The 124,290-nt window shown below is 33.1% G+C and overlaps 3 protein-coding genes across 8 annotated transcripts; 1 reads left to right on the top strand and 2 right to left on the bottom strand.

Annotated features, from left to right (window-relative positions):
- Positions 1-10,165: 10,165 nt before the first annotated feature.
- LOC129938897 (pre-rRNA 2'-O-ribose RNA methyltransferase FTSJ3) lies at positions 10,166-12,941 on the bottom strand. The gene is made up of 3 exons (XM_056046720.1): positions 12,758-12,941; positions 10,890-12,689; positions 10,166-10,823 (listed from the first exon to the last, which is right to left on the bottom strand). Exons 1-3 carry the CDS (start codon positions 12,822-12,824, stop codon positions 10,255-10,257), a joined length of 2,436 nt encoding a protein of 811 aa, XP_055902695.1. The 5' UTR covers positions 12,825-12,941; the 3' UTR covers positions 10,166-10,254.
- Positions 12,942-19,102: 6,161 nt separating this feature from the next.
- Positions 19,103-22,145, top strand: LOC129938918 (BAG family molecular chaperone regulator 2). Of its 4 annotated transcripts, none has more exons than XM_056046748.1 (5): positions 19,103-19,233; positions 19,885-20,306; positions 20,620-20,640; positions 20,715-20,857; positions 21,469-22,145. In XM_056046748.1, exons 2-5 carry the CDS (start codon positions 20,065-20,067, stop codon positions 21,846-21,848), a joined length of 786 nt encoding a protein of 261 aa, XP_055902723.1. In that variant the 5' UTR covers positions 19,103-19,233; positions 19,885-20,064; the 3' UTR covers positions 21,849-22,145. The 4 variants fall into 4 exon arrangements, with proteins under 4 accessions (XP_055902723.1, XP_055902725.1, XP_055902722.1 ...); XM_056046749.1 differs by lacking the exon at positions 19,103-19,233 and adding an exon at positions 19,241-19,530; XM_056046750.1 differs by lacking the exon at positions 20,620-20,640.
- An 8,794-nt stretch (positions 22,146-30,939) lies between these two features.
- Positions 30,940-106,164, bottom strand: LOC129938899 (DNA-binding protein D-ETS-4). Of its 3 annotated transcripts, none has more exons than XM_056046721.1 (5): positions 105,302-106,164; positions 47,844-48,894; positions 41,899-42,059; positions 35,608-35,839; positions 30,940-33,293 (listed from the first exon to the last, which is right to left on the bottom strand). In XM_056046721.1, the coding sequence occupies exons 1-5, from the start codon at positions 105,335-105,337 to the stop codon at positions 32,863-32,865; spliced, it is 1,911 nt and encodes a 636-aa protein (XP_055902696.1). In that variant the 5' UTR covers positions 105,338-106,164; the 3' UTR covers positions 30,940-32,862. The 3 variants fall into 3 exon arrangements, with proteins under 3 accessions (XP_055902696.1, XP_055902697.1, XP_055902698.1); XM_056046722.1 differs by lacking the exon at positions 105,302-106,164 and adding an exon at positions 50,572-50,871; XM_056046723.1 differs by lacking the exon at positions 105,302-106,164 and adding an exon at positions 50,313-50,535.
- Positions 106,165-124,290: the final 18,126 nt, after the last annotated feature.

The raw sequence follows: 124,290 nt of genomic DNA, 5'->3' as shown, positions 1-124,290 counted from the left end.
GAATGATCCATATTCACTTCGTTGGTTTTGGTTTTGAAAAGAATCGCCGAAATGGAGGCGGGCAAGCTTAGTGAGCGGTGCTTTTCTAAGTCAAGAGGCACTCTTGTAGGATTGTCAATTATAGACAGCAACCCTGAAGAATGAGCAGGTTCAGACGACATAAGAAACTTGAAAGTAAGGCAGTAAGTCAATTGTTCTTATGTCAAAAAGACGGATAATCATAATTTGTCATTCAACTGAAAGCTGAACTTTATTACTTACTGATTTATTTATTTTTTGAAAAATTCGATTTGATGTTTTATGTAAAAGGGTTCCTTGCCAAACTGGAAAAAGATTATGTAACATTTCTTTAAAATATGTACATAATACAAGTCAAGATTGCACTGTAGCGTGCCTAAGGAGTGTTTTGTAGACAATTATGTTTTTGGTAGTTTTTGCACGATCAATTGAAGGTAGACGTGTCAGTCGAACGTTCGATTCGAAAGCGAACGTTTTTGAAACTACTCATTCCGTGAATACTATTTCAATATAGTACAATGCGAGAATTCATCGGATTTTTAGAAAGCGGCGAAAAGACTGAATGGAAATGAGTATAGGATACATAGAGACTTAACACCTGACTCTTTTGTCGCATTTTAAAGAACTCTTTAATCCCTTAACCGTCAATGATGATGGAAAAGTGGCTAGTTCCGACGGAATTCCAGTTGGATTTTACAAGTACGGCTCAAATGAGCTGATAAATAAGATTACTTCGGAGTTTATATATTCAGTTTCCCGAGATCAATACAGGGCCGAATGTCACCATCGGGTTTGGCAACAATGACCATAGGGGCACACCATTCCGTCGGCTCATCTACCCTTCTTATCACTTGTAATTGCAGCATTTCATCAACGTTTATGCGTTCTATAATTTTTAAATTTTGACATGATTTTAAACTCAAAAGTGGTGATTTTAAATAATTTATTATGTAAACATTTAATTTACAGCATTGTTGGCCATAATTTAATTCACAGTTGAATACACCTGCGAAATTAAGTCTTCCGCCAGAAGGGCCGCATAACTTTTTATCATGATGAATTTAACTTCACGTGAGGAAATGTTGATTTAAAGTGCTGACGTGGTAAAACGTCAACCGGTGCTCAAGATAAAAGTTATTGGTCTCCCATTCACTTTTACTCCCGCAGTCCATCTGACAACTGTCTGTCTCCCACACCAACGACCAATCCCGATCCCGTAACATTGCGTCGCGCAGAGCAGCATAATTGCAATTCTATGAAAGCAAATAAAGTGCTATAATGAAATCTTCGATGCTTTCTCCATCTAACTGGCTACGAGAATTGAACTTTGCCCTTTCGTAAATCACGTTATGGTTCATTGCAAGGAAATTTTCAAATGCGTTTAATAAGGGCATAAACTTCTTTTCATCAGCGGAACTTAGCTTGAATGAGAGAAAAATGTCACATGTCTGATCACCCATAAGGACCATCGTTTCTTTTATCTAGCCCCGAAGCTATTCTAAAACTATCAAATCGACATTTCCATCATGGCCAATCTGTTGGGCTGAACGAAAAGTGTTCCGGTGCTTGAACCGTAAACTTATTACCGGATAAAGGCTGCATTATAGCTTGAGCGGCTGGAATATCATTTACTATTTTTTTCTTTCTAAGCGAACGACCGAATATTAAAATAAATACTTATATATCGACACCGCTGCCACCTCTCTGAGAGAACTTCGTTCGAGTGACATAGCAACACCAAACAACAGAAACCTGACAAATACAGAAATTGACCAACAATTACAACAGATGGACGATACAATAAAACGAACGATGTAACGGACAATACCAAAGTACAAAGAACGGGATCAAATGGACGCTTACAGAAACGCGACTATTGACGAAATGCGAAGGCACAAGAGTGGCTTACTGACAAGACTCAAAAACTTGTACAGACGACTGACAGACCCACAAGACTTGGAGGTTAGGACTCTGAAGTCGTCAATAATAAATTGTCAATCTGTTGATTAAGGAGAACTACAGGCTATCAATTAACAAGTACTGGGACCGCAAGATCCGGTCAGTTAATTCCAATGACCCTAGCATGTTTCCTAAAATCAACAAGATATTCAGGAAAAGCAACGACAATGACCTTCCGAGTCTGAAACTCCAAAGAACCGAAGAGAACAAAGACGTACTCAGGACAGTGCAAATAGATCCAGAAGAAGCCATCTTTGACGATGACTTTTACATAATTGAAGATCCGCAGGAAAAAGTGGAGGCGGTGGGAGCTGCTTTCCAGCAAGTGTACAAGGTGAATGTTAGCATTCGCCCCAACCACGACCTGGAAAACAGAGCCCTACTTAATTACTTTTACCTTCGAAATGATATGACACAATGGTGATCTGAGAACCGCGGTTCAATGACGATTCCTTGGCAAATGCCAAACGGGACCTTGTTAGTGACGAAGGTTGAGCTTCAGCTCATCTTTAACTCAATAAAAAACAAAAAGTCAGCAGGTGTCGATGGTATATCCAAAGTTGTACTAAGACATTTACCGATGGAAGCAATTGACATTTACACCACAATCTTCAACAATGCACTAAATAATGCATATTATCCAATGCATTGGAAGACCGCTGTGGTTCATCCTCTCCCGAAAAAGGGAAAGGACAACAACAACAACCCGTCAAATCTTCGGGCGATAAGTCTTCTTCCCCGCATCATCAAAGTTTTCGAAAAAATCATTAAAAAGTCTCTGACTAAGTGGGCTGCGGACAACAAAATAATTCCGGATAAACAGTTCGGGTTCAAGGCGGGTCATGACACAATTCATACTGCGTCAAAATTCGTTTCTGATATCCAATGGAATAAATCAAAACAACAATGCACAGGTGCTGTCCTGGTTGATTTGGAAAAGGCCTTTGACACCGTATGGTTAGAAGGTCTTTACCTAAAATTGAGTAGGCTTGGCATTAGCAAGCCATTGTTGTATATACTTTATGATATGCTGAACGGTAGAAAGTTTGTTGTCAAAAGTGGCAATGTAACTTCTACCACAACATTCTCAATTAAAAATGGTCTACAACAGGGAGCGGTGAATTCGCCGATTCTCTTCAGCGTTTACACCAGCGATCTGATAGGTATTCTTACAAAGGCAATTGCGTACGCCGACGATCTAATTGCGTACAGAACGGCCCGAAAGGTTGAGGTTATTAGAATTCTCTTGCAACGTTATTCCGACAAGATTCAGCGTATTGCGACAACTGGAAACTGCAAATAAATGCGCAGAAGGCGGAGACAATTCTGTTAAGGACTCGGTTGGCTAGAGCCACGGGGAATACGTGCAAGAATTGGCGCAAGATGGTCATCGTTGATCTTCATGGCCAGCCATTAGCGAGCAAAAGTGTAGTGAAGTATCTCGGTATCTGGTTAGATCAGTATTTATATTTCGACAGACATATAAATGCTGCTCTGACCAGGGCCAGAGGAGCTTTCGTTTTGACGAAACGGCTGTTTTTAAGCAGTCGGCTTGACCCCAGAGTGAAGGTAATTTGGTACATGGCCCTCATACGGCCAATGATCGTTTATGGTTGTCCTGTGTGGTTCAACGTTGCCCCTTCCCAGATGGAGAAGTTTCGGGTGTTCGAGAGGCAGTGTTTACGATGCTGTACCGGCTTATATCGAACAGCCGAATCTTCTTATGTGCATTACTATTCCAACGAGGTCCTATACAACGGGGCTCAAATCAACAGAATTGACAATTTCGTGATAAAACTTGTCCGAGGTCACATTGCAAGTGCTATGCCTTCGACCAACAATTTAATTTTCGTTCCATCCGAACGACGAGTATTTTGAAAGTGCACGCTTGAGCGGCTTCATTCCACCAGAGGCATTCCTCTTTTAATATAGATGCGGTCTGATACAGGATAGATTGGCAGTTCCATTAATCTACCACGTCAAACGAAGAACCTTGGATAGGCGACTCATCTACAATCGGGACGTCATGGCACAAGGCGGAGCAGAGCTCCTTCGGTTCAGTCGGGCTGTGTTCTAACGGGACCGAACTGATAGGGTGAGTGTGTTTTACGAAAAGCTTAGTATGGAAAGATATCTTAGTAAAAAACTTATGAAAGTAAAAAGTGCAATCGGAACTTCCTGAGCAAAGTATTTCTTTTTCTTAAGCAAGAACATGCACTTAGTAGCAAATTTCGTGTGTTTGAAGCAGTGTCAGCTCTATTATGCTTTACAGAGCACAGGTTTGGGGGTACAAACAGTACAAAAGTGTGGAAGAACTGCTAAGATTCTTTATTAAAAGAATATGCTATCTCCCCTACAACACATTAAATTACATGGCTTTGCTGGAAACTGCACTACCGCCGATTTTTATTTAACCCTAAAACTTAATATAGACTACATTATCGAAGAAAGCAGCCCTCTATGCAATCAATCAAAAAAGTAGTTGGTACGCAGAATGGCACGAGCTGGCATTGTGGTGTGAAATATCGTTGGATCTGGATCTCAAGAAGATGCTTTAAATTCAACTCATAGATTAATTTACAAACATCGCTGTCATAACCTTGGTCCAATTAACTATTTTAGAGATGAGAACACAGTGGAGGTTATTTCTATGATGCTGAGACTTCGAGACGTTGTGAAATTTAAAGGAAACGGAAAGTGTTTTACACTTTGTTGGAAGATGTCCAGTTCTTAAAGAAATAAGCGAAATACTGACGCAAAATCAAGCTATACTCTGGATTAACAATATGGAAGTTAATAAATTATATCAATTCTGCAGGCTAGCTCTTTTCTATAGAAGTATGATTATAATTAAAAGTTTTAAAATATATTATTTAGCTATCTTATTTTTTTGTATGATTTGTCAATAAGACAGCCAAGAGGTGTTGTAAGAGATACCCAACTTCTCTGCATGAGCTCCTATAGGCCAATGTCCGGTACAAATCGTAACAATCCTGCCTTGGCCTGCATAGAAGATCGTTTGTACGGGTTTTATTATAGGTGGGCCATATCTTCCTAGATATAATGCAGTTGGGTAAATTGCACTACCTTCGGTTTGATTCAGTTTGGTAGAAAGAAAAGATTTTACCCTTCATATCACCAAGAGGAATGTTAACCATTTCCGCAAGTGAGCTATGAAGGGCCGATCCTTGCCTGGCTAGCTCGTCAGCCCGTTCATTTCTTACGATATCACTATGGCCCGGAACCCAGATCAGGGTGACACCGAGGTTAATATTCAGGCTCGCAAGATCATCGCGACATTTCTGGACCAATTTAGATGAGGAAGTGGCCGAGTTAATGGCTTTGACAGCTGGCTGGTGGTCTGTAAAGATAGCCGCATTTCGGTTTTGGTTTGGGCTTTGTTTAAGTATCTTACAAGTCTCCCTTATTGCCAGCAGTTCAGCCTGAAAAACGCTATCAAAGTCAAGAAGCCTAAAGGACTTGGCTACATTTAGGGACTCAGAAAAGATCCCAGAACCAACTCCGCACTCCACCTTTGAGCCGTCAGTAAAGATGGTTGTGTCGAAACCTATCAACACGATGTCATCCTCCCAATCTTCTCTGGATGGGAAAATAACCTTAAAACCCTTACTAAGGCTCAAAGTAGGAGTGCAGTAGTCAGTGTCTACCGAGATAATATCTGAGGTTATCAATTTCGTTACACGTTATCACGTGTTCAGCCTAATGGCGCTGCAGGAAACTATGTATTCAATAAAAAGGTCGATTGGTAGAAGATCCAAAATAACGTTTAAGTGGTCCGTTGGGCAAGTACGCAATATTATAGGCCTTGCTAAGAGAAGGCCACCACACAATCGAACCATATGTTAAGATTTTACGTACTACGGCTGTGTACGTCCATACAATCATCTTCGACTGAAGTCCCCACTTTTTGCCGAAAGTTTTGCTGCAGGCATAGAAGGCAACCCAGGCCTTTTTAACCCGTACTTCAATATTTAGGATTTAGGATTTGACCGTTGAGTCGAGGTAGCGTGAAGGGCGGTACTTTAGTTTTGGTGGTAAAGAGCAACAGTTCATTTTTACTTTGGTTAACTCCTAGTCCACAACTCGTGGCCCAGCTGCTAACTTTCTTCAAAGCTGACTCCGTGATTTCACTAATCACAGAGGTGTACTTTCCTGACACCAATAGCACCAAATCATCAGCACAGGCTACCACCTTCACTCCACATCTCTCTAATTTAACGAGAATTGTATCCATGACCAAAAGCCATAGAAGAGGCGAAAGGACACCACCCTGGGGTGTTCCCCTACTCACGTTTTGTTGCGATTGTGGGCCGGAACATTGGTATCCATGCGCTCTACGTGACCCAGCCATCTTAGTCGTTGGACTTTTACCCTTCCGGCTAAGTCTCCGTCGCTGTACAACGCGTACAGCTCGTCGTTCCATCTTCTCCTCCACTTCCCTTCGAAGCATACGGGACCGTAGATCACACGAAGAACTTTTCTCTCGAAGCGACCCAAAGTGCTTTCATCCGCTTTTGTCATAGTCCATGCCTCTGAACTCAATTGCTTTCTTAGCCCAAAGAAACAGCGGTTAGCAAGATTTATTCTGCGTTTGAACTCAGCGCTGGTGTTGTTTTCTGCGTTTACAGCGGAGCCTAGGTCGACGAAGTCCTTGACTACCTCAATGTTACGTCCGTCGATGGTCACGTTTTGACCAGGACGTCGGTGTTGTAGGTCCTTTCTTGACAACAACATGTACTTTGTTTTGCCCTCATTAACCGTTAAACCCATTGACATCACGCTGAGTTCTTCCGATTATGTCAATGTCATCAGCATATGCTAGTAATTGGACAGACTTTTGAAATATAGTGCCTCTAGTGTTGACGTGAGAGCTCTGCACTATTCTTTCAGGTGTCGATTTGGTGTTCTTGAGTTTTTTCCAGGATCTGCCGTAATGTGAATATTTGATCGACTGTGGACTTTTCTGGTCTAAAACCACACTGATAAGGACCTTTTAGGTTGTTGACGATGGTCTTTAGACGTATACATACTACGGCAGAGAAAAGGCGATGTTAAGTAGATTGATTCCTCTATAGTTGGTGCAGTTAAGAGGGTCTCTTTTTTTCAGAATCGGGCAAGCAATACTGGGGTTCAATTAATCGGGCATGCTTTTTTCCGACCATATCTTACAGATACGTTGTTGCATGCTCCTAACCAACTTATCTCCAACTGCTTTAAAGAGCTCGGCATTAAGCCATCCACTCCAGCGGCTTTATTAGACTTCAGCTTAGATATGGCAATCTTTACTTCGTCTGTGTCGGGAGGACGGGATTGTTGGCTTTCGTCGTCTATGTAGAATGGATCAATCTGCCTGACAGCGGAATTCAGTTCGTCGTCGCCGTTATGCAGTCTGCAGAAGTAGTCCTCCTATATCTTCAGCATTGACTGCGGTTCCACTATGATGTTTCCACTTTCGTCTTTGCCTAGGTTTATGTGCCTGTGAATTTCGTTTCACCTGTTCATAAAACTTTCCAACTTCATTCCTACTTTTAAACCTCTCAACATCTTCGACCACACGCTTCTCATGCCCTTTTTTTCCTTCTGAGAAGTCGGTGTTCCTTTCGCATCTTCTGCTCATAGAGCTCATTAGCAGCTCTCGTCCTTTTATGCAGCGCCGCTTTGCGTGCCTGTTGTTTGGCTGCATTTGCCTGCCGACATTCCTTATCAAACCAGGGGTTCCTTGTTGGTGGCTGCTTGAAACCCAGCACATCTGAGGTGGCTTCTCTGATTTCATCATGGAAATTTTGCCACTGGTTTGCGATACATTGTTTTGGCGGCATAGAACTTCGAGAAAGGTTACTTGTAACTCGATCGGAGAAGGATTTGGCGATCTCTGGCGATTGTAGCCGTTCGACGTTGTACCTTTTCCCAGCATGTCCCTGTTTTGCCTTGTGTCTGGGAACCCGAAGTGTTACCTTATGTGTACCTATAGTGTATAGTAAAATAGTTTATACCATGTCTTGTTGGACAATAGTGACCTGCTGAACAACAGTTATCTAAGAAGCTTTTTGAACTAGACAATATTTGTAAGGTTAAGAAAAACGGATTATTGAATTCAAATAAAAGTCCAATTTGCTTGAGCTGCCTTCGGAAGGATTTCAATACAATTTATGGGCGCTTTTGTGCATATTGAAAGTATCCTCTCCAATATATGTTTCCTTTAGAATAAAAACAAGGACTTCTTTCTAGTAACGATGATTATGATTTAATAATATTAATTTAATTTTCATAAAAACATTAAACGAAAATTTACTTGAAACAATATATAAAAACGAAGTATACATTAATTCAAAGTATTGAATAGTCTGAGAGCGAAGTTTCAACACCCCCTCTTGCCCCAGATGGTTTCGATTATTCATCCTTTCGAATTCCTAAGAGATTTATAAAATTAAGGAAAACATCTTTCGAAAGTGGTTTTGTCAAAATATCAGCTCTCATTTCATTTGATGGACAGTATCTTAGTTCGATGATCTTCTTCTCTCTTGGGTCTCCTATATGATGGTGGCAAATATCAATATGTTTTGTTCGAGTTCCACACTTGTCGGATTCAATTAGGCGAATGCATTCTTGATTATATTCATAGATAATTGTGGGCTGATTAATATCTACCTCCATTTCTGTCAAAAGTCTTCGTAGCCAAATTAGTTCTCGACTTGCATGTGATGCCGCTACATACTCCGCTTCGGTTGAAGACATAGCTACTGAGGTCTGTTTACGACTTGACCAAGCTATACTACTTCCTGCGAATTGGAATACTACCCAATGGTTGATTTTCTATCCTTTGAATCACCAGCCCAGTCAGCATCTACATAGCACACCAAAGTTTTGTCTATATTTGTTTGAAGCCTTAAAGATTTGTCAACAGTCATCGCCAGGTATCGCATAACCCTTTTAACAGCTTTCCAGTCACTTTCAGTTGGAGATTCTATTCTTCTGCTCAAAAGATTAAGGATACATCTGGTCTTGAAACGGTTGCAATATAAAGTAATGATCCAATAGCTTTACGGTATAAGCTATTATTTGGTAACTTCGGACTCGTTACTTCACTTGGATTTAAGAAATCTGTTTCAATTGGTGTTAAAGTTCCTTTTGAATCTTCAAGTTTGTAGGTTTTCATCAGTTGTTTAATTTTTGACTTTTGTTTGACTTAGTTTGAACGATCCATCTTTTTCCCGATAGGTCTCTACACCGAGATAATGTTTCGCTTCACCCAAGTCTGTCATCTTTACATGCTTTTGGAGTTCTTTATATATGGTGTTTATAAGTTCTTCAGAAAATCCAGCCACCAGAATGTCATTCACATAAATCAACATAAATGTTGTTTGGCCGTTGCTTTCTTTCCTTGAAAACAGACACGGATCAGCTGTTGTTTTAGACCATATATGCTTTTATTAAGTCTAAGCACCTTTTTTTCATGACCCAACATTTTGAACCCTGGGCGTTGGTCCATGAAAATTTCATCGCTCAGTATTGCATTCAAGTAAGCATTTTTCACATCAAAATGCCTCACATGCAATCGTCTCAATTGTGTAACCACTAGAAGAGTTCTTATAGTTTCGTGTTTAGCCACTGGCGCAAAGGTCTTATCGTAATCTTCACCGAATTTTTGAGAAAATCCTCTTCCAACAAGTCGGGCTTTATGGTACTAATGCTTTCGTCTACATTTAGTTTGGTTTTAAATACCCATTTACAACTTACTGTTCCTCTTCCAGGCGGCAAATCTGTAAGTGTCCAAACTTTAAGCTCGTTCATTGACTTGATTTCCTCTTGTGCAGCTTCAGTCCATTTGCGCTTCTCGGCAAGTGGTAAACGCAATACTTCATCCCAGGATTCCTGTTCTTTCGAAATACCAACCAGGGCTTTGTACGACAGACGTATTAAGGGAATGCCTTTATTTGAACTCTTTGAAATTCGAATTTCCTGATTTTCTGTCTGAGAGCGCAGTTTCAACAGTCTCCCTTCCCTGTGTTCTTGATTTGAAAAGATCATGATTTTGTTGCCACCAGCTCTCAAAAAAACTTATGTCGAAAATCAATGAAGTGAAATTTGTTAACCTAGAAAAACCCTCAAATTCTTAAAACAAACACAAACAAAAATCTTCCTTTTCTTAAAACATTAAAAAATAATGTCCATCTCTTTTATTATTTATTTCTATATATATATAAAATATAATCAAATCAAATCTATAACATCCTGACACGCCTAAACTCCTTTCGCTCACTTCCTCTTCTTGTCGCGCTTCGACTTCGTTTTCGCTGCTCGCTTGTCCTTCTTCTGCCTTGGATCGACAACTCGGAAACGTCCCTTCACGCCAGCCGGTCGTCGCACTCGCTTTCCAGACAAATGCTTCTTCGCTACCACATAAGTTAGATCCTTCTTCTTCTCCTCGGCCTTCTTGTAGATTTTCTTCAGCTGTCTTGACTTTTCTTGGGCGCTGGCATCGGCATTGTTCATAATTTTCTCGGCATTCTTCTTTGCCTTCTCTAGACGTTTTGTTGCACGACGTCGCTTTCGTGCCTTGGCTTCCATGACCTTCTTAATTGGACGAACATTCAACTCCTCGACCTTACGCCTGTATTCTTCTTCGATTTCTCTAGGAACTGGAACTGGTTTCTTCATGTGGACTTCTTCGTCTTGAGTGAACCAATGGGGTAGGTTTTCGTCGTTGAAGGCATAACGATTCCAAGCACTGTCGACCAAGTCGCGGCGAGTTTTCTTTCCCTTTATCATCATGGCTCCTAGAGCGAGTTCCTCCTCTGATAGACGGATTTTCTTGACTTTAGGTTCTAAAAATAAAAACAATGTTAGCTTATGAAAGATCTTTCAATAAGGAACCATTTTTAAAAACCTACCTTTGCTCATATCACCATTGACTTTCTCCTCATCGATTTCCTCCTCGGAATCGCTGCTCTCCGAACTGGAAGACTCCTTCTCTGCGGCATACTTTGCCTTACGCTTGGCCTTCTTGCCCAAAGGCTTGTTTCCATTCTCTGCCGCTGCCGGTTCGCTGTCTGCTCCCAAGACTGCGACACCTTTAGCCTTGTATTCCTTTGCCAGACGATCCAAATCAAAGTCCTCATCATCGTCGGAGTCGATTTTTTGCAAATTATCCTTCTCAAACCACAGCTGGACCCTTTGTTGACGTTTTGTGTCTTTGTCTCGGAAGTCTCCGGATTTGATCAGAGGATGTTCATCACGCTTTTTCTTGTTTTTGTTTTTGGATTTTCCACTGGCATTCTCTTTGTCGTCTTCGTCTCCACTTAGACCGAGGCCATCCTTGCCGAGGTCACTCTCGTCATCCGACTGTGAGACTTCGGATTCACTGTCGTTCTCATACTGAGCATCATCGTTGAGCCTCTGGTCATCTTTGTCATACTTTCTGTACTTGGGAAGCTTCTGACGTTCCACTTCAGGACCCTCGACATCGAAATCTGGAGAAACATCCAACAAAGCGTCCAACTCATCGGCGGTTTTGATGTCTCTCAGCTCAAAAACTTCACTTTCGAAGCCTTCTGTCGGCCCCTCGTCTCCCTTGATGACCATATTCAGGTTCATCTTTTCATTTAGCTTTGTTTTGGCCTTTTGTGTCTTCTTCTTCTTCCTCTTCAAATCCTTCTTTTCCTCTTCGGCTAAAGTGTGGACAAGATTGTCCAACTGCTGCATGTCCAGTTCATTGATTTCTTCTTCAGTGAGTGGCTTCTTTGGTGCCTCTTCTTCGATGACAGCTGTTTCCTGCTCCTCAGGCTTCTTGAATAGATCTTCCTTGACCGCTTTCCACCAGGCCAGAATACCTTTGATGTCCTTCCTGCCCAGAACCTTTATATCCTTACAACATTCGAGGATTTCTTCGGTGGTCTTGGGATGTTTCAGGACTGCGGGATCATCAACTGTTATACTACCGATGCCCTGTAAGGCTCCCAAACCACTCGCGCTCTCCATGAAGTCCTTGACAGAGATGTCATTGCGCAGGGCAACCTCCTGCTCTGTGTATCCCTCGGCCTTGATGCGCTTCTGTTTGTCGGGATGCAGAAGACTGCTCTTCTTCTTTCCCTCCAAGTCGAGTTCCTCGAAGACGTACTTGGGGTCCAAGAGACGAGCATCGATTTTATCTGGAGCCAGATATCCTTGGCACACAATGAAGATTTCAGCTGACTCCTTACGGGAAGCACTTGGCTTCGTGGCATGGACCTTCTTGAAGAGTTGCTTCAGCACCCACAGCAAGGCATTGTAGTCCTTGGAACGGAAGACTTTCGTCACAAACCATCCATTACCTCGAAGAAAATGTGTTGCCAGTTTAAGGGCATTCAAAGTCAAGCAGATCTGTTGGTAGGCATCGAAAAGCCAGTTCTTTCCGACATTTGGAGCACCATCGTGCAACACTACGTCGGCTTTCCACGATTGCAGTTCTTTTGTCAAAGAGGTCTTACACTTGCTTGTGGTGATGTCTTCGACGAGACCAATGCATCCGGGAATCGGGCGGATCGGGAAGAGATCCACACCAACTACGATCGAGGAGACCGGCATGTTTTGTTTGGCCACTTGCATCCAACCTCCGGGTGCGGCACACAAATCGATACATACTTGAGATTGCTGGAGGAAGCCAAATTTACGATTCAATTGAATTAACTTGAAGGCGGCACGTGAACGGAAACCTGGCAGCGTCAAAGGAAAAGCGATTTAAAGACAAGACGTTTTTTGGGATTGATTTTGAGGGACTTACCTGTTTCTTTGGCCAACTGATAAAACTTATCCTTACGGGCCTTTCCAACTTTGGTCTTTTTACCCATTTTTTTGGAATTGTTGTTGGATATTTATGGGTAAAAATTAGTTTTTTCCGTTCAAGTCTTTGGAATAAAATTTATCAACAATTCAAGACGCACGTGTAGAAAAATATGAGTGCCAATGACAGTTGTGATGACAGATATGTGGAAAAAAGGAAGCGTTCGAGAATAGATCACTTGATTTCGAGACTCATTTCACATGTCGATAGTGTAGACTAGTTTTTGAAGAATTGCCGTCTATAGTGAATAAAAGTACAGTCTTATTTTCAAGCAAAAATGTAAGTTGTAAAACTAATGCAACTTTACATAGAGCAATACTTATCTAAGCGCTTGAAAAGGTTAAAGCCTAGTACATACTTGTGAACCATCTCGTGAACCCATACAAATTTCAGTTTTTGGTTCACCCGTGAACTTGCTCGTGAAGCTGAGTGGAGAACAAAGTGGAGAGTTTTCGTTCACGGGCTATTCACGTGCAAAATGTACGGGAACTGTTGGTGAAGCTTTGACATTTGGTTTGTTCATGTTCACAACGTGTACTCACAAGTGTGTACCAGTGAGCAATGTCAAAAGTTCACTTTCTCCACTGGCGAACGTTCACTTCACGAGGAAGTATGTACTAGGCTTAAATAGGGTTAATGAGGAAAGAATTGTGACAAATTGAAAAAACTGACAAATGTTTAGATTGAATTTTTGTCCTTGAATGAAATTTAACAAAGAAAAAAGTGTCCTCCATTTAAAATTAATTAAATCTGCTTGTTTTAACTCTGAGGAGTATGAAAGATTGTATGTACAAAAACAGATTGCATCTTGTAAACCTAAGAATATGGAGGATAAAAAAACTAAAATAAAGATTTTTGAAAGAATCTACGAAGGCGACACCTAGGGACATGTAGTTTCTTGACTTAACATTTGTATATAAAACCTGCAATGCAACAAAGTGGCTATGTTAAATATAAACAGTCTTATTTAATAGAATTCGCTAAACAGATGAATAGTTGTATAGTGCATAAGGATTTATGCAGGCTCTATGTAACGTTGCGAAAATTCCTATTTATAACAAATTCGGCTATACATTTTAGTTATATAATCATTATGTCAAATAAGTATCAAAATGGAGCAATCTATTCCTTTTATCTGTCTATCAAATCAGCTGTTTGTCATAACAAATAAAATTAGAAATTTGGGTTGTACTTTCATCGGACAAAAATGGAAACTAAAACGAAAAGGTCTCGTACCGTCAATTATGATTATATTCTTTTTTTAAAATCCATATATTTTTTTAAATTCTTCGTTTCTTATGCTCATCGGGTTGAACCATTTTTATAAACTTTCCGCCGTCTCGGAGTTGGTAAATCGTGATTTAGATTAATAAAATCATTAATAATGAGCTTAACTGGATGGGCATTATTTTTTTTTTTAATTTAAAAAATGTAGAGAAATCAAAATGACATTCACGAAATAATAATAACAATAATTTCCTTATGTAACCTTTAAACGCGTTTAGCTTATTATGGGACTATGCAGCCTTGCATAAGTTTTATAAATAGCATTTTTGCGTTTAGAGACATTATGGAGATTACATAACTTTATGTAGGTTCTATACAGCGTTTTTAAATAAGACTGAAAATATATTGCTCCATGATAAAATTAAATAAGGAAGAAATTTATAATATTTAAATTTCGATATTTGAAGCTTGATTCTTTATATTGCTCACATTTATTTTGGTTAGATTTAGAAATGTCTGACTTGTTAATCACTTTTTTCGAGTTTGATTACCATGAGTTTTTACCTGCAAACTAAATGAAATCCTTGGACGAAGTCAAGAATTTGCTTTTTTAAATTATTGTATAAAATATACCGAGATAGTAAGATAGTTTTTAAACTTTTTGATAAGATTATGTTAACAGACATAACTACTTGGCTCGTTATTCCTCCACACAAGGCAGAGCTGAGCCTTGGCTCGTTGGCTTGGGCTCATTTATTTATGACTTTCTGAAAATCTAATGGATCAACATTGCCAAACCAACTTCACATAACCTCACAAAGAAAGTCACGCTGTTCTCCAAAATATCTTTCAAACGTTTTCAAGAGTGTTGGGCTTTTCACATCAAAGTCCGGTTTTCGCGAAATAATCGGTTCTGGCCTATAGCCTACATCAAAAGCTCAAGTTTTTCCATACATTATTCGTAAGCCACAAGTTTTATATAAAACATGCCGAAAACTAGAAGCAATTTAAAGATAATGATATTTTTTATGACGTAAAATACGTCTCAGAGACTTAATGTTAAATATTAACGAGAAATAAATATTAATTTAAACGATAAAAACAAAAAACTTAGACTCTATTATAAATTAACAGAACAAAAATAATAACATATTTTTAAAGGAACATTAAAATTGACTTAAGTCTTAAAAGTGGCTTTATTATCACTTTTTGGTTGAAAACAAGTCTATTAATAAGTATTCAAATCAAATGGGGTGGCGCAACAGTCCGTTGTGTACCAGGGCCTAGTGACTTACAACTCTCAACCATTCCTGTGTGCGAGTACTGTTGTCTGGAATGGAAGGGACCTACAATTTAAGGCCGAATCCGAACGGCTTATTTTTTTTTTTTTTTTTTTTTGAGAAAGCACTTTTTCATGACAAGAATTACTCTTGAAGGATTTTTCAATTCCTCGCAAGAGGCAGTACCCGTGAAAATTATTTTTTTTTTTTTTAATTAAGGTGGCACAGGCAGGGATTGAAGCCAAGACCCCTTGCATGACAGTCCAACGCACTAACCATCATGCCACGGGTACTACATTAATAAGTATTAGTAGTTTTTAATCCCATACGATTAAATTAAATACAAAAATGACACACAGTATTTTTGACATTCTGTATCACAGTATCTTTTCTTTTTTGCAGGCTCTTCTTAATTTTCCTGAACACTATTTCCACTTATATTAGGTAGCAACTCTAAAATATTTTGGCGAAGAGTTCTCTTCAAAGTTGGAGTTTTTTCATGAAATTTTTGAGGCTGATAAGTTTTTCATTCTTTGACTGAATATTGTGACAGTAAATGACATATGAGTTTATGAAAGCTATGTTGAAAATGTCGTATAGTGCTGCCATTGGCCACCTGTTGGTTTTTCTAGAGCATGACATATGCGAGCACATTTCGTTGAATGTTTCGAGACCGCCCTTTGTAATTGATTATAATACATAATCAATTCTGGTTTTCCATTTGTGTTTTTCATTGTATCGCAAGATGAAAGCAAATATACCAACTTAGATGGTTTCGGTTTATATGACACAAGTGTCAAAGGACCATCTTAACTGAAGTAAGGATTTTGCCAAGGGTACAGAAGTAAACCAATTGCCGCGGGTGATATTACGGTAGGTACCATGCACTGGCTAGGACAGTGCTTTGATATAGTAATCACCTTGAGAAATACCATTGGTATTGGTTACTCGTCCGTTATATAGGGAATGGAATTTATCTTGTACTTTGTGCCGCTGCCACACATCATCGGAATCTTTATTCCACATCTATCGGGTTTGTTCGAAATGTACATGTGATCCCGGAGTGTAATTGATCAACCACTGATTTATAAATAAGTCACAAACTTTTGTGATAGGTATAAATGGATCCGTATCTCTGAGTGGTGGACGTAGTGATTTATCATTCATGTGCATACAAGTGATAAAAAAGTCGAATCTGCCACGACTCAAAAGAGCTGTCAAAAATGTTTTTCTTTGAAAGGTGATCATCTTTCATAGCAGCGGATACTGTAAGAATGCCAATAAATGCACAGTTTTCTTTGTTATTATCTTCTTTTTCCATATGTTTGAGAGAGATTTCTATGCTTCTCCATTTCAATATTTCACTAACTATTTCATTTGTTATAAATAAGTTGAAACACAGCAAGGGGTCGAACAACATTTATTGGGATCTTACCGTGACGTTTTAGCCTTGACGGTTGTTCAAAAGTGCTTATTACGACTATAATAATGCGAGCGTCTGAAGATGAAGTTTTTCCTAACGCTGATTGTTTTTCATCGTAGCTTTTCAGCACATCCTCATCATCGTCAATAAATTCGTCTTCAGTGTCACTCTTATAAAACGTATCTGTAAATAATAAAACACTATTTTTTCAAATATCTCACAGAAGTTGCATAAAAGATAATAATACGTCTCCCAGACGTATGGCATAGCTATAACTTATCACCACATGTACTTACCATCCCACTACAGCCGTCACGGACAAGCAGCCGACACGATTCAGTTTACAGCTAAAAGGATATTACATTTTTTTGCGCGTGATCCGTCTAGCAGACGTAGATTATCTTTCTAGGGTTAACAAAGAAATCTTTTGAAACATTCAGCACTTAATCAAATGCAAACAAAACAGCTGATGGCTGCTGTCCAAAGAAACATTTCAACGAAGATGAGGCTGATATTCCGTCCAGGAATTTGAAGAAAATACAGAAATGTTTATTGGAAATATTTGAAAACAATTACATCAAAAAAATGTGTAACCAAAATGTTTGTTTACTATGCTTTATTTAAAATTAATAATGCTAAAGGGGCACTTTGACCCTTAGTTGTATTAAAATCTGTGCATTTTTTGTATTAGAAGAGTAGGTGCTTGTGATTTTCAAGCACACCACACTTTCTGACAAAATATTTTCACAATGTTGCAAACTGTGGGTATGTCTACCCCTTAAAATAGCTGAAATAGTTTCGTGTTCAGACTTCAGAGGCTGTTCCCTATCCTTTAGTCCATTGCAGAGTGTATTAAAAGATCTGTGGTTAATGTTAAAATGTTGTTTAAAATACTTATTGTTGCCAACATTTCACGTTCCTAAAAAGTGCATCAATTAATGCTTTTCTGTAATTTCGATGTTCCAGAATTTCATATTTTGTTTAGTTTTTCTTTGTATGTATGGGATACATAAATTGGCGTTGGTAGATTTTGGCGCCCATTTTGTTTTGGCTATTCAGTTCATCATGGCAAGTTACACGATTGAACAGCACTCCCAAATGATAAAACTTTATTATTAAAACGAATGTTCGTTAACGCAAACGTTGCGCGCATTGCGCCCACTTTACCGCAGACGTGGTAGCCCTTCACAGTCGACTCTTCAACGTTTGGTGGGCAAATTTGAGACAACCGGTTGAGTAAACAATCAGCCAACACTTGTACGTTCAAGGAACGCAAGATCGCCCAGAAAATCGCAGCGGTCCGTGAAAGTGTACAGCAAAACCCGAGGCAGACTATTCTTTTCCATGCACAAGAATTCATCCTTTCGCAGACTTCAACTTGGCGAATTTAACGTCGGGACTTGGGCCTACACTCTTAGATGATCCAACTGACCCAGAAGACGACACCAACACACGCGAGATTTACCAGGTGTGGATTTTCGGCCGGCGGTGTAATTGGTCTGTCCTTTAGTTAGTGAGGCGGTCACCGTTAACGGCAAGCGCTACATAACGATGATAACTAATTTCTTGTAGCCCAAATTGAACCATATGGACCTAGACGACATGTCAAACGAAAACGTGTAAAGTGAACGATTATAAGGTTTTCGAAAACATCTTACCGAAACCTTGGTTTTGGGTTTGATGTGGAAAGGCTATAGGTCCTTTTATTTTGACAAACCAAACTGAACACAAATCAAGTGACAGCTGTCAAAAAAACTTATTACGAAAAAAGTATTCCCAGATTGGAAAACACATGTTACAAGGGTATATAAATGGAAAGAAATTAAAGTGGTGGCTAACTACTAAAAATTTTACTTAAAGATTCTATTACTATTTGGGAAGTAATTGAGGACATATAGCCTAAAATGTGCGAAGCGGGACAGTTCACCTCCGCCGGTTTACCTCTACCAGTTTACCTCTGGATAGTTTTCCACCGCCAGTTTAACTCCGGGCGGTTTACCTTCAGAGTAGGTAGGTTTGTTCTTAGAAATTGACATGAAAAGAACATCACACTATCCTTGTATTGGCGGCCATTTGGCTGAAGCTTCCATTTTCATTATTAATAACATACCTCCCCTTTACAATAATATAAATATTGATTAATTTATCTTGAAAATTACTCGTCATTTAAAAATCCTGTTCTTAAATCCGTAGTCCGATTGGAGATTACAAAATTTGCTTAGGAATCTTTCACGCTGTAGTCTGTTGTGTAATGCTTCAATTTTAATCAATTCAACTATTGTGTGAACACCCTTAGCTTTTCTGACATTCCTCTTTCCACTGCTATTTGTTTGACATTCGAGTCTCGATCAATCAGTCAGCCGCCTATGCAAAAATAAAATCAAGTTCCATAAAAAAACTGCATATTTTGTGTAAAATCCCATCGACAAATTACGAAAAAAGACCACAAAATTGAAGGAATTAGCCGAACCTTCTGGTCGAATCAGGTAAATTCTTATTTTGTTAGCCTTGTTCGCGTGCAATGCACCATAAAGTTGTAAAATAAAAATAAAACAAACATCGACGCACATAGAAATCTGAGTCAGATTGATAAAGAAATTATTTTTCTTTCTAAAAAAAGTTAATTTTTGTATCGGAAGGCAGACTAAAAAACGTAATCCACTTCTGAATTCTAATTTGTGTGTTGTGTCAGTGACAGAAAACGTAACGAAAAATTCTGCGTAATAATTAAAATAAAATTAAATATTAAAAACTATTGTCACAAAAGTTCCAAAGATCCAAAGGTACAAAACACACAAAAAGACAATTCCGAAAATGTTAGAAAGTTTTCTCGGTTTCATTAGAAAACGTCGTCGGGTTGATGGGGAGTCGGGGACAGCAACGGGGACGGCGACTCCAACTCCAGCGTCTTCAAATCCAAACAATTTCAATTATTATTCCTCTTCACAAACAGAAACAGAAACAACGTCCGCCGCAGGGTTGGAGTCGTCGTTTCCATATCCCCGAACTTCTGCCATGTTTAGCGGTTCCGATTTCGATGGAGATTCTGTTATGGGCCGAGCGCTCGATAGGTAAATGCAACTGAAGAGTGTGTTTTGCTTAAAGCGGTTTTTTGCTTTTCTTTCGTTTTGTTTCAGCTTCAATATTTGAATAAAGAATTAAGTAAACCAAATCCAAAAGCAAAAACGAATCAGTTCTCTGAAATCTTTTGTGAACCTTACAAAATCCTGGATTCAGAAGCAAATCATTGGCTCGCAAACAATTCCCAGCCCAGGCAAAGGCATCGAGCACCAAGCCACAGCAGTTGTGAAGAAGAAATGGAAATAGATTCCACCCCAGTGCCACCGCCACAAGAGTATTCCGATAGTCCATCATTCCAACAGCAACATTCTGAGTCGTCAATGAACTTCGACTATTTGTCTAGTTTGCACTCTGCCACTAGTGGAGGATATAGCTCTGGCGGCGGCGGCGGCATGGACACCACAGCCCCAGGATATTCTTCATCGTACAGGAAACCAACAGACAGTCTAGCTTATGTGGATGACCGAGCTGCGGAAAGGTCAATATTTTTGCTAACAAAATGAAAAACCTTCCAAAAGAATGTTACCATTAATTTTGTTTATATATTTATTGCTTTTGGTTTCTTATGCAACAAATATTTTTAATTTTAATTTTTTGTTTTACTAATTTTTATTGTTTTTTTTTTTTTGTAGTCAAGCATTAATAATTAAATAGTGGATTTTTGTCTTTCTTTTTTTCTTCTTTCTTTTTATTGCCCGATTCATTTTCTTCATACACAAAACAAAACAAAATATATTTTATATCAAACATTTTCCCTTCTATCATCGTTCCGTTGTTTATAAAAATGGCAGACCTTTTAATTTAAACGAGAGGTACATTGAAATAGATCGTTTTTATTGGGTGGACTCATGAATTTGCGTTAACTAACTGTTGATTGATTTTGCAGATTTGTTGGGGTCTTGGATCAGCTAGATGCGAGGGTGGAGAAATTTCGGAAGGATGCCATGGGCCTGCAGGAGAAGAGAGACTTTCTGTTGATGTCAATTGATTTGATTAAAACTAATGATCTGTTACAAGGAATGAATGAAGGTAAGCCAAAGGAAATTAAGATAACGGGTGTATTTGTAAACGAAAGCCAAACTAAGAACTGCGTTATCTGCATTCAAAAAGTCAGATTTTCTATCGACCTAACCTAGTTGAACTCCAGTACCTTTCATAACCGTCAGACTGTTGTCAGCGTCGTGCAGATTGAGATAATTAAGCTTAAAAGTTCTTTCGTTATAATTTTCTTTCTATTTTTTCTTTGCAAGATATTTGTGCCAATTATAATTTTCTTTTTCGGTAAGCAATCAAAAATCAAGTTTAACAAAATTTGTTTGGCAGACATTTTTCTCTTACGTTTATGAACTCTGTTTACACACAAATCGGACTTACGTCAGACCGTTTTGTTTACTGCAGACATTCTGCATTGTGAGTGCGTTCACAAATGCATCAGAAAAGAAATGCGATTGCTATTTTCTGCGTTTATGAATACACCCAACACCTTGGCCTTGAGATCCACTGTAAATCTGTAAACTAATCAGTACAAGGTTTTTGATGTAACGTATCAGACTTTTGCTTACTCTTGATATCCTAAAATTAGATATCGACCTTGAATTACGCATTTTTTTAAATTTTCAATTTGTATATGTTTTTGTCAGCCGAACGAGAAGAAATCACATGCTACATTCAGCGCGTCAATTCGAGGCTATCCACAGTGGAACTCAATGTTCGCACAGTGCGTGACACATCACAAGAGGATTCTCTTAGCCAAATTAATATGCTCATCGATATGATGATAACCCTGGGTGATCCAGTTCTCTCGCGGCAACGATGTCAGCAATACCTGAACGCATGTGGTTCATTCGACGGCAGCATCAATATGGGATCCTTCGCGGAGCACGGCAGCGGCCAAGATGTTATAGTTGACAAAAAATTCGAATGTGCATTACTCGGTTGCACACTCGATGACCAAAAGAACGTCAAAAAGAGACTGCTAGCTCTAATGGGTTACCTCAATAAGCAAACAATTCGCGATTGAAACACTTTTCTCTCCTCAATTAATTCATTGCCTAAAACATAAATTTAAACAAAACAACATTTTTTTTAAAATTATTATATTAAAAAGAAAACACTAAATTAATATTGTTACTATTGAACAAAATTCATACTGCATCACACAGAGCAAATAATTTGCGGTAAAAATACTCGCAAGGGACACTTTGTCTACATAAACAAAAAAAAAAGATGAGATTTTTGTTTTTCGAAAACGCTCAAAGTAAAATTTACTAACACTTCGAAAATATAATCAAATTTAACACATTTTCAACAAAAAGAACATTTAAATCACAATTCGCATCTAACTTTTATTTTCTCGTCGATTAAAAATCATCAAACCGTTCTTTTTATGAATTTAACGAACATGAAAAGATAGAAAAAAAAAACTATTTGTAAAACGAATTAATTTTAAAAATCATACTAACTATAACTGTGCTAAATTTTAAACTTTTTTGTGTACTTATTTTTATAACTACCATAATGTCGTATGTGTAATGATAATCAATCGATTGTCATTTTATTTTATCTGCCTTTTTGTTTATTTTAAAGTATCTATTATTGTTCATCGTCATAGATAAATAGAAAAGCTATTCGAAAGAGAAAGAAAACCGGGAAAATAAAATAATGGCAGAGATATAAATAAAAATAATTGAATGTTGAAAAGCTTTCGGATTTATCGATCAAATTTTTTATTTTAGAACAATTTTTTTATTTTAAAATTAAACCTATTTAAGTTTTTAATACTATTTGATAAAATACAAAAACGAAATATATAAAATTCATAGAATTAAACTATTTGTTAACATTACCAATTTTAAATGAATTTTGAACAAACAAAAACAAAATTAAAAAACAAAAATAGAAAAAAAATCATAGAAAAATGAATAAATCAAATAATATAACCAAAACTATGTTGTTTTAAATTTTTAATGGGGCAACTGCTTTTTATTTGGATCATATTTCTAAAGCTTGAAGTATGATTCGACCTCTTTCGGGGCGATTCGAATTTCCAGTACATAGAAAAACATATCATTGGGCTTTGTTGTAAATAAAGTTTTACTACCAAATTCGAGACAAATGGTACCGTTTTTATTACATTAAGATTAGATAGATTTTATTTACTTGCAATTATTTGTATAATTTCATTAACAATCTTTAAAGCATGGTTTTGCCGTCTGCCTGATTGACAAAGTTTTAACTGTATTAAAGTTTTGTAATTAATTAAGTTTGAGTTGTGTTAACTAAAAATGTTTATCTTTAATTCTGCTTCTATAAATAAGTGGTGTTTTGCAATTTATAAGCATTTTAGACACATCTACTTCATTTAAGAGAGCTTAAGTTTCGTTTTCTGATAAAAAGTCTCTAGTATTTCATTTCTTCTAGTTTCTCTCAGGATTGGACACCTTTTGACAAAATGAAAAATATCCTCTTGTTCAGCCATGTTGTAAATATCACATAGCAGTGGAAGATCTTCGCGATGTGGAACGTAATTTTATGTTAAGCAGTTCACCTCTTAGCCGAAACATGTTGGTGATTTGCTCTACAGTATTTATGTCCTCCAAGTAATTTCTTTCATTAAGATTATAATTCAGCCTGCTATAGATCATCCGATGAAGTGAGCTGGATGCCTGTTCTGTGAACTGATTTCTAAAATGTTCATCCAGACGCCTAATTACATATCTGGTACAGTGACCATTTTAATGTACTCTTTCCACTGAGATTTAAATTTACACCTGTATCTTCTGCTAGCCTAATTCACTCTTTAACCCATCCTTTTTTGCTTTGTATCGCTTGTAAAGCTGCTTTTTTTGGTAAGCGATTGTTGGACATATTCTGTACTTTCAGAATGTAATCGTCTTGCAGCTTCAACGTTTTTATGAAGAGTGGGGATAAGCCTGTTTCTAACATCATGTAGTTTGGGGTGCATGAAGGAAGGCAGAATGTTCGTTTTAAATAAAATCTGGGGAATTTTTCACAGTCTCAAATTACTTTGATTCGCACACTTGGGCTGCGCCAAACAGGATTGATTGAGATAATGCTTCGAAACCTTTATATTTACTGCTTTGCGCAAGTTTTTTTGTTGTTGGAACATTCTTTCCATGCCACGTTAATCGCGGTTTTAGCCTTAAGAAGTTTTTCGTTGAGGTGTTTTACCATACTTAAGTTTAGGGTAAAATATACTACTAAGTATTTGTATTCTTTCACTATTTCTATGTTCTCATTATTGAAGTACCATAGTTCACTTGAGCTTAAACTTCCTCCTCCTTTCTTGATAAACATCACTTTCGACTTGTTCAGGTTCACTACCAAGCTCCATCGTCTATAATATTCCGAAAGTCGATTTATCATAAGCTGTAAGAATTGCTGTGAGTTTGCCAGCAAGACTACATCATCTGCGAAGAGTAAGGCTTTAATGGCCTCTCCAGCTAATCTTACACCTTCTGGTAATGCGTCAGTGATGTCATTTATAAATAGTGCGAACAAACTAGGACTGAGAGCACAGCAATGTCTTACTCCCGATTGCGTCTAAAACGGCTTGAGACTCACATAATGGATTATTCGAGTCTATCCACGTGTTCAGCCGCTTTAGTAGAATCCCATTTGATTATATATGTTTGCCAGGTTCTTAATCAGTTCGTCAGTGCGTCTTTTCTGCCTCAGCTTCATAATAGTTTACTCTTTTTTTGTTCAATATATTGGTTTTTTGCGCACAAATTGAATCAAACCAAGGTTCTTTACATTTCTTTTTTTTTTCTTGGCGATAAGCATTTGTTGGCACCTTGTGCGCCTCCTTTATGAAGCATTCAATTTCGCTCAAACACATACATATAGTTTTCCTAGGACAGTATGAGTGAATTCAGTTTTGTTCTGTAATTTGAGGCCGTTGTATTCCTCCATTGGAGTTTGGGCATAAGTTCTAAGGCCACAATTTCCTCTAATAAAATTTCGCCACAGTTAAATGTTACCACAATTGGTGTATGATCTGAATAGTTTCTTTTTTAAACTTTAAAATCAGTTATAAGTGAGCTTCATTAACCTCTTTCCAAGCTTTAATCTATAACAAGCTATCCTGTTTCCCAACAAATGTGAATTCAACTTTGTTGTCTCCCTCACTGGTACCGTTTAGGACCCGGAGCCCGAAAGAATTGCATAGATCCAACAACTTTGGACCCCTTCCATTCTTCGTTGCATCTTTCGTTCTCCTGCTCATACCAATTCGATCATTTTCAGTTTTATTACATGATGAATAATAAATTCTTGAGAATGAAAGAGATAATTAAAAGGTATTTGAAAAAAAAAAATGATGATACCGATATTAGAAAAATAAAGTCTCATAGTTAGCACACAATCAAGAGTTGGTCGAGGCACGATTGTATTTTTTGCTACAGTATTATTGTTTATTTTTGATTTTGCCTTTTTGTATTTTTAATATTAGATTTTGGGTATTTTTTAACGTTTTCCGTTAAATATGTTTGCTAAGATGTTGATCGAAATATTTAAATTAGTTCATCAGTAAAATTATAGTAATATTAAAGCAAAGGCGCTAACATTTATTCTTTAGATATTTTAATGTTGAAGGGCGTTTAATTGTTTTGTCATTTATCAGTAGATATTTTTAATCTGTAGGCGTTTTGCATAATTTGTACCCACTGACTATTAACACAGGTACACAGATGCTCTTCAAAGATTTCTATGTATTCAAATCAAGAATCCATTTAAGGCGTACTCGTTCGCTTTGTTTGAGTGTAAGATTTGATCATTCCGATGGTTAGGAACATGTTTCCCATTTATACTTTGGTAGACGTTGACGAAATTTCAAGGTTGTTTCCCGCCTGTGCCAAATAAAAAAATGAAATATTAAATATGTGTAACATTATGCACAACCCTAATGTTTCGAGGGCTTAAATTAGGTTACGCATTGTGAAGTTAATTCAGCGTGTTGCCCTACAAAACTGTTATTTAGACAAAACTTTTGGTGAGGAACGAATTTTGTTTCTAATATAATTTTTAATTCTCTTGCGAACTTTTCAAAGACTACATTTTTCTTTAATTAACATTCATTACAGTCAATTTAATTGTATATTTTCTCTTCTACCAACAAATTACTTTAATCCATTTTCAATTTCATAATTAGACGATCCATTATTTTAGAAACAAGTCAAAAAATTTTGTACCAGAAATGTGGCTATGATAGATTTATAAGACTCATTTTATATAAAATATTTTGTTTATAGTCAGGATGGAATTTTTAAAAATATACTATCTTAAGTAGAAAACAATCAATTTCGAGAAAGTCCAAACAGATTTGATTGATATTTTAAAAGTAAAAATCAGTAAGGCCGGAAAAAAGTCCAAATAACTCGTTTAACTTCTTATCCACACGTATTTAAAGAGGGTAAAAGCTGGGGGTTGAGGCAAGTATGATATATTTTGGAATATTTATTCTGGTAAGTTATTGTATACAATTTTTTAAGTTTTCTTCTTATAAAAATTAAAATCAAGACGATATAGTACAAAAACAAAATTTAATAAAAGTTAAAGTTATTTTTATGGAGTATTTTCTTCGTTTAAAATAATATCGGATGTTCAAATATTTGACATGTACGCTGAACTACTACAGTCGATCAAATATTCACAATACGGCAGATCCTGGAAAAACCAAACAACATCAAAACGACACCCACTGTCTTTTTATCGATTTGAAGGCCGCATATGGCATGACTGGGACGAGCTGTATAGAGCAATGTCTAGTTTTGGCATCCCTGCTAAGCTCGTCCGTTTGTGCAGGATGACCATGGAGGATTCACACTGCTCCATAAAGGTTGAAAACAACTTAACATAACCTTCCGTTGTCAAAGAAGGTTTTGGACAAGGTGATGTGTTGTCATGCGGTTTTTTAACATCGTACTTGAAAGAATAGTGGAGAGCTCTCACGTCAACACTAGAGGATTATGTTTTAAAAGTCTGTCCAATTACTAGCATATGCTGATGACATTGACATAATCGGAAGAACTCAGCGTGATGTCAATTAGGCTTTTGTACGCATTGGGGCAGGGGCGGCAAAAACAGGTTTAACGGTTAATAAAGGCAAAACAAAGTACATTCTGTCGTCAAGAAAATACTTACAAAGTTCTTCATGTCTCAATTTAGCCTTTCGGGTACGGTTTAAAAAAGTAATTGGTGTGACATTACATAAAGATCTATGCTTTAATCCTCGTTAAACAAATTGGAACTGAGCAGCAGAGGCAGAGTCCAATAAAATTGAATAGTCAATTTATCGTAAATTCAACCAAAAATCTTAGCGAAACTGTTTTAAAAAGTTTTTTACACCATTATTTGGTGTTTTTGATCTTTGTATCTTTTAAAAATTTATCGCATTTTGATAAAAAAAAGTCATTCCCTTTAAGTTTATTAAATTTTTTGATTGAAATAACAGTTTTCGCTTTACATGGCATATAAAACAAGATGATCTTCTCTATGGAAGCTTTAAAAACAGAATTTCTACTAAAAACAATTTCGGCATTTTTATTGTTGTAGAATATAAAAGGAGAACAAGTAGAAGTAAAATCATAATAAATACATCCAGTTATTTTGTTTTGACTTATGTGATTGTTAGTTTTGGTTTAATCAAATTTTGCAATAAATGTACTTAAAAAATTAAAAATTATTGGATTATTTGTCAAGTAAGACTTCCGCCTAACTTGGTAAATGCTGCGGTTTTCGATGGGATTTAGGTCAAGCAATTGCGCTAACCACTTACTTACTTAAGCTGGCGCTAGAGTCCTGTGTGAACTAGGGCCTTACCCAAAAGTTTCTCCATTTAGCTCGGTCCCTAGATAGATGTCTCCAGTTTCGCGCTCCAAATTGGTTGAGGTCACTTTCCACTTGTGCGCGCCACCTGATCAGCGGTCTTCCTCTACTGCGCTGTCCTGTGGGTGTGGGTTCGAAGATTTTCCGGGCCAGAGCATTGGTTTCCATGCGCTCTGCCTGACCCAGCCATCTTAGTCTTTGGACTTTTAAACTTCTGGCTTGTTGTTTTCTACGTTTACAGAGGAGCCTAGGTAGACGAAGTCCTTGACTACCTCAAAGTTACGTCTGTCGATGGTGACGTTTTGAACAAAACGTCAATGTTGTATTTCCTTTCATGACGACAGCATGTACTTTGTTTTGCCCTCATTAAACGTTAAACCCATTTTTGCCGCCTCTGACTCAATACTCACAAGAGCCCCATTGACTTCACGCTAAGTTCTTCCGGTTATGTCAATGTCATCAGCATATGCTAGTAATTGGACCGACTTTTGAAAGATAGTGCCTCTAGTGTTGACGTAAGAGCTCTGCACTATTCTTTCAAGAACGATGCTAAAAAAATCACATGACAGCGCATCACCTTGTCTAAAACTTTTTTTGACATCGAAATGTTCTGTTAAGTTGTTTCCAACTTTTATGGAGCAGCGTGAATCCTCCATGGTCATCCTGCACAAATGGACGAGTTTGGCAGGAATGCAAAAACTAGACATGGCGCTTTACAGCTCGTCCCTGTAGATGCTGTTATATGCGGCCTTGAAATCAATGAAAAGATGGTGGGTGCCGATTTGGTGTTCTTGGGTTTTTCCCGAATCTGCCGTAATGTGAATATTTGATCGACTGTGGACTTTTCTGGTCTAAAACCATACTGGTAAGGACCTATCACGTTGTTCACGGTGGGCTTAAGACGTTCACACATTACGGCAGAGAAGATTTTGTCGGCGATGTTAAGCAGACTGATACCTCTATAGTTGGTGCAGCTTAGAGGGCCTCCTTTTTCAGAATTGGGCAGAAAACACTGGGCTTCCATTCATCGGGCATGCTTTCTTTTGACCAAATTGTACAGATAAGTTGGTGCTTGCTCCTAACCAACTTATCTCCAGCTGCTTTAAAGAGCTCGGCATTTAAGCCATTAGTGCCTGTTGTTTGGCTGCATTTGTCTACCGACCTTCCTCATCAAACCAGGGGTTCCTTGTTGGTGGCTGGTGTTGGCGCCAGAGAACTTCGAGAAAGGCTACTTGTTTTGCCTTGGGTCTTGAAACCCGAAGTGCTACCTTGGCTACAAAGAGGTAGTGGTCCGAGTCGATGTTAGCTCTTTGGAACGTTCGGACATTCATGATGCTCGAAGCGTGTCTGGCGTCGATTGCAATATGGTTAATCTGGTTGACGGTAAATTGATCTGGAGGATTCCAAGTTCCTTTGCGAAAGTTGAGGTGTAGAAAACGCGTGCTGGCTACCATGACGTTTCGCCCCGCAGCAAAATATATGAGCCTGAATCCGTTGTCGGTAGTGTTGTCGTGCAGGCTGTTCTTTCCTATTATTCCACCAAAGATGTATTCCCTTCCTAGCTTGGCATTAAAATAGCCCAGGACGATTTTAATGTTGTAGCTAGGACACTGCTCATATGTTTTGTCTAAGAGCTTGAAGAACATATCTTTGGTGTTCTCATCTTTCTCTTCTGTGGGACCGTGCGCGCATATCAGGCTAATGTTGCCGAATTTAGCCTTGATGCATATGGTCATGAGGCGCTCATTGATGCACCTATAGCTTAAGAATTCTTGCCTAAGTGTGGCTCCAGTGACGAAGCCGCATCCATCGTATTTCCTGGATGGCGGTGATGTCTGCTTTATAGCAGTCTACTGCCTACGCTAATTCTTCGGCCGCACCTGGTCTGTTAAGGGACCTAACATTCCACGTGCATATCCGAAGTTCGTTGTCCTTAATTCGCTTGCGTTGGTTGTTAACAGTAAATCCGTCCGTATCCGAGGCTTGTTGGTGCTTCGCAACTATGAAGCTTTTACGTGGCCAGGAAGTCACTTTAACGGCACAACCCCCAACCTGGATGGCCAGATCCTAAATATAACTCCAAGGATGGGGAGCCGGATAAAACCGCTCCTTATAGGCCTGTGGGCTCCGAATAAGTCGAAGAATCCCTATAAGGTGTTCACTATGTAGTTCAACCTTACTGGGACTGTAGACGCCACCGTTTATTCCATCTCGGGAATTCCTCCGCTGCAGTCTGGATAAGGAGAGGTGCCCAATCTCCAAACTAAACTAAACTAAACTAAACTAAAACTAAACCTGTGGACGCTTGTGTCCTCTTGAATGAACATTTGAACATTAGGAGGAATACATTACCATTAATTTTATCAGGAAGTTTATAACTTTTGTACAACTTTCTTCAGGATAAATTAGAATTAGACCAAATTGGGGCTACCGGCTCAGTGGACAATTAAACAACATGTGTAACAAAACGCAAGGTCTGCAAAAAAAATTGCCGCTGCTGTTCGTGAAAGTGTGTAGCAGAATCCGATTAAATGAATTCCGCGTTGCTCACAAGAACTTGGTTTGTAGAAAACCAAAAAGTGGTAAATTTTGCGTCGTGATTTAGACCTGCATCCGTACAAAGTTCAATTGACTCCGACATTGAATCAAACGACCAACTTCGGAGTAGTTCCAATTTATTTTATTTTTGGTGTAGATTTCGGGCTGGAAGCGATATAGGTCTCTACTTCTTCGAAAATGAAGCTGGCCATGCTATAAGTCGATGATCACCAACTTCTTGTGGCTTCAAGTGTATGATGTGGACACCGAAGACATATGATTTCAACAGGATGACGCTACGTGCCACACAGCTAAAGACACAAACGTTATTCTGCGTGAGCGGTTTCTCGCCGAGGCGACCGCGACGTGAATTGGCCACCATTATCGTGTGTTTTGACTCCTTTATACTTTTTCTTGCGGGGATTTCTTTCGAAGTTCTATGTGAATAAGTCACAAGTTACCGCGGCACTCAAAGACAACATAATTGATGCTATCTGCCGAATTCAGCTTAATTTATGCTCCAAGGTCATCTAAAACTCGACCATAATTGATAGGGCTCTCAAATAAATATAAAATCTTATTTATATCTTAAAATATTTATATTGTTTACCAGCGTTATTAAAGTTTTCATTACTTTGCTCATAATTAAAACAATGATTTGCGTACTCCCAAAAGGAATATTCTTTTTTTTTTCAAAAATAAAAAAAACTATCTTATTATTTCAATAAATATTTTATTTCGTTTTTATTTAAATTATTATTATTATTATTATTTTTGTAAATTAGAAAATAAAAATGTTTAACATTCATAAATGTGTAATTTCCATTATTATCAAAAATGTACTCATATGTATTTCTTTTGAGGTACCTCAAAGCTTAAAAATTAAATAAATAAATAAATTATTAAAAAAAAATTTAATTATGTTTTCAAAACATATAATATTATGTTGCTTTACGTAAAATGTTTACACTTTCATATTTTTCTTTGCTTTGCAATTAACTAGATAAATTATTTCAGAAAAAAAGGCACTTAAATCACATTTAATGTTTTTCATTTTTATAAAATAAAAATTATACACATAAAATTATAGTATATATATATTTTTCCATTTTTCTTATATTGTTATTTATTATATTAATTGATTAAAAATATTCATAATATATGAAAGTATGAAAGTTTGATTATTATTATAATTATTTAAAAATAAAATAAAAACAAAAATTAAATTCCCAACACAAAATATGTAAAATCATAAAAATAATCAAAAAATAAATTACCAACACCCATATTGTTTTTTTTCCATAAATATATAAATATTAATTATTTTATAAATAGTTGTTTCTTGTATAACTTTTTTTTGTTGTTTTCGTAAGGAAAAAAGGAAACAAAAATATGTAAATATTTAAAAATTTTATTTCAATAACGAATAAATTTTTCTAATAAATAAATCGTGCGTTCGTCGATCGTACTGTTTTTTCCAAAAGGGGTTTATTGGAAAAAATCATAGTTTTGAGTTCAAAATAAATAAAACATATAAAATTAACGTACATATTTTTGTTCGTGTTTCAGTTGGTGTTGTTTGTTTTGTTTGTTAAATAAATAAATAAATATTTTTGTTTTCTCCTACTGAATTCTTCCAATGAAGCCCATTGGGCTCATGTTAACTCTCAATTGAAAATAATTGATTTTAAAATGAGTTTCTCTTTCAATGTAAAACATTTACGAATAATATATTTCTTAAGTTTCCTTTTTCGTTTTGTAATTATTTTGTATCTTTGCGCGTACCTTTTGACTTCAAAGTAGCCCAGTGTACCGCTTTCAAAGACACACATATAAGATTTATTAATCCCCAAGAAAAAATTGGAGATTAATGCTTAAATGACTAATAAATTTATGTTCATAGAACGTATATTCTATATATCATAGATATATGTTATCTTAATGGAAGAACTACCGGCCGACCTTGCCGGTGTACGGAGCTTGCACCTTGCACAATAATCTCCTCCGACGAGATCGGTTACGGCTAGTTCAACCTTTCTAGTTTTTATATGTGTAAAGTAAAAGAACGCTTGAATAAAATAATATTAAGCAAAATAAAATAAATACGTAAATATATAATATTAAGTATGATTTCATGCATTTCCCGGTTGGGCGCCATTCACGTTTGGCAATTTTTTCTCAATACGAAAAAATTACCAAAAGGATTTTTTTAAAAACGCTCCAGTCAATGCGTCTTAGGTGGATTGTATGTGTTTCAATTTCATTTCAATTTGATTTTTTGTTTTGTTTTGTGATGATTTTTGTAGAAGCACTTCTTTTGATATTTTCCCAATTTTTAAAAATTGAAAGAAAATACCAAAGAGTACCCTTTAAGTTACCTCCTTAGATTAAAACTTATTTTTAAATAAAGAAATGCGCGCGCATTCATTCATTCAAAATAATTAAATATTTAAAAAAAGCATTCACACCAAAATTATATGTGTAAGTTGTCATATAAATATATAAATAAATAAATTATTGTTGTTGCTTTTGTTTTGATTTGATTGGTTGCTTTTTGTTGTTGTTGAAGTTTCATAAATATATAAATAAATAAATATTTAAGTGCCAGTTCTGTCAAAATGTTTGACATATTTGTGAGTTCTGTCAAATTACAAACAATATGGATGACAGAACTGATAGACAAGTCGTTGTGAACGTTCTGTTTTCTTCATGATTCCCTTTTTATAATATTGCCTAATTGAACGTGAAAGTTTATCGTAGTTCATGGCTGGTCGATTCTTACGACGACCCCAAAGCTTTGCTACACGTACCGAGTCTTCGATTTTGAAAACACCCTTGCTGCGATCTATCCAACGGATTGCTGTACCATTGACATGTGGAGTGGCTAGCAATTCTTTAAGGAATTGCCAAAGATGTATGTGCGAACCACCTGTGCGTCCAGTTGGAGTTTTAGTTGTTGTGGTGGCGGCGGCGGGAGAAGGTGTTGATGCTGATGCGACACTGCTGTTATTAGTGACCGTTGATGCCATAGCCGGGGAGTTAGTCACTGTGCCAGGGGGAAGAGTTTCTTCTTCGTCATCTGTAAATTGAACAACAAAAGAGAAGAACACATTTAAAATTAATAAGTTTTTAATGGATTTTAAGTACTCTTAAGATAGATTAATAAACAAGACATTACTTAAAGCTGTTTTAACTTGGGCAAATTACCATTGCGTTGTTTTAATCTTTTCAATAAACTTGCTTTTTTCTATGAGTTCTTACAGCATTATGTGTACATTTTGAATAACTCACATTTTTAAGCAAAGGACCAAACCAATCAACTCAAATTCATATCCCGCTGAATGCATTCATTCGTTTTAAATATAAGGTTTGTTTGAATTTACTCAAGGTAAACGCGAAGTTTTTTCGACAACCCCTAGAGTTTTAAAAATGGGATTTCTTGTTTTCAAGAAAACACAAACTAACTTCCAATTGTTTTTTTGACATCAAACAAATGTTAAAATAAGTATGAAAAGTTAAAATCCCTTGTTAAGTTTCTAAAATGTATTTAAACTGTAATTGTTTGTGTTTCCATCTGTTTTTTATATCTATTTGGAAAATAAAGAATAATTCAACAAAATTTTAGAGGATTTCAGAGATCAACGAACAGACCTAATAAGGATTGACAGCAAATATGTTTGAATTTGACACGTTTGACATTTCTCTTAATTCACGTGTTTGATGTTAAAACTGAAGTTTACATTGTTTGACGTTACTACAAAGTCATGTGTTTGACGTTTATAAACGAACAAGATATTATTTATCGCTTAGTTTACAAGCAGTAAAAAGAGTTTGAATTGAATCGGGTTTAGATTTTCAACGAAGGCTTTATAAATCAAATTGAGATCTCGAATTGTAGTTGAATTAAAATGACATTTGGCAACATAATTGGCGTTTTTTTTTTTTTGAGTTCAGAGCAGAGCTCGAATTGTGTTTTTTGAACACAATCAATTTGATATTTGAAAGCCGGGAAATTAAAAACATCATCGTCAAAACACAAAAATGGCGGAAGAGGCTGTTCGCTCTAGTGCAGAAGGTAAGATAATTTAGAATAAACTAATTGCATATAACAAATTTATTTTAGGCGTCAAATGGACTAACGCTATGGCTGTTTTTTTTTTTTAACAAATATTTACGTTTGACAGTCTGGCATTTGACATTTCAAATCATGACAGTTAAGTGCTCAAGTTGTTTCATAATTAAATCAGAGAGTTCTGAACATACTCTGCTCACAACTCTACTCTACTCTGTTCGCGCAGACTCTGCTCAGTGCTCAAATCTGAACTAAAAAAGAAAAACGCCTAATGCTAGATTTAAGAAACAATTATTTTTTAGAAGGAACATTCAAATCGTAGGGCAAAGCTTTGGCTTCATTGATCAAACTAACTCTTGGACACAGATTTTGTGTAGTTACTTTTGACCGAATTTCGCTCTGTTGGTGCAATCAAGTCGAGTAAATTTTATTTCAACTCAGTGCAGGTTAACAAAGAATCAAAGCTACCTTCAAGCTTTAACACTACGTGTACACGTAGCAAACGTATTTAGGTTTGCAATTGACAGTTGTTTATAGATCATAGTTTCTTGAGAACCGTTAAAACATTTGGGAATCTATTTACCATATGTCAAGTTCAAAACATTGATAGGTGTCACTTTGAAACATATGTTTCAGAAGGTGTTTACAAACGGTGTCATTTTCCTTGTCAGTTATTATAAAGCACCACATTTAAAGCTGCTGGAAGCACATGCATATTGATAAGGGCGATAAACTGCTATGCTAAGAATATGTTCTTGTTTCAACAAACAAATAAATCATACATCAAATCACACTTATATACTGAAATAGAAGGTTAATATTTGAATATCAACAGTGTGCCAATAAAAATAATTTAAAATAGGCTTTTTTGTTTTCACAAAGACAAGAAATATATAATTTCAACTGGGATTTCCTTTAAATCCACATCCCAACCTTCCTCAATCACAAGTAATAAAAACAAACATTTAGATAAATTCTTCATTTCAAAATACAAACACTAAAAATCTATAAATTAACTAGCACCTAGAATTCTAAGAAAATGATCACATTGCAATTTATTTTTATCAACTTACATCAGAAAATAGAACTTTGTTTACACTAATAAAATATTAAAACAGCGTCAGCGTCTCTCTGTCATTCAGAAAACTCACCACAATTTACGTGTGATGAGTTTTTAATGAATGAATATATGATTTTTGTGTACTTAGTAATTATTGTAAGAACGTCATTTGTTTCAGTTTATTGTGCATCATTTATTTTCTATTAATTAGCTTATGACGTTCACGTTAGAAAATAAAAGAAAAAAAGAACTAAAACTTACCATCACTGACATCCATATCCATACTTTGAATACACTCAGAATTCCAAATGTCTGTGACGACAGATGGCGTTGCTGTAGTTGTTGGGTTTGATAATGCAGTTGCATTTGTTGCTGCATTCACTACTGTACCAACAGTATTGTTGTTTGGATTTGCTGTGTTGAAATTATTTGAGAAATTATCACTGCAGGCTAATTTCCAAATTTCCAACTGTGCATGAATTGTACTTCCAGCCTTAAAAATAGAATAATAAAACAAACAAATTAAGGTTATTATATTTTTTAAATTTAATGAGCTTTATAACTTCATATTTTAAAATAAATTAAGATACTGTATTCATATATAATTTATTCCAAGATTATGATGATGTTGATGTTGTGAGTGAGGAAGAAAAATAGAAAAACAACAAAAGGCGATATTTATCGTAAAATTAATTGCTTTGAATTCTCACGATTTTTACTACAATAATCAGAATTTTCCGCACAGACTGTGAAAAACCACAAAAGCGCAGCAGGGAAGTCGCTATCTATTAAAAAAAAAAAACAAAAAATACAACAACATTTTTAATAAATAGAAAAAAATATAAATTGTAATCAGGTTGCTAGTGGAGCGTTGTCACGAAGTTGTTGAACAATATTCTAACTAACGCTGCATGCTTTACTCTTGCGCACATGCATGACTAGGTTGTCCTTAATAAATTCTAAAAGATTGCTTAAGAATATTATTTATTTAGTTATTGTCTTGTATTTGTGCACAAAAGCAACGAAACAACTTTAGCATGGTGGACACGTTAATGAATTGTCATCACATTAACTGACATGACAGTTGGTGGTGGGTTTGTGTTTTATTTGAAACCAGACTTTCATAATAGAAATAATGATAATTTTGTATGGTGTTGGAGTAATAACACGACAAAATATGATTGCAAAAGGCTAGACATAAGTTTTTCGGTTGGAGTTGCATAATCTATACGAGATTATAATTTACACAATATTTTTGTATTTTTTAAAGATTTTGAAATCGGCTAAGTTAGAATTTGTTTGACTGCAATTAATTTTTAAAATTCAGTAAAAACTTTTTTCTATTCAAACCGAGAAAAAAGGAAAACTATTGTGTTTTTAAACTGAAACATATGAAAAACAAAAGAGCTGAGGTTAAAGATCATTGTTAGTGTAACATATATATGAAGTTACGGGAAATGATTGTTCTTAAATAATGTTATTGATTATTATTAAAGACCGTCCTAAGCTACAATTTTTAAATCGAAATATGTTCTATTTTTCATCACAAGGCAGTTTTGTTTTTCGCTTTGTTTGACACCTCTTGACAGGGTGATGTTTTGTGCCTAGTTCTGTTTGTTTAATGGGTGATGCAATTGAAAATATAATGCTCGTCACGTTGGGCATATGTTAAGAGGCACGTATTCAATGGAGACCGTTTGATAAGCTATAATACCTCTAGACTATGCGGATGATATCTGTCTTCCAACGAATAGACTTATACTGACTTGAAACAAATGTGTCAATCAGTGCAAGTTAATGGAGAGTTATATTCATATATGTTAGCAATTGAAAAGTACTTTGAAATGGATGGAGGATATTGATAGTAAAAGAAATAAAATGCCGTTTGGAAGCATTGGACTATAGCTTAGAAGACCTGTCACAATAATTTAATCCAGATATGTGTCAACAAAATTGGTCCTTCAAAATATGTTCCTGATGGAAGTTAAAGTACAGCTAAAATATTCAACAAATTTACCAGCTGCCATGATAGTTCAATAATAATTTCATAATAGGTTTTAAACTACAAAAAATAATGTCTGAGATCATGTAGTAGCGTGCTTATGGTAACCAAATTTAATGTAAAAGGGTTTTTTGAGCTCTTATATGCCTACTAGCAATGCCCTCCAAAAATGGTAGTTTATGGAAGCTTTTGAAGATGAACTGTTGCCACGATTAGAATTACTATTGGAGTTGGTGATATTTTCCTGTTATTTTCAAACTATGATGCGATTTTCTTAGGTTTTGAATCACTAACTTGTTTCACAAAAATACAAGTTGTAACCACAAATTTATACTTATAATATGAGTCTACAAATTTGTGATCCAAGTTTTTGTTTCACTATTTACAAGTTCTTATTTCAAAAACTTCTGAAGAAGGTGGACAAAATTTTTGTTGTAGTCTAATACTTGTACGACTAAAACTAAAATTTAACTGCCTTAGAACTAATGGAGATGATACTGAGCTAATAATAATTCAAACTATAAAACAAAATTGCAAGTACTTTTCATGACTGCTGAGTGTTGGAAGGTTTATTAAAGCGAGACTTTGAAAATAAGGGGGAAGTGTATGTTCATGTGACCATGGAAGAAAACGAAGTAAAAAACACATAAATCTTCTCTGAATTGCTTCAAATCTTGTTATAATAACGGAGTAGTAAGGTGACCAAACAACACAACTATATTCCAAAGAGAATCCGAGGATCCTATTAGCTTTCTATTACCTTTCTTATCTATGAAGTTTAAGAGATCATTAAAAGTGATCAAGAATAAAACCTTAATTAGAAAACACAGAAACTTTACTTAAATGCTGTGTATCATGCGTATACTTAAAATTAAAGGGTTTACATTTACAACATTCAAAACGAGAAGATTCTTATTGCACCATTCCTAAATATTAACAAATGTTTTTGCAAAATTAAACAGTAAGAAGTTGATTTTATACTTTTGAAAAGCTTAATGTCATCAGCATAAATGAGGACAAAGGAAATTTTATGATCGAAAACAAGTTATTTATAAATAAAATAAATAAAATTGGACCTAAATGGCTTCCCTTAGGGACGCCAGAATTCACAACAAATCGACTCGAATGCACATTACGAAATACAACACTAAAAATTCAAATTTTAAGAATGAGATCCAATTTAAGAAGTTGTTGTTAAAAAATTGATTGTTTAGTTTTAAAATGAATGTATTGTAGCACAACTTGTCAAAAGCTTTAATAAAATAAGTAAATGCACAATCGATTTGTCAAAACAAAAGGACGTCAAATTAAATAAATTAGTAACTGCAGATCTCTTTTTCATAAAACCATGCTGGCTATCACAAATAATTGAAGTACGATTAAAGGAAAGTAAATTACATACAATATACAATAGACTCGAACAGTTTTGGTATCCTAGATAATTTAACTTTATGTCTATAGTTGATTGCTTCATTTTGAGGACCATTCTTTTGCACAGGTATAATGAATGAAACTTTTCAGATATTAAGATCAAATAACGCATATGATAAATAAGCAACACGTTATTTTAAGTTGGAGGATGGTACACCATTAAAAAATTCATCCAATATTATGATACTCTGCACAACAGTATCCTTTTTTATTTCAAAATTAGTTAAACATTTATTTCAGAAAAAGAGGAGTAAGAATTGTTGTCATCGTTTGTATCATGTTTTTTGATAACCTTTGAATTGAATTGAATTGAATTTAAGACAAGTGATATTCAATAATTGTATTGTAATATTTTTGAACTTTGTGCTGAAATGATAGACACAAATTTTTTCTAGAAAGGCTTTACATCAACCCTAGAGCATCTAGGAAGCTCAAGGGATATAATCTATTACCTCAACATGGAGCTAGAGAATGTCTGAAAGTTTTGGAAAATTTAATAATTGTTTTAAGATTGTTTTGAACTTATATAAGTTAAGTGACAGAAAATGAATGTTAAGTCAATATTTCTTATAATTAAACTAATGCTTTGTAAATAGGTTCCTGCTACTACTTGTTTCAATGATTTAAGCATTATTAAATTAAATTTAATAAATGTGCTAAAAGTTCAAGAGTATATTAGCTTTGTCCTTTTAATTTCGTGAACCAAAAAATTAAACACTTTTATTTAAGTTCTCTTTAATCTTAGTCCTTTTAAGCTAAATTTTTCAGCATTAAGTTAACCCAGAGTTATAAACCAACTTTTTCATTTGGCAGCGTTTAAAAGCTTTAAGTTGTTTCTTCTCTTAAATATGAATTATCAAATGAAAGCAGTTATAAAATCAATAACTAAAGCCATATTTACTTTTGGGGACACTGTAGTGCCATTATAAAACCTTTTTAGCTGTAAAGAATGTTTTTTTCCTGGTGTATCAAAAACTTTGTAAAGAAAAAATTATGTTTGAATGACGAAACAAAATGACGCTAAAATGAGCATTAAAAATGGACAAACTAAAGAACAAGAAGTTCTTTTAATTAAAACTAACATTTTGAAATATTATCAAGTAATATGTGATTAAATCGCAGCTAGGATTAATATTTATGATAAAAAGTTATCTATGTTACGTTTCTTGTACCCAGAAGTTATAAAATTGAGAAATTAATTAAATTATTTATTTCTTATTCCGAAAAATAATAAGTTATAAGCTACCATTACTGATTTTTAGAGTATTTTTTTAACTTAAAATATAGAACAATTTTGGTTCAAAATAGGAAACCACTAAAATGAATGTATGAATCCAAATCTATACAAATTTGATTGGCAAAAATATTGCCTTTACATCAGAGCAAGTGCGTGTTCTGAGCGAATATTTTTCAAGCTTACACTTATGAAAAAGAAACTTACAAATGCTTTCAGCTTTAAATGTTTTTAGAGGCAAAGATTTGGAGTTAGAGGTAGAAGCATGGGTTCCTTTAATGTTCTTATACAGAATTATGTATGGAGAACAAACATCAAAGTAAAAATGTCATATCAAAAACGAAGACTTTTAAAAACAGTTTTCTAAACAATTCTAGTTGTTAATCGCTTATGTAACCTCAATTTATACAGTATACTTTTGTACTTAATTGTAATAATAAAAGCTTTAATAGTTAACCTGCGTTTTAATTGACATTTCTATGGGACATTTTTATGAAAATTTTCAGAGGTAACACTGACTTAAGCTATCTAATTTTCATGGGTTTCATTTCTCAAATTAAGATTTTCTACATAAATAAAAAGTTTTTAAAAATTAAAAAAAAAATTGAATTAATTTGAACTCCCTCCACCTCTTTGCCCTAATTCTAAATTGACAAACAAAATACTTATGCAAACAACAATGAAAACATCAACAAAAATCTGATTATATAATCGATGCGAAACAAGTTACTCTGCGTCTTTTTAGGCCTCATATCACTCTTATTTATATATTTATGCAGCATATTTTTATTTGTTAACAAAACAAAATAAAAACATGAAATTCTATTTATTAATTGGTCAATCATTTGGTGATGCATACAAATTATGGCCTGCTTTTTTGTTCGATCTTCTTTTATTGTAAATACAATATATTATTATAGACATGTATATTATTTATATTTTGTATCTATTATCAATTTTATTTCATCATTTTACGAGAATTTTAATAAAACACAACAAAGAAGAAAAAAAAACAAAAATTACTATAGGTATAGCCATGGCCACAGCCAATAAATGTTATCGAACGTGATTTGAAGCTCGAGCGCATGCCAGTTGTTCATAAGTCTTTTGTCTTTTGTGTATTTTCTTTTATTCTATAGACACCATCTACCAACTAACCAACCAACCAACCGACCTCCCGCCCGAACGACCGGTATAAGGTTGATAAAGTTTAAGGAATGTGAAGGTTGGGAACGCAAAATATACATAAAGTAATGTAATATCACAACCAACTACAACAACAACAATAACAACAATATCGTGGAAGCCTTTAAAGAAAAGAAACGGCATTGCAAGGTGAAAGTGACTTTTCAGTCACCACAACAACAAAAATCAAAACACGAAGAAAAAAAATTACCACAACCATCATCTTCATCAACGACTTTATACCAAACCATCATCGCTAAGCGCAAAGGCAAAGGCAAACATCGCATGTCCATCGCCGTGCCACCGCGCCGCCATCGTTCGTTGCTCGGTTTGGTTGCGTTAAAAAAAAAACTTAAAAAACATATCACCGAAACCTACTTTCTTCCCCACGAGAGCGAGACACAATCAACAGAGAGTCAACCGCACAGTCAATTTCTTAAAAACAAAAATTACAAAATAACGATTTTTCTCGAAAATAGAAAAAAGAACTAAACTTTTGGTTTTTCTTTCCCATTTCGCATCATCATCATCATCATGATCTTCTTCATCAGCATATTGATACTCGACTCAGTCGAGCTCAGCCTCTGACGTCACTACCTTGAGCTCACTTAACATCTCACTATTTCCACTCTGTTTCTTTTTGTTTCTATTTTTTTTTTATTTTTTTTTTTGAAAAAGAAATACAACAAAAAACACTCACCTCAGGTGCTCTGCGTACGAATTCTTCTTCGGTGAGTAATGACAAGGTCGTACCATCTTCGGGAAACTTTAGTTCCAAATCAATGATTGGCGGCAATTTGAATTGATCAGCAGTGGATCGTAGCCATGCGTGTACTTGGGGTGGAGTCCATTTTTGTGGATCTAAAATAAATAAAAAAAAAAAACAAAACAAGATTTTAGATAAATTGTATTAACTTCAACTTCGACTCAAAAAGTTTGATTTGGATAAAAAATATGGAATCAAAGAATAATGAGTATTTTTTGTTGGCTGTCGTACCTGGTGGTCCCAGGTGCCGCAAATAGAATTTGTTTATTCTTGGAAACATTTTTAAAAATATACAAATTGAGTGGATGTATATTTAAAGATAGTTAATTATTAATTAGAACCACACGACGACGCAAGGTACGAGATATGTTAACATTTTTGGTCAACATGGTTTTCTTTGGGCTTAAACAATAATCTTAAGATTTTTTACAGGGACTTGACAAAAAGACTACATGAAATTTACAATAAAAAGGCATCATCTGTAATTAATTGATTTGTAAATTAAAAAATTTACAAGCAGGGCTTTTGATTATTGGCAGTATTTGGGAGAAGAGATTTAAAACGAAAGACTTGAGAAGCGAACTCGAATTTAAGAAAATTTATCAAAATAAAGGTAATGACAAAGGTATACGATTTAATGAAGTACTATTGACCTAGATGTGTAGGTTTTAGATGTGATTGATGATGAATTCTTTTTCTACTACATCATCATGTGATTTTGGGAGATATATATTGTTTATGGAAAATACCTTACTTAAAATCTGGTGTGAACTAAAATTGAAGTCTTGGAAAAACGCAGACGTTCAATGAGAAAAATACAAAATTATATGACTAACTTTAGAATGATTTATACAATTTTGTGCTAACGATAAAGAAATATAAATTTAGATTCTGAAAAATTAAATTGTTTTTATGGGAATAATAATTGAAAAAAAAAATTTATATTCCATCACACTTGCTATGAGTAAAGATTTTAGAATATAATAAAACAAATTATTAACCTTTTCTATGATAGAACTATAAAAAAATATTACTCTGGACTTTCCGTAAAACATATAATTATAGTTGGACGATAGACGATAAACACACTATAAGTGTATAAAATTCAATTGTTCATATTCTTAAAGTGACGTAGATACTCGTAAGTAAATTTATATTGATGGTGTTTTATTTTTTTATTGTTTAATTTTTCTTTTTATGTTGTTTTTGATTTACAGACCACCTGTTTTTTTGTGTGTGTGCATAGAGTATAATATATTCTTAACTTATTAAGAGTTGTAAGCCTTGAAATATTTTTTTGATGTGATTTATTTATTATATTATTATGTTGAGAGCAATTATAAAGATAAATGTTACTTGATACAAAATAACTTAAAAATGACTTCCAGCACTTGAGTATTTTAATGCCTAAGGAGCATTAATTATTAAATATTATTGAAAGTTGATTTTTACATGAATAAACATAAAATATATGAGTAATATCAAAAAATGTACTGTACGATTATTGTTGAAGAAATTCGTTGTTTTAAAAGTGGATCAAAAGTGCTGAGATGTTATAAAAATTGAATAAGAGAATTGTATACAAAACAAAAATTAAGTTGATACTACTGAGTTTATGTCAAAACTTAAAAAATAGTTTGCATACAATTTTGAAAGAATATTTATATAACAACGAATGGTATACACAAAAATTCTCCTATTAAAATTTTTTAAAATTGTGATATAAAAGTGGATATTAAAGAAATCTTATTGAAGACTTCAATCTATTACGAATTGTAAATAAGTGTTATATAGGCATTTAATATTTGTGTTTGTTTTGAAATAAAAGTTTCAAAGCACACACAAATTTACAAAACCCTTGATTTTCAAAATAAACTATTTCTAAGTTTGATTTATTTTCGCTCAAATTGATCAACTGAGAAATAGTTATATTACTGGAAAGGCGAGGTTTTAATTGAAATTGTCTAAGAACTCGTAATTTGAAAGGATTGTAAACAGTTAAATTTTGTACATATTCATGGGCTCTACGAGAATAAGAACCATTTTAAATTTCTAAAATAATTATTTTCTCCTTATTATTCAAGCTCTTTTTAAGGTGCTTTGATTTTGTACACACAAATACTTTTGTCTGTCGTGCGTGTGTACGTACGTTCGTACGTCTGTATGTCATTCGACTTCAAATAAATTTTGTTATACATATATTAAGGCAGAAAGATGCAGAAGGAGCTCTCAAGAAAATTGCGTGGGCGGTTTTTTTTTTACCACAGCAGTTTAAAAAAAAGGTGAACATTTTGGGTAACCCTAAATATCTTACGAACCAAAAACGCTAGAGCCTTGAATTAAATTGTATATAATATATTGTAACCTGATACCAAACAAATATGTTTTTTTGAAAAAATATTTTTTTCGAAAATTTTACGAATACAAAATGATTTTATCTCCAAAACAATTTTATACAACGAAAAATAACGTTTTAAACATCTGGTAAAATTTTGAGAAAAATCGAATTGACAGTTTTTTTTATAAAAATAAAAACCTCAAAAAAACAATACTCAAAGTTGGTAAAAATGGAATTTCGACTCAAATATCTATTCAAAACTCTCATATATTGGCTTTAAACTACTTTTATCTTTTAAAAAATATTGTTGTCAACATTCAGTAAAATTTTGAGAAAAATCGAATTGACAGTTTTTTTACAAAAAATAGAAACTTAAAAGAAAATTTAACAAAAGTTGGTAAACATTGATTTTCGACTCAAACATCTTTTTAAAAATTAAAGATTATGGCTTCCAACTAATTTAAGCTTCTAAAAAATATTGTTTTCAACATTCCGAAACATTTTGAAAAAAATGGAATTGACAGTTTTTTTTACAAGAAATAAGAACTTAAAAGAAAATTTAACAAAAGTTGTTAAAAGTTGATTTTCGACTCAAATATCTTTTCAAAACTTTGGGATATTGGCTTTTAACTACTTTTATCTTTTAAGAAATATTGTTGTCAAGATTCAGTAAAATTTTGAGAAAAATCGAAAAATTTACTTTCGACTCAAAAAGCTTTTCAAAAAAATGAAAATATTGTCTTCAAACTTTTTATTTTACAGAAAATATTGTTTTTGATATTCGGTTGTTTTTTTCAAAAATCCAACAGTTCGTTTTTGCATACAAAAATAAAATCTGAAGGAAATAGTACGCAAATTTGCTAAAAATTGATGTTCGCTTCTTGATAACTCTTAAATTAATTTCATTCATCCAATTTGTAAAAATTTAAGAAATGCTACTAAAATTGGTAAACATTTGTTTTCGACTAAAAATTAATTAAAAAAAAATAAATTTTCAAACTTCAAACAAAGTCATCAGTGTGGGTCGCATCCCAGCCTTTTTTTAAATTTACTTTATTTAAATTAATTTTATTGTACCTTAATGTTTCTTATAGTTTTGTTTTACTTAGATTTATTTGATTTTATTGTATTTAATTTTTTTTCTTTTGTTTTTATTTAAATTAAATTTAATGTAATTTTATACTAGTGTTCATAATTTTAGAGTAATAGAAAAAATGATTGTGTGATCTTTAAACCAAAAATAAATATGCGTTTGGTCTAAAGTCAAGATTCTGATGTCTGATTGGCGCTGGTAGATTTTGGCACCCTGGGGCGGCCAATTTGTTTTAGTTGAATCTGTCAAATATTTTTTTAATATTCAGTTGTTTATGTAAAATCATCATGGAATTTACACGATTAAACAGCACGTTTAAATGACAAAACTGTATTATAAAAACAAGTTTTTGTTAAAGTAATCGTTGTGTGCATTGCGTCCATTGTACGTGGTGGTGACGTGGTGGCCCTTCACAATCAACTCTTCAACGTTTGGTGGCCAAATTTGAGACGACCGGTTCTGTAAACCTTCAGCCAACACCCGACCCGTACGTTCAAAATACGCAAGATTGGTCGAGAACATTGCAGCATTCCGTGAAAGTGTAGAGCAGAACCCGTGGCAGTCTATTCCTCGCCGTGCACAAGAACTTGGCCTTTCGCAGGCTTCAATTTGTGGAATTTTGCTTCGGGACTTGGGCCTACACCAGTAGAAGATCCAACTGACCCAGGAGCTTAAAGTTCATGACCCAAGACAACGCCGTTTGTTCGCTGACTGGGCTTGAATCGTTTGAAAGAGGACCCCAATTTGGCCAAAAAATCATCTTGATGAACCTAGACGACATGTGGTTTCTGCAGGACGGCGCTACGTGCCACGCAGCAAACGCCACGACATCTACACACAATATCTACCCGCCCTTACTGAAAAACCCTTTATATGTAGTAGTAAAAAAAATTAAGCGTGATTTAAAATACAAACGTGTTAAAATAATACTTTTTTAACGGTTCTTGTTGTCCTTAACTAGAATTTTTTGTTTTGAAAAGCCTCAATTACGCGAAATCTGGTGCTGATTACAAATCAGTACTATCCATACAACATTTTGTAAACATTTATTTTTAACACTCTTTATATAGTTTTCTAAAACATTTCAAAAACTTATTCAAAAATCTGATTCAGAATCAGAAAAAAAAATTAACTTTTGTAGCAATCAAGCTTTTTGTCAAAAACAGTTCAAGCATTTCAGTATTATGTAGAATATATTTCAAAAAATGCATGAAATATTGAAATAATTTACTTGAATATTGAAGAAAGAATCATAGATTAAAAAAAAAAAACATCACCAAGCAAGTTTAATTAAAAAAAAAATTGTTCATAAATTTACATTGCCGTAATCTAAGATTGTATTACCAAAATTAATAGCTGATATCCCAAAAACTGGACTTATGTCACCAAAAATCTAATAAATGGTATAACCTAATTGCTGGTTAACAAACTTTGTTGACTATGTGTAGGCTAGTCTTATCATTTTCTAATAAATTTTATAAAGACTGCCGTTTATACACGCAGCGTACATTTTTTTAAAAGAATTTAGGCATGTAGGTACCTCTAGGTCCTAAAGACAACTTACATTTTTTTAAAACAAAATTCGTATTGATTGACATTAACAAAAGGAATTACTCTGTATTTATTTTTAAATCGAGAATTTTAAAACTAAAACATAAAAGAGTTTTGGAGTTTTCTTAACTCGAAATATTGTTTAAAAAAAACAACTCATCACTTTTTCGTTAAAGTTTCCAATATTTCTTTAATAATAAAAAACGACTCTGAATGTAAGCCACTCTTTAAAATTTCGTCAAGGGTTCCCCCATCTTATGTCTTTTGATACAAAAATAATTATTTACAACTCAATTATACCTGAGAAGGTGCTTCCCCAAAATCTATCTCGTGTTAAACGAAAAGATAAACAATAAAGTGTACTCTACACGTTTCAATCACAAGCTGCCAAGCTGATCGTAGACTCATTCAAAGTTCAATTCCTAATTTGTTTACAATTTGCTTTAGATAAACACAAAATTTATCAAATGACACAAAGAAAATGCAATTCATCAACAAACTATAGACTTTGCTTTTTAACAACTATACTCATGTGCGCGTATGTAAATAAGTTCATTGCTTAATATATTCTAAGTTAACGTTAAATACTAAGTAATATCATTTATTTTTTGAGAAAAGCAACAAATCCTCCATCGTTATTTTCCAATAAATCTTTTTGTTTTTCAATTTAAATTTGAATTCAATATAAAATTATTCAATTTATTTTCACTAATTACCGGATACGGAAAAGAGGGGTTAATCCAATTTTTACCACCTTCGGGGGTCTTAGTCATTTTGATTTAATGTACCTAAACTTTTTACCCCACTTTATAGCACAACCCTCGAAAGCCAAGATAAACGATAAACAAAACTCACAATCAGTATCTATTTTTAAATAAATTGTTAAAAATGACTCACCAGCAGATATTTGCAATTTATTGCACGTAGCCTCCGCCTCACGCTTGGCATGTTCCAGAGCTAGCGAAATAACTGGCTCAATATCCCCGCGTACACCTAAGCCACCGATGAGAGTCTCCAAAGCCAAAGGCTTAAGATTGTGCTTCTTTTGAAAGGTCGTGTCCTCAAGGTATTCCCGAAGCAGCTGATTGTCTTGAGATGAAGCCTGCTGTTGGTGTGATTGCTGTTGAGACTCTTGGTGGTTAAGGTGATGCTGATGATGATTGTGAGGATGATGAGGATGGTGGGGATAGTGGTGGCTCACAATTTGTGGCTTTGAATCGTTGGTGTTGGGGGTGGTGTTGACGTTGGTGGTTTCTTGTCGCATGCTAGTCAATGACTTCTCCAACAAGGAGTTTATGTCAATGAAAGCCTCATCGGGTTCTTGCTTAATGTCAGCAAAGGAGTGCGGTGATGGGGCACCGCAACTGGACTCTGGTGGCGATGGTGGTAGGATGTGGAGCTCCTGTTTGATTTGGTGGTACTGGTGGCTGGAGTATGGTGATTTGGCATCAATCGAAGGGCAAGGTGATGGTGGGTAGACTGTAGAAGCGTTGACGGTCGCCGGCGGACCGTTGTTGTTGCTGTTGAGATGGAAGTGATCCGGAGATGGTTGTGGTGATGGATAGAATTTGTAGTGATGTTGGAGTTGTTCCAGAAGAATCGAATTTGAATTATTGTTGGTGTGATTAAGAGTGGTGGAAGAATGGAGGGTGTCGTCTGACCAGGGTTTTTCAATTTTGATTTGTGTCACCGTTTGGTCATGGTAGATTGTTGTTGGAATGTAATCAAGGGAAACATGTGAAGTAGTCGTAGACGACAACGCTGATGGTGATGATTGTAATTGGGAAGAGGACGAAGTTGATGATGATTCCGATTGAGGACTCAATGGAAGCTCTGTTTCATTTGGCAGCAATGAGAGATCAAAGTTATCAGCATAAGCATTGTATGTGTCGTCAGACAATGAGACGGTTAATGGTTTGTGTGGTTTTATTGGTGCGAGTTGCGACATCTGCAAATAAAAATATAAAAAAATGTAAGAAACTTAGTAACTTTGAGATCTGAAAAAAAGTTAAAATCCTAAGAATTTAAGTTTAATGCTTATAAGTCGAAAACTCTTTTTTTTCAAGCATAAAACAATGAATGAAAAATTGTTGGGGACTTTTTTAAAATAATATTGTAAAATTAGTGATGGTCAATTCCAAATATATTTTTTTTTTATATTTTAAGTTCCTAGAGTATTAATTTTGTTCAATAAAAAAATTGGAGAGAATTGTACGAAACATTAAAGGTGTAGAGTTATTCCTTCTAAATAAATTAAGGACATTTTTGAGTTACTCGTAAGTATGAATTTATAGAGTTTAATACTTTTGAAATGTTTTATCTTGTAACTAAAAATTTGTAGACTTTTTAATTTAATGTGGAGAATTTGGTGCCTGTCAAAAATATTTTAAAGGTATACACTTGTTTTGCATTACTAAAAGAGATGATTTTTTAAAAATGGAGAACTTCTTTGTTTCGTTTGAACATACATTTTTGTATATAGATTAACAAGTTGTTGGAATTGGATTTATATTGCTTGGAATAGTTCTCATCGTTCAAAAGGATAAATGTTAGACAATTTTGAGACTATATTTATGTTGTAGACTTTTTTGATGTAGTTAAATATTAATATGAGACGATTTTTAACTAAAATGATCAACGAAATAGTTATTTAAGATATTTCTTGGGCAATATTCAATATTTTTGTTTGAATAGATTTGGAGACCTTAAAGTTTTAAACGCAATCTGTCAATGAGAGATTTATTACTTTGAAAAACACATTTTACACAAATTAAAAAAAAAAATATTCATGTAGAATCTTTATTTTCATCAAGAGCAAATTTTAAAGAGTCTCCAATGTGTAGATTTTGGTAGATTTTTCATCAGTTTTTAATATTTAGGAATTTGTCAATTTATTTCAATATGTAGTTATATTAGAAACACTTTCAAAATTTTGCAAGAAATTTTTTAAAATCGTAACCTAAAATACTATTGACGTTTAGGTTTGCACAACGCAGCTCAATTTAGTTTTTCACGTTTTAAAGATTTTATTTTCAATTAAGATTTATTTGGTTCTTTATTTTATTTAAGAAATGCTGCCTCATAAATATTAAAATTAAATCTCACTCAAATTGACTTCTTATTATTATTAAATCTCTTCAATTTTTGTTTAAACCCTAACACTTGATTTCTATAAAACGAAAACTCTTCACTTTCTGCTCACAACGATTTTGCCAACAAATAGAAAAATCAAAAAACAAACACTTCTTCGTAAAACGAATCTAAATATATTATTTTTATTTTGAAATTCCTTAGCTAACACATCACCACTATTTATTTTATTACGTCAAACTAAAATCAAATTGAAAACCCGAAAATTGTACGTACCAACAACAACAACTGATCTCATATATAATTTTTCATATAAAGACACTCTTTCTCAATACCATATATAAAAGATTGATATATGCAAAGGCAATTTATTATTATTTTAAATTAATTTTCATTTGAAAACCAAAAAAATAATATCGGTCAACTGAATTTAGAGGTACATAAATAAGTATGTGACTTATTTTATTATTTTTTGTTTTAGTCTTAGCGCCACCTTTCCAGCCCGATTAGTAGTGAAATTATGATCCCAACTTACTATTTCGTATTTTTCTATTTTTGTTTTCGTTGGATTCTGTTAGAATAAAATATCACATCAGGCTTAGCATAGTTCTTTTATCCCCACTCTTATTTTTATTTTATTTTCAAAACGGAAAAAAACTCAATTTAAAGTTAAAATAAAAATTTTAAAAATCACAGAATTGATGTTTTTTTTGTTGTTGTTATTTCTTTTAGATTTAGAGAATAAAAATATATTTAACTCCGCGCGAAACACCACACAACCGCAACGCTAAGTACTCTGAACCTTTCAAACTCTCGCGGGACATTAAAAATAAAGCTTTAGGTTACACCTAATAATATCTGCCAGTGAGATATACAATACTTTGTTATAGGTTGGTTTTGTTGGTTTCGGTACCAATCTATCTATCCCCATCTAATTCTCTACATATCCAATCCATTTGCTTTTGGGAATTTCCCAGCTCACCGGTTGTTCATGTTTTATTCTCAATCGTTGGCGTCGTTCATCGTTCGTCGTCGTCGTCATTGGTGTTGATCGGTTGGTTTGTTGCGAAGTTTTGCATGCTATTCATGCCTAATTACCAGTGCTACCTTCCAATGAATATAGTACATAATTTTGTATCATAAATCACAAATTTTTGTTTTAGCTAAAAGACATGGAAAACTAAACTTGAGTGTTTTGATTTTTGCCACACTCGCCGAATGTTAAACTTAATGAAATGACTAATCAAGTAGGTGAGAACTATAACATTTTAAAGTTCATGAGAAAATCTCTGATCCCCATTTGAAAAAGGAATAGAAAATTGTAAAAATATTGAATCATTAACATTTGTTAATATTACTCATATTTTTCTGATTTTAAAACTTGAAATTTAATACAAACACTTCAATAGTATTAAGTAGACAACGCTGAACTCTGAGTGTTTAAGAATTAAGATTCTATTTTTGTTTGTAATTTTTATTTTTTAAAGTAGAATTAAGCAACAACAAGAAAAAGAAAAAAAAAAGAACCAATAAGAATACAATAAAACAAATCTGCAAAAATGTATCTTATGGATTTTCTGTTGGTGGTGTGTTGGTGTTAAGTATTTTTATTTTTAATTTAAAATTTTTGTATTCTTTTAATTTTATCTTATTAACTAGTAGCATGTCACGATTATTGGATAAATTGTACGTGGTGGGCTTATGCATAGGCCCCGCTCTCTGTACATTCGTTCCCGTCGTCGTCGTCGTCGTTGTCGAGGTATTGATGACTTAGAAGCTTTTTTGTGTCATAGAACAGATCGCAAATTCATATCTATCTATCTATAATAAAAAGCGAATAATATACGTTACTTGAATTTGAATTATTCTTCATGTTATTGCTGCTGCTGTTATATTCTATGACGGTATAACGATGATTGAGACGAGTTTGATTGAGGTTGAAGATATAATTTTATTTTCTTTATTTTTTATTTCTTATGATGATGATGTTGATGATTCTTTAAGCCAATTTCATTTTATTTAATTTATTTTTTCTTATATCTGTTTATTGAAATGTCATGAATAATTCATGACAATATTTTGCACACTTTTTTTTTCTATTTATTTCTTATAAATTAACTGTTTTTGAGCTTTTTTTCATTTGATTTCTTACACACAGTTGGTTTTTATAGACAAAGTAGTAGACAAAATGTCAAAAAGATAAACAAAAGTTAAAATTCCATTGAAGTAAAGTTTAATTTAAACAATTATTTAAATTAGTACAAAATAGTCGCATTATTTTTCTTAAATCGAGTTTGTACCTCAGCTCTTTTGTTTCATTTGCTAAGTAATACAACTTTTAAAGTAGTTGATTGGAAAGAATTTAACTTTTCCTTGCATTAAGTTCATGATTGATTTATAGCATAAATATGTCATAGGAAAAAGTTAATTTTTATCTAGGCAGAAATGTGACAGTTTCCGTGTTTAGAAAATCATTGGGAAAAATGTTGAACTCTTAAGTTCGAAGAATTGAAATTCTAGGAATTTTTTATTTTCTTATTCCCCATTATAATTATATTATATATCCACATATGACAACGCATTTTATAAACGCATTTATGGTTAGTATGTGGTTTTGTTTAAAATGCAATTTATAGTCGAAGGTTATTCTGAGCGTTGCTGCTGTGATGCTGAGCGATGGTATTTCTATAAATGAGTTAAATGAGTTAATTAACCTTATTGTAGATGTCGATTATATGTATTATTATTTATTGATGATGATTCACATAAGATTTTGATTAAAATTTACTTTGAGATTGTACTGATTCATCATAGAGATGAAATGTGTATAGTAAAGATATTAATAATAATACTTAATAGTTATTATTGGCATTTTAAAAATTATAATTTATTAAATGGCAGGGAAAAAGTAAATTGTTCTTTGTATTTTTCTTGGATCTCTCCGAATATTCTTCTGGGTGATTTGTGTGTGATGAGTAATTTCATTAAGTTCAAAGATTGATTTTGAAAAATTGTAATTCATTCTTAAAGTGGTTTTAATATTATTTTAAAGTAATTTTTTCATCAGGGTTTTTATGATTTGATGGAAAAAAAATGAAGAAATCACCATCGAAGTGATTCCTTTCAAGGCAAGACGTTATCGAAGAATATTAGTTGTTTAAAATGTAAAAATAGACAAAACTTTTGGATAAAGTATTTTAGTGTTTTAGTGAACCATTCTAACGTTTTTGATTTTGCAGATGAGATTGAGTTGCTGAAACTTTGTAGTTGCAGAATTAAATGTGGTTAGTAGCATAAGGTTCTGCAATAAGATGTTTAGTTTAGTTAATTTCATCAATCAGATTAATCTCATAGACTAGATACTAATAAAAAATTAAGTCTTGAAATTGTTTAGGAGGTTACAGTTTAAGTATTATTTCAAACATATCATTAAAATGATTAAAATGATGATTAAAAACAATCCTATTGCAAATTAAATTCACTTCTCTTGTGCAACGCGTAATGGGTTCATTGCTGCAATAATTTGTACGATGAAACTGCTCATAAAAATGAAACCGTTATCGTGTAGTTCTAGAGGGTGCATTTACACAATTAACTAGTAGAGGAAGATAGTTGATATGAAATGTTACGATGTCTTTTAAAAATATTACTGAAAAATAAGCCCTACGATCATAAAGAGATTGCAATCCTCCAGTTTAGCTTATAAAATGCGTACCTTGTAAAATATTTCTGATCTTTTTCAATTCTGTTTATTGAATTATTGTAATAGGGGTTCCAAATGATGCTACAGTATTCAAAAACTGACCTTACCAGTGAATTGTACAGAGATTTTAAGGCATATGAATCTGAGAATTCCTTGGTGTTTCTTTTTAAGAAATCAAGCATTTGTTTTGCTCTGCTTATGATATAATCATAGTGCGGTAAGAAGAAAAGTTTTGTATCTAAGATTACTCCTAGATCCTTCTTTCTTACACGCTCTTAATTTGCATGATTGATAGTATAATCAAACACTATGGGATTAGAATTTCGAATACACGACAAGACTTGATATTTAGAAGCATTTAATATTAAGTGATTTAGCTTGCACCAATTATCAAGCCTTAACAGATATTCCAAAAGAAAAACACAGTCAGCTTGAAAAGAAATCTTATGTTAAAATTTGCGATCGTCGCGTAAAGAAGGCAGTTTGAATTGTTTAAAATATCAGGCATATCATTTACAAACAACAAGAATAATAATGAACCCAAATGGCTTCCTTGTGGAACACCATATGAGACCGAGATATATTTCGAGAGCGAGCTATCAACTTTTACTATTTGGATTCTACCAGCTAAATATGATTTAAGCCCTTTTAGTAGGGAAGAGTGAATACCTAGAGAAGTGAGTTTGTTAATTAGGATTTGATGGTAAACTCTGTCAAATGCCTTTGCAAAATCTGTAAAAATAACATCTGTTTGCAAACCTTTTTCCATATTTGTAATAATGTTATTGTTTATTAATGCTTAGTTTGTTGCGGTTGATTTCTTTGCTACAAACCCATGTTGAGAAACCAAAATATGGTTTTGAAATAACACAGTTAACCTGTTGCATACTAACTTTTCAAATACTTTTGGAATACAAGAAATTTTACAAATGGGACATCCTGCTTCGAGCTCGATTTGAAAATTGGCGATAAGAATGAAACCTTACAGCAATCCTAAAATTGCCCTTTGGCTATTGAAAGATTAAAAAGAGGTTGAGCTATTGCAATACCAAATTTGTCTTTACAAAATAGCAGGAATCTTATCAGGCCCTTCACTTTTATTAGCATCCAATTTAGAAAAAAACCTCTTCAACTTCAAAAGGACTAAACACTAAAGAACCTATATTGACCATATAAGGTAGTTTGTGGATAGGGGGAGTATCTAAAGTGTAAACCGATTGAAAATAGTCAACGAATAAATTACAAATTGTAGGTAAATCACTAGTAATTGTATGTTGATACCTTATTCCAAAATCGATTGGCATTTAATTTGAGATAACATTCTATAGAAAAAATGTAATTTCGATACAAGAATTTATTGAGAATATCGCATTCTGCTTGAAGATTTAGATAGTTTGTGCGAAGTTTATATAATTTGTATGCCTTACTTTCTCTGTTTTTGAGAAGGGTCAACCTCCAATTATACCAGATAGGACAAGAATTATTTTCAAAATGTTTTTTTGGCACAAATCTATTAACTGCCCCATCAAAACGCTTACAAAACTAGAGTACACGCTATATTCAGATGAATTTGCAATAACTTTAAAATTACACTTATCAATACAAATATGAAAATAATTCTCAACAAATCAAGAATTCGATTGAGACTATTATACTGCGAATTGATTTGGATAAAATTATGTTGACCAAAAAAGTTTATGACTGTACATTCTATTTTAGTTGAAACATTAAAGGGAATTAAACACTTGTCTTCGTAATCAAACGTCCATTCAACATTACTAAGGTTAAAATCTCCTGTAAATAATACATGTTGTGAAAATTTAAGATTTTCTAAAATTGATTTTGAGTTATTTAAATGAATATTATAATATTTTAAATTTTTTGGAGGAATATAGCTTACAAAAACAAATAATTCAGACTCACCTGTTTTTATACAAACAATAATTTGATCAATATTAAGGTCTGAAATAGTAGAGTTTAATACTAATTCAACTAGCCTTCATGCCAGAGTGGCACTTCTTTCCATACCTGTCTTTAAATAACACCTATCTTTTCTAAAAACAGTATAATTATTTGGAAAACATTCAGTTGTTAAATGATTATCAGATAACCAAGTTTCTGTTAAAATTATAATGTCATAAATTAAAGAAGAAAAATCAAGAAATATATCATCTAATCTATTTTAAGCCCACCAACATTTTGGTAATAATAAGATAAACTGTCAATACTTTTACTAAGCGTTCTTTGAGGAACTGATGAAACAGCATTATCTTGAACAATACTTTCAGGAACATCAACAGCAGCAGCGGTTACTTTATCAGCAGAGGCAGATTTATTTGAAATTTGTAATACGTTAAATGAATCCGGAACATTGTCTTGAGGTTAAGTTAAGTTAAGTTAAACCGGGTTATTGCTGAGATATTTCAATTTTTGGCCAATTTATAATTTTTTTTGTATTATGTTGTTTTTTTATTCTAAATTACATACTTTTTTTTTTCAATGAATTTAATTTCTCTAAAAAGTACGCATCTTTTTTTTTAAACATAGAATTTAAATATGATCAAAGGCAAATAGACGAAAATAATTGAGTCTAATTCTACAATTCCGAAATTAATAAATATTGCATTTATGTGAAATATTTAGATAAGCAATGTTGGCATTCCTGACAACAGTACTCGCACACAGGAATGGTTGAGAGTTGCAAGTCACTAGGCTGCGCAACACAATTTCATTTAATTTAAATGTTAGCAAAAAGTATTTCCATTCTCTACCCCTCACTAAATTCTGTCATATAACGAGCTACTAGAAATTCCAAGTCAGTGTTTTCATTAAACTCTAGTGCTCAATTTTGGACGAATCTTTAAGTTTAGAGATTCTTTTTTCAGGCGCATATCAATTATGTGGAATCCTATACTTATATAATCTTAAGGCCATTAAAGCTCGATGTCTTTTCTCAAATTAAAATTTTTCTTATTTTTAAACATGTTAAGTGAAGTCTAATCCCTTAAGGTTGTTAAAATAAAAAACAAACTCTGAAACGATCATTAGACTCCTTCGTGTTATTTAAGAAGAAGAATATCGATTTGGAAACCTTCTAATTTGGATAGATCTACAATATGTAAATTAAAATCTGAAACTTTTGTATCGATTTCAAAGGCTTAAGTTAACCTACTATAACCCTTCGGAGAAGGTTATTATCTAAGTCAGTAATTCCAGCAGCCAGATAAAGCTTTTCCGGCTCATGACATAATTATGTTGGAAAAGAAAATTTCCAAGTAAATAAGAAGTCCTCTACTAAAAGCTAGTCATGCACCAACAACTCATCAAGCTCTGAAAAATGGGTTCTTAGAAAAAAAATTAAATTCAAGGACTAATCTTGTTGAATCATGATGAGTGAATGACCATAAATATTTCTCCTTAGAAAGTCGCCCATAACCTTGTTGAAACCTTTTGTTTTGGAACCTAATGATACATGCCTTAATTTAAGCCATTTTTGTTTTTTTTTATTTTGTTTAAGTTTAAAATCGAGCAATTAGAAGCATTTGAGATAAAATTTAAATAAAGTAGAAATTAAGTAATCAAAGAATAGGTGTGGTTCTAAAGAACAATTTATAAAACCACAATAATAAATGTTGACCTTGCTTAAATTTTAAGATAAATATTATCTTCACAAAATAAAACAAGTTCCAACTCCATTGACGTAGGTAAGATATCTCGCTTAACATACATTTATAATAGTTCTATTCATATTTGAATAAATGTATGTTTTCTATTGTATTGTCAATAATTTTGATATCAGATGTCAAATATCCGATTCTATGGGCTAAACCAAAAATGTAAACAAAATCCGTTTCAATAAATTCATTACGAGGCACAAAGGCTCAACCACCATCGCTCGTCGTCACATGGAATTCCCATTATTATTAACAATTAAAACTTTAAATATCTGCATAAGCTCTAAAAGGAACATAAAATCTAATTCAACTATCTGAGGGGTGTTAAAGACAATAAAAATTGTATTGTGTAGAAAAAAAATCCAGTTTTGCAAATATTTTCCATGTTCACATGTTCCACACGAACGAGTATGATTTGTGACATCCCGTCGTGACATGTGTACATATATCCCTTGATCTCATGTCGACAAGTTATATCGAAGAATATCGAACTATTAGTCTACTCGTGTAATTGATTTGTCTTTTTTTATTACTTAAGGTCTGCTGCATCCGTTCTTAAGTGGTTAGACTTAATTACAATTATTCGCCTTCTAATAACAATTGTTTGTAAAATGTCGTCATTAGATAAATAAGTAGGTAGGTAACCCCATTTGCAATTAAATCTTAAAATAGTTATAAATCACTAAAGAAAGAGAAGTAAGAGGGGAGTGCAAAGAAAATCAATCAATTGAAATTTATTTTTAACCATAAATTCATAGGAAATCCCAACATGATCTAATTTTTGTTGAATGTAAGATTTTATTTTTATAGAATCAATATTCTATCTTGATCTTTTAACAATTTTAATTGTGTCTACATCTATATAGAGACAATAGAAACATGTCTGACACATTATATTATGTGCTCGTTTAGATAGACTTTCAATTGCAGGAGTCACACGTAATAAATACTAAAATAAAATTTAAAAAAAGATATCTTACTTATTGATGTACAGATGAATTTGGGTACTCTTTTGAATACTAAACAGGCAAAATTAGAGATTACGTAGTTTTGTTTATCTACAGATTTTTCTACATTATTTTGGGTTTGCTTTAGAGAAGATATTTTTGTTAGACTAGTTCTGACTAATAGATGTTAACAAACCAAAACAGATACTTTCAATTATTTACTCTCAAAGGTAAGAAAAAAACTTAACAAGTGGCGTTTGTTTGTTTAACTTATAAAAATTAAATTTGAAGTTTGCTCTTGAACGAAAGAGCTGAGGCAAGAACTTTCATTGAAAAAAATGATGATCTGATGAGGAAATGTGGAATCGATCGATAAAAAAATTAATGGGATTAGAAATAAGTTAAAACGAATAATGTACTTTCATAAAATATGAATATAAAAGGTAAAATATACAAAATCAAAGCAATTATTTGAATGAATCAAGAAGTTTGTTAAAAAAGGAAGTATCGTGCGTGTGAGTCGGTTAGATTAATTTCATTTACATCAATATAATATTCTAAAATATTGGGTCTTAGAAGAGTACTTAATTGCTATTGAGGAGCTTAAGTAAGACTTTAAACAATAATGCTACCACATTTTAAGTCAAATTTTTGGGTTGATTTTTGGGGTGATTTATGAATGGAATGGTGTTAACTATTATTGTAAGTTTTAAGAGATGTACCACGACGTACGCCCCTTTGCACCAAAATTTTATAATTTAGGAATTGAAATGACTATATCATTTAAAATAAATGTACAGCGGTGCTTTAAATCAAATAATCTTTCAATTTAACTTCTAGAGAGACAACAGGGAAGGATTTAAAAATCAATGAAATTGGAACTCAAGCAACTTAACATTAAGAAAAATACCTATGGACCGAGCTAGTTTGAAGACACTTACTGGTTGAAAACCAGAAGTCTAGAAGTCAGTTCTCACCATTTCGGTCTTAATTTGAAAAAATATACAATGTTAACGGATTAAGAAGATAATGCGGTGGCAATAATATTGAACAGAACTATGTTCAAAAAGGGAGCAGATAATTACTGGTGAATAGGAAAACACGTAAAACAATCAGCAATACAACATTTACGTTTATTTAAACAAGACGTTTGAATCCTCACCACCTCTTCCTCGAAATATTGGGTAGTAATGCTCACACTTGTAAAAATTCCATGCAGTTAATGTTTAAGTTTAATTTTAAATGTAACGATAGGTATCTATAGAGATTCTTTTTTCAGCCGTACATAACGAATGTGGAGAGTGCTTCACCAAACGCTACACTTCAATTGTTTTATACTAAAAACTAAAATACAATATAAAAATGATTAAAATTTTTCAGTGAAAGTTCACAGTTTTGCAAAAAAAAGTATTTTGATCGTATTATATCTTGAGGTCATCACATTGCACCAAAATCTTATAATTGAACACCTTTAAACTATTTTCTTTGAGACCACGTCAATAAAGTCTATTCGAAAGCTTCATAGTCTTTTTAAGTTAAAGATAAATAAATAATGTGGCTCAGCAGTACTTTGAGAACTAAGACAAGAATTACTTTTGGAGGATTTTACAATTCCTTTCAATAGGAAGTACTCGTGAAAAAAAACTTTAGATGGCACAAGCAGGGTTTGAAACCAAGGCCTCTGGAACGACAGTCCTAAGGACATTTTTTTGCTAACATCCCTATTCTACTTATAACTTAACCGTAAAACTATAAAACATGTTTGAAAGTCGACTATCCACTATCAAATTCCAATCGAAGCCACCAAAACTGGTTCTCCTGCTTCACCCTATTAATTCGGTCCCGTTCAGACACAGCCTTACTAAACCGAAGAAGCTCTACTCCGTCTTGTGCCATTACGTCCCGATTTTATAGGAGTCACCTAACCACGGTTCTTCGTCTGACGTGTTAGATTAACAAAACTGCCAATCTATCCATCTAAGAAGATGAATGCTTTTGGTGGTATAAAGCCGCTCAAGGCCGCTTACGTAATTCTGGTTGTTCGAACAGAACGCTTGAAAATTAAATTGTTGGCCGAAGACATATATGTCTCTTGCAATATCACCTCGAAGGAGTTTTATCAAGAAATTGTAATTTCTATTGATTCAAGTTCTGTAGATAGAATCTCATTAGAATAGTAATGAACGTAGCAAGATTCGGCTGTTTGTTGTCAGACAGTACTGCGTCGTAAACACTGCTGCTCGAACACCCAAAACTTCTCCATCTGGAAAAGGGCAACGTTGAACCACACAGGACAACCATAACCGATCATCGGCCGTGATATGTAGCAAATTAACTTCACTCTATGGTCAAGTTAACTGCTGTTAAACAGCAGTTTCGTCAGAGCGAAGGATCCTATGGCCCTAGTTAGATCAGCATTTATATGTCTGTCAAAATATAAAAACTGATCTTTCCAGATACCGAGGTAATTCACTATACTTTTTCTCTTTAATAGCTGCCCGTGACCACCTTGCACGTATCCCTCGTGGCCCTAGTAAACTGAGTCCGGATCAGAATTGTCTCTGACTTCTGGACATTTATTTTCATTTTCCAGTCGTCTCAATATCGCTGAATCTTATCGAAACCACGCTGCAAGGAAATTTTAATAACCTCAACCTTTCGGACCGTTCTGTACGCAATTATATTGTTGGCGTATGCAGTTGCTATAGTAAGACTACCTATCAGATAGCTGGTGTAAATTCTGAAGGGAATCTGCGAATTCACGGGTCCCTGTTGAGGACCATACTTAATTATGAATGTTGTGGCAGAAGTTACATTGCCATTCTTGACAACAAACTTTCTATCGTTAAACATATCATTAAGTATACTATATAAGAATGGTTTGCTTATGTCAAGACTGCTCAGTTTTAGATAAAGACCTTCCATCCAAACCGAGTCAAAAGTCTTTTCCAAATCAACCAGAACAGCACCTGTGCATTGTTGTTTTGATTTATTGCATTGAATATCAGAAGAGAGTTTGGATACAGCCTCAATTTTGGAATGGCCCGCCTTGAACTTGCACTGTTTAACCGGAATTATTTTGTTGTCCGCAGCCCACTTTGTCAAAGCCCTATTGATGATCTTTTCGAAAATTTTGCTGATGCTCGGAAGAAGACTTATCGAACGGAAATTTGACGGGTTGGATCCATTTTTTTTAAGGGATTTTCCAAAGCACTAACTATCTCGCCACGGTTACTACACTTTAGCCTTTTTTGAACATTGAATTTGCAATCCTTGAGGTTATCGGGGACATACAGCCACCTACTGCAACTGTAGTCATGATGGGCGGGGTACTACTTGGCTGATATCATTTGCCATTAATTAATTAAATAACTTCCTCTTAAAAATTATTCGTTTTTTTAATATCAAAATGAAACCTCTTAAACTTGACATTTTACTACTTAATAACAATAAAAACATTCTACATAGCAACTTATCTTGACAGCAGTTTTATGTGGTTTCAGAAGTTTTTTAAGTAAGACAAAAAAAACAAGTAAGAAACTTGTTAACAGTACAACCTTACATATTAAAATATCAACAAACTAGTTTTTTCTTTTTTTTTTAAATAAATATTTCTTTTTTCAGAAAAAAAAAAAACAAACAAAATAGTATACCTGTCAAGTTGATGATACTTCTACCGAATTGACGTGGGAACTATGTTTGTGATTAATAAAAATGAAAGAAACAAGTTCCAAATTAGGCATAGAAATCAAATTAAATTTAACGCATTTCTTTCTATTGAAAAAAATGAACAAACAAAACTAATATACCATAAACTTCAAGACGAATTGTTACTTCTGCCTGTTTTGCTCATCTCTTGCGTAACAAAATGTTCAATGAACTTTATAATATTCATTGCAGAAAAAACCGCAAAAAGAAAAATAATGCATGACCAATGACCACTCTCTATTACTATTCACAACATAAACGCATTTGAAATGAAAATATAAAAATACACAATACAATTTGCATACAAAATATGCAACGTGTTGAGCTGTCATAATGACAAATGCAAAATAAAATCAAGAAGAAACAAAACTAACAAAAACGAATCTGAAGAATTGTCACTTCGTGTGTCAGTAGTCATTGCCGTAGTCGTCGTCCGTCGACTTCGTTTCGTTCATATTTCCAAGAAAAATTATGAAAGTTTTTACAAACATATACCTACATTCAAATAACCACAGAAGACATATCAATGGATGCACTCTCTGTAAAACACAATTGTCATCGTCGTCGTCGCCGGGCCACCACGGCCACGCCATGCCACCGCGCCACCATCATACATATTACTGCGCCATCATGCGCCGCCACTGCCACCTCCACCGCCCCTGCTGTTAGTGCATTATGGAAAAATATTCTTTCTTTCAAAACTCTGGCTATCACACGAAATGCCCTCACACACAACAATTCTGCGGTGCGCTGTTGAATTACATTGAATATTCATGGTGGCGCAAACATGGCGGCCCTTGCTTGCGAAATATTATGTGTAAACCATAAATTTAGTCAATCCACACTACGCATCATGCATGATGGTGGATTTGTTGATACATATATTGTTCAGGGACGGATTTACAAATTTTAGTTCGAAGGTATATGACTCACTAAATGGAAAAAAATGACAGTTGGGTAAGGCATAAATTGATTTGATGACAAGGTGAGTTTTTACTCCTTGAAGAACAACTGTCAAAAATTATCTTAACAACTGAGGCAAATCGTTCCATATTTAATATAAATGTAATTTTAACTTGTGGAATGTCAAATGTCAATGTTGACAGCTGCTTAAATACTATACCATTAAAAAAGAACCTTATAGTATTTAAAAATCACATTACCGAAATAATAAACGAAGGGTTACGTCTTATACCGTAGACAAAATGTCATTAATAACAATAATAGCGTCTAACTGACATTTACTAAGCTGAGCAGGAAAACAGATTTCTATAAAACATTCAACATTTTCCGCTGTAAAATAATCTCTTAAGGAGTATTCACATGAGTGCGACAATGACCAACGAATGCATTACAAAATGTGAGTTTATAAACGTTTGAAGACATATTTCCACTCAAATTATTAACAAATGATAGCAATATAGTTTCTATTTGATTTATGATGCATACTTTTACTTTTCAATATCATATATTAATAAATTTAATAAAACAAATATATTCGTCGCGAAAAAAATTGTAGTTGATACGAACTGTCAAACTTTATTCGCGTTCCACTTTATCCAAACTCGCAAGGAATAAAATAATCGCGCGTACTTAACCTAAAAAAATCATTCTTGTTTTGGTTCGTTAGCGACGAATTAAAAACTCTCATGTGTAGTACCCGTAGCATGATGGTTAGTGCGTTGGACTGTCATGCAAGGGGTCTTGGGTTCAATCCTTGCCTGTGCCACCTTAATTTATAAAAAATAATTTTCGCGGGTACTGCCTCTTGCGAGGAATTGACAAATCCTTCAAGAGTAATTCTTGTCATGAAAAAGTGCTTTCTCAAACTAGCCGTTCGGATTCGGCCTTAAATTGTAGGTCCTTTCCATTCCTGACAACAGTACTCGCACACAGGAATGGTTGAGAGTTGTAAGTCACTAGGCCCTGGTTCACAACGGACTGTTGCGCCACCCCATTTGATTTTTTTGATGTGTAAGAAATGTCAAAATCGATGAATATTTGTTCATTCGTTGGTCGTGCTCATGTGAATAGTACTTTAAGCATCTTTCACTCGAGCTACGAACTGCGAAGTGTGGATATTCGCATATTTTGACTTTTCTTTCACATGGGCTTTATTTCTAGTCGCAGACAGCGACGAATTGAATTACCCTTTTCTGCATATTTTCATCAGCCATGATTTTAACACAAAAACAAAACAAGAGTGGTGAAATTTTGAGGTTAAGTTGGGCGAGAACAATTTATTCGTTACAGTGTGGATGGTATGTGGAACGCGAATAGAGTTTGACAATCCTTAGCAACCTCAGTGCAATTAGTTACTACCACATTGTTTTTACAAAATTTTCTTATTTTAGAGAACAAAATACTAATTTTATTATCCTTACATTAGTGCCAATTGGTTTATAATTTAAATGTGTTGTTGTTTGAAATTGACTTTTTGAAAGGTGTAGAATCACGTTTGTTCGTTCATTCGTTGTTCGCGCTCATGTGCAAGGCCCTTTACTCGACTTTCCTTCCATTGCGGATTTAGTTCTACCACCACTCATGTTCAAAACTCTAATTTATTTTATGTATGAAAAGGGACTCTACAAAATTTTATTAAACATGGAAATTTGGGTTTTAAGGCATTTTTCTGACATAAAACACCAAAAAAGGTCATATTCAATTATTTTGTAGGGATTCATTTAATGTTTCAATGTTAGCTTCTAATACTTGAATGGAAGCATGTTTTTTGATTTAAGTTTTAAGATAGTTTCACAAAAACCAACTGACCGGCCCAAAGTCAAATTAACAGTATATCAAAGTCTCATCTCAATTGGTAGATTGTTACACGTGCTGTGTGGCATGTGGGACCGTTCTGTTGCCAACAACATATCATGCAAGTGAAGCTCTTCCAATTTCCTCAAAATCGCAGAGATCTTGTTATTCGCGCCATCCTTGCAGAAATACATAATTCTCACCAAAAAGTGACTTTTTCTGGCTATATTGGTAGCTCTTACAATGCATCTGGCTGCTCTTCACTACTATTACGGAACTTTTGTTTCCTTACGTATTCATTCAATCTGAAAAGAGCTTCGTCACAGAATACAATATTTAGTTAAAAGGGTGAATCATTTACCAAAAGTTCGGCTTCAATTCTTAGACCAACTGGATTTTGAAAGGCTTCAAACCTATTAGCCGCCTCAGTAGGTAGATTCAAATTACCACGAAGTACGATGGGCATTCTTAAGAGAACATGCATTTTGATGATAAAATTCAATATTTATTTTAGTCCAAACTGAAGATGTTTGACAGTGACACAAAACACAAAAGAATCGTGAAGTGTCAAAACCAGTGTTTGAAAAATATAAAATATTAAAGGATATACATTATGTATGTATATTGTATATATAATATTTATACACAGATATTTACTTGTTAATCTTAATTATTAATCAACTTTTTTTTTCTCGAAAAAACTTAGCTATGAGCTATGAACATTTCAAGTTACGAAACTGACATCTTACTGTTGTAGATTTCTGATTATCTTTGGTTAACGTCACTTCACCATTTCGAGAATATTTTGTTTTTGTTATTAGGAAGTTTTAAACTATGGCTTCACTTTTATTCTTTGTTTTAGTAAAATCATTAAATCAAGGTTAAACAAGCATTTTTTTTGTAGGGCTGCTAATAAGTACTATTTCGCCCCTTTCCGACTTTTCTTACTTCAAATTTACCTCGATACGTCCTATCTATGCTTTGTTGCTTGTCCGAACACTCGAGTCTAGAAACGTAAAAATGACATTTTGTCCAATTGTCTGTTTGTCTTTTCATCATCATATTATATAGTCACAATATATGACAGTTCAAAGTGACGTTTTTGCGGTGGAAGAGCGTGATCTGACATCACAAAATATGAGAAAAGTCAGCTACCATTACTTTCACGTTAAGGTTGTTGTTTGAATGAGCTAAGTGGATTCGGAGTGGCTTTGCAGAAGCAGCATTAATCCGAGAACGAAGGAGAAGATACAAAACTAATTAAATCCATTTTATTTGGTTTTCGGTTGCATTTCCAATTACAAATAATAAAAGAACAAAAAATAAAAATAAAGAAAATAAAAATAAGTCGAAATAACTGTCAATGACGGTCGTTGTCGCTCGAAGGTAGTTTCATTGTTTTGAATAAAAGTATGGTGAAGATTAAGAGAGTATAAAGTAGAGGCTTGTTTACACGTCGTCCGAGAGTTCTAATAATTAGATGCAAAAATGTGTGCGCGTTGTGCATATTTGTGTATGTTTTTGTACCTACCTGAATGTATATTATGTTGATTAGCATTCTGAGACGAATTTTTGATTAAAATGATTTGATTGTTCCTTGGATGAATATTTTTTATTTTAATTCCTTACTTTTTTCTTTTGTATACTTTGGAAATGTTACGTTTGATATTAGTTTTATAGAACAAAGTGTTGAATATTAAAGGCAATCTTATGGTTTATAAAAAAGCTTATGCCTTTATAATATATAATTCATTTTGACTTTTTGTCGTAGTTGGACAGAGGGAAAAAATGATATCTTTTAATTTTTCATAATGTGCCCAGACTTTTTAATAATTCAAATTCTTAATTTAAAAGTAAAACACAAGGTACATAAGATCAGTGATTGACATACGTTCATATTTGCAAAACCTTGAAAGATGTGTTTTCCCAGGATAATACAACTAGAATTTCAAAATATTTCATTTCGAAAGAAATTACTCATAATAGGTCCTTTCGCGTACCTTCGTAAAACAGTCTAATTTTACTAAAAATACGAAATTCAACTAAATCCTGTTCCTGCGTACTCAAAAATGTCGTAGTGTTTCGTAAAGAGAGCGCTCACGAGAGAGTAAAATATTTATCCAACCTACGAATTTCAGCCCAAGAAATTACTTTGAGCTGATTTGTGAAAAGTGTCAAATTTAAAAGGACTTCAAATGAATTAAATAAACTGCTCGCTTTTGCTGTCACTTACAAAATTAAAAATTCTTTTCCAAAGAACAGCAACAAGATTGCAATTTTTAATTTAATCAATTTTTTTCATTAAAAAAAGCAATGGAAAAGCATGACGTTGCTGGAAGTTCATGTTGTCTCAATTTATTCATTTAGAAAAAAAAAATACATTCTAAGCATGAATTGAAACTATGATATATTTTTTTGACAGTCAAATTGTGTTAAAAATTAGTTGTCCCGTTCGCTTACTTTTTTGTGGTTTTGCACTTTTGTGAGAGAATTTTTCCCCACGCTTTAAAATATCTCTTTTTACGAATTTTAGTGCAGAAAGCACACGAACGGACCTAATATGAGTTCTGATTCTCATGAAAAATAAAGTGAGACCATTAAGAACAGGTGTGTTATGTAGCGTTTTTTGACATTTGAAATAAATTGGGTTTGTTTGTGTTGCATATTTTACGTGATGTAATTCTTACAGATGGGCTTTAAGTTTTGACAGTTGTTTGTTAATGGGTTTGTTGTTTTGCAAGGACCTTCAAGATTTAAGTAAATATTTGTATGTTTTTTCACGATACAAAATGACAAAAACTAATTCACTGTATATACAATTTATAACACTCTGATGGAACATAAAACTTAAGTACATTTTTAGTTTATCATAATTCATGAATTAAAGTCCAACGGCTTGGATGGCTGGGCCATGTAGAGCGAATGGACATGAACGCTCCAGCCCAGAAGGTCTTTGAATCCTGAGGGATGGCGCAGTAGAGGAAGACCGCTACTCAGGTGGCGCACTGAGGTGGGTGAAGACCTCAACCAACTGGAGACAGCTAGCTAGGGACCGAGCTGGCTAGAGACGCATGTTGGTTGAGGCCCAGGTCCCCCCGGACTGTAGCGCCACCTTAAGTAAGTAAGTAAGTATTATTTGTGTTTTCTTGGTATTCAATATCTGAATCAGTGACAATTTTGTAATCCGGTTTTTAATTTGAAAATTAATACCATCGAACATTTGTAAGAATAATTTAAAACAAAATTGTAAAAAACTGGCAAAATTCAGACCAGAAGTTAGTTTAACTCCAAAAAAGGACGATTTGAAAAATATACTTTAAATTTAATTTGTTGTTAATTTGTTTGTAAATTGAATCTAAATGATATAAGAACTGGAATGGGGTTTGTTCGTAGATTATGGTCTAACGATGTGTAAGCCTTCGCGTGCAATAGGTGGTGTTATATGTATTTATCGAAAAATATACAAGCAAATATTATAGCTTACATCTATGACCGCAGAACTAAACAACTTAATTGAGTCAGCTTACAAAAACAAAACTAAAATTAAATTAAGTTTTACAATTATCTACGAAAAATTTTATGTAAAACTTATGCTACAGTTTGGAATGGGGCCGAGATTTCAAATTGGTTTCAAACGACTGCAGGTGTTCCCCAAGGATGTATCCTCAGCCCAATCTTGTTTTCCCTTTACATTGATGATATTTCAGATAATTTACCTGGTGGAGTTTGTTTGTCTGATAATCGTATAAAAGTACTTATTTACGCAGATAACTTAGTTATGCTAGCAGATAACCCATCTTTTCTCTCCAGCTACAAATCCATAGGGTCCAAATGTATTGCAATATCTGGTACCTTTAAATAAACTCAGGGAAAATAAAGATAATGGTATTTGAGGCACAAAGTTGTAGAAGGTTGAGAGAAGAAAGGTGGTTCCTTAACAACCAAGCTTTGAAGTAGTGTTAATGTCTGCTAATGGAAGCTTCAATAAACATGTTCAGTGTTAGAGTAAAGAAGCTAAAGTAGCTCTCAAAATAATGTGGCCAACTTTCTTCTCAAACAAAAACATAGACTTAGGATCTAAATACCGAGTTTTCCAAGCAACCAATAACGTTTGCCTGTCTTACGGTATTCAAATTTTTGGTCACACCTATTTGGTCAAAAGATTATTTCGGTTACCTAGTTTGACTCCAACCTATGCAATTGATGTTAAGTCTTGAATTGAGCCGAATTATGTTAAAAATTGAAATTGCATGCAGATTTTCTAAAAAGAAAGATGAGTAAACCAAGTTCGAATCTTCACACATCAGTATTGTCATTTAAGTAATGGACTCAACTTGCCCGGTTGCATAAAGTTCTCTTGAACTGACTGAGTTTAAAATGGATAACTAACAAGACATCTTTTCGAATGTAATCGCAAGAGTTGATGAAAATGTTATATATCTTCAACATTTAAATAGAGCATCTAAGCCACTACTTAAATACTAATGCGACAAATTATTCAATATAGACTTTCTGCGAGACCTATAGGTACACTTTTCTGAGCAAGGGTTGAAATATTGAACTCGAATTATATTCCGCATCAGTCAGATCTAACTCTCCTTTGCAATTATTGTAATAGAAATGAGCGTGAGGATATTAACCATTTCATAGCAATTTGTCCAATACTACAAGAAATTCGAAGGCTCTATTTTCAACATACTCGTAGTGTCCTTTCTAGAGAACAAATGTTTGTTGTAATGAACGGATCCGTTGGGTGTACAAATCTCTTCATGTTCTGTGACCATGCGTTAGATCATCGAAAAAAGCTTTTCAACATTAAAAATTCTGTTTTTATTTCTGTTTTCCTAAAAATATCAATTTAAAAATTTCTGAAACAATTTATAATATGAATTTCTAAAAACGTAAACTAAAACGCAAAAATCAAAAGTTATCAAGAGGTCAATTATTAACTTCCCATAGGAAGTTATTGTAATGGGTCCGATTTGTCAAATTGAAAATTTTGACATTTCTCGACGTTTCAAGGTCCCTAGAGTCGAAACAAAAGATTTTTAGAAAGATGTCTGTGCGTGCGTGTGTACGTACGTTCGTACGTCCGTACGTCCGTACGTCCGTACGTCCGTACGTCCGTACGTCCGTACGTTCGCGACGTTTTTTTCGTCGTCCATAGCTCAAGAACCAGAAGAGATATCGACTTCAAATAAATTTTATTATACAGATAATAAGGCAGAAAGATGCAGAAAGGGCTCTCAAGAAAATTGCGTGGGTGGTTTTTTTACCATAGCAGTTTGAAAAAAAGGTAAAAATTTTGGTTAACCCTAAATATCTTACGAACCAAAAACGCTAAAGACTTGAATTAAATTTTATATAATATATTGTAACGTGATACCAAACAAGTATATTTTTTGAAAAAAATTAATATAACGGTTTTTTTTATAAATCAATAAAACTGAAAAAATAAATTTGTCACCTCCAAAATTTTACGACTGAAATATGATTTCATCTCCAAAACAATTTTGTGCAACGAATAATAATGTTTTTGATATCTGATACAATTTTGAGAAAAATCTAATTGACAGTTTTTTTTATAAAAAATAAAAATTTAAAAAAAACATTACTTAAAGTTGGTAAAAATTGAATATCGAATCAAATATCTTTTCAAAAACTTAAAATTTAGGATTCAAACTTATTTTATCTTATGAGGAATATTGTTTTCAACATTTTGAAAAATTTTGAGAAAAATCGAATTGACAGTTTTTTTACAAAAAAATAAAAACCTAAAAAAAGAATGTATAAAAGTTGATAAAAATTGATTTTCGACTCAAATATCTTTTCAAAACTTTGAGATAATAGCTTGTAATTAAGTTTTGCTTATAAGAAATATTGTTTTGAAAAATAGGACAAATTTTGAGAAATATCGAATTTACAGTTTTTTTACAAAAAATAAAAACATTAAAAAAAAATGTATAAAAGTTAGTAAAAATTGATTTTCGACTCAAATATTTTTCCAAAAACTGTAGATATTGGCTTTTAACAACTTTTATCTTTCAATAAATATTATTGTCAACATTCAATAAAATTTTGAAAAAAATCGAATTGACAGTTTTTGTGCAAAAAATTAAAAACCTAATAAAAAGTTGGTGAAAATTGATTTTTGACTCAAATATCTTTTCAAAAGCTTGAAATATTTTCTTCAAACTAATTTTATCTTATAAGAAATATTGTTTTCAATATGCGATAAAATTTTGAAAAAAATCGAATTGACAGTTTTTTTTACAAAAAATAAAACTCTAAAAAAAACAATTCTAATACTTGGTAAAAATTTACTTTCAATTTAAATAGCTTTTCAAAAATTAAAAATATTGGCTTCAAACTTATTGTATTTCACAGAAAATATTGTTTCCGATATTCAGTAATTTGTATATAAAAATCCAACAGTCCGTTTTTTCATTAAAAAAAATCTACAAAAAATAGTACGCAAATTTAGTAAAAATTGGTACGAGTACATATAGACAAACTTAGAAGCAAGACAAATCGACAGACGGGATGGGAAGTTATCAGTGTGGGTCGCATCCCAGCCTCTTTTTTTTGTTTTTGTTTGAGCGAATGTAAAACAACAAATTATGTTTTTTTATAACAAAAAATCTAATGAAAACGTACCAACTATTTATTTTATTAAAGCAAATGTTATTTTCTGCCAATGGCAATCGTGCCATGCTCATATATTATTTTTATTCAAAATTGTAAAAAAATTGTTTTTTTAACGAAATGAAGGAATAATAATAATAAGATCCTTAACTGCTGAACAGGTGTAACTTCGGTCGTTCTGAAAAACGTTTTTTAAGAGCTATAGAGTTTTAAATTATAATATGTTGTTTTATTTGTATCTGGTAGATTAGGAAAAAAACTTCGAAACTGTTTTTCATCTGTAAAAAGCGAAATTATAATTTTTTTTTTAAACCCTACTTTTAACAATTGGGTTCAAAAGTTTTATTTTGTATTTCAGAAATGAATTTATAAATGTTCAAAACTCTAATTTATCCATTGACTTGTTTTCCAGTTATTTACTTGTCAGTTTCATGGACAATATTTAAAGAAGAAAATTCGAAACGATTAGAAAATATCATCGTTGATTCATTTGAATCGTTTGAATACCATATCGAAATGTCTCTTGTCCCAACCTTTTTAAATGTTATTTTAACGGATAATGCTTTAGTGAAATAGTCAGTTTCTCTGCTCCCTGTAATCTATTCCCTTGTAGTGCTCACGTGTCTGGGAATTCTCATCATTATACTCTTAAGCCTTTTGGCCGTACGGAGATTCGTTCTTTAGCCGTACTAAGCGAATGAGAAGTGCTTCAACACAATCTGGATTTTACTAAAATATTCCTTTTAAACCCTTCTTTGGTTTGCTAATGCTTTCACTGTGATTTTGATATAAAAAGGGTACTTAAAACCGTATGAGGTAGAATTTGAGTTTAAATGGTCCCCACAGGAATTTTGTTTTACTTTAAATTTCTATTTTTAAAATTCTGCCAGTTTGGGGTGAGCACGAAAGGTAGCTTTCAAAGACGCAATAAGTCTAAACTAGCGAGAACATAGCAGTGGAGCAGTATTTGAAGTTCGGCGAATCATTGGTACGTAGTTACGTGTCGGGCTTTTTTGTACTGATTGTAATATTTGGAATCTGAGAACACAGCTTATCGGGTTGTGCAGAAAAAATGGTTAATAGTGCTATTCATGAACCATCAACGTCGGAACATTTGTCTTACGTTCGAAATAAAATTATTTAAAATCCCCTTAAATCGATTTTGATTAAGATTGCGGCACCCACAGGAATACAAAAAATCAACAGTGAATAATATTTTGAAAAGAAAAGCTACACCAGTGAAAAATGCTATACCCCTAACCAAGAACAATGCAGCAACGTTTTTAGACAGGAATTATAAATAATTTTATTTAATAACAAAGTACATTTTCATATTGATGGATATGTGAACTGATGGCCCCTTAAGAGACCACTAGAAAAAACGTTTACCTTTCTTAAAAACGACTATTAAGTATGCAATTTTCTTAACCGGGGAATTTACCCTTTTTTTTAACCAAGGTTAGACAGTTACTGCTTCGATTTATTACCGTATGATTGATGAGTTTCAGCTGTCCTAATTGCGGCTGTATTAAGGGTAAAACCACCCAACAAAATATGCAAAAGAATATCACCCTAAGAGGGCAGTTACTCCTTCACACTGCATCAATAGCCTTATTTTGATAAATATCAAATTCGTTTGTTTCCTCTTCTTTATTCGTATAAATTTATAGGTTGCCCCACGCTAAGTTAGAAGTTAAAATTGGCTTAACGTCAATAAAGTACTAAACAAATAGCTTGTTAAATTTAATTTAATTATAGTGAAATATAACCAATTGAGTAAAATGTGTTTCTCTTAAGTTTATTCTATTTTGTCAATTTATTATATCTTTTTTGTAAGCACCTGAAACTAAATTACAATTCGTTTGGACATACATATATATCTCTTCTAAATAACATTAAACAACAATCGAATAGTAATTTTATTAGTATCCAATGCCACTAAACTAATCTAAAGCAACAAGAAACAAGAATTTAGCACATAATTTGTATTTTATTTTATTTAACTTCATTTTTATTTCTCTTTCACCAATTTCGAGAAGAACTGAAATTCAAAACAAAAAATGTGAAGAAAAACTTGTTGAGTGACTTTTATTTATAATATTTTTTTTGTGACTCTTATTTATTTAGTATTATTTATTTTGTTGTTGTTGTATCTGCTCGTAGTGTCTTTTAATGAAATTCCAGTAACTGTCTGCCTCAAGGTCATTTTAACTCTTTTCTCTCGTTGTTGTTGTTTTTTTTTTTATATTTCTGTGCAAGTTTGAGTAAAGTAGTAGTAACATTTTTTTTCTTTCATTTTGTTAAAAAATAAATAAAAAACATTTTGTAGTATGTTTTACTTTATAAGAAAATGAAACAAGTCTCTTGTGCTGCTGGTGTCACACATTTCGTATGTTAAAAGAAAATATTGCAATAAAATGTTTCAATCATGAAATAGCAACTTTTTTATTTTGTTTTATTTGAATTGAAAATTGATTTGAATCCATGACAAGCGTCTGACAATAAATTAGAGTTAATTATTTAAATTTTGGTTAATTATAAAAATAACACTGGTCGAATAATTCAAATAATAAGCAATAGTCAACTATGTATGTAGAGATGGGGAAAAGAAGGTAGGTGTTTTATTTTTAGCGGTTAACGTGTTAAGATAGATGAATTCCTTGTTGGCACAACATCTCATAGAGAACAAGGGCCTAGTGACTTACAACTCTCAACCATGTTTGTTTTAATCAGGAAAGGAATTCAATCTAGTAATTGGTCTTATTAGAAAATTACTATAGTTACACATTTTTTTGTTTTTTATTGCTTAACAAATATTGAATGAGTAAGTGTTTCTCCATGCTTTGACCGTTTTGTAACTTTCTTTTAAGTCATAAGTCAGTATACCAATGTTTATACTAAAGCAGTCTGGTTAAGATTAATTAAATTTAAGTTGACCTCGTATATAGTATATCTCTTGATAAATAATTGTATGGAACCTTTATGTGAGTATACTACACACGATTTATGATTTATTATTAACGATTTTTTAAACAATTATTAAATGAATAAAGCAATTATTATATAACTGAAAATTAATGAAGAATCAAAATATTACGTATACGCCACAGTGCAATGATTGAATAAATATATATTGATTACGAAAACTATTGACACAGATTTATTAGGATTTCAAAAACATTAATATACAGTTTCGGGTCTTTGATTCATGATATTAAGGTACTAGTTTAACCATAAATATGCATTTATTGACTAAAAGACAGGATATAATGAGGATAATGAAATCGAGGCTTAGCCGACATTTTTCGAAAATCATCAGTGGTTGCTTTCCTTGACATCGAAGGTGCCTTTAACAAAGTTGACACATCTTCAGTCATACCTGCACTAACATCTCTAAATATAGAGAGTTCGCTTCTGGAGTTAATTCATTTAATGCTGACAAGCAGAATAACTAACTCAAAACTGTACAACTCTTCTGGCAGACGATTCATTATCATCTGGAACCTAGTGGTGAATGTAATCCTAACTAGTCTGGATGCGGAGGGTTTCAGTGTGATAGCCTATGCGGACGACTTTTGAATTGCAGTTTTAAGAAAGCAGCTTAGAACCTTAAAAGACCTCTTACAATATTTTGGGCTAATCGGTGTGCAGTGCACAAAACCAAACCGATTTAGTCTTATTTTCGAAAATATTTAATTCCACTTTTCAACCTCCCCATATTGATGGTATCCAATTAAAATTCTCAGACGAGGCTAAGTACCTGGTTTTATTTAAAAAACTAAATTGGAAACGCAAAGTACAGGAAAGAGTCAAAAAAGCTACTGTAGCTCTCTTTTATAACAAACAAGCTATTGGCTATAAATGGTTCTTACAACCCGGAATCACGCGTTGGCTATACACATCGGTAATCAGACCGATTTTAATGTATGGTGTGGCAGTATGGTGGACTGCTTTAAGGAAGCTATAAGCCCTGATAAATTAAATAAAGTTCAACGTTCAGCTAGCCTATGCATAAGCGGATCGCTTCGCACGACCCCATCTTCGGCACTGGACAACTTACTCTACCTAACACCTCTTTACATTTTTAACAAACAAATAGCTGCAAGCTCTGCTATTCGCCTCTAAACTTCCACGCAGTGGACTAACAACAACATTGGCCACTCCGTAATTCTTAGGTATTTAGAATCAATTCTAAAGCACACAGACTACACTATCCCCCAACTGCAATTCCACAGAAATTTCCAGATTTCTATACCTCCCAGGCCTTTTAATTTAGAGTTTTAATATAACGACGACGATATTTTATTCATTTTCTCAAATAGTCAGGCTGCTATCAAATCTCTGGACTCTATCTCTACAAACTCTTTAACATTCAATGAATGTCGATCATCTCTAATGAACATGGCACAATAGTTTAATATTTATTTTTGCTGGGTGACGGGACATTCCAGGTAACTAAAAGGCAGATGAACTCGCCAGGAACGGTACAGTGCAGTCCATCCTACATGTTTGGCTCATATTGGCATATCAATCGCTACTTGTAAACTGTTGCTAATGCAAGACGCTATTAAGAAGGCAGACACCAGGTGGAACAACATCACCACGTGTAAGGTCACAAAAACATCTGGCCAACACTAGATTTAAAATGTTCAAACTGCTTGCCATCTCTAAACAAATCGCATATAAACACGATCTAGAAATTATCAGAATAACCAGCCTCTCGCGTTTCGTAAGGAACTCAAACTGATTCCATTGAGCATAGGAGGAAGCCTCAAGATTCATGTGGTATCACAATGGCCCATTAAACTGGCCGTGGTGTGTCCGTTTCCATCTTGGACAGCCACTTTAACCTAACCTAACCTATCAGTGGAGAATTTTACAGGATTTTCCGATAAGAAATTTAATTTTGATATAGAGAAAACGACTATTTTTTAATTTATGTTTATTTTATTGCTAATAAGAAGGTCTAAAATCTTCAGTGTAAAATTACACTAGCCAAATAACTGTCAATACCATAATTACGGTTAAGACACCATATTCTTTTCAAGCGATTTTATATGACCAATTCGCATCATTTTAAGGCTGCATGTTCTTTTTAACTGCAAGAATTTCAATTTTAAGGTTTTGAATTGTGGAAAATTGACATAGACTTTATCTTGGGGACTTAATAGAAAAATAAAGAGGTTTTAAATCACAAGATCTCGGTGGACAGTTGTTGTCACCTCTTTGAGATATAAACGATCAGTTTGTTTTAACTATTTTTAGCGTGAATTTTAAGAATTTCAATGCGTTGTTGTAGCGTGTATCTTTTAATTTTATTTTTCTATACAAATGTCAAAATATAGCAGCTCAAAAAGTGACAGCTGTCCTTAGAGCGAACTATTCAAAATAGAACCTTTTATTGGAAAGCATACAAATTACGTTTACGCCACAGTGCATTGAGTAAACATATTTTTCTAATCTATTTAAAAACAGGGTTTGAATAATGGTGTAAATTTACTATTTTAATAAATTTAATAAATATTTAATATTGAAAATCGCTTAAAAAACTGGTATGTGAGGCAAATTCTCATATTTTTTATTGAATTTATGGTACTGAAAATGTCCTCAAAATATGTACAAATATTAAACTAACCTTTACTTTAAATTATTCTTGTTAAAATATATTACTCGTGGTTTTGGCATTCTATAAAAAAACTAACTAAAACTATTAAAATGGACAATTTTCTTGCGCTTCATAAAAAACACCTAAACACCGTTTGCATTTGAGAAAGTGCTGACAAACTTAATCATTTTTAAATCTTTTTGTGAAGTGGAAACACCAAAAAGATTTATTTAATCTAAACTGAGATAAACCTATATTGGAAACATAGCAAAACTTAATTATATTTTCTATTGTGTTCTCATGCAAAATAACCCCAATTATTCAATTTTCATTAACAAAATTAAATAATATCAACAGTAACAGATTGATTTTTTTACCCAATGGAAAACATATTATTAGTGTCCGACCGAAGGTCGATTTTCAGCCGAAGCCGAAGCCGAAGCCGAATTATTAGGCTGAAAGAAAATCTTCGGCTGAAGCCGAAGCCGAAGCCTATGGTTAAAAAAAGTCAAGAATTTTCCTTTCCAATTGGATACAAATATTATTTTTATTGAAATTTATTTACCAAACCGAAACCACGATTTAACAAAACTAAACACAAACGATTTGCAAAAGGTGTCAGGCAAAATTCAAAAATTGAAATTCTGCGGCGCCTACTATGGCTACTATGATGGCACACAAGTGTTTTGAAATACCTATTCAAAAATTTTAAAAATTTAAATTATTTTCGGCGCCTGTTACGATGCTCGAATAAACAGATTCTTCGGCTTCGGCCAAAACTTCGGCCTAAAATGGCCGAAGCCGAAGGTTTGGCCGAATGTTGTTTTTTTGGCCGAACTTCGGCCGAACCGAAGCCGAAGCCGAAGCTTCGGTCGGACACTACATATTATGATTCAAAATGCACAACTACTCAACGAACACAGCCATCGAGATACAAATGCAATATCAATCGTACCAACATTTGAGAACGAAATCACTTAAGAAAGATCCATTCGGGACTCGTGTATATGTCAAAAACCCATCCGTAGTAACATTCTACTTTAACTTTTATCGGTAGTATTCATACTAGGGATATTGTTTTTGTTATTCGTGTAAAATCATACTATACTTTTGATAGATTTTCTAACAAAACACGGGTCATGAGAGAAAAGTTAGTTTTTTTCTTAAATTTCGCGATAAAAAAGATTAAGTTTTGCACCAAGAAATTCCCCAAAAAGTATTACGAAATATTTAACACAACAAGAACTTTTTTAAGGTTATTGAACTTTGTTGTGTCAACAAAAGCCCTTGATCATATACAATTTTATGCTTATTCATTGCAATTCTGAAAAAATCTAATCCATCACTTTGAATTGTTGAATTCATTTAAGAATATTTTATCAAAACAAATTTCTTGTTTACCATCTACGCCTATTATAATATTTTTTTTTTTTTTATAATTTCAAGTCTTGATATCCTCAATTTATCATTTTATTACTAAAGACCTTGCAAAAAAAATAAAACACAGTATTAAAGAAACAAATATTCATAAGTACACATTTATGCTTATTGTATTTTCAATTGTCGCTCCCATTTTCAATACTCGCAAAACCCGACCCATTATTATCAATCAATAATAAAGTTAACCATGTTAATTATTGCCAATAGCAAGTCACGTGTAGATTCTTAAGTAAGTATTTCTATTTACAAGAACCTTTTTTATTCCTAGAGCTTGAGCTGTTCTCTGCTGTCCCTGCCTCTACAAAGGCTTTTCCAAGTGTCTCTTGAACATGAAAACATGCGCGCAGATCTAAATCTAATAATAAAAACCCAACCCAAGCTAGAATACGAGTGTATTGCTAGGCCCCCAACTTTTAAGCCGAGGTTTTATAATCCACACTTTAAGCAGCAAAAAAAAAAATAATACATAAAATATTATAAATTCATAAAAAAGTCGTGTTAGCTGCCTTGTGTTTCATGTCGTTTTTTTATCGTGTCGCGTTTCGGGAAAAAATAATAAAAAGTACGTGCGCCCTCAACCACTCTTGTGGTTCCTCATAGTTGACGGCGTCATTGTCGTTCTCCGTCGTCGTTGTCGTTGTCGTCGTCGTCAAATTGCCCACTGATGTTGACAATAGAAGACAGCAAATAAAAAATAAAAAACATTAATACAAGCCATGTAATGACAATTTGACTTATGAGCCAGATATGGCCTTAGGACTTTACGGGTTGTATAAGTACATAAAGTACAGGAAAGCGTAGGCAGGTTTAGATCAATAGACAAACAATAAGAAAAGACTACACGCAAAAACTCTTCGTATAGACAACAAAAGTCAAAAGTTCATTTCCACCACAAAGAAGGGTGGCGTCATCTTTTTCTTTTGACATAAATGTCACTGACAAATTTGGCAAACTTTTTCGACATCATATTTGGTGATTGCTTTGTTTCCATAATTGGAGGGAAAATATTTATCGTCTTATTCGATGATTCTGCAATAAGATGAAGATGATGATCGCATCTTCGACGCCAGTTTCTCGCATCAAAATTTTAAGATTTCAAACAAAAAAGAAACGAAAAAATTTGTTATGATAAATGACCAAAAGCTAACTTATTTCCATACCTTAAAACAAGAGAGGTGTGTCTTAAAAAATGAAAAGTCATATTATTTATATGTTTAAAATTTAAAATGCATAAATATTTACTATAGACTTTGACAGAGAATTCAAATGGTTTTCACTATGTCGTATTTTAATGCCGTAAATATAAATACATAAGTGAAAATTTTTCATTTGATTCATTTGACTAATAAAAATTCAATAAAAAAGCTTTTCAGAATAAATCCAACTTTGGAATTTAAATCACATCTTAATCACTTGTTTATGTGACAAAAATAATAATTGATATGCAAATTATGGTGTGTTTGTTTTGACTATAATTTATTTAGAAAAAAATGACATATAGACTTTTATAGAAGCACAAAGTTACATAATTAAAGAAATTTTATTGAAATTATGCCTAGATCAAGAAAACTATAGTTTTGTATTAGTAACTGTAAAAACAAGACAAAAGATGGTTTAAAAACAAAGTTTAAATAAAAAATAGAAAATTTACTCAGGTTTTGATAAAACGACACACCTCATAAAATCAATTGTAGACACAATTTTTAGTATGAGAAACTTGAGAAATAAATAAATCGTGTATAAAGATGTTAATTTGTGAAAGACTTTGATTATATTGATTAGAAATAAATATTACGATGAAAATGATCCAATTTTGTAATTTCTATTTCTATAATAACCTTATTCTTATCCTTTTATTACAATTTTCTTATTAAAATTGGGGAGTGCAACAGACCTTAGGAACTAGGGTCTAATGACTTACAACTCTCAACCAATTCTGCGAGTAATATTGTCAGAAATGGAGGGACTTACAGTTTTGAGCTGAATCCGAACGTTTGAGAAATCACTTTTCATGACTTCATCACTTTCATGACAGTTTCATACTCTTGAAGAATTTGTCAATTTCTCACAAGAAGTAGTATCTGTGCAAAAAAAACTCTAGATGGCGTAGGCAGTGATCAAACCCAAGACCTTTAGCATGACAGTCTAACGCACTTACCACCATGACAAGGGAACTACCAATTTTCTTATTACTTAAAATTAATTTCAATTTTGAACCCCTAAAAATTGTGGCCTTTAAAATGCATTAGAAATAAGTCTACATTATGAATTGTTTAATCAACCCATTTATATTATTTCTTTTCAATAACTCCATTACTGATTGAAAGACATTAAACCCTCTTTTCATCCAGAAATTTAGTAAAATATATTGAAAAACCATTTCAAATAATAATAATAATTTTTGTGTAGGTATACATTTCTTTATAATTCGTAGATTTTCGTTAAAATTTTGGCAAATATACCAAACAAACAGAACTTGCGAAACATTCAACACTCTAAAGCATCTTGCACATGAACTACGAACTGCGAACTGTGGATGTTCGCATATTTTGACTTTTCTTTCACATGGGCTTTAAGAACTATTCACATGAGCACGACCAACGACCAACGAATGAACAAATATTCCTTGATTTTAACATTTCTTTTCATTGAGAGTTTTTAACTCGTCGCGAATGAAGTTTGACAATGAGCCAAACACAATTGACAACCGAAACCAAAACAAGAATAAATTTCTTAGGTTTAGTACGTGCGATTATTTTATTCGTTGCGAGTGTGGATAATGTGGAACGCGAATAAAGTTTGACAGTTCGTATCAACTACAATTTTTTTTCGTGACGAATAAATTATTTTCTTAAATTTATTAATATATGATATTGAAAAGTAGAAGTATGCATCATAAATCAAATAGATACTACATTGCTATCGTTTTGTAAAGAATTTGTGAGGAAATATGTCTTCAAACGTATACAAATTCATTCGTCGTTCGTTGGTAGCGCTCATGTGAATACTGCTTTATTTCTAGCTGCAGACAGCGACGAATTGAATTACCATTTTCTCCATATTTTCCTCAGCCATGATCTTTCACACAGAAATAAAACAAAAGTGGTATAATTTCTAGGTTAAGTTGGGTGCGAACAATTTATTCGTTGCAGTGTGGATGATATGTGGAACGCGAATAGAGTTTGACAGTTCGTAGCAACCTCAGCGCAATTCGTTACTAACAAATTGTTTTTACAAAATTTTCTTACTTAAGAGAACAAAATACTAATTTTATTATCCTAACATTAGTGACAATTGGTTTCTTATAATTGAAATGTGTTTTTGTTTGAAAACGACTTTTTGAAATGTGTAAAATCACGTTTTTTCGTCTATTCGCTGTTCGCTCTCATGCGCAAAGCCCTTAATAGTTAAATGTAAAGAAAAATCTGATTGAATGGTATCAATAAAAACATCCAACTGGCTGCACACAATGGAGTCGCTGTCGCAGTCTTTTGCAGTTAGGCACAAATTTTAATTTACGAAAATAAATTAACAGCGACATAGTGGCAGCTAAATCGTGTCTGCTAAATTAAAAGCATTTGTAACTTTTTAGTTATAACATTTCTTTGGGTTTCATTGCACTTTTATTAAAACAAGACATTTAATTTGCTTAATACACTTTTACTTTGTTGACAAACTTTATAACATAAGATAAGAGTCTAAGTGACATCTAGAATTCAATTAATTCTCTGGCGCTCTCTTTTGTGAATAATATTGAACCAATACATTTTAAGCCTGGCTGTGTCCCTTCCATTTTTGATGTTTTCCTTGTAAGCGATGTTAGCTTTGTTAAATGTTCTAGTCAGCTATCCGTCCCAGTGTTTTCATATCATGATCTGGTTTTTGCAACTTTTGATTTATATCTTGAAAACGAATCTCCGCAATACCTTGAGTATCGTGATTTTAGTAACATAAATGTCGAATCTTTATTAAGTGATTGCTCATCTATTGATTTGTACTCAATTTTTGCAACATCAAACGTTGATTATCAAATTGAATGTCTTACTGTTGCAATTACTTATCTTTTTAATAAACACGTTTCCATTAATATTAGATCGCGTCCCTAGCTTTCTCTTGAAATCATTAATGCTCAACGATCTTTGAAAAGAAGTTAAGAGTATTGGTTTAAGAGGAAATTCTTCTATTTCCGATGACAACATTGATTTAGAGGAGTTAAATCGAAAGTTCTCTACTCGCCAACCCAATTCCAAACTGGGAATCTGGTGTTTCGGAAAACGATGGAGTCAATGCTTTTTCTGTTTGTTCAGTAGATGAATATCAAGTAGGTAAAGCAATATTTTCTATTAAATCCAAATCGACTGGACTTGACAACATACACCCAGGCTTTTTTAAAATCCTTCCTTTCATACTTCCTCACATAACCCACATTTTTAACACCATCATAATGACCTCCATCTATCCCACCTCCTGGAAAAAATCTAAAGTTATACCCATCCCTAAACGAGGAAAGAAAATAGAAAAATTATATTGAAGATACACGTCTTCTTAACCCTCTCCAATCGGGATTTAGATCTGGATACAGCTGCATATCAGTCCTTTTAAAAGTTTCTGAAGATATAAGACAAGATTTAGACTATAATTATACAACTGTCATAACCCTACTTGACTTTTTTAAAGCATTTGATTGCTGTGATAAACTGACAACTTATTTCAATTTTTCTGACACAACCAAAAATCTTATTTATTCGTACTTGACTAATCGTATGCAAGCCGTATTGTGTAACGGTAAAATGTCTTCGTTTCTTCCTGTCAATATAGGTGTTCCTCAAGGATCTATCCTTGGTCCTTTACTGTTCTCTATGTTTATTAATGATTTGCCATATGTTTTATCTTACTTCCAGTTTCACATCTACGCTGATGATGTACAATCATATATAAGCTTTTCTATCGGTATGATTGAAGATGCGATAGAAAAAATGAACATTGATTTATGCTCAATATTCGATTGGTCAACTTGGAATGAACTTGTACTTAATCCAGAAAAAACAAAAGCTATTCCAATATGTATAAATAAACCCCACCTTGAAAATTTGTCACCCCTTTACTTAAACGCCTGCCAAATCGAATATGTCACAAATCCAAAAAACCTAGGTATAACTTTCAACAGTACGGTAACGTGGGCCACCCATATCGATCTCCAAAATGTATGCTTCACTCCAAGGACTATCTGTAACTAGCTCAATTCTGTCTACTCAAGCTAAATTAAAGCTGGTTAAATCACTTATCATATACCAATAGTAACGTATGGGTGTGAGATTTTTGTAGACCCTGACTCCAACTCGCTTCGTAAGCTAAAGGCAGCATTCAATGCAATTGCTCGGTTTGTTTTCAACCTCCAAAGATACGATCACGTCTCGTCTCAGGCTCATCAACTTTTAAATTGCAACTTGGAAGCTTTTTAAATATCGGTATTGTTTGCTTAATGAGCTTGATTTTTGCTCCTCAAATCGTTTTACCTTGTTGCACTCCCCCAAGTTTACCTGTTTGACATCACGGAGGCAATTTTTCGTTTATGCTGTCAGACTTTGGAATAATCCTTCCCAGTCACATGAGGTCTGGAATCGAACATAGAAGGTTTCATCAACTTTGTTTTGAATATTTTTCAAATTTGAACTGAGGTAACTTTTTTGTAATTAGGTAACTTTTTTGTAATTATTGTAATTTCTTCTTCTTGCAACTTTTGTTTTTAATGTTGTTTTTAATTGATTGTTATTTAATAAATTATTAATAGTTTGTTACAATTGTTTTAAACATAGTATTTGCATACTTGCACCATCAAGTTTCGTACTATTGTGTTGAAACAGTAAATGTCATTGCTTTATGTTCGTTTACATTGAGCGGAACACTATAGTTCATTTAAAAAGAAATAAACTAGTAATATGACAGTTCCAAAAGGACCCAAACCAAAAATTCAAATGTCTAATCCATCGGCGTTTTTCTTTTTTAATTCAGAAGAGAGCTGTCAAGAAAATAATTATGTTTCTTTTTTAGCTCGTTCATCGTTCAGAGCTTCAAATTCGTGTTTCTTTTTTAGATCTGAACATGTTCAGAGCACGTTCTATAACCTTAGAATAAAATAACAGAGTAAACGGAGTAAAATGCTGAACACAAACAATTTGAAAATTAAAAAAAATCATCGTCAAAACAATAAAAATGGCGGAAGAGGCTGGTCGCTCTAGTGCAGAAGGTACGTAAGATGATTTAGAAAACAAACTAATTTATTTCATGCGTCAAATGGACTGTTTTTTTAATTAATTTGATTAAAGAAAATTTTAAAAACCTGCAAACACACGTCAAGAAACCAATATATCAAAATCATGACAGTTTAGTGCCCAAATTTTTTCATAATTAAATCAGAGAGCTCTGAACATACTCTGCTCAGAACTCTACTCTGTTCGCTCATACTCTGCTCAGTGCTCAGCTCTTAACTTAAAAAAGAAAACGCCACATATTTCACAAAATGCCAAATCCCTATCACAAAAATACACAAAACAAAGCTTGTAGTTTTGATTAAGGTATCGTTTGGAAGTTGCAAATTTTTGGCTTATGAATTTTGTACCAGAAGACTTATGTTTGAGGCATTTGTAGTTTCTTAGGGGTTTTAAATTTCTCCATTTTTTGGATTTCAAAGTAAAGGTTTTCTTTCAATGTCAAATGTGAAGTTCAAGTCACATAAAGCAGTCAGATGACAACTGAAATGTGAAATAAAAAACATGTAAGTGATGTGCCCGCTGGGTTTTCTTTGCCTTTAAAAATAAAATTTTAGTAGTTCAAAGTTCTTTAAAATGTTTTCTTTCTGTTTATTAACCATAAAAACCATGTATTTTTTTTAACTGGATTGACTCACATCTCAAGTTGATGGCATCGAACAAAGAATTATTCATGGTTTAATATATTAAAGAATAAACTACCACAAAGTTAACCTTTCAATGCTTTTCATCTTCTTTTTATGAAAAATCCCAAATCAACTACAAGTACAACGCTTAAAATTATTCACTTTACGTCATAAATATAATTTCATAAAAAATTTCCATTCCCATAAAAGTTTACTATCATTAAAATCCTCTCATTCAATAAAAGTAAAAATATATTGGAAATACCACATTCCTCTCGTGCATCTCTACAATCTCCACACTCCAGTCAACATCGACATCATCATCCAAGACGTCACGTCAAAAACAATATAAAAACTCTCATTAATAAATTAATAAATGAAAAATATAAAAATTATTTAAAAAATCATTAAAAGTAATACTTTTTTTGAGTCTAGGTATAGAAGCGCTATGTACATTGTACATAATATATTTTTCATCACAAATTTGTGCAATTAGTTTGTTTATTTTTTTTTCTTTTGATCGCGTGATCGGATTTTGATCAAGTCTCCACTTTGCATTTTAGCAGTTTGTTGGTGTTGTTGTTTTGTTAATATCAACAACAATATACTCGACGTATATACCCTTGCCAAGTGTGCTCATTTTCTTTTATTTATTTATGCATTTTCAGGTGAAAATTTCATGACTAAAATGCATAAATTAAGTAGCAGCTTGCAGTAGCACACAAATAACACAAAACGAAATGAAACGACACAACATCTCTTTTCTAAATTTAGCTAAAACGCATCATTTTTCATACCCAACGAACACCGCCACCGACTGCCGCCATATTGATGATGAAACTCTCCTTGTATGCACGACAGACGCAAGTGAAAAAAAAAATTATAATGAAGAAAATGAAAATAAGTGTCATTCATGATCTGATGGTGATCTGTCATTTCCTTATTTTCATATTTAAACATTGGTAGCTCTTTGTACTGTCAATGTGCTAATATTGAAATAAACATTAATTCTACACTTTGTGTACCATATTCACATAAGTGTAAAGTAAAGTTGACATAACCAATGTCATTAGAATAGAATTTGCAATGACAAAAGGGTAGACAACGATTGACGATGCGACATGCACCAACGACGACGCCGACGACGAAGAAGAGAAAGTAAAGTTGTCAACCTTGAGTAAGTGTACATATAAATTGTGTCTAAAATAACAATTAAAATCAAAGAGAAATACAAAAATTAATTAAAAATCATTAGTGTTATTTTATGGAAGGAATAAATCATAGTAGACCAATTTGACAGCTGTCAGATTTCAAATGTCAATATAATTAGACTTTTCAGAAAATTGTGGGCAGTTCACATTTTCATGTTTTACAAAAAAGCCCCATTTCTTTGTTATGATTGAAAAATTTGCCTTACGACCACTTAAAGTATACTAGCCAACTTTTGCTAGAGTCAAGTCTAGAGAGAAGGCATTGGAACTTTGGTTGTTTCCAGTTCATTTTAGTTCTGTTCTATATTTCAAGTTCTTACCTTTGGCATTTGTTTGTGTAATACAAGGAGAGATATATGTGATATTGTCTTTTATTGCATGTTCGATTTTATTTCACCAAACTGCCTCAAGTCTCTCAAACTTCTCCTGGAATATAAGAATATAAGAACCTTTACGTTGTTAGATAGGTTGTTGGCAGTTAAAGGTTCATATATATATAGGTATAGAAGATTTTTCAACTTGTATCCGGCCTTGAGGAGAATAAGTAACAATTCAGCATAAAATGTTGTTACACTGGTTTTTTGTTGTTCTTGTTGGCGTTTAGAGAACTTGCTCTAGCATCCATGTTCCATAGGTTAGAAAAGGTAGGTAAGGTAGTAATTTAGAACACACTTGAGTAGAACGCGTGTGTTATTTACATAATTCATGATTTTAATTGTTTTTTATTTTTTATATTTATTTGCTCAAGATAAATGTGGCTTTGTCTTGTTTTGAAATCTTGATTCTGTTGTTTTTTTTTCTTCTTGTTCGTGATTTTGATTAAATTCATGTTGATATAATTTTTAACATCTAATAAAACAAATCTACCTCCAACATCGCTCATAGTAAATGTACTTTAGATATTAAAATTGAAAAACAAAATGTGACAGCAGTTAATTGTAGAGAAGTAAGAGCAAAAATAAATCGATCCTTTGCATTAATGACAGTCACATTGTTATGAGGAAATATTTTCTTTGCGCCGATCAAGAACGCACGACAACGTAGTCGACGCGACGTGCCGTGTAAATGACAGTTGGATAATTATTATGGTACAACCATTTGCATGATTGATGTGAAGTGGAGAGATTAACACAGGAGTTGAAGTTGAAGTTGATATTGTTGTTGCTATTGTTTGTTGTTTAAAGTTGTTTTTCGTGCCTTGTTTTTGGTTTAAACGCTTTAAAAAGATTAATGAATAAATTGTTTAAAAAAAACAACAATTTTGTAGGTGGTTATAATAGGATTAGAAAAATTATGAAGTAGTACCTACAACCTTTTATAACTATAAGATCTTGAAAGAATCTAAAGTATAGAACTCTTGTGTCTTGTTGAGTTATTGAATTTTGTTAAAGGAAATAGCTTACACTAATGTTTTAGATAACAAGTTTTGTTTTTTAAGGTAAAGATTGATTTTTTTTGTCTGATAGTGGTGGTTTTTGAGTTCTTAAACAAATGATTTGTGCACGATTAACCTTTTGACACTCCAGGTGTGGGTGTTTTTTTTATGTTTAAGATTTTTTTTCAAGTGTTGTTGAAAATTGAGAAGTTTTTATTTTTATACAAAAAATTTATTTTGTTTTATGATAGATGAAACTTTCTTAAATGTGTCTGTCATATCGCGTTTCGTTTGATAAGCATTTAAAAAGACAATAACCTTGGTGTTAATTCATTTAACATTAAACAATTTTCGCCACCACTTTTATCGAACTAACACTGAAAAGTTAGTTGAATTTATTTCTTTTGGAAGATTTTCAATTGCAAAAGACACACATCTTTCGTTTTGACGTATAAAAACCAAAAAAATTAGTTAATATTACGTAAGCTTTGAAATGTGCACAAGTACAAGCTTTGATATTGTAAGAGTTTACATTCGTGCATGTAGGAAAATATTGCACAAAATCTTTAAATTTACAGATGACATGCGATAATTATGAAATTTCTATAATTTTACTTTTGTATTCCTTTATATTTTGAAACGTCTTTGTAAGGAAACTTGCGCCGTGCGAAGCCTCTAAGTAGTTCATGTTCAATTCAACAAAACAATTGTTCAACTAATTTGTTAAAATTAGTTTTCTGTAAAGTGTAAACTTAGCCTTATCCAAAATGCAATAAGTTTGACATATCATTATAACGTTGAGGTCGTTTTATCCACGCATCACGACAATCCGCATCAAGGTTAAATTCGCCAACATAAGCCTTATATGCGCGCATGCCCCACCAGAGGAGAAAGATGAAGACACCAAAGACATATTCTTCGAGCTTTTGGACAAGACATGTGAGCAGTGCCCTGGCTATGACATTAAAATTGTCTTAGGAGATTTTAATGCCAAGCTAGGAAGAGAAGACATCTTTGGTGGGATAATCGGGAGATACAGCCTGCACGACACCACCTCCGACAACGGATTCAGGCTAATCGATTTCGCTGCGGGGCGAGACGTTCTGGTAGCTAGTACGCTGTTCACCTATCTTAATATCCACAAGGGGACATGGGAATCTCCTGATCAATAAACTGTCGACCAGATTGACCACATTGCGATCGAAGTGCGACACTTCTCCAGTATACAGGATATCCGAATATTCCGAGGGAGCAACATTGACTCGGACCACTACCTCGTTATAGCCAAGGTACGGCTACGGATATCCCGGTCCAAGCCAAAACAAGGAAGTACTGTGAAAAGAGTCAACGTTAAACGGCTACAATCGCAAGAGACTGCCATGTCCTTTTCCGATCGAGTCCCTAGTAACCTCTTAAGTCCTATGCTGCCTGCATTAAGCATTGAAAACCAGTGGCAACATTGCCTTGCAGCCATCAGAAGTTCTAGGCTTCACACGGCCACAACAGCGAAACCCCTGGTTTGACGACGAATGCCGGCAAGCGCACGCAGCGAAACAAGATGTATACAAAACGGAGCTGTACAGAAGGACCAGCGATCGAGGAAATATAGGGATGTCACAACAGGAATGAGGTTCTTAAATTTTAACAAAAGGTAAAAAAAAACTCCCAAGGGTACCAGCCACGAACCGAAGCCTGTAAGGACGATCAGGGGAACACTGTAGTAGAACCGCAGTCTATGTTTAGAATATGGAAAGACCATTTCTCCAAATTAAATAACGGCAATGGCGAACCCAATTCCTCTGCAAGGGAGATAGAACCACTCAACCTAGGCAACGCAGATCAACAATTCCGTCTACCCAACCTTGACGAAGTGAAAAAGCTATATCTAAACTGAAGTCAAACAAAGCTGCTGAAGCTGACGGCATCGCTACCGAGCTATTTAAAGCAGTAGGATATGCCTTGGTAGGGAGCATGCATCAACTCATCTGCAAAATATGGCCCGAAGAAAGCTTGCCCGATGAGTGGAATCTCAGCATAGTTTGTCAAATACATAAGAAAGGAGACCCTCTAATTGCACCAACTTCAGCGGCATCAATCTCCTGAACATTGCGTATAAGATTCTTTCTGCCGTATTATGTGAACATCTGAAGCCGTTCGTCAACAACCTGATTGGTCCTTATCACTGTAGCTTCAGACCAGGAAAGTCCACTATCGATCAAATATTCACACTACGGAAGATCTTGGAAAAAACCCAGGAGCTTCAAACCAATACCCACCATCTCTTTATCGATTTTAAAGCCGCGTATGACAGCAACTATAGGGAAGAGTTCTACCGAGCAATGTCTAGTTTTGGCATCCCTGTCAAACTTATCCGTTTGTGCAGAATGACGATGCAGAATGCACGCTGCTCTATCAAGGTCGGAAAAGATCTCACCGATGCATTTGATGTCAAAAAAGGTTTTCGACAAGACGATGCACTGTCATGCGACTTCTTTAATATCGTTCTGGAAAGAATTGTGCAAAACTCAACCATCAACACTAGAGGCACAATCTTCCAAAGGTCCATCCAATTACTGGAATACGCAGATAATATTGACATAATTGGAAGATCAAAGCGTGATGTCAGTGGAGCGTTTTTGAGCATTGCGCGGAAGCGAAGAAGATGGGTTTAGTGGTCAATGAGGGCAAGACCAAGTATATGCTATCATAAAAAAAGGACATTGAACAACGACGTATTGGATAAAACGTCACCATGGACAGCTATAACTTTGAGGTAGTTAAGGACTTTGTCTACCTAGGCACCGCTATCAATGCAGACAACGACACCAGCGCTGAAATCAAAGGAAGAATACTCTAGCAAATCGCTGCTTCTTTGGACTTAGAAGGCAATTGAGAAGTAAAGTCCTCTCTCGAGCATCTAAAATCACCATCTATAAGACACTCATCATCCCGGTTCTCATTTATGGCGCTGAGGCCTGGATCCTTTCAAAAAAAGAAGAGAGCGTCTTAGGATTCTTCGAGAGAAAAATTCTTCGGGTGATTTTTGGTCCCGTACGCATAGATGGAGAATGCAGGAGAAGATATAACGACGAACTGTACGGGTTGTACAGCGTCACTGACCTAGTTAACTGGAGACAGCTAGCTAGGGACCGAGCTGGCTGGACACGCATGTTGGTTGAGGCCCAGATCCCTTCTGATCTGTAGCGAAACCTTAAGTAAGTCCTATTATCCGCAAACCTAAACATACAAAGTTGATATTTATGTAAGATCTGTTTGATTATCATTTTTGTTTATAATAGGTGTCACTAGGTGTGTTGTGCTTTAAAGTCAATTTAAATGGAATAACAATAAAAATGCACCTGGAATTTTTGGTCTAACCACTAAATGTGACAAAGAATCATAAACCAAGGGTTAAACTTTATTTGTTTAACCGGTCATCAAAGAGAAAGAATTAATATAAATTTATATTTTAAGTAAATAACAATAAAATTAATAAAATCTGATATTTTATTGTGCAATTTACTGAACCTTTTTGTACGTGAGATGTGACAAAGACCATGAATCATATTAGGAATTATTTAGTATGGAAATTTAATATAAAATGAGTAATCAACCAATCATAATTGGTAACCAGTTCAATATGTCCTTGACTAAATCATTAAACTAAATTGAAACAAAATAAAATAAGTGAAACAAATTTTGTTGATCGTATAAAATAACTGATTCATTTAGTTAAGGTGCAATGAGATCAAGTCAATTGATTTTAATGCAAATATAACTTGAAAAACATTCTCTTTCTACAACATAATGTGAGGAAATAATTAAACCTTAACTTTATTCCTACTTAACAGAAATTTATTTTCAACAATAAAGAAAATTGTCCACATTGTTGGCCTAGTGATAGAATATAACTATGGCTTTAAAATAAGAGGCTTTGGTGGAAATGTTTGAGCTAATGAGCAAACTTATAATTGTGAAGACTATAAATGTGTTAGATATAGAGTTCAACAAAAATAAAATCAATAAATAACCATTAGCAGACCACCAGGAGATGTATCATACAATACAAAAAAATCAAGAAAATTTATGAGGAATGGTTTTTGTGAAAATTTAATTTGTTTCTGTCATATTTAAGTCATTTTTATAGTTTTTAATAATCTAATTGTAAATTTCAGAAACCTTACTCAAAACACAACAACAACACTAGTTGTCAAAATCTATAATTTTTTCCGTACGAATTATTAAGAAACAAAACAAATATTTTGATTTTGTTGTTTTTTGCATTGCATCTTCCAATACGATTTATATTTTTTAGGAGACATAAAAGCTTTTAAGAAACTCTAAACTAACTTTTATAGGTTCGTGCAAATATTTTTTATAGAAGTGAAGTTATAAAGTGTGATTTTTTTGAGGTTAGGATTTTCATGCATTAGTATTTGACAGATCACGTGGGATTTCAGACATGGTGTCAAAGAGAAAGATGCTCAGTATGCTTTGACATTTCATCATGAATAGACTTACTAACGAGCAACGCTTGCAAATCATTGAATTTTATTACCAAAATCAGTGTTCGGTTCGAAATGTGTTTCGCGCTTTACGTCCGATTTATGGTCTACATACTCGACCAAGTGAGCAAACAATTAATGCGATTGTGACCAAGTTTCGCACTCAGTTTACTTTATTGGACATTAAACCAACCACACGAATGCGTACAGTGCGTACAGAAGAGAATATTGCGTCTGTTTCTGAGAGTGTTGCTGAAGACCGTGAAATGGCGATTCGTCGCCGTTCGCAGCAATTGGGTTTGTGTTATTCGACCACATGGAAGATTTTACGCAAAGATCTTGGTGTAAAACCGTATAAAATACAGCTCGTGCAAGAACTGAAGCCGAACGATCTGTCACAACGTCGAATTTTCAGTGAATGGGCCCTAGAAAAGTTGGCAGAAAATCCGCTTTTTTATCGACAAATTTTGTTCAGCGATGAGGCTCATTTCTGGTTGAGTGGCTACGTAAATAAGCAAAATTGCCGCATTTGGAGTGAAGAGCAACCAGAAGCCGTTCAAGAACTGCCCATGCATCCCGAAAAATGCACTGTTTGGTGTGGTTTGTACGCTGGTGGAATCATTGGACCGTATTTTTTCAAAGATGCTGTTGGACGCAACGTTACGGTGAATGGCGATCGCTATCGTTCAATGCTAACAACTTTTTGTTGCCAAAAATGGAAGAACTGAACTTGGTTGACATGTGGTTTCAACAAGATGGCGCTACATGCCACACAGCTCGCGATTCTATGGCCATTTTGAGGGAAAACTTCGGAGAACAATTCATCTCAAGGAATGGACCGGTAAGTTGGCCACCAAGATCATGCGATTTGACGCCTTTAGACTATTTTTTGTGGTGCTACGTCAAGTCTAAAGTCTACACAAATAAGCCAGCAACTATTCCAGCTTTGGAAGACAACATTTCCGAAGAAATTCGGGCTATTCCGGCCGAAATGCTCGAAAAAGTTACCCAAAATTGGACTTTCCGAATGGACCACCTAAGACGCAGCCGCAGTCAACATTTAAATGAAATTATCTTCAAAAAGTAAATGTCATGGACCAATCTAACGTTTCAAATAAAGAATCGATGAGATTTTGCAAATTTTATGCGTTTTTTTTTTTTTTTAAGTTTTCAAGCTCTTAAAAAGTCACCGTTTACTTTTCATAATGTTTATTCTTTTCCTCGTTATAGAAAAAATGTATGTGAATGTCTAAATAAATGCTCTTAACTCAGCTTTTATCAAAGTACGTAGTAAAGGTTTAAAATGTCGTGCCTCATCTTACCTATTTTGTATTTCAAATACAAAAAATAAGTTTCAGTTAACTAGAACTCACTGTTAACAAACTTGCTTGTAACAAGCAAATAACAATAAGTAAAAGAATTCACAAGTCCATTACTATTTCTTATTTATTTATTGTTTTGTTTTTTTTTTTTGTAAAATAAATTGATTGTATAATAAACCAATCAATGTCAGTAAACCGCCTTCCTCAATCCAATCAAATTAATATTGTCTCCATTACTAGAAGACAATAAATTTACCAATCAAATTTATTGCAAATTCCTTGCCATAAACTTCTTGTAATTCCTAAAACCTCTTATACTCTTACTCCTCCTCCTCCTCCTCCTCCTCCACCACCATCATCATCATCGTCAACATCAAACTATGGCTAAATATATTATCTCCAATATTCCATATCCATACAGTAGCTGCAATAATTCAAGACACCAGCAGCGTCCAGTCCAGAACTCGTGGTTTAAAAAATGTACATTTGCAACAAAACTACAAAAATTCACAAAAATAAAAATAAAACAAAAATATCTTTGCACTTATACCTTACGCCAATTTTATAATAAATAACAATTTAGATAGACACCAGAGTCCAGAGCCAAAGCCTCAAGAAGCAGTAGTAACTGCAACAAAAACCCCATCAACTATGCAACTTAATACAAAAGATTTCTTAGAACCAAAAATAAAATAAACAAAATGCAAAATAAATAAGAATAAGAATAAAATATCTGTGTGTATCTTTCTCGCAATAAAATGCCTTCATAATAATTCTAATCACGGGCCAGCAAACAAAAAAAAAAGGATCAAGCCTTGAGATTTCATACCTTGGGGCTACCCTATAAAATATATAGAATGAGGCAGAAAAGGCACACCTTTTATCGTGACAAAGGAAAATTGGGCTGCATCAGAATATATAGATACAGAACACGAGAGGCAAGGGGAAGAGTTGGCAGGAAATTCCATTTCAAGACCTCATTTTTCTCATTTCGCACTCTTCGGCCACATGAATGTATGTTTTTCGCAATAAAATAATCATCGAACCATAAAATGCCTCAAAAGAATTGTCTTTTTGGTCAATTAGGAGAGAGAGGCAAAAGATTACAGAATAAACAAGGTTTTTCTTGCTTTGGTCTTTTTGTCGTTTTAACGTTCCTCGATGGTCTTGGCTTAGAAATGAACAACAAAAACAAAAAAACGTTTCTCTTTTTTTAATCCTCTCTCTCTCTCCTTCTCTCTTTACACTTTACTTTTTCCATAAAGGTATTAAATCCAAAAGCGAATCCAATTCACAAAACACACTTAAAGAAGGAAAACCTATCTATATACCTAGCTCCTACCTTTATAGATGAAGTTTATACATCCAGAAGAAATAAGACCCAGCCACAAGACACAAAAAGTTGTAGTAAAACTTTCTTAAAGGTGTCTGCACTACGACTAGCGACGATGGCGATTGGAATGTCTTCTACATTCGTCTAACAACCTTGATAGAGAGGCTACTACTCGTATCTTAGAGATACTTTACGCCAAGCAGCAAGTGTTGTACGCATTTTTCAAAATCACCGCACAGAAGAGCAAAAACAGCAAAAAGTCTACCGGGCTTACGCCAATTCCTCGCAGCAGCCGCATCCCGCACCAGTAGCAGTAGCTTAAACAGAACTCTATCTATATACATATGTATACCACGCGAAAAGATGGCATTGGACTATGACAACAACAACAACAACAAAGATGAAGACGATGATGGTGATGGTGATGTCCGTCCATGATCTTGGCCATAATGATGATGGTAAGACCATCTGAAAAGTGATGTCTTTCCTTTTTACTTTTTTTCAGCTTTTTTTCCATTATTTTACTTTTAATAAAAAGCAGAGGACTGAATGGATGGCTGAAATTGTGAACAGCATCAAATAGTAGAGTTTGAGGAATCTACACTGCGGTTCCCTTCATTGGGTTCTACTTTTCCAGAGCTTTTATTTTTTATTTGTTTTCTATGATTTTCCGATAAAAGGTTTCAAATTTATATTAAAAAAAAAACGAGTAGTTTTAAAGAATCATTAATGGATGTGCTTTTTCATTCCAAAAGGGAAGTTGGTCATTAAAAATGGACAACAAACCCTCCCATGAAAAAACAACACCTTTTTAACTATATGTCGTCGATAACTTTACGAATTGCATCTTAAAGATCTTCTTCGATAGTGAAGCTTTGACATAGACCTTTGGGGCTATCGACAATTAAACGTCTCTTTGATTTTTTATCATCGTCGAAATTAAGAAATACCTTTCATTTTCTACTTTTCTTTGTTAGCTTTCATCTAATGTGAACTTTGACAGTTCAGGTCCCTTGCAAACAGAAGTTCTATGTGATAGTTTTGACATTTCTATTTTTTCAAGTTTCGAAGATAAAAAAATTCAATGTTATTCACGATAGCCACCCATACCTTTCACGTGATCTCAATGGAAAAAGTCTTAAGGATCTCGATGGCCATTTAAGATCAACTCTTATTTTCAATATTGCGATTATTTCGTTGCTCATGTGACACGTGGCATCAATTTTGTAGTGATTTTTACAAATTCAATTTGTTGACGCGTTAAACGGAGTTTTTAGTTGACAAATGTCAAAAGGTGACGTGCTTTTAAAGTGACAGCTACCCAAGTAGCGGGCTATTCAAAATGGTTGAGTTCAATCTCGTGTTACCTTATTGAATGATTTGAATATGAGTTCAATTTTTTCTTACCTTATTGAACGCGTTGAATAGCTTAATTCAGATAACTGTCAAAAATTCAAACAAAAATGTCAGCTGTTTAGAAAAAGTAAACAAATATTTAGATTTGGGGGTCGAAAATTATTGTAATATGAGGTTCTTAGTGGATAATTTTGATATCTACTCTCTTAAACTTATTCATATATAAAATCAACTCATCTGTCAAATATTATTTATTTAATTCGTTAAAATCTAACGTTAACAATATTTAGAAAAATTCTTATAATCTAATAATATCTAATATCATAATTTATATTTATTATACAATATTGTTGAAAAACATAAGTTTAAATTGTTTACATTTTATATTATCATTTACAGATTCTAAACAAAAATAAAATTCGTTATAAATTGTTATTAACTGATTGAGAGGGCTACATACACCATAGTTTGATCTGCTAAATATTTGAATAATAGGTTGCTGTCGCCTTAAACTTGCACGACTGAAACTGAAATTTAATTTACTTAGAACTGATGGTAATGATATCGATAATAAAACAAAATTGTAAATACTTTCTGTGGTTAGTCAAAGAAGGGAGGCTGATCAAAGCTAGTCTTTGAGAATAAGGAGGAAATAGATTTTCCCTTGCCCATGGAAGAGACCGAAGACAGAAACGCAGAAACCTTTTTTGGATCGCTTCAATTCTTGAAACATGTATTGAGTAATAAGGTGACCATACCACACAGCCGTATTCTAAAATTGGTCTAACAAACGAAATAAATAGAAGTTTAAGAACATAAGGATCCCGAAAATCACGACCGAATCTTTTAATGAATCCAAGAACCCTATTGGCTTTTTTAATTATTTAACTTAAATGATCATAAAATGATAATTTGGGATCTAGAATAATACCTAAGTCAGAAAACATAAAAACTTTACATAACGGACAAGAATCAAACATATAGTCGTACAAAAACGGAATTTTTGTACGTGTAAAACTCATAGTTTTACATTTGTCAACATTTAAAACAAGTCGGTTTTTATTGCACCATTCCCTAAATATTGTTAAGTCTTCTTGTAATAATAAACAGTCAGAGGAGGATTTTATACTTTTGAAAAGCTTAATGTCATCAGCATAAATAAGGACAGACGAGTTTTTTAAGTTTGAAACCAAGTCGTTAATAAATAAAACAAATAAAATAGGACCTAGGTGGCTGCCCTGAGGGACGCCAGAATTGACAACAAATAGCCATATGTTCAAGTGTCATTATTACGAATTATTGACATTTGTTAGAATAATTTAGGAACGACTATTGTTTAAAATTGTTGATCAGTTAAACTACTAATATCAACATTAAGTCGCAAAATGAATAAAGTAAAAAAAAAATACTTGTTTGTAAATGAATCATTCATTTTGACAGTTGAAGAACTTTTACTCACCTTTCTAGCTGAGTTGTGGATTGTAACAGACCGTTACTATTTGACACTAATAATAAAGTAAGAAAAAATATTTGTTTGGAAATAAATCATTCATTTTGACAGTTGAAAACTTTTAACTCACCTCTCGAGCTGAGTTGTGGATTGTAACATATCGCTACTGTTTAAAACTTAAATAATGAGTTTAGGAAGGCTATTATGACTTTATATTGTTACAAATCGTAACAATTTTAAATCGTTAAACGTTTAGGAAAGACAATAGTTAGCGATTGTAAAGGTAGTTTGAAAAAGAACAGACTTCTGTAATTCTGGATTGGCTGTTCTTATACTCGTAAGAATATTGAATGCAGCTAAAGAAACCTCCTATTGATTCTATGATATAGGACAAGTTTCTGTTTTAGAATTTGCTAAATATGATTTTAAGGAATTTCGATCTTAAGACCAAGTTGAATTATCAAAGTAATTCGCAGTGTGCCTAGCCTGTGCAACAAACCGATTTTTGCAATGAATGTAACTTTAAGAAGACGAAGACGCGACGCGTCTTTGAGATACTTACTCCATTGGCCCACTTTTCTTTTTATAGGCTAAAATTTTGTTCCATGTCTATAAGAGTTTATGTTGTTGTTGTTGTTGGTGCATTGCAATTGACTTGTGGTGCGATGGTGATGCCGGTCGGTGGTGCAGACGATGGTTTATGCCAACTTCTATAGCATATCTTAAGTTATAGTTTGTGTTTTCTGCTGCAGGTTGTATAAGTTTTTTTTCTGATATTTTTTTCTTTTTTCTGATTCTGATGCAGCAGACACAATAAATATAAAGAAGCAACTTTTTCTATTAGTAAATAATTAAATCATCGACAGGATGATAAGTTTTTTGTCTCTTAAGATGACTTGACTTATTTTTATTAGAACAAATACGCTATTTATGGGAAAAGTAGTCTAAGGTAAGTCAGTGTTAACATAGATATAGTTTTACTTCTTAGTAAAAATATCTCTTTTCTAGGTTAAGAAAAAGGCTATTTATAAATTATTATTATTTTTTATTTAATCTCTTTCTTGTTGTTTGGTTGTTGTTTTATTTGTTTTGTTGATATATGAAAACTATATTTCCTTTAAATAATTTGTAACAACCGGAAGTGTTTGTTTTTATCAAATACAATATTGAAATAACAATTTTCAGAAATGATAAATCTGTTAAGAGTTTTGAAGGGTTGACAATTTTAGGTTATTTTATTTAAAGTTACAACTTCTTCTTGTCATAGATATTTAGTCAGTAAAACAAAGTGAGCTTTATCTTTATTGTTATTAAATGAATTGTATACCCTTTAAATATAAGCAAATATTTCTACGGCAGAGAATGAAAATGCATACAATGATTTTACATCATTGGAATTTGCACGACATTTGTTTAAACAATAAATTAAAAAATATTTACTAATGTAATTATCTACAATGATCTCATCTTCAATTTAAATCACTGGATGGCGAATATTATGGATTATTAAAACTACAAAATAATAGTGTTGAAAATAATTAAAGTAAATATTCTGTTGTTTGTTTTAAACTTCTAAGAATTTAAAAAATGTTAATTTTATAGTTAAATTTTTCATGTAGAATTGTAAATATTGTGAAGGGTATTTAGAAAATGTTCGCGGTACATTGAACATTGCACATTGAAACTAGTATTTCTTTTAGACTTATTGATGTTTTTCATTAAAATCACGAATCTCTCTTAAAATCATCCCCTAAGAGTTATAGTCATGGCGATGATATCGTCTTAATAGAACTATGTCCTCAATAGTCTTATTTTGTCACAGGTTTTTAAATGATGAAATATCTATACATATTTTAAATGATGTACATTTAATATTTACTACCTGAATTTTAGGCTAGTTGCACAATTGGGGTTTCAAACGCCGCCGGAATCAGAAAGTTGAAGTTAATGGATCACAAAAAGTTGTCAGGAAGAGTGTTTTAGCAATGAAAATGTGTCTTTTTTTTAAATTTGGTTAAAGAAGACTACGTTTTTTAAATAAGCTAGAAATATTGAAATAAAAGCAAAACTAAACCTTCTAATAAATAAATTTAATATTTCATATTAGTTACACCGGACCTGGTACCTTTTTACTATACCGGGTATAAAATTTAAAACTCATTCATAAGACATTTTTTAGTACCCTTAACTTTTCTAAAATTGTTATCACTTTTAAACTAATTTGGTACTTCTGCGAAGCAAACCACTTTTCAACAATTTGAATACCACCAATTTATATAATAACCAGGTTCTAGAAGATTTTGAAGAGATTGCTAGAGTAAAAGAAAACTTTAGAAACCATCGGCACTACCGATTTATATAAGTACTTTTTTTCTGTCGTTAGAATTCGATGATGAAATCAGCAATCATAGCTTTTAAGTTTAACTTTTGATTGTGAGGTTTCTTATGAATGAACTTAGGAATGAATATTGAAATGTTTGCACGTACAAATGAATTGTCTTGTATCTCATTTGCCTTGTAAGACCGACAGTTTTGATAATTTAGTGATTTTAAATAAATGTTCTATATTAAATTTGATAGATTTAGTACCCGAAATAAAAGATGATAGGAAATGGTTGCATTTAAAGATTTATATTGTAATTCGAGTTGGATGTAATCAATGTTGAAGACGTTACAGAAGTGAGAATCGATCACCAAAAAAGGCAGCGAAAAAGGAATTATATTTATTTGACAGCTGTACTGAAGCTGTCATCGTTTGACAGCAGCAACAGAGTTGCCAAAATATATCAAAATTGTTTCCTATTACAGTCTTCTAGAGATCTTTAATGACAGACATTTTTCACATCATTTGATTCTAGGTGTTATTAATACTTTTAGGAACATTTTTTTGACATTTTTAACAAATCTAAAGATTTTAATTTAAAACAAATTTGGAGTGTTCATTTTTGTCTAACTTCATGGAAATAATATGTATTCTTACGCGTTTTCTACAGTCAATTTTACTCGCAAGAGTTAAAAACAAACATTTTTAGCAAGCATTATTTTTTCTAAATACTTAGCTATTTTAAGAGTTAGACTTTTTTCACTACATCTGAACACATCTAAATAAAACAGTTATTGAAAAAAAGTAAATAAACCATAATGCCTGAAATGGAACTGTTTATATGGATTTAGAAAACTACTTAAATTTAAAGTTTAGTTTAAGTAAGATCGTTTAAAACCATCTTTTAAACTCAGTACCTTACTAAAATCTTACATAATTGTTTCCCATTTGAATAAAACCCTGTTTAATGTCAACATTTCAATCTAATTTAGATCCTATAATTGGAGTAAAACATTTTGAGTATTATTCTGGAAAATCGAACAAAGAGTAAATCCTTGCACCGAAGGAAAACCTAAAATACTTGAAGATCAACTTATTATTTTGATTGTCAAAATTAAGCGTTTGATGCTTTTTTGATAAAATTTTCAAATATTCTAGCTGAAGCGTGTTTGTGTTTCAGCCATAAGGAGCTATGATTTTGTGCGATGAAAGTTGATAAAATATTGTTACAATATAATATTCTTAAAATGCAAGACTTAAGCTTAATTATGTGATTTTTTCCAAACGTCTTATTTATTAACTAATACTTAATATTTAATATTGTTTATCGAATAAATCACCGCAAATTCCACAAATTCAATCAAAAACAAAACTAAATTTGTGGAAATCTGTAAAAACAAAAGTGTCCAGTCACTCGAATATTGCAAGAAAAGACAAACCCAAAGTGTCAAATCACTGAAATATAAGAAGAACTATTTTCACTTCGCCTTGGATTCGTTAATAAGGATTTACGACACGAGTCGAATTTAAAAGGTCGAATTCAAAACAATCCGCCGCGAACCTTATACTCAGGACCCTGCCTATGTACATTTTTTTAGCCAGTGAGTGTTCAAAATCATCATTAAATTAGATTTGCATTTCTTTTTATCCTATTTGAATTCTTGAGAAATGGAATCAAAAAAAGTCTGTTCTCTGATTTCTGACGGAAAAAATGAAAAATTAATATTTGAACTGTCTTTTTAATTTCTGAAAATGCGAAAATCATAGCCTAAAAGGAAAAGAAAGACGAATAATTAAGTTTTGTGGTTTTATTTATAACGGTCTTCTAAAATTGAATATATTTAATATTCGACAAAAATGTTGCAAAAAAATTGGTAAAAATTGGTTTTTGACTATTAATCTCATTAACAAAACTAGATTTTGAAATAAAACTATTTAATTGTATGAAAAATATTGTTGGTGGTTTTAAAAACTTTTAAACAAGACAAATTGACAGACGGGATGGTAAGTTATCAGTGTGCGTCGCATCCCAGCCTCTTTTTTTTAAAGTCTGCAGTCAATTTAAGATGGCTGCAAAATATGCCAAACGTTTATGACATTTACAATAGTCCGACTAAAGTATTTTGACAATACTATTTGTAATGCCAGACAACTTGATATGGTAAACTGAGAAATGTAACGAGAATCCTTTGCTACTCAAAACCAAAAACAAAGTACCTAGACAACGGTAAAATCCAGAAATAGTTTATTTTTCTCATACATTCTTTTTGGGACCCTTTTAATGAATACACTGAGCCATAACTAACTGGAAAAAGAATTTTGACATAGTAATTTTTGCAGTTTCTTTCGTGCCGCGTGCTATCAGAGTTGATATTTCCTATTTATATTGTCTCTTTTTAACAAAATTTATTAACTTCGACGACATTAACAAACAATTAGTTGATAATAATGGGTAAAACGTCAGAAGTTAGTCAAGATTTAAGAATTGAGATGGTGACTAAATATCATGCGGTTATTTCGGTGGAAAAGTTAAGCAAACTATGTATATAAAGTTCCTCGTCAAACCGTCTATTACCAAATAAATAAGCAGAAAAAAACAAATCCACTCGAAATGTTGCACGTTCAGGGCGCCACGCAAGACTTCCAAGAAAGAGGATCGTTTAATAGTCAAAAAGTTTAAAGAAAATGTGCTGAACACCCCAAAAATTTGCAGCAATTGAAATAAAAAAGGGTATGAAATTGAAATTTCAGAAAAAACTAATAGCACGTTTCCACCAACAAATAAGCCGAGATTTAAGGCAAGTGATTTAAAATAAATCATGATGTGTTTCCACCAAATAAAAGGAGATTAATTTCACATTTGGTTAATTTCATAACAACCAAACGTCAAATTATTCTCCTTTCAAAAAGAAAAAAATATGAAATTTGTATTGATTTTATTGATTGATAATTTAATATTTTTTAATTATGAAGTGTTAATTTCTTTAAGAAAGAATGAGTGTCGGTAACTTTAAACTTATAGTATTTTGCCAATTGATTCTTCTCAACAATTTGAAAGTGGTAATGAGTGCTTTGGACAGGAGAGTTCACTTTTATAGAAAAAACGGCTGCAGTGCTTAATACACATTTTGGAAGCTTTAAAGAACAAACAATTAATCCAAAATCAATTTTTAAGAAGGCAGCCTATAAGAAAAGTCTGGGTTCAGGTAAGTACCATTGCAGTCTTTTGTATTTATTATATTTCCAATTTTACAGGTACGTTCAAGTTCTTTTTGGGAAGTGGATGTTATTAAGAACGACGATGAGTTCTTTAAAGAAAATTTCCGTATGTACCGACAGAATTTTGAAGATCTATGTTCTCATCTTCAGCATTTAAAAAAAGACACCAATTATAGGAAGTCCATACCTCTTGAAAAGGGGAAGTGAGATAGATAGTTTTTGTTGACATTTCCATCTGTCAATAAACGAAATTGGCGTCGTGGGTCGGTTCAACAATTATTCTCCAAAAAAAAAAGTTTGTTTGGTTTGAAAAACTTATGTTTCCAAGTAGATTTCAATGAGTTCTATCTTGAAATCTTCATTTGAGGAGGCTCAAATTTGTATGGTAAATCTTCGAGATTTTAAGGAGATTTGTGACAAATCTAGCAATATTTCGGTTTAGTGCCCGGTGGCAACGTAGTATAAGAAATCGTTTGAAGGAGGCTTTGCGAAGCAAAGTAGCACCTGTTCGTAAACGAGTACATCATGGCTGTGGCACCATCATGCTTTGGTCATGTGTTTGCCTTAATGGCACTAGAGACTTGGTAGCAATCGATGGAATGATGAACAAACAACAATATTTGGATATTTTTAATAATCACTCTTTTAGTTCTGACAAAAAGTTGATTTTTCGTTCATTTTGCAGCAAAACAAAGCACCTTGTAAATACCTCAGATTGTTCATCTCAAAGCCCCGACTTAAACATAATAGAATATGTTTGGGCGTATATAAAGCGAAAAAGGAGTCCATGCTTGACAAGAACGCGCGAAAGCTCCGCAATCTCTCCAACATGTGGAAAAATCTATACCAGGCAGATTGCAGAACGTCATTAATAGCAACGGAAATTTAATTTTCTATTAAATTATGCCTTAACTTTTGATTAATTTTCTTTTCTAACTCATTTTTTCCACACATTTCTAAAAAATAATAATCAATTGGAGAACTATAACATTTAAGTTATTTTGAAAGCTCATGGCCTTAACGTTTGTATGCATTTTTTAAAATATTTTTTCAACTGATCAAATAAAATATTTGACCATTGTAAATGAATGAATGAAAATGTGGGTTATGTCCCTATAACTTTAAACTATCCCATTCCAATACCGATCTTTATCACAAATCGGTACTTAAATATTCTGAACTTTGTCTTAAATGTATATTTTCAATCTATCTCATAGTTTTGGTGCGGCACGTTGTGCGTTAAAAGATTTTGCACGCAAAATAAATTTAAATATAAACGCCTGCTAATAATCAAGTGTACTTAACCTTCTTATCATTGCTTTGTAAAACAGAATTTAATAGAATCAAAGTTTGTGTAGAACGAATCAAAGCTTATTTAACTTAACTCAATTTCCATGCTCCTATAGTCGCAAGCTCACCTCCAAATCTCAGATTCTTCAAACAAACATAAGGCAAAAGGTTATCATCTAAGATTTATGTATGTCAATTTTTATTAAGATGAAAAGAAGACCAAATATTTATCTGTCAAGTCAAGATTGAGATTACAAAGAGTGTCATATTTTGACTTTGAAAAATAAAAATTAAAAATAAAATATGACATTTAAAATAATTAATAACAATATTGATAACAAAAAAAAAATAACATTGTCTTATTAATAAATCAAATTGACCATGAATACAAAAAAGTAATGAATTTATATTTGAAAAGAAAAAAACTAAACAATTTATTTAAATTTGATCAAACAAAAAAATAAATATATTTTTAAATTAACAAAAATAATCTTAAAAGAAACATACCTCGGTCTTTGGAAAGTACATTTTGTCGTAATCCATTTCTGTTGTGGTTTATTTTCTTCTTCTTCTCTCACTGTGTTTCGTTTATCTTTTTTTGTTTTCTTTTTTAAAAAGTAGATATTTTTTCTCTTCGATATTATTGGTGGTTTCTTCTTCCACCACTCTTCTCTGTCACAAATTCACTTTAACTACAAATGTATCTAGATAGTTTGTTTTGTCCAAAATGTTTGTCTGTTTTGTTGGAATCTTCTTTTGGATTTTGATTCGTATTTTTATTAATTTTTTTTTTTTCGCTTATAAATGTCTCAAGAGTGGATACATTTTTTGAATAAATATTTTTTGATAACTTTTCACGTTTTTGTTGAAACTTTTGCGTAATTCGTTGCGATTCATATCAGAAAATATGTTGTATTATTTTCCTTTGCGTAATTTTATTTTAATTTTATTTTGTTAATAAATTGGCACTTGATTTGTTTTTAGGACCAATGTTTTGTTTTTTTGTTCACTTTGGAGGAAAAACAAATAAATAAATAAATAAATAATATTAAAACTAAGAAGTCTTTTTTAGTTTTATATTTCTTTTATTAAATGTGAATAATTTATTTAATCACTTTCATTTAAAAAACATTTACCGCCGTTTTGTTTTTGTATTTTATTACTTTTTTGTTTTTTTTTTATTATTATTTTAATAAATTAAGCAAATAAATGTATAAATAAGAAATTTCGAAAATAAATAAATAAATAAATAAAATTATTCTCCACCTCGAGACGGAGAGAGTTACTCGTCCGATCACTTCAGCTTTTTACTCGGCATTGAGTGGTTGCAGATTGTTGGTTGTACGTCGAAGTCCAAGTCCAAGTCGAAGTCAACCTCAACTTCAACATCGTCGTCGTTGATCGGAATCGGATTGTTTCTATGGATAAAAGTATTTTCTGGGAACATTTGCTGCTGCTGTGGAGAACTGGTTGCTCCATTCGTTGGTTTGGTAGGTTCCTCGGTCCGTCGGTCGCAGCGTCAGTTAGTCGGTCGGTTTGCTAGTTTGTTGGTAGCAGCAGCGGCGGGTGGTATTTCATATATAACTACTTATAGTTATATAGTTAGTTGATGATTTTTGTTGGTGTAATTTTATATCTGGAGGCACGTATTCACTTTGAGAGACAACAACTATCTCTTTTTGGAATCGCTTTGATATTTTTGTGCGAATTATTATTTATTTTCGTTTTGTCTTCATTCTGTAAAAAGGGGGGGGGGTTAAAGCAGAATAAGGTATATGTACCTTTTAAAGCTTTGGCTAAACTAAAGTAATTTTGTTGAGAGTGTCATTGTTTTTGTTTTTTTTAGCGAACAATAAAATGAATAATAATGTACATTTGCGTAAGATTATAATAAATTTTGAATGAATATTTTTGTATCGCTGGAAAATAAGTGCGTTTGAGTTGAAATAGAAGTTCATATGCTGCGGGCGCCAAGTGGCCATCTGATACTTGAATTGATGTTTACAAAAAATATACACACTTTAAACTTGTGATATGATGCACTTTATGGCCAATATTGATTCAAAATTGGTGTTTTTGTTTCAGTTTTATGCGTTTAATTTTCCATGGGCATATAAAGGAGGAGGAGCAAAGTGAAAAAGGGCCTAATTTTCATTAGGAATATAGAAAAAAGAGGCTGGGATGAGACCTACACTGATAACTTCCCATCCCGACTGTCGATTTATCTTGCTTTAAAGTTTGTTGGTTTTCGTGTTGGGTTTGGTAGTTTGAAAATCTGGTTTGTTAAATAGATTTTTAGTCGAACACAAATGTTTACCAATTTTAGTAGCATTTCTTAAATTTTTACAAAAAGGATGTATGAATTTAATTTGAGAGATATCAAAAACTGATCATCAATTTTTACCAAATTTGTGTACTATTTCTTGTAGATTTTATTTTTGTATTAAAAAAATAGCTGTTGGATTTTTATAAATAGAAAACTACTGAATATTGAAAACAATATATTCTGTGAAATAAAAGTTTGAAGACAATATTTTTAATTTTTAAATAGCTATTTAAGTCGAAAGAAAATGTTTACCAAACTTTAGTATTGTTTTGTGTAGGTTTTTATTTTTAATAAAAAAAAAAACTGTCAATTCGATTTTTCTCAAAATTTTACTGAGTAATGACAACAATATTTTTTTTTAAAGATAAATGTAGTTAAAAGCCAATATCTTAAAGTTTTGAAAAGATATTTGAGCGGAAAATTATTTTTTACCAACTTTTATTAATTTTTTTGTTTAGGTTTTTATTTTTTTGTAAAAAAATGTCAATTCTATTTTTCTTAAAATGTTTTCCAATGTTTAAAACAGTATTTCTTATAAGTTTAAGTCAATTAGAAGCCATAATCTCTAAGTTTTGAAAAGATATATGAGTCGAAATTCAAATGCTGCCAACTATGAGTAATGTTTGTTTTAGGTTTTTATTTTTTATAGAAAAAACTGTCAATTTGATTTTTCTCAAAATTTTACCAGATCAAACGTTTTTCTTTGTTGCAAAAAATTTTGGAGATAAAATCATGTTTTATTCGTAAAATTTTCGAGGTGACAGTTTTTTGATTTATTAAAAAAACGTTAATTGGATTTTTTTCAAAAAATATATTTGTTTGGTATCACATTACAATATATTATACAAAATTTAATTCAAGTCTCTAACATTTTTGGTTCGTAAGTTATTTAGGGTTAACCAACATTTTCATCTTTTTTTTAAACTGCTATGTTAAAACAAATAACCCACTCAATTTTCATGAAAGCACTTTCTGCATCTTTCGGCCCTATTATCTATTTAACAAAATGTTTTTGAAGTCGATATCTCTTCTGGTTCTTAAGCTATGGTCACCGAAAAAACGTCGTGAACGTACGGACGTAGGATCGTACGTACACAAGCACGCACAGACATCTTTCTAAAAAAATGTATTTCCACTCTAGGGACTTTGAAACGTATAGAAATGTCAAAATTTTCAATTTGAAAAATCGAACCCATTACAATAATTTCCTATGGGAAGTTAAAAATATTTTGGTATCTTTAATTTTTTGTTATTAATTCTTGGGGCTCCTTCTTAATTTGAATTGAATGCAATTTTATGTAACAAGTTGCAAAGTTTCATACATTTTTGTAAAGAAAACTGTGAAAAATATACTGATTGCCATATTTGAAACATATTTGAATATACGCACGAAGTTTTTCCAGACGTCACAGAGCAGCCGAAAATCTCATTTTTTGCACTCATAATTTTTCTGTGAACGTCAGAAACCAATGGATTTGGAATGTACACATATACACTTAGTGTCACTTGAATAGGGACAAGCTTTTTCGTTTTTTGTTTGCTAATATTTATTAAACCTTAAGGTTTATTGGAAAAGCCGAAATATTGAATGAATGAGGTTTTATAAAGTTTATACAAATTTTGGATTTTGTTAGTAAATAAAAGTTTTTTGTCGGTTTTTCGGAATAAGGTCATAAAAAGCAACTGTTTTTTTGTGCCACATGAATATGAACGAGATCTAAATTTGCTTATAAGCGTGTTTTAAATCAGATAAAAAACGATCCGTTTTATAGAAAGCAAAATAAGAAGTAGTTAAAATGTTGTACACAACTACCTCAAGGGCTCAGAGAGGAATGAAAAAACATAGAGGAAGAGTCAAGAAAGCTACATCATTTCAGAAAAAGCGGGCGATAGTGTGAGCTGCTTATTCAAATTCAAGGTTTTCTATTAGTTAATTCAAGGCAGAAGCTGTGGTGAATGCTAGTAGCACGACTATTGCTCGGAGATACAGACAAAAAAAAAAACATCTTAGAATTCTACACGCTAGAGCCAACGCCTAAATTTTGCAACAAATCACCGTTGATGGAATCGACCTGGGCATAACATCGTCTTTTCCGCTGAAAAAAAATTACATTTACCTGATGGATGTTATTTTCATGATTTAAGAAAGGAAGAAATCTATCTTGAAAAGAAGGTGGTATATCAGCTATTACGGGACAGTAGAGCTGGATTTAAAAAGCTCTAAAATGACGGCAATCATTTAAAAATCTTTTCTGGAACGAGCTTTTCCGCAGTTTTCTTAATTTTTTGGAGGACAACGGTGGACTTCCAACAAGATAATGTACCAATATATATATATACCAAGGAAAACGTCTTAAAATGACTTTCAAGTAAATTAATTATTGTTGCCATGAAACGACCCTCGGCCAAAATTTCGCTCAATTTTCTGACAGCACCCTATGAATCCCTACACCACAGGTTACTTAAAGTAATTCAGAAATCAGGAGGCATCACAAATTACTAAAAATTATTTTAATCCATTCAATAAGAGCAGCATAAACCATAAGATTTGTAGTTATTTTCTTAAATTTAAAGAGTCTTACAGATAAATTTTGATCTAGTTCCTATTCATGTGACACAAAACACCAAGTATATTTTTTGACTTCTTGCGAAAACCGTCATAATGCTTGGATTTGTTCTTAACCCAAAAATGTTTGCTTGCAATATAAACTTAATATATACATACCTCATTTATTTCACATTTAGGTATTTCCAAGAGACTAAGAATTTAAGCAATATCGGCAAATAAAAAACGAAAAAATCTTGTCCCTATCCATGTGATGTAAGAAAGAAATATCGATATTCTTTTTTAAAGAACAATCACAAATATGGGCGGAGAATCAACAGAATTAAAAAAGGTACCAAATAAAAGTTTATTAGCTACATATTGATATTGTGAGGTCTGCCAGGCCGATGACGCCGTCATCCCTGTTATAACCGGGATCCGGTCTGCGCCTCTTTCAAAATGCTTTTCCAGCTTTCCAAAATGCATTCAGATGTGCACTCCAAGGCTCCGATCATCCTGGTCTACGCCATCCTCCCAGTGGAGGAATTGTTTTTCCCGCTGTATTCCACCACAAATTGTACTGCAAACAAATTTACGGGCGGGCTCTTCTGCGCTCATCGGAGTTTACCAAACGTTTTATTTCGAACTCCAAGAAGAGGTTAAGGTGGACCATAAGGACCAGACCTTACTCTGAAGATATGTCTTTGTGAGAGAAAAAGCTTAGTCTCAAAAACGTCGGAGATCAGAGATATTGCTTTAAACCGTTAGATGTTTTTGTATAAAACATAATTTTCTATACGTAAGTACAGCCGGGCCTAGATGACTTTTTTATTTAATGAAAGATATATTTTCAATTAATGTACAAAAGCAAATGTTATAAAAAAATAAGAAATACTTATTTGTGTTTCGAATACTTTTTGATTTTTAAGCTTTTGTAAAGGGTAAGTTTGGAAGTCTAAAATTTGTATAGGTGGTTTACATTTATCATATACAGTAATTGTAAAAATGTATTTATGAATAAATGAAGAAATCGCAATTTTTTAACTTCCCATAGGAAGTTATTGTAAAGGGTCCGATATGTCAAATTGAAAATTTTGACATTTCTCGACGTTTCAAGTTCCCTGGAGTGAAAATATAAGATTTTTACAAAGATGTCTGTGCGTTCGTGTGTACATACATTGGTACGTCTGTACGTCCGTATGTTCGTTCGTGGCGTTTTTTTTGTCGTCCATAGCTCAAGAACCAGAAACGATATCGAAGTTAAATAAACTTTGTTATACAGATAATAATGCAAAAAGATGCAGAAAGGTATCTCAAGAAAAGAACTGAAAAACAAAAATTGTTCAACTCGAAAATTTTACGTATTAAAATGATTTTATCTCCAAAACAAATTTGTGCAACTAAAAATAACGTTTTCAACACTGGTAAAATTTTGAGAAAAATCGAATTGAGAGTTTTTTTTTACAAAAAATAAAAACAAAAAAAAATTATTGTTGTCCAAATTGAGTAACATTTTGAGAAAAATCGAATTGACAGTTTTCTTACATAAAATTAAAAACCTTAAAAATAATTAACAAAAGTAGGTAAACTTGATTTTCTACTTAAATATCTTTTCAAAACTTTGAAATGTTGGATTTAAACTACTTTTATCTTTTAAAAAATATTGTTGTCAACATTCAGTGAAATTTTGAGAAAAATCTAATTGACAGTTTTTTGTTTACAAAAAATTGAAAACCTAAAAAAAAATAAAACTTGGTAAAAATTTACTTTCGACTCAAATAAATAAAGAAATAAATTAGGTGGCGCAACAGTCCATGAAGAACCAGGACTTACAACTCTCAACCATTCCTGTGTGCGAGTAATTGCAGGGATGGAGGAGACCTTCAGTTTATATGCCGAATCCGAACGGCTAACTTAAGAAAGCACTTTTTCATGACAAGAATTACTCTTTGAGAATTTATCAATTCCTTGCAAGTGGCAGTACTCGTGAATAAAACTTTAGGTGGCACAGGCACGGATCGAACCCAAGACATCTGGCATGACAGTCCAACGCACTAACCATCATGCCACGGGTTTCGACTCAAATAGCTTTTCAAAAATTAAAAATACTGTCTTCAAACTTTTTCATAAATAAAATCTACAAGAAATAGTACGCAAATTTGGTAAAAATTGATGATCGGTTCTTGATATCTCTCAAATTAATTTCATTCATCCAATTTGTAAAAATTTGTTTTCGACTAAAATCTATTTAACAAAACTAGATTTTCAAACTAAACTATTTCTTTATATGAAAAATATTGTTGGTAATTTTAAAATTTTTAAGAATAATTCAACTGACAACTTTTTTAACCCAACAGGAAAACATACAAACTTTTAAGTAAGAAAAATCGACAGACGGGATGGGAAGTTATCAGTATGGATCGCATTCTCATTCTCAACCTCTTCTTAAATTTTTGTTATCAATTATTTGCTGGGCTCCTTTTTGATTTATACTGAAAGCAATTTTACGAGTATATGTAAGGGGGTAGAACCTAGTAACAAGTTGAAAATAACCCAAGTTTCATGAATTTTTGTTCAGAAAACTGTGAAACATTTACTGATGAGCATGTTTGAATTCTTTTTTTTGTTTTTTATTTAGTACAATGTAAGCCGTGCCTCTAAGAATGGTCGTTCACGTTACACAAATTTTGTGAACCTTAAAAATCAATGGCTATAAGGAAAAAATTGATATTATTTTTTTAAAGAACAATAGGCAATTTGAGCTTAGAAGTTAGAACCAACAAAATTGAAAAAGTTATAATAAAAGTTACTAACTAACTTCGTCGGCCAGGCCAACGCCATCCAGCTATGTACCGTAAGGGACATTTTGGAATTGAATTAAAAGTTTGGACATTTCTCGACGTTTCAAGGTCCCTAGAGTATAAAAGATTTTGAGGGAGATGTCTGTGCTTGCGTGTGTTGTGTATACGTATTTACGTTCGGGAAGCTTTTTTCATCGTCCATATCTCAAGAGCCAGTGGAGATATCGACTTCAAATAAATGTTGTTACACAGAAATTTTTATAAAAATCCAAAAAGCAGTTTTTTTCATAAATTAAAAACTAAAATCTACCAAAAAAACAAGTACAAGAATAAATTAAGGTATTGACTTCAAAATGATATCATTATGTGCTAAATATTCTTAGAAATATCTAATCTGTATTTGTTTGCATAAGAAATAAAAACTTTCAAAAAATGATACTAATATTGGTAGAAATTGGGTTTTGTTAAAAAAAAATAGAACTGTTTCATGCAAATATGCAAATTTGGTAGTTTTTAGTTATTTTTTTAGAAAAATTCAACTGACAAACTTTTTTAACAAAACACAAAAACCTACAAAAACAAAAGCAAATTGATAAGAAATGGGCTAAGGAGAACAAAGAAAGATATTGACTTCAAAATATTGCTATTAACATTTTTTAAAGGTTTAAACAAGATAAATCGAAAGACGGGATAGAAAGTTATCAGCGTTAAAAGAGTAGGTTTGAAAGTCTAAAAATTGAACTTATAAATTTTTAGAAACATAATTAGCTAATAGTTAAAGTCATTCCGAGTTTGACAAATTGCATAGAAATAATAGAGTTTCAAGAGGCAATCTGAAATGATAGCCCAAACTTTGTGTTCGCTTTAGATCGTAAATATCGTAAGCTCGAGCTTAACGCCCGAATAGATCTATTTTATATATTATCGCACTTTGACAGCTGACAACTGTGTTGTCATTGTAATTTTGTTAGTTTTATCGACCCCTTCCCACCAATATAAATTTTATTGTAAACGACAAATCAAAAGCTCACTGCTGGTCCTTGAAACAACTTGTACCCATAGTCAGTATTAGAAATTATGAATTATGCTTAAGTTAAGACATAATGACGTGTTACTGGCAAATTTTAATAATAAAGTTGTCTTTTTTATTGAAAATGTCGCTTACGATAAAATGGCGGGAAGGGCTCGTTATTTAAGAATCTGGGTGGAATTGGCTAAGGTGATAATTGACTATCATATTTCTGATAGTCAAATTGAATATCATTTTCATTCCGTCTGTGTAAAATGATTCAACTCAATTCAATTGAACAATTTCAGATTCAAATTGTCAAAATCCGTTGTTGCCTTGGTGGAATTTCAAATTGATTCTCATAAAATATCTAAATAAAAGTATTAATTTGGCTGGTTTTGAATAAAATTCTTACTTTTCTTGCTTTTTCGAATGCCGTAAGCTTTATCTGTCACAGGAATGTGTTTTTTTTAAAGAAACAAAGTGAACTAAAAAAACTGTCTAGTCGTTTATTTAAGCGTCTGGTAGCTCTAATTAGAATAAACATAATTGTTTCAATATGACAGTCACATTTTTTTGTGACAGATTTTTAGGTATCAATATAACTATCACCTTAAGTCGATGAAATTCGATCATTTTGATTATCATTTATCAACAATAACCTTAGTCGATTCCACCCCTGTGTATAGCAGCAGTGTCTTTCCATCTATTGTTTGATTTATAAAAACAGATTGACAGATTTAACGCGGTAAATTAATAAGTTTGCCTGAACTGAAATGTTAACACAGTTTGACATTCCCAACTGTCAATCCACGGACAAAACCATCGAAACCATCTAAAAAAAACATCCTATAAAAGTTTCAAATTTGTGTTTTTGTAGTAATTTTTTACCAAAACAAGTAATTTAAAAAATTTATCAACTTAAACTGGATGTAGAAATGCTATCTTTTTTGATTGACTATAATACCACGCCATTAATGCAAATCTAAAGAAATACAATTAAAATTAAAAGGATTTATCTAAAATACAAGGAGATATTCAAAAACAATAAACTTTTTAATTAAAAATTGTATTGAAATGTAATCTCTTTTCATATTAATTTTAATAGTTTTTAATAAATTTTACTATCAGCAGATTCCAATTCCAATTTGCATTTTATACTATTTAATTTTATTATATTATGTTTATTATTGTGATGCAATATTTTTAATATAAAAGTTACCTCTACTTGGTCTATTAATTTAAAAATTATATTTTTTCTTTTTCTACTATTGGGAGTGTGTTTGCAATATAATAAAATAAAGTTCTTGTTTTAATCTAATAAAGAGTTAAAATTATTGTTATTATAAATTAAATAAATTCTTTATGCAAATTCTTGATTCAGTTGTTTGTTTTGTTCTTCAATATTCTACTGATCTATCTTGAAATTATTACTATACCTACTCAAGTTGATAGTGTGTATAATTTGCATGACTTGTAGGCTGACATTGGTGAATATTTTTATGATTTTTATACGACTGTTGCTGGGAGTTTCTGAATTGTTTAACTTGTTGGTATAAGATTTTATTACTTTGGAAAAATACTCTAATTAGTATTCAAATTTGGATCAACTGACAGGAAATGTATACATTTTCTAAGAAACACCACAGACTAAACATTTCTTTTTACTCTTTTATTTCTCACACAAAGTAAGTACTTACTCGTGTGACCTCAAGGTTGTAAGAAATATTCAGAGAAAGTCTTATAATGATTGAAAAGTACACAAGTACTTACAATAATTTAAACATAACCCTTATTCCACATCTTCCTTCGAAACTTGGACACCATACAATTGTAAACGGTGATTTTTTAAGAGCTTGAGAACTTTTATTAAAAAAAAAAACGCATACAATTTGCAAAATCTCATCAATTCTTTATTTGAAACGTTAGATTGGTCCATGACATTTACTTTTTGAAGATAATTTCATTTAAATGTTGACCGCGGCTGCGTCTTAGGTGCTCCATTCGGAAACTCCAATTTTGGGTAACTTTTTCGAGCATTTCGGCCGGAATAGCCCGAATTTCTTCGGAAATGTTGTCTTCCAAAGCTGGAATAGTTGCTGGCTTATTTGTGTAGACTTTATACTTGACGTAGCCCCACAAAAAATAGTCTAAAGGCGTCAAATCGCATGATCTTTGTGGCCAACTTACCGGTCCATTCCTTGAGATGAATTGTTCTCCGAAGTTTTCCCTCAAAATGGCCATAGAATCGCGAGCTGTGTTGCATGTAGCGCCATCTTGTTGAAACCACATGTCAACCAAGTTCAGTTCTTCCATTTTTGGCAACAAAAAGTTTGTTAGCATTGAACGATAGCGATCGCCATTCATAGTAACGTTGCGTCCAACAGCATCTTTGAAAAAATACGGTCCAATGATTCCACCAGCGTACAAACCACACCAAACAGTGCATTTTTCGGGATGCATGGGCAGTTCTTGAACGGCTTCTGGTTGCTCTTCACTCCAAATGCGGCAATTTTGCTTATTTACGTAGCCATTCAACCAGAAATGAGCCTCATCGCTTTACAAAATTTGTCGATAAAAAAGCGGATTTTCTGCCAACTTTTCTAGGGCCCATTCACTGAAAATTCGACGTTGTGGCAGATCGTTCGGCTTCAGTTCTTGCACGAGCTGTATTTTATACGATTTTACACCAAGATCTTTGCGTAAAATCTTCCATGTGGTCGAATAACACAAACCCAATTGCTGCGAACGGCGACGAATCGACATTTCACGGTCTTCAGCAACACTCTCAGAAACAGGCGCAATATTCTCTTCTGTACGCACTGTACGCATTCGTGTGGTTGGTTTAATGTCCAATAAAGTAAACTGAGTGTGAAACTTGGTCACAATCGCATTAATTGTTTGCTCACTTGGTCGATTATGTAGACCATAAATCGGACGTAAAGCGCGAAACACATTTCGAACCGAACACTGATTTTGGTAATAAAATTCAATAATTTGCAAGCGTTGCTCGTTAGTAAGTCTATTCATGATGAAATGTCAAAGAATACTGAGCATCTTTCTCTTTGACACCATGTCTGAAATCCCGCGTGATCTGTCAAATACTAATACATGAAAATCCTAACCTCAAAAAAATCACCCTTTACAATATTAAAGACGGGGTTCGATTATTTTCGTCCAAAACTATACCGCTAAGATTGAAAATGTCAAAGCGCCCAATTTTATCAACAATTTTTTACGATTTGGGCAATATTAGTGAACCTTCATAGGCGTCAACATTTGTTTGTCTTTTATGAAATTCCAAAACAAAAAGAAGCTATAAGCGTTATTGCCCAATAAAATAACGCTAATGCCTCAAAGCCCAAAACAAAATGTAATAACGCACAAATTGCTTATTGACTTATCGTCCAAAAAATATCCTGTGTTTATTTGGGCACTACGACATTCTGGGATTTAAATTTATTAGCAAAAGCGCAAACATTCGTCCAAAAACTCGGACAGTCAAGAAAGCGTAACAAATGTGTTCGGCTTTATTTCACTTTCATTAAGCGTAATAAGTCCAATTTTCAAAGCTAAATAAAATAAAATGGTTCGCTAGGACAACCAGCATTGACATAAGTATGTATCAGGGGCATGATACTCCCTTGCAGTTGCTTGTACTCCAGATTCTTTAAATGCAAAGTTTCTTTCACAAAACTTCGCACCTACTCGAAATCCTTTAGCGAACTCAAACAAGAGTGTTGCAGGGGGAGCACCATACCTCACATACATACCTCCCTGTTCGTACGCGTCATAAAGCGTTTTGGTTGGTTTGCGTTAAATGACATTTTATTTGGGATTTTTGACTTTTTTCTTAGTGACATTTTTTACAACGTTTCTCTTTTTGGGATTTGGGCGTAATGGTTTTAGATGAAAAGACGTAACGCTTCTTAAGAATTGGACGAACTATCTTACTGATCATAACTGTTTGAAATGGAAATTTGTATTTGTGTCAAACAGAAAGAATTTTGAAAATTAAATGGAATATCTTTGACGAATATTTCAAATAGAAACGAACCTAAGTGACTTTCCAGAGGAACTACAGACTCTAAAATTCATCATCAATTATGTATGTGTCCTAAAAAGTCTTAAATGGCAAGGTCGCAAGATCAAATAGTATACCAGCTAAGTTCTGTAAAAATGGCACAGTTTTGTTTAAGATCAAATTAGAAGTGGTTAACATAATATTCAAATTTAGAACGTTCCCCGATCAATTGTATTTGAAGCCCTAATAATGTCAATCCATAAGAAGGGTGATATAGAAGACCCTACAAAGGAGGAATATCGTTTCTGAATGCAGCCTTAAAAATATTTACAATCGTTCTTTACGAGAGACTGAACCGTTGGGGGCAATATGAAAACAAGCTAAACGAAATTAGCATCCATTTATAATGAAAAAGAAAAATCCGAGAGGATTGAAGTGAACAAGGGAGTAAGACAAGACTGCAATCAAAGCCCCTTGTTATTTGCACTTTTTCTAAATGATTTGGTTGAGTATCTAAATTGTGGAGTGGAGTTTGCTTACAAACGGTTCAAAGTGATCATGTATACCGATGACATTCTGCTCTACAGTTAAGGATCAATAAACGGGAAGAATTTTGCTAAGTGTGGAATCTAGAAGTTAATCCGGAAAAACAAAAGTTCTGGTTTTTATTAATGGATCTGACGGAACGGCGAGAGACGAGCGCTGGAAATATGGCGACAAAACTTTAGACGTAGTTAAGTCTGCCTAAGCTATCCTGTTTTATGGTGCGCAGGTATGGGGAGTACAGAAATATGACCCAGTTGGAAACCTATTACGCTTTTTTTAAAGAAAAATATTTGTTTTCCCGATAAATTCACCAAAACGTATGTATTATTTGAAAACTAGCCTTTCGTCAATGTTTCTTTCAACCTTTAAGCTGAATCCTGACTACATTGTGAGAGTGCTAAATATGGAAGAGCATAGGCTACCGAGAAAGATAATGGAGTATGTGATTCAAACTAAAAGGCTGGCTGTAAAAGATTGAAACTTGTTAGCCGCGGACTGGGGCTTGACCCTGAATTGGAGTATAAATGCGGTTCAATTGAAGAAGATGCTTTACCAAGTAATATCCGATGAGAATAAAAGGTATGCGCATATTTAAAAAGCTCTGTCATCAACATAAAGGCAATATTAATCAAAGTTATATCTATCTATCATTAGATCCATACTTAAGATAAGAGGAGAACTGATCAGACTTATCTTTAGGTCCCATTGTAACGAGGTTAGCGATCGTTGTACACTCTGTAATCAGCTTGAGGTACAGGATGTATTACACTTCGTAGACGTTTGCCCAATGCTGACGAAATCAAGGCGTATTTACTTTGAAAAAATCTTTCTGCAAGTTGAAGAGGTTATAAACTATCTCAATGCTGCGAGCTGGATGAATTCTACAAAAAATCGATAAAATACAGAGCCCGGATCATCCATGAACATTTTTGATCCAAACCATTAACAAGCATAAGAATCCGTTCTCCGAATAAATTTTTGTTTTGATTTGACTAAATAATAAATTAATTTGAATTCAATAAAATTACGTAAAATTATTTGATTTTACTAATCCAAAAATCCTAAAAATTTGTTTTGACTAAACTAAATGTTTCTAAATTTAAAAAAAAAATATGCATTTGTCTATTTTGATTAAACTAATCTAAAAGTCATTAATCGATAACAATTTGTTAGTTGTCGTCATTTGAATTGAAAATTCCAAACTTTTAATGTTAAAAAAAGGTATTTAAAAAATTGTAAATATAACTTGCATAATATTGAAATAAAAAATTGGAGCTATAAAATTATACGCATTAATCTCTTTCATATTATAAGAAATTGAATTTTATTTTCATTAGAATAATTCCATTTGATATTTCTTAAATTAAAATTACCTACAATAAATGTGTATTGATTTTGTATAAACAATTTTAATGCATTAAAGATTTCAAAGTTGCATTTTTAGTAATGGTGTAGCATTCACTTGTCAAATGTCAAAAAAGATGACAGCTTTAAAAGTGACAATTGCCCGAAATAAAAGCCATTGGAAAACAGTGTTGTAGCTTCAGACAACATAAAAAACTTCATTTGCATTCAACTTAATATTTTGAAAGTAAGTTCTGACCAAGGCAACTAGTTAGTTTTTCGAGTTCATGGATTTAAAATTCAGAACCTTACTTTATAAACCTATACTTTAAGTTCATAGTACAAAACTACCAAAAACATTATTGTCTACAAAGCACTCCTCAGTTACAAGTTACAAGTTCATCACTTTAAGTGTTTTGTTTTGTAAAGAATTATTCCTTAATTCTTTTCCAAATTGACAAGAAACGCATTTGTGCAATAAATAAATCATAAAGTAATAATGTTCAGCTTTCAGTTGCATGAAAAAAACATGATCAACTGTTATTTTGACAGAAGTCAAATTTTCAATAAAGTTGCCTTATTTGGAACGTTATTTTTAGAATAATCAAATACTAGAAACTTGACTAACTTTAAATCTAAGCTTGCCCATTTTTCTAGAGGTTTTTAATGTTTTCAAATTTAATTAGACCTTGAAATTCATCAACAAGAGGCATTTGAGATATTTTCGTCCGATATTTGTATTTATTTATTTGGTTGACCAACAAATTGTCAGCTTTTGAAATGGTCACAGCGAAATCTCATATAAAATTCATATTTGCAGAGTCACACATTTCGTATCAGACATTTTAAGAAATTAATCATCACCATAAACGTTATTTAATAAAATTAAAGTCTCTTCCTTCTTTGGAATCAGTTAAACTTTTTTTTCTATGTTCTTAACGAACTACAAGCTCCATAACGAATGTTAGAATCTTTTTTTAGAAATATCTCATTACGATCTGTCGAAATATTCCCGGTGTTCATAAACCATAGAAAACTTCTAACCTAACATCCTTGGGCAAATCCCCTCCTCCACATCGTAGCTGGTTCATATTGTAGAAATTGTATGGTACACATCTAACGATGGAATTACCCACAATCCGTCATACCATATTTCCAATATAAACGATTGGGTGTCAAAGAATTTCAATTGTGTTATTAATGAATTGTAAGTTATTTCAAAATGAGCAACTTCAAAACGAGTCCGTCTATATATCTAAATCCAGAAATGTTTCTAATACACACATGTGCGCCGCTTCACCGCCAGCGATGGTCATCGGCGGCGGTGGTGGCGACGACGAACGGTCGGTGGTGGTGGATGGCGGCAGCTTGGTGGCATTGTTGATAGACCAAAGTGCACCACGATCTTGACCGTATATAGATCATTACAAAAAAATAAAGTGCATAAATCCATCCAATCACCCACTGAATTCCAAGTCTAGAAACAATGTTTTTTCTTCAGTTTATAATTTATGTATTTTTTTTTTAAGTTTAATCTAGGGTAAGATTAATTTGGTTTGTAAAAATAAATGATTTAATTGCAGAACTATAATTACATAAATAGGAAAACCCTAATTCAAGTTACTTAAGTTCGTAGTTCCTGGGCAAACTGTTTTAAATTAAGGGAATTTCTGTATATTCAAAACGTCTGTAACGATTTTGATAAAACATTTATTATATATTCAGTTTTATCCCCAATTAACGAGTCAATTCGTGCGACCATGTCGTGTAGTTTAATTCAGTTAAAATTAATATTTATTAAGCTTTAGAGCGTGAATAATCGGTAAAATCAACACACAGTTCAACACTTTGTTTGTTCTATATCAGCATCAGCAGGTGGGGGTGGAGGAGGGTAAAGTTAATTTAGTTTAAGTTTATTTTTCTTTTTACTTGAGATCGTGGTGTTGTTTCTGTAATAATTGGAATAAATTAACATTTATGCTAAGCTAAGTCAATGTCGCGATCTGATTTAAATCACTATACGCAAAGTGTGCAATATTTCAAAAAATTCAAAGTTTTATTTTTTCTTATATAACAAAATAGTTAAAAAAAATGCATAATATCTTAGATACTAATGATTCTTTGTGTGTCTCAACAAATCGAGGAAGGAAAACATGAACTCTTGCACGTATCTTAACAGAAAATATACAGCTTTGGCCATAAAAATAGGAACAATTATTACTTTTTATAGTTTAAGTAGTACCCGTGGCATGATGGTTAGTGCGTTGGACTGTCATGCCAGAGGTCTTGGGTTCGATCCCTGCCTGTGCCATCTAAAGTATTTTCACGGGTACTGCCTCTTGGGAGGAATTGACATATTCTCCAAGAGTAATTCTTGTCATGAAAAGTGCTTTCTCAAAAATTAGGCGTTCGGATTCGGCATATAAACTGTAGGTCCTCTCCATTCCTGACAACATAACTCGCACACAGGAATGGTTGAGAGTTGTAAGTCACTAGGCCCTAGTTCTCAACGGACTGTTGCGCCACCCAATTTATTTATAATTTTTAGTTTAACTGTTATGTGCAAAGTGCACTTAATTTATAAAAGACTTTGTACGCATTCACAAAGCTAGTGGCTACGTAGTCGAAGTTCAACTAGATTTGTGAATGCAAAACTTCACTACAAAGCTAGTCCATCCTGAGCTGTCATATTTATGACGGATGCAAAAGCAAACAAACTCAAAATCGGAAACATTCGAGAAAGTTTTGAGAATTTTAAACAATATTTTTAAATTATATAAGAAAAAATTAAATATCAGTCAATGCTGAGGATATGGAAGGACCACTTCTGCAGACTGTATAACGGCGACGACGAACTGAATTCCGCTGTCAGGCAGGATGATCCATTAAACCAAGACGACGAAAGCCAACAATCCCATCCTCCCGACTTAGACGAAGTAAAGATTGCCATATCTAAGCTGAAGACTAATAAAGCCGCTGGATCGGATGGCTTGAATGCCGAGCTATTTAAAGCAGCTGGAGATAAGTTGGTTAGGGGCATGCACCAACTTATCTGTAAGATATGGTCGGAAAAAAGCATGCCCGATGAATGGAACCTCAGTATTGTTTGCCCGATCCTGAAAAAAGGAGACCCTCTAAACTGCACCAACTATCGAGGAATCAGTCTACTTAACATCGCCTATACAATATTCTCTGCCGTAATATGTGAACGTCTAAAGCCCATCGTCAACAACCTGATAGGTCCTTATCAGTGTGGTCTTAGACCAGGAAAGTCCACAGTTGATCAAATATTCACATTACGGCAGATACTGGAAAAAACCCAAGAACACCAAATCGATACCCACCATCTTTTCATCGATTTGAAGGCCGCATATGACAGTATATACAGGGACGAGCTGTATAGAGCCATGTCTAGTTTTGGCATCCCTGCAAAACTAGTCGGTTTGTGCAGGATAACCATGGAAAATTCACGCTGCTCCATAAAGGTTGGAAACAACTTAACAGAACCTTTCAATGTAAAAAAAGGTTTTAGACAAGATGATGCGCTGTCATGTGATTTATTTAACATCGTGCTTGAAAGAATAGTGCAGAGCTCACACGTCAACACTAGAGGCACTATCTTTCAAAAGTCTGTCCAATTACTAGCATATGCTGATTACATTGACATAATCGGAAGAACTCAGCGTGATGTCAATGGGGCTTTTGTGAGTATTGAGGCAGAGGCTGCAAAAATGGGTTTAACGGTTAATGAGGGCAAGACAAAGTACATGCTGTACGTCTTGGTCAAAACGTCACAATCGACAGACGTAACTGTGAGGTAGTCAAGGACTTCGTCTACCTAGGCTCCGCTGTAAACGCAGAAAACAACACCAGCGCTAAGATCAAACGCAGAATAACTCTTGCTAACCGCTGTTTCTTTTTACTAAAAAAGCAATTGAGTGGTAAAGTCCTCTCTCGAGGGACCAAAGTGTTGCTATATAAGACCCTTATCATCCCCGTCCTGCTATACGGTGCAGAAGCATGGACTATGACAAAAGCGGATGAAAGCACCTTGGGTCGCTTTAATAGAAAAGTTCTTCGTGTGATCTACGGTCCCCTATGCATCGAAGGGAAGTGGAGGGGAAGATGGAACGACGAACTGTATGGGCTGTACAGCGACGTGAAATTAGCCAGAAGGGTAAAAGTCCAACGACTTACATAGCTGGGTCACGTAGAGCGCATGGAAACAAATGCTCCGGCCCGGAAAGTATTCGAATCCGCACCCACAGGACAGCGCAGTAGAGGAAGACCGCGGATCAGGTGGAGCGCACAAGTGGAAGGTGACCTCACCCAACTTGGAGCGCGAAATTGGAGACATCTAGCTAGGGCCCGAGTTAGATATAGAAGTTTGTTGGGTGAGGCCCTAGTTCACACAGGACTGTAGCGCCACCTTAAGTAAGTAAGTAAGTTAACTTCATAGTAAATTTGTGTAAGAGGAGAGAAGACCACAAAATGTCAAAGTTCATAGGAGGATGTAACTTTGCGTACTGAATAAATGTAATTCTATGCGAAACTAGTCTTTGAAAAAAATAGCTAAATAAGATAAACAGCTTTACAATGATTACTAATCTGCTATATTGGCATTTCTTTATATCAAGTTCATACTATGACATTTCCAGATTTATTTAAATTTTGTAAATTATGCTTCTAGTTCCTGTATAATTTTAAATATCACTTTAATTCTTTAAACTAAATTCTTAAACTTCCATTTGATATATTGAATAACAAATTTTAAAATTTTGATTGGGAATTTAATTTTAATAATAATTTAAAACATAATTTCAAACATTTTGTATAAATATTTATAAAAGAATTTTTGATAATTTCCTCAAAGGAATCAAACTATTTAGAGTTCAAGAAAT

This window comes from Eupeodes corollae, chromosome 1, assembly GCF_945859685.1.
Source record: "Eupeodes corollae chromosome 1, idEupCoro1.1, whole genome shotgun sequence".
In the NCBI taxonomy this organism is placed as follows: domain Eukaryota; kingdom Metazoa; phylum Arthropoda; class Insecta; order Diptera; family Syrphidae; genus Eupeodes; species Eupeodes corollae.
The sequence above is the reverse complement of the archived record's forward strand: the minus strand, read 5'-3'. Positions and strand labels throughout refer to the sequence as shown.

Excerpts from the sequence above, each read along its gene's own strand:
- LOC129938918 (XM_056046747.1), top strand. The coding sequence starts at position 19,562 with ATGTTAGAAAGTTTTCTCGGTTTCATTAGAAAACGTCGTCGGGTTGAT. Across the intron at positions 20,641-20,714 it reads CCTTTTAATTTAAACGAGAG|ATTTGTTGGGGTCTTGGATC; the intron begins GTACATTGAAAT and ends TTGATTTTGCAG. Across the intron at positions 20,858-21,468 it reads GTTACAAGGAATGAATGAAG|CCGAACGAGAAGAAATCACA; the intron begins GTAAGCCAAAGG and ends TGTTTTTGTCAG.
- LOC129938897 (XM_056046720.1), bottom strand. The coding sequence starts at position 12,824 with ATGGGTAAAAAGACCAAAGTTGGAAAGGCCCGTAAGGATAAGTTTTAT. Across the intron at positions 12,690-12,757 it reads TCAGTTGGCCAAAGAAACAG|GTTTCCGTTCACGTGCCGCC; the intron begins GTAAGTCCCTCA and ends TGACGCTGCCAG. Across the intron at positions 10,824-10,889 it reads CAATGGTGATATGAGCAAAG|AACCTAAAGTCAAGAAAATC; the intron begins GTAGGTTTTTAA and ends TTTTATTTTTAG.
- LOC129938899 (XM_056046721.1), bottom strand. The coding sequence starts at position 105,337 with ATGGATTACGACAAAATGTACTTTCCAAAGACCGAG. Across the intron at positions 48,895-105,301 it reads TGTACTTTCCAAAGACCGAG|ATGTCGCAACTCGCACCAAT; the intron begins GTATGTTTCTTT and ends TTTTATTTGCAG. Across the intron at positions 42,060-47,843 it reads TAAATTGCAAATATCTGCTG|ATCCACAAAAATGGACTCCA; the intron begins GTGAGTCATTTT and ends TATTTATTTTAG.